This window comes from Nannobrachium achirus (genome assembly GCF_963921795.1).
Source record: "Nannobrachium achirus genome assembly, chromosome: 18".
Classification (NCBI taxonomy): Eukaryota; Metazoa; Chordata; class Actinopteri; order Myctophiformes; family Myctophidae; genus Nannobrachium; species Nannobrachium achirus.
This window is the reverse complement of record NC_137825.1, coordinates 50,851,154-50,975,688: the sequence shown is the minus strand read 5'-3', so window position 1 is coordinate 50,975,688 and position 124,535 is coordinate 50,851,154. Positions and strand designations below refer to the sequence as shown.

Sequence of the window (124,535 nt, the reverse complement as noted above, 5' to 3'; positions counted from 1 at the left end):
ATAACAGACCGCTGATTTCAGCAACTGACCAATCAGAATCAAGCATTCAAACAAGCCGGGTAATAATATACCTTAAAGTTGTTGTGTGGAAATAAGAAAAAAGAAGTCCCCCCCCCCCCCCCCCCCCCCCTTGCCTAGAACTGGAGGATTGATTGTGGGGTCATGTGATCAGTGACATCATGAGGTGTACTCTGCAAACCTAAAGGCTTTATCATAGTCCGAGGTGAAGGGTGATCCCCTCAACTTTTAGGTGATAAGTTATCACCTAAAAATGACAAGTGGAGTTCTTCATAGTCACCGCGAAGTCCTATCACCTTGACTCTGTGCCTCTGAAACCAGGGGGCACACTGATTGATCTAGATCAGGGCTACTCAACTTTAGATGGCTCAGGGGCCACTCAGCAAAATAAAAAAAGTCAAAGGGCCGCAAGCAAAAAATTACGGTCCCATTTTGGACGTTTAGGCCTACAATGATTTTGTAACATTTCATGACAAGTCTAATAATTAAGGAAACACACAGAAAACACCCACATTTCCAATCTATATATAAGCCAGGCCAAACCTCATTGAACCAAAAGATTGTCATGGATGGAATGATGAAATGATCACATTTTATCAAATTAGGCTTACTACTACTATGAATGATGCTTCTGTGACTCGGTCACTTTCCTTGCGTTTAAGATTGTCACTTTCATGACAGCAATTGGTTGTTGGCAAAAATAAATAAAGGACATTATTTTGCACACTTTTGAATGTGCAAGACTCCCTTTCATTTTTCATTAGTACGGATTTAAAATATACGTTTATACTTATTATTCAATCACTCAAACCCCAGCATCCCTAATCTTTCACCAAAAATAGCCGATCTACAAGCTCACCACCAGATGTGTTGTGAGCTTGTAGATCGGCTATTTTTGGTGAAGAGAGTTGTTGGTATGGAAATAATAACTCAAGTACAGTTCAACTCAGCCTCAGTTGCACTGTACTTGTAAAACAGTTTGATGCTTTGAGCTTTGTTAAACACAACTGCTCGTTGGAGGAGATTTGTGGTAAGCATATAGTTCCTGGCTGCTGCGATCTGTTGGAATGCATGCTCTGTCGCAGCTGACTTTACTTTTCAATGACGGCGGAGTCGCGGAGACAGAGACAAGCACAGACAACGGCTACGTCTTCATTAGCCTGAAACATGACGGTCGCGATATCACACGGCCGTCATGCGTCCAGACCAGTCTCCAGTTAGCCCGACTGGTTGTCTGCTGCAAAATCTCCGCAGATTTGTCTCTGTCTCGTTGTACAAGCTCCGCATCTCGCACTGTTGTCAGTGCTCACTCAGTGCTGTTGTGCTCACGCTGCAGTGACTGCATTCTCTTCCTGACTCGTCGTATCCCTAACCTACGGGGTGCACCGAGGCTCAAATATCACCTCGTTGAAATAAATGACGGCGTTAAAAGGACTTCGACAGACTTAGAAAAATATATATTTTTAATGGTATGATCATGACGGGCCGCACAGACATGCGGAAAGGGCCGCATGCGGCCCGCGGGCCGCGGGTTGAGTAGCGCTGATCTAGATCGACCAATCAGTGAACGGGGTGATGAGGAGATGTCTAAGGTAAATACTGAGGAGAGATGTCGGGGTTCACGGTGATAGCTCTTCACCGCGGCTAATGACGTAATGTTGTAGTTTTCTGACTTTAAAAGACTACACAGCAGTGATGGCTATTTTCGGTGCTTGATATCACACTGAACCAAGCATAATTAAGTAAATAATGGAGATACGCATGGATTTCTACACAATGGTGCTGCATTCAAGTTCAGGAGAATTTGGACAAGGCAAATTATCTTGAATGCTGCCTTCAGGTATGGCATGGAAAGAGAGGCATTTGCATGTCTTTCACCAGAGTAAAATTGCATTCATAGTCTGGGGAGCGCACTTTTTACAGACGGATAAAAGGGCATGGGGGCTCAAGCCCCCTTTGATGTCTATGTGTGCACGTGCCTGCACTTCAACACCCCCCCGCCCTTCCGTCATCTGTCTGCTTCCGTCCTGCCTGTGAATTCCGTCGTGAACCTTGGGGGTCCATTCTTCTCAGACGTGTTAGATTAAGGATTTTACATCCTGCCTCTTGCTGTCTGCCGCTTTCATTCTCTTGCCCTACTTCTCCGCCGCCGTCTGCCTATTCCTTCCTTTAATGCTTCTCCCTCTCTATATCTGCCTCTCTATCTCACACACACGTGCACGTGAGCGCACACACACACACACACACGCACGCACGCACGAACACACACGCACACGCACACGCCTCCTTTTCCCGTCTGACACAAACACACATACATATCGTAGTTGTCGGGTGGAAACCTTGTACCGGTATGTCCAAAAGCGTTCGTTTTGTATTTATCATTTAAAAAATGAACTGAACCAGTGAACACAGCCGATCTACAAGCACAAAACGCCTCGCACCGCGAGGCGTTGTGTGCTTGTAGATCAGCTGTTTTCACTACTTTTGTGCAACGGCCTTGTATGATGAAGCAGGGCTTTGCTTTGCGAAAAAACATACAAATTTGAAACTTGGAGATACGAGGTTTCTGCCCGACAGTGACGATATGTCGCTTTGAGACTGAGTAACTCACATGAATCATACATTAGATGTGAGCGATTGGGATTGGGATTTATTTATGACCGCGTATGCATGCACACACGTTCACACATACACACACACTCACAAGGGGGTAAACAAAACAAGGACAAGGAGGAGAAGGAGGAGAAAGAGCATCAGACCAGGACAAAGCCTGGAAGGTCAAGGGTCTCATTATAGTATAGTGGTTCCTTGGAGCGGTTACATGTCTCCATTCAGACATGTCTCCTTTCCGACATGTCTCCATTCAGACACTAACCCTATCTCTAACCCTAACCCTAAACCTTAGGCCCATGGGAGTGTCGCCACTCCGACAATAAGAAGTCACTGTCGGAATGGAGATATGTCTGAATGGAGACATGTTCCCCCTTGGAGCCCCTCTTTTTACATCTGACACAAGATAAGATCCTGCACACGTGCACACACACGCACTTGTGCTTTTGCTGCATGTTAACCACTTAACAAGATCAGCGCCGGTCGACTTTTAGGTCGACAATGTCACTATGGACTTCCCTGCCAAGCGACTTTAATCGACTTTTATATAAAAGCATTGTTTAAGCTTTTATTTGGGTTAATAGACGGAGCGAAACGGTTAGCTTAGCTTCGGATGGTATCGACACGTAAACCGTGAAAAAAAAGGATGCGATTATGATGTCACCTTTAAACCAGGGCTTCCTGTTTACATACTGTAGGCCTCTGCTAGCCTTTAGGCTCAATGCAAACCATCCGACCCTTACGCAGCTTCACTAGGTCGGATTTTGATTCGGAAACTTTCTGTGTGGCATCTGTATACGTTCCGGTGCCCATGCCGATGGTGGTTTTAGACGATCATGCACGAATTGAACAGTATTGAGCTCAGATGGCGGCCCGCGGGTCTCCCATTCTGAGTCAATGGGGAGTGATGTCATCATCTCATCCTTGAATCTTGTGAATCTTGGTTTTAACATGGGGGCTTCCACAGTCTATTGTCTATGGCTCGCTCTAGTGGTCATTTTGTGGTATGGTATATCATTCTGGCTTTAAAAATAGTGTAATCATGATGATAAAATATAGCTATTTCCTGGCGTTATAAGCGCACATTCATATTTAAAATTAAGAGCCCCACAGAATATGCAGTGAACATAGTAGATCTGCTATTTTCGCTACTTGTTATTTATTTATTTTTTTTACTTTTTGAAAACTGTACACTTGTTGGCAATACAATAGCAAATAGCTGAGGCATAACAGGGGAAAATAGTTTTGATTTTGATTGATCTCCCCGGTGTTGGAAGGCACACCGAAAAAGTAGAAAAAAGTTAATTCATGGTGTAGGCCCTTTAAGTTGTGATGCTCTCCACCCTCCCTCACACAGGGGCGTCAATTGGGTATGGCAGGGGTATGCAGCTGCCATACCCTGGGTCCAGGGGGAAAGAGAAAAGTTAGTTCTAAATGTAAATCCATGAATGTCTCTTTGTCTATCTGTGCGGGTTATTATTTGGTAAATTACAGTAAAATAACTACAAATGCTAAATTTAACAAAATGGTCACTTTAACAAGGTATTATAATTATTATATATAATTATATATTATATGTACTTCTGTAAATAAATATATCATGCCTGTTGCTAAGGTATGGCAACATGACTGGTGTTTCGCGCGCGTGCAAGACACCAGTCATGTTGCCATACCTTAGCTTTTTCTGAACTGACGCCACTGTCATCACACAGTTCTTCTTTGCGTCCATCCTCTCCTCGCTCTCATCCCATTCCACCTCCCTCCTTACACCCCTCTCTCTCCCCAACCCCAACTCTTGTTCCTCCTTACCGTCTTCCCTGCTATTTGTGCTGGTCGCGTGTTCCTCACCCTCAGGGCCGTGAGGAATGCACCACCTGAAATAGAAAGGAAGACGCTCCCCAGGAGGAGTGAGCGCAGGCCGAGTTCAGTGTCTCCGCCAGGCCGAAAGGCATGTCCGTTCGTCCGCGTGTCCGTCCGTCCTTCTGTCTGTGGACAGCTAATCTCTGGCACCGTTGGCACGATGGCCGCGGAACTGTGCACGCACACTCCCTGGGTGCCAGAACAGAACCTCTGACTAGTGTTGCCCGATCACGTGATCGGATCGGCCGCCGATATGGTCATTTTTATAAGATCGGAGATGGGAAAAAAATATCGAAAAAAAAATAAATTCTGGGAGTAGTGAAAGTTACAGGTAAGGTTAATGCGATATGAAACGTAAGCTTACCATAATCACAGTAATCCTTATGAGATGAGACAGACACAGAGCCCTGCAGAGGGGAGGTGATTGTGTCAGACTCTGTGTCCAGCTGGCAGCTGATTCCAATAAGTAGTAACAGGCCCCTTGTTAATGGATCAAAGGAAGGCAATTATGTCTCTCTGCACTGTCAACTAGCTGCTACAGATGCATACTTTTCAAGCAGCCTGGTTAATTGGTTCTTAACTTATTTTGTTTCAACTTTAAAAATGGCCAATGTTTAACCAGTTTTTATATAGTTTGTGTGTGACGTGTGCCTGGAGACAGTTATAGGCCTATATGTGATTATGAAGAAGTTTACTGAGGTTTTAGACATATTTTAGTTTGTTCAACACAGGATATTTAAATGTAATATTTTGTTTTGTTTTCGTTTTGTAAAAAAAAGTAATAGAATTATGTTCTTATTGCACTATTCTGCTCTTAATTTGATTTAGTTTGCATGGTTATTTTGTGGTACACTACTCATAAGCTTTGTTTTTAATTTGTTGATTCAGTGCTGCACTAAGTGATAGAATGAATAGAATTTTTTTTCTTAATGCCTTGCCAAAAGATCGGATCGGGAAATATCGGGATCGAATCAGAAGCAATAATATTTGATCGGGATCGAATCGGGAGGTCTTTCAGATTTTTCATATTCCTTCCTGATTGGCTAAGATTGGCTTCCAAAGTTTGCAGGATTGGTCTGTTTTGAACAAAATGCCTCAAATCATAAACACAGCGTACAATTTTGGTGAGATTGTGTACGCACAATCCCAATAGGCAGAGGAAGAAATTCCACTTCAAAATATTCAAATCAGCCTCATGGTGGCGCTATAACAGGCCCCTATGATAAGATGTTGTCTCTTGGAACACACTATGACATTTTATTTTTCATTATGAGCTTTTGTCCAGAATTCCATAGAGGCATAAGAGAGAACATCTGATCAGAATAGCGATAATAACAATCGTATTCATAATGGTATAATTAAATATAACCGTGATGAAGTTTAACTATCAATCATTTCACTGCTGGAACCACCTAAAGTTCCCAGGAGGTCCTTGGACCCCACGCTGAGAACTACTGCTCTAGACAAATGATGTTTCCTGCTGGAGAGGGCTAACAGTGTTGTATTTAGAGTGTTTAGAATTAGATTGATTAATTGTCATGTCATCTCATGACCCATTCCTCATGGGATTATAAGACACATTTTGTACAAACACAAAGCCACAGACAAATACAGAATATGCAGATACAGTACATAGTTAAAAAACGTTTTTGACGTGCCATTCCACACAATATGGGATTCCCTGAACAGCCACATATTTTCATGTGAATGTCCAGTCATATATTCATATACATTCTGTATAACTTTCTTTATTAATCACTGCACAATGTGTGGAAAAATCTAGCTGCTTGTTAACTCAACTGGAGCCACTATATATTTAACAATAATGTTAATTTTAGAGAGCAGAGAATGCTGCACTGGTTACATGCAAACAGTGACTTTTCTTTCTTCTTTTTTTGTATTCAGTCGTATCAAAGGGAGTTTCAGTGGACACTTCTTGACTCAAACAGTTCAAACTGTGGTGGAAAAAGTACTCCCATGTTTTACGAACAGTAAGTAAAAGTATCAATACTGCAATGTAGAAACACTCTGGAAAAGTCTGGAATTCAAAATGTACTTGAGTAAAAGTATTGGTATCAAGTTTTCAAATGTATAAAAATATCTACAAGCTCACACATTGGCTATTTCCAAATGGCCGAAATGTATATAGGGCTGAAGTAAAAGTACAATATTCGCCTCTGAGATATTGTGGATTAGAAGTAAAACTAAAAGTACTGAAAACAATCGAAAACAATCTGATGGATATGGACTATGATACATAAATGTATGATCCATATATGAGGCTCATATGACCATGAAGTTATAATCTGTGAACTACTGCTTGACTTACGACTCATTGCGACTGTGATTACCCTGGTTACGAGATCATGTTTTGGTTATACTGAAGGTTCTGGCTAGTGGAAAGTTACTCTTGTAGTTATGATATACTACACCACTAACTAAGATACCCATGTACCTGCCAAAATACTTTATAAATGTTAAGGACGTCCACAATTACAACACCAGAGGCAGCGCCACAGATCACGTTCAACCGAGAGTCAACTCAAACAAAGGGTCAAACTCGTTCTTCTGCTATACCACCAAAATGTGGAACGCCTTACCGAAGGCCTTAAAGGAGTGTGGTTCCCTAGCATCCTTTAAAATCGCCCTGAAAAACCACTTACAGGCGGCAGCCGTTCGCAACTGGCAATAACAAACCTAGCCCAGCCTTACCCTTCCCTGACCCTTCTTTGTATTTACCTACTGTATACAGAATATATTGTTTTGTCTCTGTTTATTTTTTTTAATTTTCTCCTGACCATATCTACTGCATAGTACTGTGTTCTATCCGTCTGTCATTCAATGTTATAATGAGATACTTCAATGGTTTCCTGTGTAAATAAGCCAAGTGCTTTCCAAGGATCTCCTTTTAGTTGACCTTGTACCAGTGAACTGTACCGTCAGGAAACTGTACTTATTTCTAGGCAAACTTCTAATAAAGTCACCAATCAATCAATCTGTGAACCAATCAAAGAGTTCCATGGTTATACTGTGGTATTATACGGTTATTCTTTTATATAGCCTACTGTATGTCTAACCTCCATTTTGGGGGAGAGAGAAAGCTGCCACTAGGGATGGTACGCTCACTGTTTTGTCCTCTTGTCTGCTTTCTTCAAATACAGCAATTTAAGATATAGTCCGTCTTATTTGGTTATGGATTTATTCATCGATATTTTTGTTATCGCACTCCATTAAAGTAAAGATACCTCAAAATTGTTCTTAAGTACAGTACTTGAGTACTTAGTTACACTAGTGCGCTCAAAGTATAACCAACATGGTCAAACTCAGTCTATCAATAGGATGCAAGATGTAATACAGGGAGGACCGAGGCAAGGTGCACAGTGCTGACCAGGCAGTTGTCCTTTGGTTTGGAAACTGTAGAGATATGGAAGGGACGGGAAGAGCATGTGGTGTTGCCAGGGGCGTCACAAGGGGTAGGAAAGTGGGACTGAGTTACTGGGGCCCAAGGTGGAGGGGCCCTTATAACTTTATCTATTGAAAAATAGCAGATATACAAGCTCACAGCGCGGCACCGAGTGCCGCGCTGCGAGCTTGTAGATCTGCTATTTTTGAAAAGTTGTGAAAATGTGTGAAAATCTTTGAATATATGTATTTTTAAAGCGAACATTTCTAACTCAAATTTTGCTTCTGGGGGTCCCTGGAACTAAATATTTTGAGATCGGGGTTCCGTGGCCAAATACATATCATCTTGGAGGTCCTTGACATAGGTTTCTTGCACACATTTTCACGATTTTTCATAAATAGCAGATATGCAAGCTCGCAGCGCGGCACTCGGTGCCGCGCTGTGAGCTTGTATATCTGCTATTTTTCAATAGTTAACATTCATGGGGGGCCCGCAGTGAATCCTTGTACCCAGGGCCCAGAATTTGGTGTGACGCCCCTGGGTGTTGCATTGCATTGCGTTTCAGACAGCACACTGGATATCGGTAACTTTCAATGGCAGATTGTATAAAGCATGGTATCAATCGACATCGATCTCCAAATAGACACCAATCGAAAGGACGTTTCAATACGTTCACCACGATCTGCAGGGTTTGATGTGTAATACATACTATGTTTTAAACTCACACTTCTTGTTTATCTTTGACATAGGTTGATAGTTGATAATGATGATAGTTACCTACTCCTCCCGCGAGGGAAATTCAGATATCGCAGCCCAACCCAGCTGCTTTTTTTCAGCTTAACCCAGCTGAACCCAGTGCAGCCCACAAGGAGCGCGAGGGGGGGAGCAGTGATAGCTGGAGCAGGGAATCGTACCTGCGACCTCTGGAGCCTCCGGAGTCCTAGGTGTGGACACTAACCACTCAGCCATCACTGCTCTAAAGGTTGTATCTAGGTTGTATTTGATCCCTCTGACTCCATCAAAGGCCGGCCCTCTGTCTTCGGATGTCGGACTATAGGCATAATATTAACCACTAATAGCCCTGGCGACCAAAGGAATTTTATTTTCACACGCCATGTGAAAATACAATTTATTAATGAATAACTTGACATAACAATTGTATGTTGTTTTGTAGAAGTAGGCCTACTGTTGTATTAAAAGCTAGCAGTGGTTTCCAAACATTTTAGCTCAAGACCCAAAAGAGACAAGATGTTTGACCGGGACCCAAACCAGTGAAGATCTACAAGCACACAACTTGTCGCTTCACGCCGCATTGTGAGCTGGTAGATCGGCTATTTTCACTACTTCTTAATTATTATTATTATTATATTTATGGAATTCCTAAGATTTGTTTGTTTGTTTGTTTTAAAATGTATACAATCATTTAAAAAATATAGGCCTATTAAATAAACATTTAGAAATATATATTGTTATATGTAGGAAAAGAAATTGGGAATTTTACTCGAGTCGTGACCCATACAAATTGGTCCATGACCCACAAATGGGTCCCGACCCACCATTTGGGAACCACTGTGAGAGCATGATAATACAATGTAACTTGTACAATACAGTTGTATTTAGTCTTTCTGCTCCTCTATTGAAACATTTAGATCTTGAATGTGAAAAGGTACTTGCTTTTAAATGTACTCAAGTATTCAAGAATACATCCTTTAAAAAAATACTTAAAGTAAAAGTTAAAGTAGATTATTTTTTTTCACAATAAATGTATAGGACCTTGTTTCAGAGAAGTAACTCTAAAACCACCTGCACTGTATGCACTATGCACTGATGTGCTTGCTTGTAGAACCACTTTATACAAAGCTTGTAGAAACACAAAACATAGAAATGACTGAGGAACCAGAACTATTAAAATAATTTGACTCCTAACACTCCCATAGTAACAATACAGAAACCTTGAACTATTATGATCACTAGATTAACATCATATATATTTATTTTGCATAGCCTTAAGAAGTGTAAAGAAAGGAAAACAATTAAGGAGGTCAAGTGTAGTATAGCCATGTTCAATTCTGCTTCAATAACCTCTTGTCAAAACAGCCAACCAAAAAGTACTTTTCAGCCTTCCTAGAAATGTACTTGAGTAAAAGTAAAATATCTGGCCTTGGAAATGTACTCAAGTAAGAGTAATAAGTCTGGATAAAATGTAATACTCAATTAAAGTATTACAAGAATTTCTCAAGTACGTTTTCTCAGTCCACCTGAGGAGAAGCATCCCTGGAAACTGGGGCTGTATAACAGGGACAAGACCAGACAGTTACAGTAAGCTACCAGCCTTTAATTTCTGGAACCATAAGAATGATCCATAAACATCCTTCACAAACAGTTTCCACTGTACAGTAAGGCGAAATCTTCAACGCTGTGTTAGTTTAACTCTGAGGGTAAAGAGAGTACCCGTTTTGTGTTGTGTCTCAATTTGCGTGTCCTTTGTACTTTTAAAGGACTGCTTCCTTATGAACTTGTTTGGGTAAGAAATAAATCTGACCTGATTTATTTTAGGTACAGAGTACAGAGAGTTTTGTTGTTGCCTGACACTCTGTCTGACCCAAAAAACCAAGACATATCGTCTGCCTCCAAAAGAGTCTTTTCATCTGTGTCCCTGCCTCCCTCCTCTCGTTCCCTCCCTCCCTGTCTCACCACTCATTCATTCATTTAACCACTCACTTGGCCCCTAGCATCCCTATTCTGGGGCTAATACCTGACCTGGTGGAGACCTGTGCTCGGAGCACTGCTTCTAGTTTAAAGTGAAATTATTATTATTTAGTCAAATGTTCGTCCTGATATGGGATGTTGGGCAGGCCATATAAAAGGGCCCTTACAAAAAGGCAAAAGGGCCCAAGCACCCAAAGCCTCCCCCTCTGCACGTGCCTGCTCCATGTTGTCCTAAGTTGTCCCCCCCCCCCTCTCTCTCTCAACCATTATCTCTCATCCAACCTCTCTTCTTCTCCCCTCCACTCTCTTCCCTTCCTTGGTTGCATCCTTTTCTACAATGGTCGTTTTTGTGTTGTGCCTTCCTCCCTCTTCTATTATTTATCATGGCAAAGCGAGGCAAGTTTTTATTTTTATGATGTGTTTCTTACCCCAAAAAAAAGGCTATTCAAAATGCATTACATACTGTAAGGCTTGGAAAGACATACAATGTCTTTAAACGCATAATAAGGAATGAAATCGAGAAAAACAAGTTCATGGCCAATTTAGGTCAGGGTGTACTGTAATGTTTTACTTTGAAAACGCATGGGACTGATCCCACGCACGGGAGGGAACTCTAACCCGCTGATCAAGTGTACAACAGATCCAAATCTCTGTTGTTCAGGTACTCTCCTCTGGCACCCACTAATGATGACTTGGCACAGTCATCCTTGCCAGGTAATAGTAACCTCTAGCCTCGTGGTCTGCAGGAGAAATTGGGACTGAGTTACCAGGGCCCAAGGTGGAGGGGCCTTCATTATTTTATACTTTAGCTATTGAAAAATAGCAGATATACAAGCTCACAGCGCAGCACCGAGTGCCTCGCTGCGAGCTTGTAGATCTGCTATTTTTGAAAAGTTGTGAAAATGTGTGCAAATCTTTGAATATATGTATGTTTAAGAGAACATTTTGTACCTCAAATTTTGCTTCTGGGGGGTCCATGGAACTAAATATTTTGAGATGGGGTCTGTGGCCAAATACATCATTTTGGGGGTCCATCACATGAAAAAGCCACATTTTCACTGCTATTTTCACAAATAGCAGATCTACAAGCTTGCAGCGTGGCACTCGGTGCCGTGCTGTGAGCTTGTATGTCTGCTATTTTTCAATAGTTAAAGCACGAAATAACGCAGTGAATCCTTGTACCCAGGGCCCAGAATTTGGTGCGACGCCCCTGCTTGCCAGGTATAGTAACCTGTAGCCTTGTGGTCTGATCCTCTTCTTAACACTCAGTTCAACCCTGTAGCAGTCCTATCCTATTGCCCTGACAGGTTACTCTATTGACCCAGTTCTCTGTCCTTAAGGTATACTGGGTCCCATCCTCTTTTACAGTACACTTTAAGACATAATAAGACATAATAAAGCCATAATAAGAAATAATGTGTTGGTAATTAGAGCTAATATATTTTATTAGACAGAAACAACAAACGGTGGTGGCTGAGACAGAATAGCAGAAAGCGAATACATTATCTGGCACCGGCATCGCTGGTAACTGCCGCGGCAGCCACCACCGCACGGACGGGCAGTTTACCGCTACGGGACCTGCCGGTCACTGCTGGTCCTATCGCCGGCGATGCAGTGCGACTGCTGGTCGAACTAGCGGCCGTGCGGCAGTGTCTGCCGCTGCAGTTCCGCGGCAGGTGACGGTGCCAGAGAATGTATTCGCTCTTTCTACTATTCTGTCTTTGTTTCTGTCTAATAAAATATATTAGCTCTAATTACCAACACATTATTTCTTATTATGGCTTTATTCTGTCTTATTATGTCTTATTATGTCTTAAAGTGTACTGTAAAAGAGGATGGGACCGTATACGGTATGTACTGTACAGAGAGCAATCCTGCATTACAAGTCAGGTTACCAGGGTTCTGGCCTACTGTGAGGCATAATGGATTTTAATAGAATCATCATCAATCATCTTTATTGTTACATCACAGGTTTCCAGTGTAAAGAAATGAGATACATATCTTCTTCTTCTTCTTCTTGATTCCCCACCATTTGTAGTTTGAGAAGAGACAGGTTAGAGGTAGGTAGCAGGAGACGTAAGAAGAAAAGAAAAGTACACAGGAAACAAACAGGTCAAATAATCAAAGATAATATATACATATCGCATGTGTAGCAGGTACTGTATGTACATGATGCGTACAGCATTAACATATTATCATCACTGTCTGGCCAAAACCTCTTAACTCAATTTTTGAGGTTTTTGATTTTTTGGGCATAAATCAGGGCTATTGAACACCCAACATCTGTGTGTTGGTTAAAATAATATTGAACCAATGGAAAGTAGTAAAAAGTGCTTGGGACAAAACCTCCTAAGTCCACACTTTCTGCCAAACCAGCTAACTCGATTGGCCCTCTCTTTTTTTCATAAGAGCTATTGAACACCCTTTACGTCTGTGTGTTGGTTAAAATAATATTGAACCAATGAAAAGTAGTAAAAAGCCCTTCGGTCAAAACTTCCTAACTCCACTTGATCTCATTTTCCCCGAAAATGAACATTTTGGAGTTAGGAGGTTTCAGCCCGACAGCAGAGATATGCAGGCGTGTGCATCTGTTTAGGATATATGCAGGTCAGGTGTATACGTTTCGAACATAACTCTCTGTACTGTACACTACAGTATACTCTGTGTCCTGTATCTGTAGCATACCTTCAAAGGGCTTCCTATATCAGCAGTTTGAAAAGGTATCCTTTTCCCAGGAAACTGACAATAGGCTAAGGGTTGTCTTCAGGACGGTCCAACGGATAAAAGCTTCATCACTTAGGCTACTGTAATGCACTAGAAAGGCTGATAATCGATGCTGTTATTGATTCGAATCTTTCCTAACATTAGTGCTCTTATATAGTGCACATCATTTAATAAAACCGGACAAAGTAATGCTGTGTCAGCCAAGAGATCCTCTTCAGCTAATGTACTAGCTGGCCAGTGTACTAGCGTCAGGCCAAATCTGGGCCAAATGTATTGCACCTTGTGGCGTGTGCGACGACATAGTATCAAGGAAAATGCACGTAGCTAAGTGCTACAGTAGCTTCAGATATACACATAGACAGAGGAATAATCTATGTTACAAATGCTCCTTTTGTTTAGGAGAGAACAGCTGCAGTTGGAGTGGTGGAGTGGCTTTGAGTCCTTGCACATATAAAGTAAAGACTTATATTTTCACAGTGCATCACATTGTGAGCTTGTGGATATATTTTCGGCAAACGACACCATCGTACGACGAGTATGAGTTAAGCATTACATCTGGTTGTCTGTAATGTTGGCAATTGGCAATCAAGGAATCTTGATGGATATTCTGGATTCTGGATCAGCTGAATGTGTGTACTAGCTTCAATAATATATAATATATATATATATATATATATATATACACTGTAGATATGTGTGTGTGTGTGTGTGTGTGTGTGTGTGTGTGTGTGTGTGTGTGTGTGTGTGTGTGCGCGCGCGCGTGCGTGCGTGCGTGCGTGCGTGTCATGTATTCAATGTCAAGTGAATTTGACCATGCCTCGGTTTTATTCAATTTTTAACCATCATTTGACAGTTTTCAGCCCTAATTTTTTCTCTATATTGTTGTAAATCACTTTGTAGCTTTGATTTGAAAAGTGCTCAGTGAACACTGAATAATGAATAATTGAATGAATAATTATATTATAAGTATTGACCCCTATGTGAGACAACATTGTCATGCCTTAGTATCCGGCTGAGTGCAACCTGAGTGCAACCTCTATGAGTCTATGTCATCAGCAAACATTCTAGTCCCTCGCTTGCATCATCTCCTCATCCAGCCACGCTGCACTTCCTCTCCTTTCTTTGACTCTCTCTCCTACTTTTCCCTTTTGCCTCTGCAGGGACGTGCAGAGAATGTTAGAGAGGCAGGGGCTGCAATTTCTAAGAGGGCCTTTTGGTGAAAATATCAAAAATAGCAGACCTCCAAGCTCACAACGCTTCGCAGCGCGACGCGCTGTGAGCTTGGAGGTCGGCTATTTTCAGTGCTTGATACAACACTGAACTATAAGCATAATCAAGTGTTCAAGTCACTATTGGATATGTGGCGTACAGCATGGATTTCTACACAGTGAGGGCAATTCTTTCAACATAAGATGCTGCATTCAAGTTCAGGAGAGTTTGGACAAGGCAATTCTCTTGAATGCTGCCTTCAGGTATGGCATGGAAAGAGGGCGTTTGCATTTCTTTCACCATAGTAAAAAACTGCATTCATGGTCTGGAGAGGGCACTTATTACACATGGGTAAGGGCGGGGGCTTGATCCCCATTTGATGTCTACGTGTGCAGGTGCCTGCCCCTCTGCCCCCCCCCCCCCCCCCCCCCCCACCTCTCTCTCTCTGTCTGTCTCTCTCTCTCTCTCCATCTCTTCACCATCATCAGAATTGTAAGAAACAAAACCAGACAGCTGCTGCTGTGTTCTTTCCTTCAAGACATGCACAGATGGCTAAGGCCAAGCAAGCCAACTATATAATCTACCCCCACACACACACACACACACACACACACACACACACACACACACCCCCACACACACACACACACACACACACACACACACACACACACACACACAGTCTGACTCTGCCCAGAAAATGGTTATGTAAGGACTCTGTGCCGTCAAGCCCACTCTCACAAGCCTTCCTATCCATCCACGTATCCTGCGACCAACCATTTATCTATCCAAAATATATACGGAATCAATCCTCAATCCGTCCCTATTGTGAAAAGAAACATCACGAGGATGCAACTGGGACGTATCATCAGTGATGTAGCCTGGGGTCGACGGGTGTTTCGGGTCTCGCAACATCATACACTGTAAGGTTCCACTCAATACCCCAAAGGACACACGGGACAACTCTTTCCAATTTGATCAACTTTATTTTCCAAACTTTGTTGGGCATGTAGTTGATCTTCAATTTCATCAGAAATTAGGAATAGGTTGTAAACCTTCAAAACACAGAAAAGAAAAAGGGTTAACAACATTGTAATTCAAATAAAGCATCTCTTCTAAATACAGAGCATGGAACCAGGTAATTACATTTAAAGTAATTAAGGTAAGTATCTAGAGGTAAGTAGTTAAGTAAAGTATTTTAAAGGTAATAAGGTAAGTAAAGTAGTCAATCATTTAAGTGACAAGACATTTCACCAATTACATGTTTTCAGGTTTGTGTTTTCAGAAGTAAGTAATTCTCTAACAAACTACTAAATACAGAAACAGATGTTAACAATGTAACATATTTCCAAATGGTTTTACAAATGCTTTTAAACGTCTGAATAATTTTAGACCTTCAATTTGTTGTTTAAGGCTCTAAACATTTAAACCCAAACATGTTTTAAAGAATCATTTTTAAACTTAAACCTTTTAACCCCCAAGTTTTAACTTTAAATAATGTTTAACAAATACATTACTTGGCATAAAAAATGAATGTACAGATTTTAATTAAATACATGTAAATGAATTAATTTAAGTCAATTAAACAAGTAAATCTTTTAAATGGAAAAACATTTTAACAACTAATTAACTAATCATTTTAGTATTAAAGGTTCAATTTGGTTAACCATTTAAACTAAACGAATTAATAGTTCAAATGAATTAAAGAATCAACTTTACAAGCAGGTCAAATGAATTGAATTAAATCCATTTAACACTTAGAGTAATTAGAGAAATAAAGAAAATGGCTAAGAGCTTGCAGATCAGCTCTTTTCTGTAACTTAACATTTTAAATTCAAGCATAACTTTTAGCATTAAACTTAAGCTTTTAACTTGAAACCTTAACTTTAACCCATTTGACTTTTAACATTTGAACTTTTGACAACTTGTGCTTTAACACTATGCAACCAATGCTCAAACTAAAATGCAGTGGTTCACCTTGAACCCAAGCAGTTAAACAAAATAATAGTTAAATAAGCAACTTAAGAGCATTTAGTACAAAACATTTCAAGCTATGGCCGACATCAAAAGAACAGGCATATTCACCGACCATTGGTGTGTTGGAGTAACCGCTTAATGGAGCTTTCTGTTGTTCTTGCTTGGTGTTCTTCTTGCAGTTTGTTAGGTGACTGAATGAATGAGATCTCCATTCCTTTTCAGCTGCCCTCAATCAGCAATCGGAAGCCATCTTGCTGGGGCTTTCTGGGATTTGTAGTTCTTGACCCATGTATGGCACAAGGTTGACATCTCCACTGAGTTTCAACTCCACACCTCCCACTTGAGCTCATGGGTTTTTAACCCAGAGAGGTCACACAGGTCCTTCACTCCCTTGTTCTTCAGTCGGAACCAGAATGACAAGGCGTCGGACATCTCTATGAAGTGTGGCCGGGATTTTGTGTTTGAGCCTCTTGGTTCTTGAAGTCGGTTTCTCCTTGTCGGTTTCCTTCCTGATGGGGACAGGATAGCTGGGAAAGGTCTTCACAAGCACATCTCTTACGATGCCTTTGCTGTCAGTGTTGACACTGACTACTCTGGCCAGTTTGTATTGTCCTCTCAGGGCATTTTGGTCAGCCAACCAGACCATATCTCCGACAGCAACATTTCGTTCTTTGGTGTGCCATTTGTTCCTTATAAATAGATTAGGTCCAGCCAATTGGCTCCATTCCTTCCAGAACTTGCTGACCTCAGCTTGAATACTTTGCAGTCTTTTGTATGGATAGCCATCAAACTGGAAGCCTCCAGGGTCTCCCTTAGGGTTGGCACGCCCTAGGAGCAGAGAATTCGGGGTGATGTACTCCACACAGTCTTCCCTGCTTTGAGTTCTTGCATCAATGGGTCTCTCATTAGCAAGGTTGGCTGCCATGAGGAGGAAGGTTTGGAATTCACCCCAGGTGAAGACGCCATCTCCACCATCATTGCTCAAGGCCCGCTTGACCTTGACAGCCTCTGCTGCCCCATTTCTGTGGGGAGAGTCTGCGGGGTGGATCTTCCAAGACCATTCCGTTCCATGCTTGGCAGCTGTGTCTTCAACTTGAGCCTTGTCCAGTTGGTCAAGAAATTTGTACATCTTTTCCAGAGCAGGTTCAAATGGTAAAACTGGCACGGCAGTCTCATCTTCATTGAACATCTGGATTCTGCCTCCACAAACTAGGAGTCCAGAGTTCACATCTTTGTATATTGCCAATCTGCTGAGAGTTGTGTCTGGATAGGTTACACCATCTTGAGCTGCGAGGAAGAGGTCTTCACGTGCACCTTCACGTTCTGTGCCAGTCAACCCAGCCTGCGTGGGTGCTCTTGCCTCCCACTTCGACTGTTCTGGGTTTGACTTCCTCTTCAGCCACTTCTCGGCAGCTCGTTGTGTCCAGGCAATAACTCTGATCAGTTTGGTCAGGCTACTGAACCTTTTAACATCCACAAGATGTTTAACCCAGCCAGTGGGCTTTCTTCTTGGCAGAGTGAGTTTTGACTCTTGACAAGGACTTCCCTTTTCCTGAGTGGCCAGTGGGTCTTCTTTCTGCAGACTCATTTTAGCTTGAGCTCTAGTCAATGCAGCTGAGAATGCCTTCCTTTGAAGCTTGTTTACACTCTCCCTGGCATGGGCTGCAACTTCTCCAGCTGATTGAATAGGCCACTCCTCCACTGGCCGCTTCAGGAACTCTGGTCCTCTTTGCCATGTGGAATTTTCCTTTAAATCTTCAGGAGTGCCTCCTCTTGTTATGATGTCTGCTATGTTCAGATCTCCACGGATCCACCACCAGTCTTGCACTGGTCCGGCCTTCTGGATTTCACCCACTCTGTTGACTTCACTGGTGAGCTTTATGGCTGCGTCTCTTCTTTCGACCATTTCATGGATCTGGGTTGTATATGCGACTTTCCAGTCTGGCTCTTTGCTCAGTTGCTTTTCCATCCTTAAGAGGCAAGCTTGGACTGCTCTTTTGTTGTTGGGAAGAGAGGCTGGATCTTCAGTCCAGGGGTACTTGGCATCCCAGTGTGGAGTTGGTGTGTGAGCATCCTCTTCCTTGTAGGTGAGGCCTCCTTTAATGATCACAAACTCTCTCTCCTCTGCCAGGGTCATGTCCTTTCCTCCTGGAGGACAGCTTCCACATCGGCATCCTCCACATCTTGGCTCACATGCAGCTCCGATGCTGTCCCAGTGCCACCACTTAAGGAACTCACGGTTACTGGCAGATGTATTTTTGTGGGCCACATCCTCTTGCTGCAGCCAGGCTGGCTCAGTTGCTGGAACTGTGATTTCCTGATATCGGACTGCAGCGGTTCTCATGGAGCGAGCGAAGTGGGTTCTTGACTCGTATGCTGCAACTGCCACTTCTTCGAGCAAGTCAGGGTGTGCTCCGCCTACTGTCTTGCCCAGTGGGCTTTCCCATAGCACAAGGTCTCCGATGACTTTGAGTCTTTGGGGTGCGAGTCTTCCCTCGCGATGGCTTATGAGAAGTTCGACTTCTTCTGGTCTTTTCAAATCTTCGAGCTGGACATCTGGGAAGAAGCTTTTTAACTGTTCAGGTTGAATTGCTTGATGGACCTTTGCAATTTCCTTCAGGCCATAGCAGACCAGTTGATGCGCTCGTTCAGTTCCTTTTGGAGTCTTCACTCTTACTTTTAGGAGGTACCTCTTCGTCTTGACTTTCATGGTCATTCCTCCAACTCCATGTACGACCAGCGTTATGTCTTCACTTCTCAGGCCCAGTCTTTCGGCAGCTTTGTGGGTTATATAATTTGTGTCTGATGCTAGGTCTATTAGTGTGCCGATCTTCTGACCTGCATTTGCTGTGACCAACATCAGCATCATGATTACAGGCAATTCAGTCAGCCCATTTTCCTCCAGGAGTTCAGACTGGCCTGCTGATTTGAGTGTCACTGAGGCTCTGTTTGTGAATGCCTTTCTGAATTTCTCTGCCAGCTCTGGGGAAAGTTCTGACAAGAACACCTCCAGTTCCTCTGTGAACTTTGCTTTTATTCTTCCGTCTTTTCCACCTTTCCCTTCTCCTCTTCTGGCCTCTGCTTTTGGGCATAGGAAGTAATGGTGGTCAGATGCACTGCCTTCCCTTTTGCAGTCTGCATTTCTGCACAGGAAATTGTCTCTGCAGTAGCCATCTGCATCATGATGTCCCAGACATTTCTTGCATGCTCCCATCTTCTTCAAGGTGGTTTTCTTCTCGGGCAGCTTCAAGCTTTTAAACTTCTTGCAGAAGAATATCTTGTTGGTGTGTCCACCATCACCACAGATGCCACATACTTCATCAGCATCTTTCTTTGTGGCTCTGGTAGAAGCAAACTTCTTTTCTTGCCTCCTGTCAGGCTTGTCCACTTTGTCCCCAATCTTCAGCTGTTCAAGCCTTTCCAGAATTTCCTCTTGATTCTTCAGGAACTTCAGGAGCATATCGAAATGATTATCTGGGGTTACGTTGTTGGTGGGCTCAACCATAAACATCAGCCAGTCTCTCTTTATGAAATCTGGAAGCTTACTTTCAATGGACTTGATGACCAGGGGGTTTCTTATGGCTCCTGAGTTTCCCAACTCTGTCAGGTCAGCTAGGGCCTTCTCCACTGATTGAATTAGGTCAATGACCTTCCTCGGCTGGTTCCCCTTGATTTGAGCCATCCTGTCCAGTTCTTCCAGGATTTCAATTGTGATCGTGGACTTGTTCCCATATCTGTTTTCAAGGACTCTGAAGATATCCACAGCTGTTGTGTAAGTGGACAGTCTTAGGTCTTTGGCAATGGATTCATTTACACTCTCCAACAGCTGAATCTTCTTGACTTCTGGTGATCCGGTGGGCTCCCCTTGCTTCTGCAGGCTCTCCCAATCCTTCCTCCACCTGTGATAGTCTCTTTTACCTCCATGGAAGATGGGTAGGGAAGTAGGTTTTATTCTGACAATGGGGAGAGGTGTTGGTTGGACAGGTTTGCTGCTTGCACCTCGATCAGCCAGCCTTCTGGATGTGGCAAATTCAGCCTTTCTTAGCTTGAGCTTGTCATGAGCTACTATTAGTTTGTCAAGTCTGTCTTCCAACTCGTCTTTGGATGCCTGAGGGATCCACTTCTCCCAAACAGACATGGCATGGATGGCCGCATTTAACTTCTCGTTCAATAAGGTGAGGTGAACGTCATAGCCCTCCATGTTGTTGCTTTCAACTGGAACATTGACAGCTTTTTCAATGGTGTCTTCTGCCTTAGCAATTGCAGTTTTCAGCTCATTTTTGCCATATCTTCCCCACAGGCTGGTTTGAACAATGTCCTTGATCTCCTCCATTTTAACTTCGGCTTCTTTCATAGTTGTTTGGATTTCGTCCACTTGCTGCTTTTCGAGCTCCGCTTCTGAATCATCCTTCCTGGTGTCAGCCTCCAGGCCAATCCTGTAATCCTCATTTGCGTCCAGCACTGACCTGAAACGGTCCGCAAATTTTGCGAATTCCTCCTTTAATTCGGATTGCAGCATGCCGTCTGCTCCTCTTGAGATAAAGTTGGCCAGTTTGGTGAAGTTGCTCTTTGCAGTCGTCCTTTCCTGCTTCAGTAACTTGACTGACTTCCCCAGTGCTTCTTCAGCCATCTTTATTTCCTTCCTTCCGGCGTCCACAGCTCTTCTGGTTTTTTGAAGCCCTTAATCTTCAGTCCCAGGGCTGTTCCGCTGGTTTACAACTGTAAGGTTCCACTCAATACCCCAAAGGACACACGGGACAACTCTTTCCAATTTGATCAACTTTATTTTCCAAACTTTGTTGGGCATGTAGTTGATCTTCAATTTCATCAGAAATTAGGAATAGGTTGTAAACCTTCAAAACACAGAAAAGAAAAAGGGTTAACAACATTGTAATTCAAATAAAGCATCTCTTCTAAATACAGAGCATGGAACCAGGTAATTACATTTAAAGTAATTAAGGTAAGTATCTAGAGGTAAGTAGTTAAGTAAAGTATTTTAAAGGTAATAAGGTAAGTAAAGTAGTCAATCATTTAAGTGACAAGACATTTCACCAATTACATGTTTTCAGGTTTGTGTTTTCAGAAGTAAGTAATTCTCTAACAAACTACTAAATACAGAAACAGATGTTAACAATGTAACATATTTCCAAATGGTTTTACAAATGCTTTTAAACGTCTGAATAATTTTAGACCTTCAATTTGTTGTTTAAGGCTCTAAACATTTAAACCCAAACATGTTTTAAAGAATCATTTTTAAACTTAAACCTTTTAACCCCCAAGTTTTAACTTTAAATAATGTTTAACAAATACATTACTTGGCATAAAAAATGAATGTACAGATTTTAATTAAATACATGTAAATGAATTAATTTAAGTCAATTAAACAAGTAAATCTTTTAAATGGAAAAACATTTTAACAACTAATTAACTAATCATTTTAGTATTAAAGGTTCAATTTGGTTAACCATTTAAACTAAACGAATTAATAGTTCAAATGAATTAAAGAATCAACTTTACAAGCAGGTCAAATGAATTGAATTAAATCCATTTAACACTTAGAGTAATTAGAGAAATAAAGAAAATGGCTAAGAGCTTGCAGATCAGCTCTTTTCTGTAACTTAACATTTTAAATTCAAGCATAACTTTTAGCATTAAACTTAAGCTTTTAACTTGAAACCTTAACTTTAACCCATTTGACTTTTAACATTTGAACTTTTGACAACTTGTGCTTTAACACTATGCAACCAATGCTCAAACTAAAATGCAGTGGTTCACCTTGAACCCAAGCAGTTAAACAAAATAATAGTTAAATAAGCAACTTAAGAGCATTTAGTACAAAACATTTCAAGCTATGGCCGACATCAAAAGAACAGGCATATTCACCGACCATTGGTGTGTTGGAGTAACCGCTTAATGGAGCTTTCTGTTGTTCTTGCTTGGTGTTCTTCTTGCAGTTTGTTAGGTGACTGAATGAATGAGATCTCCATTCCTTTTCAGCTGCCCTCAATCAGCAATCGGAAGCCATCTTGCTGGGGCTTTCTGGGATTTGTAGTTCTTGACCCATGTATGGCACAAGGTTGACATCTCCACTGAGTTTCAACTCCACATACACCCTCGCCCAGGTGACCCAGCCGGGGTTGATCAAGTCCCGACATACGTCCCAGTAGCTATCCACGATCAGTCCTATTAGGGAAAGACCAGGGTCATTCAATGTGCTGCACCGGAACTACTCTGCCGGGATATACGGAATCAATCCTCAATCTGTCCCTCAATTATCCATCTAATGCAAGGGTCAGGGGGTCCGGGACCCCTAGGGGGTCCTCAGAGTTACTACAGGGATTCCTCCAAATCTGTAATGAATGAATGGTCCTCCAAATCTTTGTGCGATAGAAACAATTTTTTATCCTTTTTTATATTAACCACTTGAACCCTAGTGTCCATATTCTGAGAGCTTTAGACAAAAACAGCAGATCTACAAGCCCACAACGCCTCGCACTGCGAGGCATTGTGAGCTTGTAGATCGGCTATTTTCGGCAAAGAGGTTTGGCGTAGAGGGGGGAAAAGAGCAGACAAAATACAGAGTGAAAGGACGAGTTTATTAAGTATTGACGGTTCAAGCGGTTAAATATGCGAAAACACAAATTGACGTGTCACAGGCTTTGGGACAAAATGCGCTCTCTGCGTTTTTAGTCAGCCGCGCACAAAAATAGTTTATCAGCTGGCAGCCATACCTCGGTGCGACAATGCCCTAACAGAGTATTTCTACATTGCCGTATTGATACTTTTACTAACGTTGAGTCCTCTTCCGCCACTGAGTGCCTCCTGTCTGGCTCCTACAGTATACACACCTTCTGCATCACATGACCCATATCTCTGAAGTCAGTCTAACATACTGACTAATCAGATAATCTCCCTGCCTTATATCCTCCTCTCTGCTTAAGAGCTCCAGGGCAGCCGATAGAACACACACAATAGGATGCATCAAATAATGCATTTGATAGACCTCAGTCTGCGCTCCTCTTCCAGAGTCATGTTACATGGTTCAGGATAGCGAATGGTGAATACTGAAAACAATATGAGCTCTGTATGCAGGAGAGCTGTTGCTGAGCGGTCTCCATTTGTCTCAGGACCCTGTAAACTTTCATTATAAGTGGCCACAAGGGTTGAGAGCCATGCATTATGCCGTAAAGCATATGGCTCCCGAAGAAAGGAATATGGACTAAATATTTGTGACACTTTTGTCAACATATAAAAACTAGACTAAAATGTTAGGGAGAGACTAGTGGAGAAGAGATCCAGTTGAACTAAAAGTAATTTCCTGTTTGGTTACGCTCGGGTGTTGTGCTCTGAAAATAGCAGATCTACAAGCCCACAACCCGTTGCAGTGCGATGCGTTGTGAGCTTGTAGACCTTTTTCAGCATGCAACAGGTATAAACTCAGCCATTAAGACAACATTTTTGTCAACAAAATGATCTGTAGAGTCGACTTAAATCTTATGATATTTAGTCGAGTTAAAGGACAACTTTGCTGTTTTACAACACAGGTTCATATTTTAGATAGTCATTAGAGAAAGAAAAGATGAGTGTTAAAAAAAATCATTTACATCTTTCTATCGTTTTAGTGATTTTAACGATTTTGATTTGCATGCAAGTGGCTAAATATGTCTTTTTAGACACAAAAAGCCCATTCCTAAGATGCACCGCAATCTTTCCTGGGCAGATATGACTTATGGGGGCTGGTGTAAATAGTAACAAAGAAATTGCCGGCTTATTGTATCTAAAAAGACATATTTAGCCACTTGTACGCATGCCCCCACCAACCGCTAAAACAATACCGCTAAAACAATAGAAAGCAGTAAATGAAAACGTTTTAACACTCATCTTTCTTTTCTCAATTTACAATCTAAAATGTGAACACTTGTTGTAAAAAAACAAAGTTGTCCTTTAAACTAGACTAAAACTAAAACATTTCAGATGACTAAAATATGACTAAAACTGAATAAAATGTTATTCAAAAGACTATGACTAAAACTAAATCTAAATTTCCTGTCAAAACCAACACTGATATGGACTCAGCTGAGTTAGAAACAAACCAGAGAGGAGAAAGAAAAGCGAGGGAGAAAGACAGACAAGCGAGGTTACGCCATTGAGACTGCTGTAGATACAGTTACTGATGTCCCTCTAAAGGACAGCGCCTAGCGACGATGAGATGAGCCATTTTGACTCGACTCAGATATGTTTCTGCATGGAGAGGAAAGAATGATAGAGATGAAGGACATAGATATATAGTTGAAACTGGTGGCGCTAGCAGGGGTGTCACAAGGGGGGAGAAATGGGACTGAGTTACTAGGGCCCAAGTTGGAGGGGCCTTAATTATTTTATACTTTAGCTATTGAAAAATAGCAGATCTACAAGCTCACAGCGCCCAAATGTATGCACATCTTTGAATATACTGTATGTATTTTTTTAAGCGAACATTTGTAACTCAAATTTTGCTTCTGGGGGGTCCCTGGAACTAAATATTTTGAGCTTGTAGATCTGCTATTTTCGTCGTGAAAATGTGTGCACATCTTTGAATATACTGTTTGTATTTTTTTAAGCGAACATTTGTAACTAAAAATCTTGCTTCTGGGGTCCCTGGAATGAAATATTTTGAGATGGGGGTCCGTGGCCAAATACATATCATTCCTTCACATGAAAAGGTTTGAGCACCACTGACATAGAAACATAGGTTTTTCAAAAAAACCTTAGAAGAATTTTAAATATTCAAAGACTTGCACAAATGTCCATGATTTTTCAAAACTCTGTGCCGCGCTGTGAGCTTGTATATCTGCTATTTTTCAATAGTTAAAGCACAAAATAACGTGCAATAATGCGTTCCCAGTCTAAATGGGTTAAACCCCCTTCTCCCCCTATGAAGAACATTCATGGGGGGCCCGCAGTGAATCCTTGTACCCAGGGCCCAGAATTTGGTGCGACACTCCTGGGCGCTAGGTTTTAACACTTCACCCTGTGGCACATCTGTCATCTGGAAGAGGGCAGAGGTCAGCATGACCAATTTAAGTTCAGAACAGGTTTTTTTATCGTTTGTTGTGAAGTCAGTGGCATTGGAGCAAAATGTATATCTTTTATCAGTGTAACATGGAAGCGATGGAATGGATCGCAATTAAGCTTAAAGTTGAATGATGAGATTATGTTATTGTGGCGCAGTCTTAAAATGAAGCACCACTCAGTTTAAGAATTTGCATATTTTATCATTTTGGCCAAAGAGAATTAAAAATGGGAACTTGTAAAGTAGAAGAAGGATCCTTCCACAACATTCATGCAAGTTCACCGAGTGCTGGACAAAATACCATAACTAAAATGGGTAATTCTGCATTATGAGTACTTTCTACATTTGTACTTTAAGTACATTGTGATACCAACACCTTTGTACTTTTACTCAAGTCAATTTTGAATCCCGGACTTCTACTTGTAAGGGTGCCCGCACACCAAAATACCTAGAGTGGAATCCGCCAATGCATTTCAATGAGAATGGAGCGTTTTTTTTTGCAGAAATCCTCTACTGGCAAAAAACGCTCCATTCTCATTGAAATGCATTGGCGGATTCCACTCTAGGTATTTTGATGTGAGGGCACCCTAAGAGAGTATTTCTGAACTCCAGAATTGATACTTTTACTGAAGTAAAACATGGCAGTACTTTTTCCTGTGTGAGGGGGGGATAAATCCCCCCCTCACACAGACTGCTGATGATGCCAGCTGTGCAAGCACTTGCATTGCATGACTCAACTGTGATGACATCATAGATGAGGGGGAAAAAAGCAGACTTGTGGAAGTGCTGGAGGTAGTTTGATGGTATCTTTTATCAGTCAAGGTTGTTCTGCAAACCTTTCAGGTAGTCCAGAGCGGTAGACAGACTGAAAATACATCATAAGACACATTTTGAAGCGAGAAGGACGGGGCAATATTGATTGACTGATTGATTGATTGATTGATTGATTGATTGATTGACTGATTGACTGATTGATTGATTGGTTGATTGATTGATCGATTGATTCTCACAACGCGTTGTGAGAATTGTAGATCTGCTGTTTTCAGGGAGTCAACACCTGAGCGCAAACAAACAAAAAATGACTTTTAGTTCTACTGGATCTCTTCTCCACTATAGTCCCTCCCTGACGTTTTTATTTGTCAACGAAATTGACAATGTATTTAGTCATAGTTTTACTCACCATAGCTCAGTTTTTGTGTAGTTATTTCATCTAGTTTTCGTCAGTGAAAAAGGGTAGTCAACGATTTTTTTTTGTCATAGTTTTAGTCCACGTAATCAACACTGATCTATCATCCTTATTCCTAAGGCAAAAGAGTTATTCTAAGCACTAGAGCTGATTCTGAACGACACTCAACTCAAAGAATATCGTTGCTTTCAGGCAGAAACATTCTATCTCGATATTTCAACATTTAATGTTTTTTCCCCCTTTTTGTGTAAGTGAATTTCCTACTTTATGAAAGGTGTTGCAAAAAGTGACAGATATACAGTAGCCTATATGGGCTAAATTTCACTATTGAAATAATTCATTATTTCACAGTTAAAAAAAATAAAATAAAAAAGGAATGGTTTTGAACATGCAGTAAAGGTCTCCACCCAATTGCAACGATCAGCATGGTGGACTTTGCCATCTGACTAAAGCCAACACAAAGCCAGCACGATTGCATGTGAAACCCGTCTATCATAAGGATTATCGGGTTTTCCATGGATGCATTATCATATTGCATAATCTCTCTCTTTGATAGCACCTGTGTGTGCTTACCACCCAGCTGTTTTCATAATAGCATTGCATAAGTAAGAATGTTTTTTTCTCTCATTCAGACGTTACATAATGGACCAAAACCTGGTTTACATGGGACAGCCCTGTGTCAGCTTGATGAAATGCAGCCTGGGTAGAAATGAGAGATTTCAATACAGTTGTTTCGGAATGTGGAATAATGCTGCAGGCAGGAATTTGATCATTCTAAAAATATATTTTTGAAAATATAAATAAATAAAACATCTGAAACCAAAAACAGACAATAGCAGGTTATCTTATTGCTACAACCTTTATTCATATATATATATATATATATATATATACGGTTGTGCTCAAAATTATTCAACCCCCCCTCTGCAAATCTGGTTTATGGGCTAAATTCACAAACTGACAACTGAATGAAATAAATAAATCATACAAGAACAATGTAAATAGCTCAAAACAAAAGTAACATTTGTTGTGTTTTTTTTTTTTTTCAAATTCAATGCTAAATGCCACTTTCACTTTCAGTTATTCAACTCTTAATTACACCTGAAAACATCTGTAATCAACTGCAATCGATTAATCAAGGGCTTAAATAGTTGCATCAGATGTGCAATCTGGCCTGACTAGAAGTTTGTTGACTTGTTGACTGTGATTAGAGCAGTTAGAAACATGGCTAAGTTTAAGGGATGGTCAGAAAAGTTCAGAGAAGAGATTATTGCTTTGTAAAAAAAAAAGAAGGAAAAAAAGGAAAAGGATATAAAACAATTGCAAGGACACTGAATGTTCCAAAAGATACAGTTTTGAGCATAGTTGACAATTTCTAAGTCCAAGGAACAGTGGTTACACTAATGAACACATTTGTCAGAGGGGGTTTAATAATTTCGAGCACAACTATATATATAGGGGCCTAATAAAAATAATAATTTATTTTTCTAAATCTATGCTCTTCAATCATCCAAAACCTCTTTGTTATTATGGCTAATGTTGACTGTAATGTTAACTGTAGTCCTTACAGAAATCATTCAATTAGTGTATCATGCTGCCTCCCTGTGGACACTACATGTCATTACAACATGCAGACAAAGTCCTGTGACCATCACAATTATTTTCTTTAGTTAATTTCACTCTACAAAAAGAGGGATCGGATTGCACTTAGCACCAGTGGTAACCAGTGTGGTTGGTGGTCCAGATCTTGACAGAGGTGACGCTGCACTGTGGCCCATGTCCTTGTGATTACGTTTTTTTCCCCCTTCTTTTCTTTTTTTCAGATCTTGGTTCTATAGAGACCATTCAGACCAAGCTATGAAAAAAATATGTATATGGTGTAAAATGTTCCCGTCTTCCCTTTCTGGTGCTTTGGGACCTCCCAGGACAGTAGGCCTATACGCCAGCCAGCTAACGTCCGATTTTCATAATATACCGGTAAGAATATGCCACTGGAATGACTCTGTCTGTGCTAGTGTGCTTCTGTTATGGTTTTTGATTGATTGATTGAAGAATTTATTAGCAGTTTGCAATAGAATAAAGTACAGTTTCATGACACAAATCACTGGTGCAAGGTCAACTAAAAGGAGATCCTGGTAAGCTTTACGGCTTAATTACTCAGAAACATATGTATCTCATATAACATTGCAAGGGGAGGCTCTCTCCATTCCAAAAAGGGGAGAAAAAAAGGGGGGGGGGGTGGAAACATGGGGGCTTAAGGGAGTTCAGTGCAGCAGCTATAAGTGACTACTTCCGTTACTCGCCTTTCGGGAACTGTAGTTCCAGACTATAGTCTATATAGCATACGGAGACTGTGGAATAGTTGTTGAAGCGGTGGAAACCGCTTCCAATGAATGGCTTTGTGTGTATCACGCCCATATATGGTCATTTCAGTCCAGAATGAACAGGCTTTTTCAAAAACAGAATGTCCGTTTAATTACCATATGGACATGGGACACACATTTTGCTTTTTGAAAAAGCCTATTCATTCTGGACTGATATTTTACACGTACGGGACAGGAAAAACATGTTCATTCTGGCCTGGAGTGACCATATATGGACATAAGGTAACGGACATTCTGTTTTTGAAAAACCCTGTTCATTCTGGACTGAGATCACCATTTCAGTTCAGAATGAATAGGCTTTATATGTGGGTCAGTGACGTGACGCCCCAAAAAATGTGTTTTTAAAAAAACTTTAAATTGCAGGCATAAAAGTTATTTACTTTTGTTCTACTCACTCTCAACCTTATGGAAATACATTTTGTTTTTAGATATGTTATTGGAATCAGACTTTATTCAGCAGTTTGTTGTACTTGTGCCTAAAATCCTCATATGGTGTGACATGAAAATAATTGTTCATAAAATGAAAATGGAGTACATCTTTCTTAAGTTACTCACTTTATCAAAGTCCTTTATCATAACTAACCAGTGATCCACTATAGTTTTTTGAAAATTAATTATATCTGTATATTTTTTTCATAATCGACACTCTGTGTGAGGCCCATGTTCATGATCTTACAACATATTTTAAATGTATTCTGTCAAAACTTTCTCTAAAATTACACAAATATTTGTGACTCTTCCTGATAATATTCTCTATGTAATCCATAAACATTTTTTTGGTTTAATCATTAATAAAGGTATGATTTCTCACTATTTGGAATGTCACACCAAATGATTTAGTGTCACACCGTATGATCATATCTTCATGTGTCAAAGCAAACTGTGTTTTAACCTACCTATTAGTGAGTACTGAACTTTACTGATTGATTAAACAATTACCCAGGATAACATGGCCTTAATATTTCTGAACAGGATATTATTGTAGGGCTTTAACATGGGATAAGAAAGAATTGTAGTAGTAGATGGATGATGAGGATGTGCACAGGAATGCTACGCACACCTAAGTCTTCTGCCGGCCCACGGCAGAAGGATCCTAAAGGGACAATAAGGCGCATAGCCACACTTGGAGCCAAGGCATTGAAGGCAACATTTTATTAACACCAATTAGTGGAAACAGAACTCAGCATTCAGGTAAATTGCTTTTTTCCGAAGTCTCCTGAACTTGAACACAGCATTTTGTGTTGAACAAATGTAATTAGGAATCATGACATTACACCACATCTCCACTAGCTAAAGAGTGCTGGGTTGCGCAACTCTTAAAATAGCTGATCTACAAGCTCTCGCAGCACAACGTGTTGAGAGCTTGTAGATCAGCTATTTTCGCTAGTTTTGTCTCGGGTCCTACCTTAACACTGTCCACTGTCCAGTCCAGTGAGTGAAAGTACAAAAGTATTAGATCAGATTAGATTATACATTTAGACTGTATTGTACATCAGCCAGTCGTATTTGGTGAGGGTAGCAAACCGGCTGCCTTGTTGCGGTTCTGCTATGCCACAGACAACCTCCTGCTCTTCGTAGAAAATGCAGTCTCGCCCCTTTGGCTCCTCTCTCCTTGCTGGGTCATTGTTTAGTTTCTCCCTGTACTTTCTCGTTCTCTCAGCACTTGTCATTGTCCAGCTGACAAAAGAAAATGGAATGTATAGTTTAAGACAAAGAGAAAATATTGTTTAGATTGAAACAATATGTTAAGGTTTCTGTGAAGGGGTTTCTGCTCTGTCTGATGAATTTGAAGTATCACTGAATGAAGCTAAATTTCATTTTATGTAAAAATGTTTAAAACAAATGTTTAAATGTACAAAAGAAACATGGAACTTTGTTATTTGTTGTTATATCTGTAGTTAAATACAGTATAAATCATATGGTGTGACAGTCAAGTCATATGGTGTGACAAGCAGACCTGTCACACCATATGATTAAGTGTCACACCATATTACTGTTTTCTCCATTTAGGTTTACCTTGAGGCTACTATGTACACATTAGCATGCTAACAGCATGCTAGCTATAACAAAGCAGCCTAGATCTACATGGAAATATGACCAAAACGTCAAATAACTTAAGCTTTTTTTAAAGAAAAGGTGTCACACCAAAAGACATCCAGAATGGTGAGTTTGTCAACGTTTCAACAAGATGGCATTTCATGAAAATGTTAAAATCATAACTCACCTCAGACACCTGTCTTGCAGTTGTGCTGGGAGTGCTGAATAGCCTTACAGAAGAAGGACCTCTCTAGCCAATAGGTGTCCAAATAATTGCCTGTTTAATTTTTCCAAACTAGTGTCACACCAAATGATTTTGGGTTGGGGGACAAAATGTTTTTGATCAGAAATGACTGAAAACATTATGCTTTGACTTTGAAAAGATATAGGCTCAAAATAGACATTCTTTTTAGCCTAAATTCATTTTCAAATGATTTTTAGCAATTATTTTTCTTAGTTTTATTCAAGTTCCCACTTTGAGAAACAAGGTCAGGACAGTCACACCATATGAGTTTTGCCATGTTTGGTTGAAGATTCTGAAGAAATGAGGAATGAAATGTTTTAATCTTGAGTAAGTTCACATAAAGCTTAATGTCCTGCACAATATTCAGAAGGTTTTTGACAAATATATTTTTTATTTATACATGTTTGACACCGAGGACAGCGAAAACGTTACGTCACGTCACCCACCCATGTCCTGTACATCTAGAATATGTGTGCGGTGTCCCTCCCGGTCAGATGAATGGATACTTTGAGGATTGGTCAAGCTTCTCATGATAATTTGGCCTTCAGGGTTTATCTGTCTTATTTAAACACTTTATATTTATTTATGTATTTATTGCCAGACCCATGAAATGGGTAGGCCTACATAAGCAAATGTCGGTCTGTCTGTCCGGGTTTTCTATATAAAGGGTATATATGATGATGACATGATGATGACATGCCTACAAAAGGCATGATGTCATAAATGATGATGACAGACAGGGGGTCTGGCACAACCAGGTTGACCTGGTCTAGTTTAATTACAAATTCTTATTTTAATGTATGTGTTTTAATCTATTTTATTTTTTAAACCTATTATACCAACTGTCATACCAGCTCTCAAATACATTCAGAATAGAAGTTTTATCTGTCCACCGCTTCAATTCGAACCGAGGTTTGATTTTTTATCAATGAATGCCTTTGGAGGAAGACGGATCTATTTGCCCACGGTGAACGACTGCAGCCCAGTGATGGCTCTGCCCAGGATCAGAGCGTGGATGTCGTGTGTACCTTCGTAGGTGTTCACCGCCTCCAGGTTCATGACGTGGCGGATGACGTGGTATTCATCGGCGATGCCGTTCCCTCCCAGCATGTCCCTGGCCTGCCTGGCGATGTCCAGCGACTTGCCGCAGCTGTTCCTCTTCAGCATGGAGATCATCTCCGGCGCCGCTTTCTTGTCGTCGATGAGCCTCCCTAGTCGCAGACAGGCCTGCAGGCCGACGGTGATCTCCGTCAGCATGTCGGCCATCTTCCTCTGCACTAGCTGGTTCCTGGCCAGTGGCACACCGAACTGGATCCTGTCCATCGTGTACTGGCGAGCGGCGTGGAAGCAGAACTCGGCGGCTCCCAGGGCGCCCCACGCGATGCCGTAGCGAGCCTTGTCGAGGCAGCCGAAGGGACCCGCCAGGCCGGACACTTTGGGCAGCAGGTTCTCCTCTGGCACCTCCACCTCGTCCATGACGATCATGCCGGTGCTCGAGGCCCGCAGGGAGAACTTGCCCTCGATCTCGGGCGTGGAGAGACCCTTCATGCCGCGCTCCAGGATGAAGCCGCGGACTTTGCCGTCGTCGCATTTAGCCCACACCACGGCGATGTCGGCCACCGGGGAGTTGGTGATCCAGGTCTTGGAGCCGGCGAGGGAGTACGTGCGGCTGAAGGGGTTGTATCTGGCTCTGGTCTCCATGCCGCCGGGGTCGCTGCCGTGGTCGGGCTCCGTCAGCCCGAAGCAGCCCAGGATCTCCCCGCGGGCGAGCCCGGGGAGGTACTTCTGCTTCTGCTCCTCGGTGCCATAGGCGTCGATGGGGTGCATGACCAGGGAGGACTGGACGCTCATCACGGAGCGGTAGCCACTGTCCACTCTCTCTGCCTCTCTGGCGATCAGGCCGTAGGCCACGTGGCTGGTCCCGGCGCAGCCGTAGCCTCTGATGGTGGGACCCAGGACGCCGAGCTCTCCCATCTCCGACACGATCTCCCTGTGGAACACTCCGTTCCTGTTGGCCATCAGGATGCGGGGCATGAGCTTCTCCTGGCAGTAGTCGCGGAAAGTGTCTCTGATCAGGATCTCGTCCTCTGTCAGCTGACCGTCTAGCTCCAGGGCGTCGTGCCACTTGAACGGCACCTTGGGTGCTTTGGGCTTCTGCCCGGACTTGTCCGAATGGAGTCTAGCAGCAGGTGCTGCAGTTCCCTGGGCTCTAGAGGATGCGATGAAGGCACACCTCTGTGGGTTGAGTAGCAGCCGACACACAGCGCTCCGCAGTGCCATGGTGGACGTCCTATTTGTGTTTTTAGTGTACAATATGTCACGTTTGTTCACCTCTGAGGTTGTTTACAACTGCTTTATTGTAGTGTAACCAACTTGAACGCGCACTATGTGCGCATGTCGGCAATGGTTTAAATTTATATTCAAATCCGACTGGTGAAATCATTCATGTAGGCTGCTAGCCTCCTTGTCAAAGATTGTACCGTTATGTTAATCCCACTGTCAAAGACTGCTGTTTCCACAGTGTATAAAAAGTCTGCTCTGGCTTCCAAGTAGGTGTATGTGTGTGGTCTGTCAGACGTGGACATGAAAGGGAGCGAGGCGTGCAGGGGAACTCCTATTGGCTTTCCTTACGTCGTTTGGTCGTATTCTGGTTGTTCAGGTCGTAAACTGCGTTTCGAGAATTTAAGGGTGTGTTATTTTAATGACGCTAGGTGTCAGCCGGCGCATTTATCAACGCTGAGATCAAATGTACGCCAGGATTGTCTGTAGGATGCGTTGATGAATCTCACTTCAACGTCGTGGTACACCAAGATTTATGGAAAAGAATATGCCGTTTCTTACACCAAATTGATAAATGAGGGCCACTGTGTCAGTCTCATGTGGTTTATGACGTCAGACATCTATGATTTCAGTCATCTCCATATTTGGGAAAAGTACATTTTTACATTTTCCCTTTCAAGTCAATGGAGAAAATGTATTCACTAATATTTTTTTCTTTTCATAAATTAAACTATATACAAGTTGGACACTTGGACACCACCACCATGGTCTGGTCTTTAATTAACACCAAAGGCTCTCCACCACCTGCTTCATCTAAACACTCTGACACCATCATTGGGACAAAGATGTTTGTATTTGGGGGCTGTCCGGACCAGGACAACAACATCAGAGAGTTTGACCCATAGAGACCAACTGCTGGCTAAGGCTAGGGCTCCAACAAAAAGACAGCGTCGTGCTGGCTTCGGATGGCGGCAAAAAATGAACCGGGGCGAATTTGAGAGTCTGACGTTGACGTTGATGTTGACGTACCCAACGCGCCCGGTGGAGTCGGGGGGTAAGCACGCCTTCGGCACAGCTTCCAGAAGGACGTAGCAATCATTCAGAATTTACCTACAATGGAGAGCTGTACATATTTTGAGGTTACTCTGATCATTTATGAAGCAGAGATTAAACAGTCTGTGTACATTTAATCTAGAGACCTCCTCCTGCATGGAAGAAGGTTGAGCACAAGGGGAAAAGCCCATTTTGGATGGCTTCTGTGTCATGTTGCATCATGGGAGATTGTATATTTTTTTAGAGGATTCAGAGACTACCCCAGTGATCTGTTCATGCTTGAATCCTGGTTTGAAGACATTATGAAAGCTAGCAGTTATTCAGTACAGTCTGTAGGAGTCCAAAAATGTGTTTTGCACAAATCCACCTCCTGGTGGTGCTATAACAATCACATGCAAAAGATTGGGGCCAGAGGTTCTGCTCTGGCACTCAGGGAGTGTGCCGGAGATTAGCTGACCACAAAAGAAGGAAGGACACGCACACGGACGGATGGACAGGGGCGAAAACATAGTCTCAGCCATGCCTTTCGGCCTGGTGGAGACAAAAATACAAGGGGAACCCGGGGGTAGCGCCATCTAGTGGCATGGCATCAGGACTTTGGGGGTCTATAAACAATAACAATACATCTCTGCTGTCGGGCCGAAACCTCCTAACTCCAAAATGTTCATTTTCGGGAAAATGAGCTCAAGTGGAGTTAGGAGGTTTTGACCGAAGGGCTTTTTATTCTTGGTTACGTCACCATCAACAAGTGTGGCCTGGTATAAATTACAAGGCACGCACTGCCTGCATGACCTCGCCCACTGCCTGCGCGACCTCGCCCTCTGCCTGCGCGACCTCGCCCACTGCCTGCGCGACCTCGCCCTCTGCGCAACCTCGAGGTCACATTTTGCCCTTAGGCATCTTACTGGTGTTATAATCCAAATTTTTGAATTAATCTTCCCAGAAAAAGAGTCAGCATGAAGAGAAAAGCTCTGACGATGGACAACAGACGGTCATACGAACGATGTGACAGAGATGAGAAGGGGATAAACATGTCAACAGGACGACTGTCCCAGACTGAGTGTCTGTGTTTATGCCATGGGCCCATAGCCAATCAGAGAGGGGCAAAGCATGACATCATAACATTGAGGCATATATACAGTAAGGGCCCGTAGCATGCCAGATGGCCATAGATGGGCATAAACAGGCACACTGTATGTCCAATAAGCCTGAGCTTTTACTTCCGGATCATCAACTTGGTTCAGTGATTCAACTAAATTCACTGATGGATGAATTGCAAATGTCAGATGTGCAAATCGGTGTTATTGATGCGTGACGTCAGACCAGAGCTCTGGTCGACCTGAATAAGATGTGACGCAGTTTCTAAACGTCACATTTAGTCTGAGTATCACTGTGAGAAGGTCTTTACAGGCAGAGTGTATTGCGAGAGTCAGAGAGTCAGGGACATATAGAGACATAGACAAAGAGATTGACAGAGAATGTACTAGTCTTTCCAACCTGCAAGAGACAAAGAAACGCCTTCCAATTTGCAGTCCAAATAGCATCTGGCGGTGGCCATGAATCAGTCTTCCAAGACACAGTGGTCCTGTTCTGAGTGTCCATGCGCCTTCACATCTCTGGTCACCCTCCATGAAAACATGAATAGGAGCCACAACAACCTCTACTGTCAAATGATGAGCAATGGACAGCTGCACTCATCTTCCTGTCCGACGATCACCAACTGTGTAACCAGCCAGCAACAAGGAGACACAGACAAACCGAGATCCTGTGAGGACTTCAACGCAGCCAGGAGAAGTAAAGAAACATTTGATGACAGGAAAGAAGACCTCTTATGTGATAAGAGTCTCATTGAGGTATCGACGCAGCATGTCCAGCATGTACACACCAAAGAAAAACCTTTCCAGTGTAAACACTGTGACAAGGGTTTCAGTCAGTTAGGTAACCTGAAGACACATCAGCGTGTCCACACTGGAGAAATGCCCTTTGTGTGTAAACAGTGTGACAAGGGTTTCAGTAGGTTAGATCACCTGAAGACACATCAGCGTGTCCACACTGGAGAAGAACCCTTTGTGTGTAAACAGTGTGACAAGGGTTTCAGTCAGTTAGGTAACCTGAAGACACATCAGCGTGTCCACACTGGAGAAAAACCCTTTGTGTGTAAACAGTGTGGCAAGGGTTTCAGTGAGTTAGGTAACCTGAAGACACATCAGCGTGTCCACACTGGAGAAAAACCCTTTGTGTGTAAACAGTGTGGCAAGGGTTTCAGTGAGTTAGGTAACCTGAAGACACATCAGCGTGTCCACACTGGAGAAAGGCCCTTTGTGTGTAAACAGTGTGACAAGGGTTTCAGTCATTTGACTGATCTGAAGACACACCAGCGTGTCCATACTGGTGAAAAAACATTTGTGTGTAAACACTGTGACAAGAGTTTCAGTGTGTTAGGTGCCCTGAAGACACACCAGCGTGTCCACACTGGAGAAGAACCCTTTGTGTGTAAACAGTGTGACAAGGGTTTCAGTCAGTTAGGTAACCTGAAGACACATCAGCGTGTCCACACTGGAGAAAAGCCCTTTGTGTGTAAACAGTGTGACAAGAGTTTCAGTGTGTTAGGTGCCCTGAAGACACACCAACGTGTCCACACTGGAGAAGAACCCTATGTGTGTAAACAGTGTGACAAGGGTTTCAGTAGGTTAGATCACCTGAAGAACCACCAGCGTATCCACACTGGAAAAAAACCCTTTGTGTGTAAACAGTGTGACAAGGGTTTCAGTAGGTTAGATCACCTGAAGAGGCACCAGCGTATCCACACCACATAAGAGCTTCAATCAGTTACATATTCTGATGACAAACCATCATCTCCACACTTCACCCAATGAGTTGTTAGCACCGCTCAATAATTTTTTATGACGTATTTTACGCGGTCTAAACGCGTTATGACGTATTTTACGCGGCCTAAACGCGTTCTAAATCAGGGTTAACCAATCGGGTGCCTCTGTGACATCATGGACAGATCAACAGAATCGAAGTGTTTCATTGGTCTAGCGAACTCATGTCATCATCATTTGTGACATCATAGTTTTGGTAAAAAAGCGGTCTATAGGAGCGGTTAGCACCGCTCAAAAAAAAGAAAAAAAGAGAGAAAACACAACGTACTGTAGTACTTCTTAAGTTTGTTTAATATGAGCATAAAATCAATATTTTAAATGTTTTTCTTTATTTTTTTGTACATGCATTCCATACATTCCATAAGGATGTAATGGACAAATTACATCATCAACTTGCGACGGGTATTGCCCCTATTGAGTGAACGATTAATTTTACATTGTAGTTATGGGGGTAATTATAATGTACCTGTTAAGTATATTCAGCTTATTATTGGCCTCAGGGCATGTCGTTTCTTGGAGGGGCAACGAAGGCCATACCATGGCCTCTTGAATCAAGTGGCATAATGTGGATGTGATTTACATCATCTGGTGTAAACCCAGAACCTGGTAATTCATAGATTCAAAATTCATTGGAGTACGACAGTTGAAATCAGCATCCTTTCTTCCTGGTCCACGGTTAAACCATTCTTTGAAGTGTTAAGAATTGGGATGTTGCTGTTGTGTCTGGACTGTGCCATGTCTATCTGAGACAGGGCTGTCTCCTCCCTCATGTCTTCCCTTCTCCTCAGGAAGATGAAGAGTGCAAACATTATCAGCAGCGACACTAGGTCCACTGATATCCATATCATCCTGTATGTTTCAGGCCCCAGAGTCCAGTGAGGACGGCTCATATCTTTTAGGAGGTGGCAGGAGTTGGTCGTTACAGAGCTGGCACCCGAGCACCACAACAGAGAGAAGAGCCAGGGCTCGTTCACCACCCACAGGTTCACCGTCACGTTCCTGCATCGAAGATCCCTGATTGCGCCGGCACTCAACTTGCTGTACCTCAGATTCAGGTGGTTTCCACCACTTTCGTCCATTTCAGACACATTGTGATAGACCTGAATGAACTCCGGAGCAGCCTCCTTTACATACTCTCTGTCTTCGTATGGAAGCCAGAGAACTAGTTGCGGGGGAATGCCAGACCGCAGGATGGCGCCGACTAGGTCGGCAGTGTCGTTGTTGTCCTGGCGGTAGCCATAAAGGTCAAAAATGACTTTGACGCTGTGTTGCTTGGCCAGGTTAAGGAGCTGAAGTAAGGATGGAATAGTCTGATTCTTGGACATCTCTTTCTCCTCTGAAGAGAGCTGTGAGGCTGAGCGGAACGGGTCTGTCTTTACGAACCAGTCCCCTGCATTGAGGCTTTGTAACTCTTCCCAGGTGAGGTCAGTGCTATGGTCGAAGAGCTGCTCAGGAAATTTCTCCTTCACATCTGTTGTTCTCCGTAGGAAGTCAGAGCCACTGTCATGCATCAGGAAAGGAACCCTGTCTTTACTGATCTGCACGTCGGTCTCGAAGGCCGCCACGTTGCACCGCACACTTCTCCTGAATGACATCATGGTGTTCTCCGGGGCCAGCATCGGTGCTCCTCGGTGGCCAATGAGATCAGGTTTAGCCGGTAGCTCGGCCATCTCAATCAGACACGGCGAGTGGATGAAGAGGGGACACAGGAAGAGAGCTAACGACACCACAGTGAACACCACCATGATCAGGACCTTGGAGCCTGCCCTGCGGGCCTTGTGGAAGCTCTTGATCACAAGCCAGCTAAGCAGGGTTAAGGCTCCTACGCCACCCATATGTAAGAAAGGTGCCGTTGCCTGGAATGAGAGAAAAACGGTCTCCCATTCAGCTCTCCACTGATGGCTTATTCCAATGACTCCAAGCATGACGAACAGGACACTTAAAAACAGGAGGATCTTGTGTAACCAGTGTAAGTCGAGGGGTTCCTTCAAGGCGCCTTGGAACAGCGCAAAGAACAGCAGAAGAATGCAGTAGCTGGTCACCACAGCAGAGGTGATGGTGACCACCATGAACCAGTTCACCCACTGTTTCAGTATAGTGAAGCACTTCCAGTTGGCCTCCTCTCGGTCATTGAAAGCAATAAGACAGATGTACATCCAGCAGAGAGTGAGGAGGGACACCACCGCGACAACTGACGACCAGCAGCGGGCGCACCTTCTTTTCTTAACAGTCTCCATTTCCGTCTCCATTTTCTTCTCCTCACTCGGCTGCCTCCAGCTGCAGCTATACAGACCCCTACATAGGGCCCTGCAGCAATCCATGCAACAGCTGCTGTCTGTTGACATCGCCTCTTCGCTCCTCCTCTTCATCCTCGAGGGGAAACTGACGTTCTGGTTGAAAAGAGGAACCTCCGATGCTGGGATCTCCTCCAAGGTCGGGGGCTGATGTTCGTTAATGGCCATTGAAAGTCGTTAGTGGTAGAAATGTCACGTGCAGTTATGCTATGTTAGCAAGTTCAGTTCCTTGGTTTAAACCCATGAATGAGAAACTTCTACCTTTAGTCTAATGGTGGGGAGCAGTCAGCTATAATGTCATTGCTGTGACGTCAGGCATGGCCATATTTGGGCATAATTAGAGTGGTTGTCCTAGTACTTGTCCGACTTTCTTCTTCCATCCATCTTTCAAGATAAAGTTTATTTTGCCACGTTACTCCGTCCACAGTTTTTGCAGCACACACTCAAGCCATATGTCAAATTGACCGGCTTCATCGGAAATCATGTGCTTGCATTTTGCTAAGAGATGTTGTTTGTATACTAGTTTAAATCATATATTATATTCATTTTCCCCATTGACTTGAATGGGAAAATGCTAAAATGTAACTTTTCCCAAATATGGAGATGACTGACATAAATTTCTGACATCAATTCAACCAGTATGTTCATGTTCATAATATTGATGACATCAGGGATTTACATACTGTATATGGGCATAAAAGGGACAAGAACTGACACAGAAATCTCCATATACCGGTATGGCCATTCATTTATTAGTGATTACATTTTTACCCATTCACTTGAATGGGGAAAATTCTAATGGTAAATTAATTTGCAAGTGTTACTCGCGTCATGGCAAACACACTTGCAAATGCAATTTATCAGAATTGCATCTTTCCAGTCACTGCTACTACAGTGGTTTAACTAGTACTTGGAGGCCAGTCTATGAGCTCAATAGGCCTACTCGCAAGTACTGTGATCGGCTGGGTATATGTATAGTATGTCGGTGTCCTACTTTGTTTAAGCCCGTGGCCCAATCAGGGACCAGTATTTCTGGCAACACCATCATTAACAGCCAATGAGGGACCAGCATTCCTGGTGATGCCAGTAGTGAGCGCACTTCATGGCGCACAAGGAGCAAGCTGGCACCTCGACAGAGTTTAGTTCTAGTCAGTGTGGTTGCTGTAGGCAACACATTATTCTAGCCCAGATTTCGAATTATTTTTTTTCCTGGATACACTATCAGGAAGCAGCATTCTCAGTGACGTCACCATTATAGAGGAAGACCATTGAGTTCAATGGGAGACTGGTATAGGGGTGGTGCTAGCTTGAGGAATGGTCAAGTGCAGCCTGACCAATCAGGCCAATCAGGATTGGCCTGCTGATCCCCATTAGAGTCAACGGCAACCACACCAGCTTGCAATTTCCAATTGCATCTTTCTAGTTGTGGGCTCGCCTGAAAGGCGAGAACACTAATGTTATCCTCATTATTTATATATAGTGAGTTCCGCCGCATATTTCTGCCGCAGACAGTACAAAGGCAGGGCCCTTAGCCAATGAGGCGCAATTGGTGGAAAAGAAATTGGGAGTGGTGTTAGCTGGAGTATTGGTTGAGCTTCACATGACAGGTAGCATGCTGAGGCAACAAACCTAGTAGGCGGCGCTCCAGCTGAGAATGCGCCTAGAACTCCAACAGACATGAGGGGTATGAAACTCCAACCAGAGTGCACAAAATGAACAAAATGCCCAGAGATTGAGTGACGTAGAGTCAGATGCTCTCCACATGGTCTCCCGAGACAATGAGAATGAGGTTCTGGATCCAGTGAGTGACAGGATCCAAGGAATGACCATTCAGCATGAAGGTAGAGAAAGGCCTCTGGAGTTCCCAGAGTCAATGGAAACTGGAATTGTGAGCAACTGTCCCTCCAAGGCAAGCTTGACAAAAACATATTTTTTATTTATTTAGCTTTTTTTTTTTACATAAAACATAAAGGAAGAATAACATTTTTTTTAATTACAATTTTTTATTTGTATTTTATTTCCTTTTTAAACATCACTTTTTTTTACGAGCGAGCCCACACTGTTTCGTGGGAACAGTATCTCTAGTTACTAGAGTTGTGCATAGTTGAGCCGTCTGGATCATCATCTTTCGTTCTGCTTAAGCATGGCCTGAATGGTCAGTGTCGTCTGGTGGACAACTCCGTTGGTATAGTGTGGACATGGAGGTTTGTCATCAGAATATCTAACTGATTGAAGCTCTTATGTGGTGTGGACACGCTGGTGCCTCTTCAGGTTACTCAACATATTGAAACCCTTCTCACACTGTTTGCACACAAAGGGTTTTTCTCCACTGTGGACAAGCTGGTGTGTCTTCAGGTTACTCAATATTGAAACCCTTCTCACACTGTTTGCACACAAAGGGTTTTTCTCCACTGTGGACAAGCTGGTGTGTCTTCAGGTTACTCAACGTATTGAAACCCTTCTCACACTGTTTGCACACAAAGGGTTTTTCTCCACTGTGGACACGCTGGTGTGTCTTCAGGTTACTCAACATATTGAAACCCTTCTCACACTGTTTGCACACAAAGGGTTTTTCTCCACTGTGGACAAGCTGGTGTGTCTTCAGGTTACTCAACGTATTGAAACCCTTCTCACACTGTTTGCACACAAAGGGTTTTTCTCCACTGTGGACACGCTGGTGTGTCTTCAGGTGAACTAGCTGATTGAAACTCTTCTCACACTGTTTACACACAAAGGGTTTTTCTCCACTGTGGACACGCTGGTGTGTCTTCAGAGAACCTAGCACACTGAAACCCTTGTGACACTCTTTACACACAAAGGGTTTTTCTCCACTGTGGACACGCTGGTGTGTCTTCAGGTGAACTAGCTGATTGAAACTCTTCTCACACTGTTTACACACAAAGGGTTTTTCTCCACTGTGGACACGCTGGTGTGTCTTCAGAGAACCTAGCACACTGAAACCCTTGTGACACTCTTTACACACAAAGGGTTTTTCTCCACTGTGGACACGCTGGTGTGTCTTCAGAGAACCTAGCCCACTGAAACCCTTGTGACACTCTTTACACACAAAGGGTTTTTCTCCACTGTGGACACGCTGGTGTACATTCAGGTTGCCTAGCTGAGTGAAACTCTTGTCACATTGTTTACAATCGAAGGGCTTTTCCCCCGTGTGGACACGCTGATGTGTCGTCAGTTCATTTAACAGTCTGCAACTCTTATCACACTGTTTGCACTGGAAAGGTTTTTCTTTGGTGTGGACATGCTGGTGTTTCTTTGGAGTCGATACCTCAATGAAGCTTTTATCACATATGAGGTTTTCTTTCCTGTCTAAGTTATCCAATGTTTCTTTACTTCTCCTGGCTGAGATGAAGTCCTGGACTGTGTCTCCTTGTTTCTGGCTGGTTACACAGCTGGTGATTTTCGAGGAAGATGAGGGGAGCTGTCCATTGCTCATCATTTGACAGTAGAGGTTGTTGTAGCTCCTCTTCATGGACGAGGACCCGAGACTTGTCCCTGACTCTTTGATTCTCATAGTGCACTCTGCCTGTACATGTCTTCTCTTGGTCGCACTCAGACTAAATGTGATGTTTAAAAACTGTGTTGTATCTTATTCAGGATGACAGGAGCTCTGGTCTGACGTCACGCAACACAAACTTTTGGCAACATTCCTAATAAAACCGATTTGCACATCTGACAATTCATTCATCAGTGAATTTAGTTGAATCATTGAATCAAGTTAATGATCAAAGCCAGAAGACATGTCCAAAAATTAGGCAAAGTCTGGGGACTATCCCGGACTTTGCCTGAACTTCAACTAATACTAGTCTGACCAAGCCTCTGGTCTGACATCATAAACAAAAAAAAGATATTGCCATGCGTGCCTATCAACACTGATTTGCGCAGGTGCCCTTGCAGTTACTGGAATAGTTGAACTACAAGCTTACAAAGTGGCACAGCCCAATGTTGAGAAGTAGTGATTAATACTAGTAAGACACCTCAGGGCGACATGCGACCTCGCCCTATGTCGCGCCAATTCTTGGCCATCTGGCCAGTGATGTATATCGAACCAGTTACCCATATACTGTATAGAGACCCCTGCATGATAGTCAACAATGTTATGTCAAAACATGCCCATATATGGGCATTACCAAATATGGGCATTCCCAGTTGAAGGCATTCCCAATTGAAGGAAAAACATTTGAGGAGTGGTGCTGCTAGGTCGAGTATTGGTGCAGAATATAGTCACGGCAACCCGAAGGGCAACACACTATAGTTCTGGGGAAACGTTATCTTCACTGGATAAACTTCACTAGATAAATGTTTCCGCTGCCATTGGAAGTTGATGGAAATTGATGGAAATCAAATTAAGGAAAAACATTTGAGTGGTGCTAGCTTGAGTATTGGTCGAGCTTCACATGACAGTTAACTTGCCGTGGAATATAGTCACGTCGGCAACCACATTTGCAATTTCCAATTGCACCTTTCTATTATTAGTGTGGTTGCTATAGGCAACACACGATTGTTCTCAGTTTTTGAGCGATAGTGGCTGAGCGTGTGTCTGTAGCCACTTTTCCTCAGCGTTTTGCCATAGCAATGTGTTTTCCTCAGCGTTTTGCCATAGCAATATGTGTGTGTGTGTGTGTGTGTGTGTGTGTGTGTGTGTGTGTGTGTGTGTGTGTGTGTGTGTGTGTGTGTGTGTGTAGCCATATTACATCACATTACATCACCAGTTACATCCTAGACCTATCTGTAGCCACTTTTCCTCAGTGTTTTGCCATAGCAATGTATTTTCCTCAGCGTTTTGCCATAGCAATATGTGTGTGTGTGTGTGTGTGTGTAGCCATATTACACCACATTACATCACCAGTTACATCCTATAGACCTATCTGTAGCCACTTTTCCTCAGCGTTTTGCCATAGCAATGTGTTTTCCTCAGCGTTTTGGCATAGCAATATGTGTGTGTGTAGCCATATTACATCACCAATTACATCCTAGACCTATTTTCCTCAGCGTTTTGCCATAGCAATGTGTGTGCGTGTAGCCTGTATTACATCACCAATTACCAATTGAAGACGTTATGCAAGCACAACCACCGCTCACTTCACATCGGGTGTGTTTCTTTCCCCCAGCAAAGTTAACCTGCTTTTTGTAAATGTTTTGACTGATATTATATGGGTTGTAAGGCCGGATATCTTGGACAATATATAACGTCCAATCAGACAGGATTGGTCATGCTTCACTTGACATCACAATATATAATATAAATGGTCAGACGGAATTCATTTCCCAGTGGATTCCTCACGACTCAAAACAAAAACACTCGCACACTGTGTGCTCACATGCGAAAAAGTGCTTTATTGCACCAAATAACTGTTGTGACGTTTCGAGCAACACTGCTCTTCTGCACATAATTATACAAACACCAGCAAACATTCAATCACGGTCACATGGGATACAGCTGTGGATAGTTATACATGTGACCAAAACACTGCCACCTGAGTGGTCAGAGATATCAAAAGTTAAGACAATTAATTGTCTACCATACAGGCAATACAAAAATGATGATAATACACACATGCAAAGACAAGTATGCATTTGCAATAGTCATATTTAAGTACAAAAAAACAAAATATATAAACCCCTAACACCAAGGACCACTACTAATACAATAAAAACAGTTGAAATAAGGAGTATAACTCCATAATAATTGACACTGACATCGGGCTGAAGAGCCGTCATAAAGTGTGTACCTCTAAAGCACCTCCATTATTCTACACATTGGTACAATATATACAAAGCAAGCACTATAAGAACCCAGAGACCAAGGAAATGGGGGACCACAAAAATGATAATGACCAGGAACTGTCATAGAAATGGGCGAATGTCCATTTCTTCATTGAGGCCCTTAGGTGACAGGTGTCTGGAGTCAGTATGGGATCCAAAATGTCCCCCAGTTTTGCCTCCATGTATGTCTGACAGCTGGAGCATGAAATTATTCTGAACCCGAGTAAGAATCCTTTCTTTGAACATATTGTGTCCTATAAGAGGTACATTGATGACATCTTCTTCATTTGGACCTCTACTGAGGCCAGATTGCATGAGTTCCATACCTTTATGAATACACGTAATGCTCATTTAAAGTTCACAATGGCTTTTGATGCATCAAAAATGAACTTTCTGGACATTAACATTATCCATGAACGAGGTTCCCTTAGCACCAGTCTGTATAGAAAACCCACTGACAGAAATTCACTGTTACATGGAGACTCTTATCATCCGACTCCCTTAAAGAGAAGTCTTCCCATCTCTCAACTGAATCGTAAACGTAGAATATGTAGTTCTGACTCTGATTTTCATGTACATAGAGCTGATCTAGAACAATGTTTTCTGCAGAGAAATTATAAAAAAAAGAATGGGTTACACAAGCTTCTGAACGTTTCCAAAATATCACGCAATCTGAGTGTCTTAATAAAATTAGCACCAAGAGCAGTGACAAGAGAATTACATGTACTCTCCTCTATCTAAAGAGATGTCCAACATAGTCAATAAACATTGGCATATTATCTCCACAGATCCGGCCCTCAGAAAGCATATGTCCCAACCACCACGGGTGGTCTTCAAAAGACCCCCGAACCTGAGGAACATGTTGATGCGGTCAGACTGCCCTCCTGACCCCTCAGCCACCTCCCAGACGCTGTTGAGTCCTGTGGAACCAGGCAACTACAACTGTCAACAGTGTCATTTTACCCACAAAACCAACATGTTTTATCACCCACAGACAGGCAAAGTACTCAAGATAAGAGGTATAATTTCATGCAAAACAAACTATGTGATCTGCATGCTCAAATGCCCTTGCGGGCTGGCATATATTGGAAAAACCTCTAGAGCCCTATCAGAACTAGGATCACTGAACATAGGAGTAACATCAGAAACCATGATCAAAAGAGTCCTGTCGCTCTACATTTCAGTGCGTTTAAACACAGTGTTTCCTCTTTAAGTTATGTTGGCATCGAACATGTTCAACTCCCACGACGTGGTGGTGACATTAATGCTTTGCTCTTAAAACGTGAACTTTACTGGATACATGCTCTAAACACCATGTCACCTAATAAGGGCCTCAATGAAGAAATGGACATTCGCCCATTTCTATGACAGTTCCTGGTCATTATCATTTTTGTGGTCCCCCATTTCCTTGGTCTCTGGGTTCTTATAGTGCTTGCTTATATTGTACCAATGTGTAGAATAATGGAGGTGCTTTAGAGGTACACACTTTATGACGGCTCTTCAGCCCGATGTCAGTGTTGTTCACCTATGATAGATAGATAGATAGATACCTTTATTATCCTTATTGTCTCCACCAGCCGAAGGCAGGGGGAGAGTATGTTTTCGCCCCTGTCCGTGCGTCTGTCCGCCCGTCTGTCCGTCCGTCCGCCCCCCCCCCCCCTTAAATATGTCATTTTACACAGAATAAGCCCACTACCAAGATACTACAACGCAACCTTTCATGGTTAGATGTGGCTAGAAGTGTTACTGTAAATAGCTATAAAGAAACTGCTGGCTTATTTTGTCTAAAAAGACATATTTAGCCACTTGTACGCATGCCCCCATGCGTGCGCATGCCCCACATTTTAGCACGGTGAACGCGATAAAACAATAGAACGAAGCAAATGAAAACATTTTAACTCTCACTTTTTCTTTTTTCGAATTACAATCAAATTTATGAACCCCCACCCCCCTAAAAATACATATTTAGTATACGCATGCCCCCACCCACTGAAATCAAAATGGCTAAAACAATAGAAAGCAATAAGTACAAAATAAATACATATTTTCTCTAATTGCAATCTAAAATATGAACCCTTGCTCTAGTTGTCCTTTAATTGTGCTGAAAAGATCTCTATCTCTGTTCCAAGAGACATTTCACGCTTAAGTGGTGACAGCAAACATACTGTGTACATAGTGATTGTTTCCAATGAAGACTGAGATCTGCATATCCTGATACCTGAATATACAAATATGTACTGTACTGATACAGTACAAGATAGCTTTCCTGTTTAAGATGATGATGATGATGATGATGATGATGATGGTGGTGAGGGCAGATTGTTTCCTTGTACTTCATGCATCTCTGGTGCTGACACGTCAGTGTTGTGTTGCTGCTTAGAAGTGGGGGAGCGCCCCACAACACAAGAGCAGGTGCACATGCACTCGCATCCACGTGCACATGCCACGCGCAGACGGACATGCACACACTATTCGTCAGTTAGATGAAATGAAATATATCTTGAAATGTACAATATTATGAAATATTATGTTAATTTTCTGAAATGTACTTCTTAACTTTTCTGTGTGATCTTATTGCCTGTCTCTGACATATCTGTAGTGTGTTGTTGTGCATGATGTGCATGTGGGCGTGACAGGCGATGTGGATCCATAATATAATACATTTTATTAGTTTTATTAGTTTCATAACTAAAGTACCAGGACATGAGGAATGTATTGTGCACACAGCCTTGAGTTTTACAATCCCTTCTCCAGGAGACCGTAGTGTAGGATAGATCATATAGGGCCATACATGGGAAACTGGCGGCCCGGGGGCCACATGCTGCGCTCACCTTCATTTAATGCGGCCTGCAGGTTAATATCAGAATACTGATATATTATTTATTTCAGCACATCACCGACACTGGTTTCACCGGCTGCCACACTAAGGTGGTGACGGGGAAATCTCGCTCTTTCGAACGACCGCCAATTCGACAAAGGAGCGTCGGGAGGGTTTGCGTAGCGACTCACCCCACGGAGGTTAGGGTTAGGGTAAGGGTTAGAGTTGGGTGTCGAGAAGATGACACATAGTAACAGCGAAACGCTCCCGGTGGTGACAGCAGACATACAGTCCTGTAGCGTAGACAGTGAGTGTTTCCAATGAAGAGTGAACGAGGTCTGCATATCCTAAAACCTGCAACTATGTGCTGTACTGATACAGTACCAGATAGCTTTCCTGTTTAAGATGATGATGATGAGAGTAGCTTGTCTTCTTTATTTCCTTGTACGGTACCAATGACTGTGTGACCCCAACAGCCAGTTTCTTAGAAACAGGGCTTGAAATGGCATGAAATGTTAAAAACGAAGGACTTTTTGGTTTGTTTGTTCTGGTCACGCAGCGCCCGCTGCGGACTTCGCCATTTCCCCCCAGTGCCGTGGACTGAGGTATCTGTGCCCGGCTTTGGCCGGTGCGACTTTCGACCTGGTGGGACCGCCCACAGTGCGTCCTGGCCATGTCGTGGCACCACACAGGGAACGGCACTCGGACAGGGCTTCAGGGTGCTTGGGGCCGTTTTTCGACCTTGTAAATCTGCTGTTTTCGTGGCCCACAAAAAGTTCGGAAACGAAACTTCGGCCAATTATTTCTCCCATTCAATAATTTGCTTTTTACATAATTCTTTGTCATTGATTAGTCACCTTTACAACAAGGTGTTAGCCGCGTGCAAACGTGAAATGAGATTTAAGCAAACTTTAATTTTGTTCCTAAAATAACATATCAGATCGACTGTACAACATCATAGTGCGGCACAAAGTGACGTGCTATGATCTTGTATAAATGCTATTTATTGAATAGCCAAAGTCTAAAAATCTAAAATGATGCAGAAGACTTTCGGGTTTTAATTGGTTAAAGACAGCCTTGATTTCCCCCAGGCCATTTTTGAACAGTCTACAATTACGCAGGCAAAAAAGGTTGTGTCTGACCCATCTCATCACGTACTATATTCTGAATATAGACTGTTACCGTCAGGTAGGAGGTACGAGACCCATAATTGTCTCCACCAGCCGAAGGCAGGGGGAGAGTATGTTTTCGCCCCTGTCCGTGCGTCCGTCCGTCCGTCCGTCCGTCCTTCCGTCCGTGGTCCGCCCGTGCGTCCGTCCTCCGAGTTTGTTACCAGCTAATCTCCAGCGCCGTTGGCCCGGACACTGCCAAAATGAGCACACACACTCCCTGGATGCCAATTCAGAACCTCTGCCCCACATTTTTCAAATGGCCCTGTTCTAGCGCCACCAGGAGGCCGATGTTTGCAAAACACATTTATGTACACTACTCCTACAGATTTTGTCCAAAAATCACGCAAATCGGTAGACAGCATCTCTACAGTCTACAGTGATCGACACAGATATGTCTGATTGTCCATATTCCATCCTGATTGGCTGATATTGGCTTTCAAAGTTTGTAAGACTCAAATCACAAATGCAGAGTGCAATTAACATGAAATCGCGCACACAGGTTCCCACTAGGCAGAGGAAGAAATGCCACTTGAAATGCCAATGCCAACTGAAATCAGCCTCATGGTGGTGCTATAACAGGCCGATTCGTGGTTTTACCTATAACTCCACCGATCAGTTTCAAACTTTGTAAGCGCACTCCCTGGATGCCAATTCAGAACCTCTGCCCCACATTTTTCACATGGGCCTGTTCTAGCACCACCAGGAGGCCAATTTGTGCAAAACTACCTTTTGGCCAGTACTCCTACAGATTTTGTCCAAAAATCACGCAAATCGGTAGACAGTATCTCTACAGTCATGTGATCGACACGGATCTCTCTGATTGTCCATATTCCATCCTGAATGGCTAAGATTGGCTTTCAAAGTTTGTAAGATTGGTCCGTTTTGGACAAAGTGCCTTAAATCACAAACGCAGAGTGCAATTAACATGAAATCACACACACAATGCCACTAGGATGAGGAAGAAATGCCACTTCAAATTTTTGAAATCAGCCTCATGGTGGCGCTATAACAGGCCAATTTGTGGTTTCACCTATAACTCCACCGATCAGTTTCAAACTTTGTAAGCGCACTCCCTATAGGCCAAGGAAAAACCCTTTCCTTGCATTTTTCACATCAGCCTTTTATAGCGCCACCTGGAGGCCGACATATGTAAGACACATTTTTGGATAACTCCTTCAGATTTTACCCAAAATGAACACAAATCAGTACACAGTATCTCTACAGTCATATAATCAAGACGGATCTGTCCTGTATTAAATATTCCATCCTGATTGGCTAAGATTGGCCTCCAAACTTTGCAGGATTGATCCGTTTCAAACAAAATGCCTCAAATCAAACAGCGTGCAATTGTAATGAAATTGTGCACGCACATTCACAAAAGGCCAAGGAAGAAATTACACTACAAAATGTTCAAATCAACCTTATGGTGGCGCCATGAAAGGCCTAAGATTGGTGAAGAACACATGCCACCCTTTTTACATTGGCCTACGTGTTGATTATACCACCACCAGGACACATGGCTGGTGGAGACCTAGATAGATATATAGATAGATACCTTTATTATCCCACAGGGGAAATTCAGTTGCCCAGAGGCAGCACAGCAGTTAAGGTTACAAGTTACAGAGAATTAAGAAAAAGAAAAAGAGTACTGTAGTATACAGTCCAAAGAGCAAGCACAAAAAAAGATAAATAAAACATTAAGTGTCGAAAGCTATTGCAAAAAGAGAAGAAGAATATATACATAAAGTGACCACGAAACATTCAACGTTCATAAGTGACACGTCACACACACAAAAAAGCTATACTCAAGCATAACTTAGCAAACAGTGCTCGGAAGAGCACTTCTTCTAGTTTCAACTGTTTTTATTGTATTAGTAGTGGTCCTTCGTGTTAGGGGTTTATATATTTTGTTTTTTTGTACTTAAATATGACTATTGCAAATGTATACTTGTCTTTGCATGTCTGTATTATCTAAGGCATTAAAGAAACCTTTCATCCTGTCATTCTGAGTGCGACCCCTTTACTTGCCGATGTTTGTTGTACTTTTACTCCACTACAATTATTTGAAAACTTTAGTTACTTACTTTGTAGATTTGGATTATTATTACAAAACATACATTAACCACTTCTTCAGCCCTATATACTTTTAGGACATTTGAAAATAGCCGATCTACAAGCTCACAATGCGTCGACTCGTGATGCAGCTTGAAATGGGACATTGTGCGTAACAAGTACTTTTACTTTTGGTACTTCAAGTACATTTTGATGCCAATACTCTTGTACATTTACTCAAGTATACATTCTGAATTCCGGGCCTTTACTTGTAACCGAGTATGTCTAAATTGCAGTGTTGATACTTTTACTTAAGCAAAATATTTGAGTACTTTTTCCACCACTGGTGAAGCGCCACACACAATTGAATTGAATTGAAACTTGAAACACGTAATAGTGCTGAACGGCATGGATTTGGCAGACTACTTTACAATAAGGTCCAACAGCTTTGGTGTATAGCTTTGGTGTACTCTGAGGTTATGAAAAGATGACTTTACATAAAACAATCCATGTCGACGCAGAATCAACTTTTAAAGGAATGTTAAATGAATGTAGTTGAGAGAGATGAATGTTAGTTGAGAGAGAGATGAAGCACAACCTTGTCATAGATTCCATATAGTTTAATCGTTTGACAGCACAATCATCAGTGTATTTTGGATTCATGTCCATTTGTGTTTTCAGATATTTAACCACTTGAACCGTCAATACTTAATACACTTGATCTTTCACTCTGTGCTCTGCTTGTAGATCTGCTGTTTTTGGCTAAAGTTCTCAGAATATGGACACTAGGGTTCAAGTGGTTAATATAAAGGAGAAAAAAGGTTTCTATCACACCAAGATTTGGCGGCCCCCCTGTAGTAACTCTGAGGACCCCCTGGGGGTCCCAGACCCCCTGTTGAAGACCCTTGTGCTAGATTATCCACAACTTTCCAACATCCCATAATGCACTGCGCAGAAGTTGGACGGAGCTTCCGGCGCCGCAGCCGAGTGTGATCTACAAGCTCACAACGGTTGCATCTGCGACGCGACGTGAGCTTGTATGTCTGCTGTTAACCGGAAGTGTGGTGCAAAAAATTCTCCCGTAAATTCCCGCGGAAAGAGGTGGATAAACCAAAACAAAGAAAAGAGAACACATCACACCAGTCCTGTACAGCACTGGTTCAGCAGATCTACAGCAGATCTACAAGCTCACAACGTGTCGCTTTGTGCCACGTTGTGACTTGTGAGCTTGTAGATCAGCTATTTTCACTACCTCTTAAACATTTGTTTTCTAATTTATGGAATTTCTTGAATATTCTTAGATTTCTTTATGAAATACAGTAAAAATACAAAAAAATATATATATTTTTTAATAATAATTAAAAAATAAAATGTAGTAAACAAAAAACAGAGGGACCCATAAATGGGTCCTGACCAATTCGTTTGGCAAACAGTCCAGTACAGTGTACACCCTCCTTTCAAGGTCCTACTACTCCTAAGTATTGCCATACACTCCATCCAGAGCTCTGACATCCTCCACAACAGGTCTACTTGACACAAATCAGCATCCACAAAAGAAAATTAGGAGAGGTAGCTTTTTCTTTCTACGCACCAAAACTGTGGAACCTTCTTTCTGGGGAAGTTAGAGAGGATAACTCCACCGACATTTTTAAACATAAGCTAAAGACCTCTTTAGGTTGGCCTTCTCCTAGCACTTTGTATGCTTTTAGCACCTTTTATGGTTCCTCAGCACTTATAATATGTTTCCTGTCTATGGTTTTAAGTTATTGAATGCTAGCAAGATTTTATTATTTTATTATTTTAACCCTATGGTTGACCTTTTAATCTATGTTTTATTATATTTTGTAATTATTGTATGTTGACTATTCTAGTCCTATGGCCGTCCCCTAATGGCCATGATTCTAGGCATATTCTGGGATTTGGTGCCTGCCTGTTAACTTATTATCTGACTCATCTCTCTGAATTGAGGAAGTATTTGAATTTCTACCCTGCCTGTGAAGCATTTAAATTGCAACCTTGTATGAAAGTTGCTTTAACGTGCCTATACATATCTTATCTGATATGCACCACTCCTAGGTCACAGGTAGACTGTTAATGTTTATTGCGACAGTATGTCGCAAGTTTACTATTAAAACATTTCACAACTTGTCCGCGTGTAGACGTGTACACATTTTTACAGTTTATGGGTTTGCCGCTCTGACATCATGGTCTGATGTCACTGTGATGTCCGGCACATCTTGTCCACGTATCCGTGTATCTCTGAATGTCACGCCTGACCCTGTGGAGATTTTAATTAGCTTGATTCAATATTTAGATATTTGATGTAAATGTTATCAGGCCCTCCTCCTGCAGGACGCCTCCCTATACACACCCATTGTACCTTAAAACTCCATTTTAACCATGATAAATTCATCAAAAACACACATTGTTTTTTTTTCCGGTGACTCATACTAACCTCCTAATACCTGAGCAGGCCGTGTTTATTCAAGAACCTTTTTTCATTTATTTGTATGTTTTTTTTAAGCCCAAATATCCCTTTAAGCCCATATCTAACAGGACTTCATATAAGAATGCCCATACATGGAGGAAGACAGCCCATATCTGTGTGGCTGGTTCAGACAGGGATCTCCATGTATGGGCATAAAAGGGATGTACTATATACAGTACAGTACATGGATCTCCATATGTGGGTAACCGGTCCGATATACATTACTGGCCATGCAGATGGCCAAGAATTGGCGCAACGTTGCATGTCGCCCTGAGGCGTCTTACTAGTTATACAACAGGTAGTTCCGAGAACATCCGACGAAGCAATCTGATTGGTTGAAATGGCTTTCTACCCGTGCAAATAATGAGCATTACGGGTCTCAGCAAACAAAGAAATCAGCTGGCTTTTATTGTTTCCGTAGGCGATGCCTTGTAAGCGACTACGCTAGCGGTTTTCATGTGAATTTAAGGGATAGCGGTACGCGCGCATCCGTTAGTGAGGGGCCACCTAAAATAATCTTGCATAGGGCCACTTGAGTCCTAGAACCGGCACTGCAGTGTTTATCAATAGACAGAAGAAGAATGGTGAACAGAAGAGGGAGTCCGGTTGTCACTTCCTACGTTGGGCCCCCAATGTCCACAGTGATAAACGTGTAGAGCTTATCCTTCTCAACCTTCTTGACGGTGTATGTGAGGGAGCTGAGCCCGTCTTCTTCCATGGTCGACGATGTCCTAGAGAGCAACTGAACGTTTTGGGAATTGACCTCATTATGCAAGTCTGCCCCGTGCTTGATCATTCTGAACCTCCCCGTCCCCATGTCGGGCCGAGAGAGCTTGGTGAATTTGATGGCAACTCTTTGGTAGAGGTCGTCGTCCTCCGCACCCCAACCCCAGTAGTTATTTGAGAAGCCATTAATGGTCAAATACTGCTCCGTGGACATTGACACGACCCCCCCGAAGCTGGCTTGGGATTGCAAAACGAAATGGAATTTGTCAACGGCCACAGACAGGTGTCTGGGCCTATCGAAGCACTTATAGATGTTGCGGTCGTTCATGGGGATTAGATCCACGTCAGAGAAGACGAAGCAGGTATAATTGTACTCTCTCAGGGCCGCGTCGAACCCCGCATTCATCAACTTGGCCCTGTTGAACGTCCCCTCGCCGTCCTGGTTAATGACGTACACGCCATAGTCCAGCTGTTGCCGCATCAGGATTGGATGGAGGTAATCGAGCCACTGGAGCAGGTGTTGGTGCCGATCGCGGAACGGAATGATTATTGCCACCTGGAAGACAAAAAAAACGCAATGATGTAACGTCCAGGTGTACTATTATGGCAATGTAGTTGTGGTTAAAGGAGGCATCCAGACCAAAACACATATAGGGTTAAATCTGCCTTTTTCTGCTGCAGTTGTTTTCTATGCCCCTGTTCTGCATTCTCCCCACCCCTCCACAGCTAAAATGGGGGTATTTGAAGAGGTAGCTACTCGCTAATGCGGCTATTTCTATCGCTCCAAACTTTTTTTATGGATCGTGTTACAGTCTCATGAGACTCACAGATGCACTGTTTGTCCCTCCCTAGTTTGTCCCTCATGCAGAAATGACGAGTAGACTACTAATACACACGTTTTAGCTGTGGAGGGGTGGGGAGATTGCAGAACAGGGGTAGGCCTATGTATATAAAAAAAACAACTGCAGCTATCTGATAAAAGGCAAAATTAGCCCTATATGTGTTTTGGTCTGAATGCCTCCTTTAAGGCAGGGGTCATCGCTATGCTAATCTCTCAAGAACAGATTACAAAGCAGAGAGCGCTGTTTTTCCCTCCAATATGGAACACCATACTGTATATGGGCATAAAGATCTGCTCAACGGGCACTCCAACATTACTTCTGAGACTCCTACATTTAATCCCTCATGTACTGTGCTCCGGGCACAAGGACTGGTACTGTATATCAAAGGTGATGACTCGCGACACAACTATTAGGCCTATACTTATACTTATATAACACCAGGTCAGCTGCCACTCTAAGTTCTTTTAGAACTGTTTGCTGAGCACCGCCTTTAAACTGTTATTATTTCCCCCCTTTTATTTTGGCTGAATTTCACCCATGAATGGCTTTAGATCTGACAGAGGCCAAGCTGGTGTTTGTGTAATGGGCAGCAAGGCTGTGGCGATTTTGCATGGCTTATTAAGTGTGCCTGCCATGCAATGGCAAAACACTTATTGTAATCCGCCATACTTAAGTCAGTAAGTAAGTCATGTTCTTGCAAATTTCTGCTCGTAATAACTGCCGCACAATTTACGCCACCCACGCAATATATACATCAAAACGTGCGGCTCGGCCGGGAATAGGTTGCTATTACTTTTCTAAGAGAAAAGTTGTATCGTTTAATTGATATTAATGTATTAGTGAATTAATTTTACCCATTGACTTATAATGGGAATCGCAAAAACTCACATTCAATATTTTTTTTCTCGCAAACCATAGGGGCTACAGTTTCAAAACTTGGAGAGGAGATTTATAATGATATCAAGGATTAAATAAAACATAATTTCGTCAGTTGGCCTCATGGTGGCGCTATAACAGTCCACTTTACCTTTCGGCCTGTAACTCTTGAACCGTGGGTCGGAAAATTAAAATTCCTTTTTCCCTGGATTCCTTGGGTCATGACGCATCTCCTCATATAGGCCACGCCCATTTGCGTCAGGATAGATTCTCCGCCATTTTGAATTTTCTTCAAAACACACTTTTTGCTCCTTTTCCTACATATTTTTTCCAAATGTCACAAAAATCGATACACACAATCTATGGACTCATGCGATAAACATATTTAAACGATATTTTGATAGTCCATACCGTTCTTCCGTAACAGGGTTCCAAAGTTAGCGGGAGGAGCCCGTTTTGTAAGAAGTAGCCATAAATCACAAACGAAACATCCAGTCAACACCAAATTTTAACCACAAGTGGGGGGCGCTATACTGAACATATACCCAAAAGCATTTCCACTTCGACCCATAGGGGGCACCACAAACGCGCAAAACGTAACCGTTTCATGCCAAAACGTGTTTTTCAGGGGGAACGACCCTCTCAAAACGAAACACTAACACCAACCGCTACACAAGGTTGCACAGACTTAGCGAGCTGCAGGCACACTTAAAATTTCTTAGAAATTTTCTTTTCTAGTTTGTTATTTGTTTGCTGCAATAGCAGAAAGATGAGGCAAGTAAAGCCCTGCTTCATACAAGGCTGTCACACAAAAGTAGTGAAATCAGACGATCTACAAGCACACAACACCTCATGGATCGAGGCGTTGTGTGCTTGTAGATCTGCTATTTTCACTAGTTTAGTTCATTTTTAAAATGATAAATACAAAACGAACGGTCTTGGACATACAAGGTTTCCACCCAACAACAACAATATGCTACTACATACTACATTATATTTTATTAAGTTGTGTGGCATACAGACCAACTTATTATTATCCTCCAATTTTGCGAGACTAAACTTTCATTCATTGGAAAATCGGCCACAAGAGAAAGGGGGGAAATGCAGAGAGGCAGTGCTCAGCAAAGAGAAGTTTTAAAAGGCTAAAATATCTAAAATAACTTGCAGATGACATGTAATATAAGTATAAATATAACCAGTAAGACTCCCTAATCGGGATATAAGCGACCGGCAGGTCGCATGTAAATATCGGCCTGATGGTGGCGCTAAATGGGACAGACCCATGTTGATGACATGACTCTAGACATACTGTGTACCGCTTTGCGTGATTTTAGGGCAAAATCTGTAGAAGCAGTGTCCAAAAAAGTGTTTGAAAAAAGCGGCCTGATGGTGGCGCTATATGGGACAGATCCATGTTGATGACATGAGTCTAGACATACTGTGTACCGATTTGCATGATTTTAGGCAATAATAATTGCATTGCACGTCATCGCCTTGATATATAACTGCTTTAGCATGCCTTCTCATAGCATTGATTGATTGATTGAAGACTTTGTTCGAGATTTGCATAGGAAAAGGTACAGTTTCATGACAGTAGGGCTTTTACATGACGATTATTTGTCACTCAAATAATTGCGATTAACGATTTAATTGTGTCTTTGTCGTTGACAGTTACATCTGTTTGGCTTTTAGGCTTTGAAGTCGCACATGGTAGATATGACACATAACCTAAATATACAAAGAAATTACTGACATATTTGACAACTTTATACTTAAAAAATAACGTTGATAGTGGAAATAGCCGATCTACAAGCTCACAAGCTTGTAGATCTGCTATTTCCACTATTTTTTTACATTAAAAAAACATGTGAACATTTTTCAACATGGAAACGATTATGACGATTATGAAAAATAATCGCGATTATGTCAAATAATCCCGATTAGACGATTATGTAATAATTGTGACAGCCCTACATGACAGTACAGTTCACTGGTACAACAAGATCAACTAAAAGGATTAACAATTAACACCACATGAACGCCTTTGGCTTGTTTCAGTTGGGGTCCTTTCGTAACTCATATAACATTGCATGACAGCAAACACTCAGGACGCCGGCCGTGTGGGGCGTGTTTGGACACATGGCTGTCACTCAAGACGGCCATGGGGGCTTATGGATAGATTTGCATATGCAAAGGAACAGCAGCATCATGTGAGAGGCTTCATATAACACAAAGGAACAACAGTCAAAGCTTGGTGCAAAGTATGCAAAGTAACAGTGCCATGATGTGAGAGGCATATGGCATTGTAGTTGTTGAGTGTGTACTGTAAGTGTAACCAATAAAAAGTATCTCATGCAAATATGGTGTTTTTAGCCATTGAAGTCAAGCAATACATTGAAAGTGTTCATCTGGGCCTGTGGACTGACCATCTTTCCTCATCTGACTAGCCCACATAGTGGATAGATTTGTCACAGTCAAGGACTAGTACTGTCCTACACAGTGTATGAATGAATGGACCATTGTAAAGCGCTTTGAGTTCGCAACTTGCTTAGAAAAGCGCTATAAAAATGCAATCCATTATTACTGTATATCAAGGTGTATATCAAGGTGATGACGCGCAACGCAACTATTATACTTATACTTATATTACATGAACACCAGGTCAGCTGCCACTCCGACTTCTTTTAGAACTGTTTGCTGAGCACCGCCTTTAACTGTTATTATTTAATACCCCCTTTCATTCTGGCTGAATTTCACCCATGAATGGCTTTAGATACAGTCTGGCTAACCATCGTCAAATAAAAGGGAACGCCCACTCTGTTTGTTCCTCTTCAAGCCAAGCTTGTGTTTGTGTAACAGGCAAACATATGTAAGGCTGTGGCAATTTTGCATGGCTTATTTGTTATGTGTAGCTGCAATCAGGTGCGTCAATTGGGTATGGCAGGGGTATGCAGCTGCCATACCCTGGGTCCAGGGGGGAAGATAAAAGTTGCTTTTAAATATAAATCCATGAATGTCCCTTTGTCTATCTTTGCTGGTTATTATGTTGTTAAATTACAGTAAAATAACTACAAATGCAAAACTTAACAAAATGGTCACTTTAACAAGGTATTATGATTATATTCTCCACACTTGTATTCTCCCCATCTTGACAGAATGGTATATTCCCAGGTTCCGCAGGTCAGCTGCACAGGTGCAATGCATTATTGTTAATTGTGGCACGTTTAGTAACATGCCAAGTTTAGCTGCACTTGAACAACCGTTCCAGGCTGCCATATCCAGCCCAAGAAACCGTAGAAACCTGACAAAAACTGACAAAACTTGTTTTTTTCAGACATTGTGAAAATAGCCGATCTACATGCTCGCAACGCCTCGCGCTCATGTAGATCTGCTATTTTCACAATAGAACAGTGTTATACAAAATGTAATGCCTCTTTTCCATGAGGACTCCCATCTTTGCCATACCCTAACTTTGGCTGAACTGACGCCAATCACGCCACTGCGGCTGCAATAGCAGAAAGATGAGGCACCTTAGTATGTTAATTCATTAGCAAGATGTGGTGTTATGTAGCGTCCACATAGTGGATAGAGATCGGCCCACTGATTTGTCTCTAATACTGATAAAAACAATGTATAAAAATGCATAGACCAATTCCCTGTGCGACACCCTGGAGAGAGCGCCCCCGCAGTTTCTGCGGTGTAAGCCGTAGCCAGTGGTAGTCAGAGTAGAAGTAAAATTATTAAAAACTAGCCCTTACCCGTTCAAAGATATGAGCTCCGAAATGATGTGCAGTGTGTGGGTTATGGGATGAGGGATGGAAAGTAACTTTAACTGGTGCTTGCATGATAATATGTAGGAGCATCAATGTAAGAAATACCCGTTTTGTTTAATGGCTACAGAGATACTGTGTTCCAAACCCCCCCCCCCCCCCCCCCCCCCCCCCCGCGCCCGCCCGCCCGCCCGCCCACCCGCCTGCACACACACACACACACACACACACACACACACACACACACACACACACACACACACACACACACACACACACACACACACACACACAGAGCTGGTTAAACATGTTGCCTCATGCTAGATGCAGAATAGATATGCCTCATGCTAGATGCAGAATAGATAGTAGATACACCATAAAAATGCTAATATACAGCATATGATTTGTGAAAGTGACAAACGGGCTTCACAGTTATGTCAGGTGTGTTCATATGCTAATGGTGATGCGATTTCAGATCAATTGCTCCAGCCACTGAGGAGAAACGCTGTTTCAGACACTCACTCACTCAGACATTCGCAAAATTATAGTATAGATGGGAAATACTCAAGTAAAGTAAAATACTCAAAATTGTTCTTAAGTACCCAAGCACACCGGTAACCGGTGACGTCGCCAAAAATCCAACTCGCCAAATTGTCCACGCTCATTGGGCAGGCTTGTCAATGCTCCTGGATTTGCCAGGATGATTGGCAATTACATCTACTATGTTAAATAATTTCTGGTGGAGGACTCCCAGAAGTCATTGTACGGATAATTCAGAGTCCACGTTGGTGAACTGGAAAAAGCCCCTCCGAACGGGCAGGCTGACCAAAGAAGGTTTATCTGGAAAATACTCAGTGCTGCTTGCTTTTACTGTTAGCCGTCTTAATAACGTTACTGCGTGTCTTTATATGCTTTTATTATAAAATTACAACAACAAACATTTACACTTACAGAAAATCATTAGCCCTTATCATTATATAAAGTTTATTTGACCCACACTAATGAGCCCTACTGATTGATGTTGGAACTTTTAGATAGCCCTTATCATCATTATCAAGTTTATTTGACCCACACTTATGAAGCCTACTTATAAATGTTGGAACTCTTAGATTAACGCTACTAACAATAAAGCTGGATAAAAAGTCTCCCATAAAACATTTCACCCGCAAACACAATAGGTTTTTTCACATTAGTCTATCTTCGGTCGCCCATTTGTTGTTCAGGCCTCGCTTGCAAGGTCGGCACTGCTTCTTTGGTATAATTTTGAATCTGGCTATAGGTTACACCCTTGCATGTGTTTAAATCACCTCCTGTCTGGCCAAACCCCTCCTCTATCGGGCTATACCATTTCCTTCACATTCAGACTGTTCCTGGCATAAGTTGAAATAGCAGTGGTAGAAACCATTATTGCTAACCCCCCAAACAGAGTAGCATTCCTTAGATAAGGATATGTTTACACAGCCCTGTCATCCCTCAGTGGTGACAGAGCAGCCCGGCTCACTCTCCCTCAGCGAGTTGCATGACTTCTCAACTCACCCACATCAACACAAATCAGTAGTTTTCATCTCAAGTCAAAAGTATTAATATTTATATTCATATACATATTCATAAAGGCAGAATTTAGCCGTACAGTCATTATTAAGTATGTCTTACTTTGCTTCTGTCATCAAATCTGGACAATATTTGGCATTTTAAGGCTGAAATTGTACCCATGCTAGTAAAGCAAGCCTGATAAAAGTATCAAACATGCACACAATTCAACAGAACACAGGGAAATATATATCTGTTAAGAAGTTTTGGGGGGAGGACCACTAGACCCCAGTTGGGGAGTTCCGCGCACCCCCTAAAATAAATCTCCTGGATTCTCCTGGACTGACAGTCCAATGTTGACAGGCCTGCTCATTGGCGAGGTGTCCAAGCAAGTTGATTTGGCGAGTTGGATTTTTGGCGAAGTGACCTGTATTCAGCACACCGCAGCTAATGGCAGCGGCGCCCCCTCCAGGGTGCGACCGCAGTTTTCTCGGTGAAACTGTGCACAATGGGGGCCGATGGGCAAGGAGGCTTCTATGCCTACACTAGCCTACTAGTAAAACTAGTGGAACCGCTATCTAGCGACATGTGAATAATTGTGGTTGTAAACAATAACACAGACAATATAAAAATGTTTGTGGGAAGAAGAGGTTAATTGTCATAATGGCCCCAAATAACTTTTACATATCTTGCAATTGGCGACGAGTCTCTTCCGAAGAGTGCCTCTCAATACATAGGCCTGAAGCTATATACCCTCCCCATCATCGATCATCGGCAATAGTCAGTGGTGTGTGTTCCCCGCAAAGCGTGTTCCCCACACGCCTCCACGGTGTCGCTCAGGAAATGGGTCTATTGCTGCTTTAGTGGTGTAACATCCTATCCTACAGCAGTGGTTCTCAATCTGTGGGTCGGGACCCCCAGGGGGGTCCCCAAATAATTTTGGGGGGTCCCCAAATAATTTTGGGGGGTCCCCAGATGATTAACTTAACACATTGACCGCCATTTTAACATACCTCCGTACTCCCACCTGCCATTCGTCTCCATAGACTTCCATGTAATTGGGTGTGCACGGATCATGCACACCCATGCCTAGATAATGCACCACGTGTGTCCACATTGCTCACAGCTTTCAAACAAAAAAATCCGAATGGAAATCCGTTCAGGCATTCATGAGATAACAACCACTATGTTTAACAAAGATGGCTGCCAAAATGGCTGCCATGCTTGAAAGATGGGGTTGCTATGGGGGTTAAACATGCAATTTCGCGATTGCTATCATGCCTACTCCATTTTTGGGGGTCAAAAATCTTTTTTGAAAAAAAAAAATTTTGATTTTTTTTTTTTTTTTTTTTTTAATTCTCGGGACTATCGGGCCTGGCGGGGAAAGACATTGGAATAATCTCGGGACTATCGGGCCTGGCAGGGAATGAGTTATGTGCAACATTGTTTTGTCACTCAGCAGTAAATAAACCAATATAAAGTTTAAGTGTGTAGAGGGTATCTTCACATTTCTAAAGTGACAATCAAAGGACTTTTTAATACCTCTAAAATTACAAATTAAACATTGGCCAAACTGTCCAATATTAGAAGGCAGAAATTGTGAAAATAGCAGATCTACATCATGCTCACAACGCCTCGTAAATCTGCTATTTTCACAATAGAACCGTGTTATACAAAATGTAATGCCTCAACTCTTACTCTCGTCAGGGTGGGGGGTCCCCATGTTAAAATATGATTATTTTGGGGGTCGCGACCTGAAAAGGTTGAGAACCACTGTCCTGCAGTACTACAAATACTACTAAACTACTAATTCTGGAGTGTATTTCCTTAGAACTGTACAGGATGACAGCATGCTTTTACAATACGCTAAATGGTTAATGATTCATGGTTTTATGGCTTTGGTTAGCCTAGGAAAATCTGAGCACTGGGTAGGGTATTCTATTGATCATTCACCTGTGAATCATGTCATTCACAGGTGCTATTGCTACCTATTTTTAACCACTAATAGCTCCTAGTAGATAAAAATGACAGAGCGGGCCTTCATTAGCTCCGATAAAATACAGGCATAGGCATGTTATATACAAACAGAGGACAGCATGCGTAATCAACCTGTTGTGAAAGAGTAGCCACCCAATCTACACGCCCAGGTTGCACTGTGTCATTCAGAGGGGAAATTAATGGGGGTTGTATAGTTATTATTTGTTACATAATATGTTACATAATAATGCCATAGTACAATTTCAAAACGACGAAATGGTTTGTGGTTTCAATGGAAACGTAATGTACACAGACCCGATTGCCGTGAAACTTTGCACACACATCCCTCAAGGAAGAAATGCCATCCTAAAATATTTTCAGCCTCATTGGGCGCTATAGCAGGCTGATTCACGTTTTTACCGATGGGCCTAACATTTTCTAATTTTATTTTAAATATTGCTTCTGCAGATTTTGTCCAAACATCACGCAAACCGGAACCCATTTATAACTATAGTTATGTGATCAATACAGATCTGTCCTAGTTTTCATATTCCACCGTGTTTGGCTCAGATTGCCATCTAAAGTTTTCAGGAGTGGCTCGAATCATGAACGCATGCAGCATCCGATTGCCATGAAACTTTGCACGCACATTCCCACTATAGGCAGAGGAAGAAATGCCACCCTTTTCACATCTGAAAATATGGAGGTTTGTGTTTAAAAAAAAGATAAATTGTTAATATAAATGTAATAAAATATAAATTATTAACAATTTTTCAAAGACTTTCATAGCAGATGTACAAGTATTTCTGCTATTTTTGAATAGCCAAAGTATAAAATGTAAATAGATAAAGTGGTTAAAACGATTGTGACGCTACTCATTTTGCTGGGGACCCCCTGGAACTTCCCCAAGGACCCCTGGGGGTCCCCGGACCCCACTTTGAGAACCAATGATCAAGATCTGTCAGATTTTTTTATATGTGATCCTGACTGACATAACAAGCCACTTCACAATAAAACAATTAACAGTAACCCAAACACTATATTCTACACTACCACAAATCAAATCAAACATATTGCGTCTCGACAATAACTTCATCAACATTAATCCCTCAACTTATACAGATTCCACCCACCTCTATAAATAATTAATAATTCCATCGCTGGCCCACAATAACTTATCTGACCTGAGTTTTGAAATTTTTAGGAACTTTAAAAATGCATTAAATATATAAATGCCTTTAATGGCCTGGCTCCCCCTCCTCTTATGGAATTCATCTACAAGAAGAGGGACGTGGGACATGGTACCAGATCAATATCCAGGGGAGACTGTGATGTTGAATTTAGAAAAACTACCTTTAGTCAAAACGTTCTCTCCATAAATGGAGGTAAATATTGGAACCAGCTCCCTGCCTGAGAGATCCCCACATTTAGTGCTTTCAGAAGTCAGTTGAAGCAGTGGTTAAAACATTCACAAACATGTAACCATCTATAAGTAAAGAGTTGATGCCTGCATGATTTAGTCTGTCAGGTTAGTCTTTCCTGTACGGTTTTAAAATTCTTATTTTTGGCCAAAGGCACTTTGTCGCACTAGGCACACTGTTGCGCCAAGCACCTTGTTCCTGTTGTATTGTTTGTTCTCCCTGTTTTTTTTGTCTTTTGTTTTGTCTTTGTTTTGTTTCCTGTTTTATGTCCTGAGGACAACGGATGGAAATTAGCCTTAGCTAACTCTGGCTGGTTTACACGGAGAAAATATGTATATATTCTTTTCAATATGTCAATATCTCTGAACTGGTACTGTCCTATCCAAATAAACATATAAAGTCAAAGTAAAGTAAAGTTTGAACTAATAAGTTCTCACTTAGTCCTATACTTGGTGCATTGACCCTAACCTTATATCCTATATAAAAATGGTGATGGGCTTGGACATTATGGGCTCTATTTTGGTACTTACCCCTTATCCCTAACCTTTTTTGAAAATGTCAAATAGCTGATCTACAAGCTCACAATGTGTCAATCTATGTCGGCTATTTGAAGTATTTTAAAATGTTTTTCAAATTTAAAAGAGACAAAGAATGTTAGGGATAAGGGCCAAATTGTTGGCCTATATTCATAGAGAAATAGGAACACAATTAAGAGGAAATGAATTAAAGACAATGAAACAAAACAAAAAAGTTTTGAGAGCATGCTTAGTTTGCCAAACCAGTTGAGGAAAAACTGTAATTAGATCCGTTTAGAGCCTATCAAGTTCAAGTTACTTTTATTGCCACACAACCAGGTTGGTGGTATTTAGTTTCAGTACATATAACGTTGCAGCTCTGACAGAAACAAGGAACAAAAACAAATACATGTAGACATTTGCACCATTACCACAACCAACAATAAAAACATGAAAAACAGAAAAGGGACAGACAACCATTTAGCTAGTGTGAGGAGGGAGAGGGAGTGGGGTACTGAGGGAGTTAAGAGTTCGTATGGCTGTAGGGTAAAAACTGTTTTTGAAGCGGGAGGTCTTGGCATGGATTGATTCGTAGCGTTTCCCTGATGGTAGGAGATAAAACAGACGGTGGGCTGGGTGGGAGGGGTCCTTTATATTTATTCATACATACATACAGAGTTCATAATCTCTCCATACATTGCCCACCTTGTGACGTGAAACGCAGTCTGACGGCTTGAATCGTCCTCCGCCGAGCGGAGTGGACTGAAAGATTCTGGCGTCCTCCATCAGGGTCCTGGTCCTCACCTCCTCCATGGTCCTGTTCACATCGAACTCCACACGGAGCACGCCCACCAGCCGAGGGGGGGTCTCGGGACAGGGCGCCAGAGGTTCGGGTGCATCCGTAGTAGTAGTAGCCACGTTTGGAGCTTCGCTCCTCGCGATAGGAGCCGCCGTGGAGAGTGGCGCGAGCCACCGCCACACGATGTCCCGTGTTCCTTCACTTACCCTCTCTCCCACCGTCGTGTTAAAAACGTTATATCTGAAAGGCTTCCACGACGTTAATACAATTAACGTTGAAGCAAAAGTCAACAATATTAGCATTATTAATACTTTTATTTTACGCATATTTGCGTAGTTCTTTATCATAATGCCGTAAAATCAATAAGAGAGATCGATGTATCCTGTGTAGGCTATTAAGTGCTCCAGACAGGTAGGTTCTCAAAGTGTGACTGCAATCATGACTGTATGGAGAAAACTGCATGCTTTCAAACTGGCTCCACCTGTGCTTTTAGCTTAAACCACCCCCCCTTTTATGGAAATTGCATTTGCAAGCTGGGGGGTGGTTTATGAGGCTATACGGTGCTTTGAGCATGCAACACCACCATTGTGAACTGTGTCAACACTGTGTGACTGCGTGCGTGCATGCATGCGTGTGTGTGAGTGTGTGTGTGTGTGTGTGTGAGAGAGAAGAACAACAGAGAAATAAAAGAAAATGTTTTTCATTATGCTTCAATGTCAATATTTAATGTCAAAGGCAATACAGAACAATCCTTCATCCTTCATAGTTTTAATAATTACATTATCTCAATATACAAAGATTGAGGTTCTGCTGTTTTCTGTTTTTACTTAATAATAAAACAATTTCAGGTAGAATGAAAATATAAATATAACGTTTAAAATATATCACAAGTCTCTTCAACCTTGGATTGATGCTTAAACCGAGCTAAATGCTGAACATTCTCACACACCAAATAGTGCTGTGTGACATGGAAAAAGAAATCACAACAACCAGAAGATATTTCTTATCAACAAATACTATAATCTGTTTAGGTACGGAAGGTTGCGTGGCACATTTTCTATAGTAGTTGATGTTCATCGCACTGGATTGCATCGTAACTGTAAACAATGTTCGATCGGAGGAATTGTTTTCAGCAGGGACGTGCTGGGCCCCTGATTCAGCCCGGGAAAAAGAGTTGGAGAGGCCCTCATTGCGCGCTATAGAGAGAGATCTCTCTCTATAGCGCTGCTGCTGCTCAAAGATTTGCCATTTCAGATCATGACAAGTGACAAGCCAGTGGGCCAATTACTGTGCATGAGTTATATATCGTCGTTGTCGGGTGGAGACCTTGTATGTCCAAAACCGTTTGTTTTGTATTTATCATTTTAAAAATGATTTAAACTAGTGAAAACAGCCGATCTACAAGCACACAACGCCTCGCACCGCGAGGCGTTGTGTGCTTGCAGATCTGCCGTTTTCACTACTTTTGTGCAACGGCCTTATATGAAGCAGGGCTTTGCTTTGCGAAACAATTTACAAATTTGAAACTTGGAGATACGAGGTTTCTGCCCGACAGTGACGATTTACTTTGTTGGCCGCCCAGCCCCCAAAATGGAACCAAGGCCGACATTTTATTTTAATTTTTTTTCCTAATGGCCGGCCTGGACCGGCCCGGAATGAACCGGCCGTTTGGGAGTTGTCCCGCTTTTCCCAATGGCCAGCACGTCCCTGGTTTTCAGGGTGTTGGGTCGGAGTAAAGCCCCTTTGCACACAGGCGCGTTTAACCGCACGGATAAAACGGACAATATCATTTTTTGAAAAGAAGACAATGATTCTCTATGACCTCATGCACACCGGCTCCGAATTAGCCGTGTGACGAGTGGCTGCCGCCGTGCGTTTTTTTTCTCGATCGAACCCAGTTCGATTCGTGCGTCTTGTCGCATGCGGTGAAAAACTCATCACTCCTTTTATGACTCCTTTTGGGATCCGCAGCGCCGATTCCACACAGCATTGCACACCAAATCCAATGCGTTTTATTCATACAGCAAACGGAAGAAACGCAACTGTCCTGTGTGCAAAGGGCTTTACTCTGGTTGCTATGGCCTGATAAAGCCAAATTCTGAAGGAAGGCAACAACATTAATGAAGAACTTGACCAGCTGATAAGATAAACTTGTAATAAATGTAAAAAGAATAAAGGGGTCATATTTGTTGGACTGGACAATATGTTAATGATATCATGATAAGGGAACAGATAAGGTCTGGGCTTTTGAATATCAGTTAAACGGGACCCCAATTGAAACAAGACAAAGCCTATCTTGTGGTGTTAATCATTTTAGTTGACCTTGTAACAGTGAACTTTTCCTATATACAAACCTCTAATAAAGTCTTCAATCAATCAATCAATCAATCAATCAATCAATCAATCAATCAATCAATAATATTATCATGATATGGCACACGTGTTGTCTTTTTCTGGTTTTAATCACTTAAACCCTATTGTATATTTAATAAAAATAAATAAAATAATAAAATAAAATAAAGCAAAAATGGCATATCTACAAGCTTACAATGTGTTGCATATTGGTATTGGCCATTCATAACAATATACAGTATATTGTATGGTATGGCAGGGGTATGCAGCTGCCATACCCTGGGTCCAGGGGGGGGGGGGAATAAATGTTACTTTTAAATATAAATACATCAATGTCTCTTTGTCTATCTGTGCTGGTTATTATGTTGTTAAATTACAGTAAAATAACTACAAATGCAACATTTTACAAAATGGTCACTATTATAATTATATTCTCCACACTTGTATTCTCCTCATCTTGACAAAATGGTATATTCCCAGGTTCCGCAGGTCAGCTGCACAGGTGCAATGCATTATTGTTAATTGTGGCACGTTTACTAATATGCCAAGTTTAGCTTGAACTTGAACAACCGTTCCAGGCTGCCATATCCAGCCCAAGAAACCCTGGTAAAAAACTGACAAAACCCTCTTTTTTTTTCTTTTTTTTTTTGCGCATGAGGACTCCCATCTTTGCCATACCCTAGCTTTTGCTGAACTGACGGCACTGCCGTAAGTTCCTTTCGGTTCCATTTGTACACTCTCAGCGTTACAGACCTGTTATGGCTATCTCTCTACATGTTTCTGGTAATATTACTCATTCTGTATGTCCGTGACAAAGATAGAATTTTTACAAAAAGGTCCACCACATACAAGCCAACATGGTGATGGCCCCTGGCCATGACTTTACATAGGTGTAATGAATAAAGTGCTTTAGACAAGATAACAGATTACAACTACAACCCCTAGACCAGCAGCAACATGGAGAGAACGGGGACAGTGAAAGAGAGGAAAACAGAAACAGAGAAAGGGGAAGCATGTCCCGTGGCCGTTGCAGCAGGAGCGGGCAGGTCGCCCACTGTCTCCTTCAGGAAGGAGCCGAATTGGGACGCCTTGGCAAACACCTGTATATCTGCACGTGTGCTTCTTCCCGTGTCATCCAGAGTCACCACAGCCACCTGGAACCAGGATGCATCTGACTGGCACAGCAGCGGCCCACCGTTGTCTCCCTGTGTTTATGATAATAGCAACAAAAAAATATATATCGTTGTTGTCGGGTGGAAACCTTGTATGTCCAAAACTGTTCGTTTTGCATTATCATTTTAAAAATGACTTGAACTAGTGAAAACAGCCGATCTACAAGCACACAACGCCTCGCACCGCGAGGCGTTGTGTGCTTGTAGATCTGCTGTTTTCACTACTTTTGTGCAATTCTGCCTTGTATGATGAAGCAGGGCTTTACTTTGGGAAAGAACGTACAAATTTGACACTTGGAGATACGAGGTTTCTGCCCGACAGTGACGATATATATATTAATAAGAAAAGAAAAGCAGATACCGGTAATACAGTTTCAGGATTCCTACACATTGTCCATTTCAGAATTTCACACTTTTCCCAGACTAAAATCTCCAGAATTCTCTGTTGATTTTTCAGACCATTGATTGATTGATTGAGTATTTTATTAGACAAAAGTGGAGAACATAACAAGTATAGTCAATACATTAAAAGAATGTATACAGTACAAGTACAGTTAAACACCCTGCCTAAAAGGAACATCCCAAATAAGTATTTTTACAGTCTAACTGTACTGTACATTATATAACGTTGCCAAATAAATAGGCTCATACAGATAACTTAAAGGTAGGGTAAGTGATTGTATTTAATTAAAATAATAACAAAATGTGTCTATGTTCTAATGGTACTAAACCTGCCACAAAAAGTTCGGAAATCTAACTTTGGTCGATTATATCCCCCCTTTAATAAACCCAAATGGTATTGAGTTTTATATATTTTTAATCGTTGATTTGTCACCTTTACAACGAGGTACAGCTTGTAAGCATCGGGCATTCGAGGCATGCGCTACACAACCAAGCGTGTGGGTAGCGCTGACCAGAATTTTGCCAAAATGGCTTGCAATATACTGTTCTGCTGGCATTTACTCTCGTTTTGGGCTTCCCTGACATTGAGCTTAACATTAACAAAGTGTAAAAATGGCCAATATGTGTTGTTTTTTCTTTTCATTATTACTGTGGGAGAGTGCAATCATTCAATGCCCCAAGTAACAAAGGTGAACACCAAAATAACAGTATTGCAGGCCTGCCAGGCCATTTTAACAATTTTTGGAGGGGCGCTACCCACACGTTTGGCTGGGGTTGCTCATTCCACAAATGCCAGATCCTTACAAGCTGTACCTCGTTGTAAAGGTGACAAATCAACGATAACAATGATATCAAACACAATACCAGTTGGCATAATTAAAGGGGGGATATAATGGACCGAATGTTGGCAAATTTTGGGTCGGCGCTACCCACACACTTGGCTGTGTAGCTCATGCCTCGAATGCCCGATGCTTACAAGCTGTACCTCGTCCTCGTTGTAAAGGTGACAAATCAACGATAAAAATTATATATATGATACAAGTATGATTGACCTAATCTAACAGCCAATAAAGCCGAGCCATTCACCGGAGAACTAGAGAGGAGAAATAAAAGTCTATTGACGTTCATTTCTCCTAAAAGAAAAAGGAAGTCCATATAAGGACCTCCGCCCTACAGTATCTGCTGTGAGGGGAAAAAATAAGTTTCGGTTTTCCCTGCACACCAAGGCCCGCCCCCACTCGATCATTATTGGATGAAGGTCCCCACTCTATCCTGATTGGAGGAAGGCCGTCACCTTCAGGAACACTCATACTCATTTATCAATGGAGTGTAAAAAATGGTCTATTTTTTTCACCAAATTTTGCGTAGGGCAACGTGTGCACGGCATTTATCAATGCTTCCTAAACAGACACACCTGGCCTACATTTGATCCCAGCATTGATAAATGCGCAGGCTGAAATTTAAATAACACGCCCTTAATTATTCTAGAAACGCCCCGATTTTACGACCAGAACAACCCGAATACGACCTAACAACCAAAGAAAAGCCATGTCCGCGTCCCACACAGACCACGCACACATGCATGCACGCACGCACGCACACACCTACACACGCAACTAGGCTACTTGGAACAGCAGCATTTTGGTTTACACAGCAGTCTTTGACAGTGGAAACGTGGGATTAACCAACGGTACAATCTTTGACAAGGAGGCTATAGCACCGCAGCCGACATGAATGACACAAGTCACTGGTCACTGCCATGAATACTTTTGGATATTAATTTAAACCATTGCCTACCCGTGCCGTGCGTGCGCAGACAGAGCGCGTTCATTTGGTTACAAGCAATCATAATTCCCCATGGCCATGATCTCACGGCTCGCCACGTCGGGTTTCATCATTAACTCCAGCATAGTGTACAGTATCTACTGTATAAATTGAGAGACCCCACGGTTACGTTTTGGATATTAATTTAACCCAATTTCGGTGACGAGCGCAATGCACTTTTGAGTGCTTGAACTAGCGATCATGTACCGTTCCTGTCTTCTCCCAGGTGGGCCGTGGACCCCCAAATAAATCATCCGCAGCGTGCGTGCGCGGGGCTGGGCACAGCCAGGTTTGGAGCTTCGGGTTTTATCCATATTTAAAAGGACTCGAGTCACTGTATAAATTGGAGGCTCACGCCTCACGGTAGATCACAGCGGCGCCGCGCTGGCCCCGAAAATGCTCTCGCATGCGTTCGTAGGCTATAACGTGCTTGTTCTGAGCCAGGTCTGCAATCTTAAAATATAGACTGTTAAAGCACTTAACAGTAGATTGCTTCCATGTTGCTAGATTTTGATTGCTTGTCATTGTAACTTGGAAATAAAATCGGTGTGTATGTCCATGATGTAGCTGGCTATAATATACTTTTATAAAATGTTATATTTTCACAGGATTATTTATTATTGTGTTGGATATACATTTTCGAGTGGATACATGTCTCCATTGCCTGTCAGATAATTAGACAATGCTGCTCCGCACGTCTACAATGGAACAAAGTGGTGTAGGATGATTCCTACACCACCTCAGGACTTGACGTGAGATTTGATCCTACCCTAGACCAAAGTCAAAGTCAAGTTGAAATGATAAATGCCGAGACTTGCCTAAATTTCGGTGTACACCCAAATTTTGATCTGCACCACGTTGATAAATGAGGGCCAGTAAACTGCTTTTTTCTCCTCACAGCAGATAGGGCGGAGGTCCTTATATGGACTTCCTTTTTCTTTTAGGAGAAATGAAAGTCAATAGACTTTTATTTCTCCTCTCTAGTTCTCCGGTGAATGGCTCGGCTTTATTGGCTGTTAGATTAGGTCAATCATACTTGTAAACACTGTTTATAACTTTTTTTGTACAAAGTCCTACACAGAAGGTTAGACATTTTTCCATTGTTTCCAGCTCTACCTAATAAAAATGATCGCTGTCGGGCGGAAACCTTACTACAGTATGTCCAAAACCTGTTCCTTTTAAGTTAAAGTAGTGAAAATAGCCCATCTACAATGCCTCGTACAGCGAGGCGTTGTGTGCAGTGCTTGTAGATCGGCTGTTTTCACTAGTCTTGTGCGACAGTCCCATACTGTATGATGAAGCAGGGCTTTACTTAAAGAAAAAACATACATATTTGAAACTTGGAGATACAAGGTTTCTGGCCGACAGTGAAGATATACTGTATATTATATTATATAGTATAATTATTATTAATAGTATATTATTATATTATATATATACACCGGTAGGCCTATATACCTACATATTATTTTTGTCTCTTTTTTTAAATAAGAACTTAAAATGAACGGGGGGGGGGGGGGGGGAGGGGGAATGCTGTGTATGTGCAGCAAAGTCTATTCACAATGCAGTTAGGTCAAAAATGGCAGTTCCGTGAGCGTGGAGAGCAAAGGTCCGTTTCTCAATGGATTTGTCATCTAGGAGGGTTATTAAACAAATTTGGCCGGGGTGTCTTTTTTAAAATGACTGGGAAAATGTTTGACAGCTAGGGTAATTTTCAGTCTCATTCACTTGCTATACACTACACTATAAAGGAAAAAATGACTCCCAAAAAACATTCCTTGGGCAAGAAATGGCCCCACAATACGATGGTTTAGTGATGAGTCATCAATTTTCACAGTCTTTTGGGGTCCGTTTTTAGCCCAAGGAATGTTTTTCATGCAAAACAAATGCTTGCAATGGATTCAGAATAATTAAAAACCCCCTAGTTTGACCCCTCACATCCCACTTAAAGTTGTACTATGTAACTTTTTTTATAAAACAAATCTTAAAATGGTCCTAACTGTTAAATCGCTAAAGTTTTAGAACCCCCCACTCCGTGAATTTCAGCTCTGAAAGCCTTTTCTTTATATATTTTCTATGAGCCGTGAGGGGGGACAATTTTCGCGGCATAATTACGTCACTTCCCATTTTCTGTATCCGCTGTCTACCGGATCACACACTACCGGCCAATCACAGCGAGTCTTTCCCGGAAGTTGATTTAGCCTCGAACAACAACAGCTTTTGGCCGCTGTTTTAGTAGCTATTCAGTCCAGAGCTGAACCACCATGGAAAAGCAACAACCTCAACTCCCGGGAAGTTCTGGAACTAAACCCCCACCCGCAAAAAAGAAAAGAACAGAATCATCTCAACAACAAAAGGAATATCACCAGAAAAAGCAGAAATCGCGGATTTACCTTCTTCATATGCACGAGAGGTGGCAAAAGTTGAGGAAAGAAAAAAACTTCCCCACTGATTGGAAACTGCTCTTTTTCTTTTGAACTGGTAAGTTTGTAAAAAATAAACATACTTGCTCTTTGTCATTGTTGTACTTTTAGTGCAAGTGCATACCATACGTTGGTATAGAATTTAGTCAATGTATACGATGGATAGCAACGCTGGTCAAAGGATGTTTTAGCAGTAGCCCTCTGACGACTGTCCTGTTTATTCAGCAGCCCTTTGTGTGTGTGTTCAAGTCTGGGCTACTCTTACATTTGCAATCATATTGTGTTCTCTGAGTCAATACCGCGGCGATGCACCATTCCCCAAAACTTTCAATGTTTATGAATGGTAGCTTAGCTTGTAGCTATCCCCCCGCCGAAAGTCGGGGGGACGAATATTTACTATTCTGTCCATAACGGCACATAACTCGGTAACGGCGCTGAGTTAGCCTGGGGCCAGCCTATATACTATGCAGCTAACTAGTAACTGCGTGTAGCCCTCTGACGACCGTCCTGTTTATTCAGCAGCCCTTTGTGTGTGTGTTCATTCACAAGTATTTGAATTTGAATACATCCGAATCTCCTAAAGACATTGTTATTGACTCTGGGCTACTCTTACATTTGCAATCATATTGTGTTCTCTGAGTGAATATCGCAGTGATGCACCATTCCCCAAAACTTTCAATGTTTATGAATGGTCGCTTAGCGTGTAGCTATCCCCCCGCCGAAAGTCGGGGGGACGAATATTTACTATTCTGTCCATAACGGCACATAACTCGGTAACGGTGCTGAGTTAGCCTGGGGCCAGCCTATATACTATGCAGCTAACTAGTAACTGCGTATAGATCCCCTCCATAATGGTTAGTGTAGGAACTACACTGGAAATACCGGTACCTGCAATACCGCTAGTGACCACTACCACTACTTGGGAAAGTTACATGGTATGCCTTTAAAGCAGATTTTTTGGAAGTAAATTTTTCCTTTATAGTGTAGTGTATAGCAAGTGAATGAGACTGAAAATTACCCTAGCTGTCAAACATTTTCCCAGCCATTCTAAAAAAGACGCCCCGGCCAAATTTGTTTAATAACACTCCTAGATGACAAATCCATTGAGAAACGGACCTTTGCTCTCCACAGTCACGGAACTGCCATTTTTGACCTAACAATGGCCTGTATCTGCTTACTGGTAAAGCACTTTGTATTTTGAATCTGTATGGAGAAGTACAGGCCTTAAACATGGAACTCCAAACAATATTTGAGGAAGTGCTGGCTGTCATGGATATCCAATTGTCAGAATCAATGAAATACATGAATGACAGGTTTTCTTAGGCAGAAAAGATTCATTTCATCCTGACTGACATACTGTAACAAGCCACTTAAAGTGGAAAACCACCCATTTTCAATGTTGAACTGTGTCATTAATATATTCCTTAGAGGAGTGTGTGGGAAGAAAAAAAAAAAACCTCCCCCTTCTGTGTTGCCTAGAACTGGAGGATCGATTTTGGGGTTTGTATTGCAAATAGTATTAACAATAATACTATTAACAGTAAATTGTATTGTAAATTGAAAATAATAATAATAATACAATTAACAGTAACTCAAACACAAAACTACTGTATATTCTACACTCCCACAAATCAACATATCGCGTCGTCATCAACATTAATCCCTCAATTTCTACAGATTCCACCCACCTCTATAATGACTATAATTCCATTGCAGGCCCACAATAATCTGTATCTGCCAGAGACCTGATACTTTTCTCATATTAGGCTACATGACTGCATGAAGATTCAAACCGTTTTGGATGATTTGTGATGCAATGTATATGCAATTCTGCAACAGCAGGACAAACACAGCTTGTAAGATCAATTTATTTTTGATTAAAAAAAATTAAATATATTTTAGAAACTATAGGGGCTCTGGAAGCATATCGTCGTTGTTGGGTGAAAACCTTGCACGTCCAAAACCGTTCGTTTTGCATTTATCAGTTTAACAATGATTTAAACGAGTGAAAACAGCCGATCTACAAGCACACAACGCCTCGCACCGCGAGGCGTTGTGTGCTTGTAGATCTGCTGTTTTCACTACTTTTGTGCGAAGGCCTTGTATGATGAAGCCGGGCTTTACTTTGTGAAAGAACGTACACATTTGAAACTTGGAGATACAAGGTTTACACTCGACAACGATGATATTTTCCCATCATGCCCTCTTTTCTTAATGGCATAGTTATCCAGACCTGTAAATTAATCAAATTAAATTCCATACTTTTCCATACTCTCCATACTCCATACAACATGGGTATTCATGTGATTATATTCATTAGTTATCCTTTTTAATTCATTGTATTAATTATTATCATACAAAGGAAATGCAAATAATAATACATCACTTTATCCCCCGAACATCTGGCATTCATAAATCAAGTATCTGCTATATATTTCACTGATGAAAAGGTAAAATTTAAACCCTACTTTGTTGACCAAGGTCCCCCAGGCTCTATACTTGCCGAAAACAGACGATCTACAAGCTCACGACACATCGCATTGATTGCGGCACATTGTGAACTTGTAGATTGGCTATTTTTGCCGTTTAACATGTAAGGACGGGCATGGAGTTTGATGATGGCTGGGATTTACCTGCTGAATGTCCATGGCATATGTACAGATGTTTTCAGAGTCAGAGTTGTTCCCACAACTTGTCACGTTCGTCTCGAGATCTCGTAGGACCGAGCCAACACCGCCTGCAGTGATCACATTAATCAAGTGTGAAGATACTGTTGTAAAAGCAGTCAGTACGAGCTCACTGAAAAAAATCCTCATCTTAATTCATTTTCCCCAAGAGAAAAAGATGTTAGTCCAGGCTGCCCCTCTGCCAACCTGGGGAGACAACGGACTGACCTCATGCTTCCTTCTATGCATGAGGAATCCAAGTTGCTTCTTTGCACCTGACAGGGGGGATTTCCCCGGTTGACGTAGCGCATGGAAGGAATACGTTATTCCAACCAGTTCCTTTCCCCCTCCATCAGGCGCCCCAGCAGGCCATGGGGGGGGGGGGGGGGGGGGGGGGGCTGGACCCCACATCGAGGACTACTGGTCGAAATGGTCCGTGTCACTCCTTTTTCTTTTAGTTTTACTTAACAGTACAACCACCTACAGTACATGGTAAGTAACTTGAAAAATAACCTAAAAAACCAACATGATAAGATCGTGTAGCATGATACAGCTTGGGAAAATAATGTGATATATTATATTTCCATATCGCCCACCCCTAGCCCTGACTGGTACCTCTGGTCATGTTGCTGTGACCCCAACCGGCCATCCAGCAGCGGGTTCCAGGAGGGAAGGCTCTGGTACCGGACAGGTCCATGCACACGGGTTGGACGTAGTCGCTGTGGCGGATCGGGTTAGCCAGCTCCAGCAGAGCGACGTTGGAACCGGTCGTGTTGCTCATTGTAATGTTCAAGATGTCCGTCGACATCTCGAACACCTCCGAACCGTTCTCGAGGCGCGGGCCCAGGGACACCGTCCACCCAGTGATATTTGGATCTAAGCTGCTGTGAAAGTAGGGATGCGACGATAATCGTTATCATTGTTTATCGTGATAAAAAGAAAACGCTGACAATAATCGTATCGTGGAGATTTACATTTATAGTGATTGTCCTCCGTCATGCACTGGGATCAATTCACCAGTACAATTTAAACCCTATTGGTAAAACGGACCTTGAAATAGCGTACTTGATACAATTTTTTCACTCTACCAAAAAATAGCCGATCTACAAGCTCACAACGCGGCGTGTTGTGAGCTTGTAGACTGGCTATTTTTTTGGCGAATGTTCTGCCCCAGGATAATGGTCTGTTGGGGATGTTTTGATTTTCGCGATAATATTGTAAATCGCAATTTCGCAAAATGGATGAAAAAACGGTTGGTCTACTCTACACAGAATTTAAAGCAGCAAAAGTTAGGGTTAGAAATATACCTGGAGAAACACTGGGCAGCAGTGAGGACAAAGTTGTCCGCGATAATTGTTCCGCTACAAATAAAGGCGCCATTTTTGTTAAGACTGGCCATCCAGGGCCAGGATCCCGCTGTTGCAGCACCATTGTCCTCATCCGCACGACTGTTCAGTGGGGCACGGCCACAAACTGACCCTATAAGATAATGATATAATTAGATGTATACATTATTTCACTGTGTGAAAAAGTTATATAATAGAGAGACAGACAGACAGACAGACAGACAGACAGACAGACAGACAGACAGACAGACAAATAGATAGATATCGTCACTGTCGGGCAGAAACCTCGTATCTCCCAGTTTCAAATTTGTAATTTTTTTTCGCAAAGTAAAGCACAGCTTCATCATATGGCCATCGCACAAAAGTAGTGAAAACAGCCGATCTACAAGCACACAACGCCTCGCGGTGCGAGGCGTTGTGTGCTTGTAGATCGGCTGTCTTCACTAGTTTAAATCATTTTAAAAATGAGAAATACAAAACAAACAGTTTTGGACATACAAGGTTTCCACCCGACAACGACCATATAATGCTGATCTTGCTTCCGTTTCTGATGAAGAAGAACAAAACAATACTTACGCACTGGAACTGTTACTGGAACTGTTTCTGTAATATTTTGTATTGCTGTAACTGTCGGTGAAGTCGTTGGTGGAGCGGGTAGACCAGGACAGGTGTAGCTGCTGTCAGCATCTGTCCCACTGGATGTGAACTCCACAAAACCAGGCTGGTCAGTGCTGATGTGAGAGTTGATCCAAGACTGGTATCGGGACACTCTGGCGTAAACCCCAGGCAGATTGGGCCGAGCACAGCCAAAACCAAAGCTAACAACTCCAGACTGGACCCAGACGGAGCCTTTTTTGTTGACCATTGGACCTCCCGAGTCACCCTGAGAAAGATAATTTGCTGTTCAGGTCAAATTTCTCAAGATTCGTCGTCAAATTCGAGTAACAACTGCCAAACTACAGTAAGTAGTATTATACCTGGCATGAGTCCTTGCCTCCAGCCAACACACCAGCACAGATCATGTTGTCTGTTATTTTACCAACTCCATTAAGACAGTTACACTGTCTATTCCCCACAACTGGGACCTCTACTTCTTGTAATGTTTGGGGGAACGGCAAAGATTCTGAGGCACAGAGAAAGAAAGACATTTGGTCAAACCTATGAACAAACTGTTTTTCCAAATAATCCAGCAATACGTTTTCTTTCCCAATAATACAAGCACTAGAATTGACAGAGTCAATTTTGACAAGTGTGCCTGCAGCTCGCTAAATGCGCGACCTTGTGCAGCGGTTTGGACGGTGAGACAATCCGCCAAGTCGTCTGTGTTTCGTTTTGAGAGGGTCGGTTCCCCTGAAAAACGCGTTCTGGCACGAAACGGTTACGTTTTGCGCGTTTGTGACGCCCCCTAGGGGTCGAAGTGGAAATGCTTTTGGGGATCCGTTGAGTATGCCACCCCCGACCTGTGGTTGAAATTCAGTGTTGACTCGACCTATTGTTTGTGATTTATGGCTATCGTTTGCGAAACGGGCCCCTCCCGCGAACTTTGGAAGCGCGTTACGAACGAACGGTACGGACTATCGAAATATCCTTTGACTATGTTTATCGCATGGCTTCATAGATCATGTGTACCGGTTTTTAAGACATTTGAAGAAAATATGTAGGAAAAGGAGCAAAAAGTGTGTTTTGGAGAAAATTCAAGATGGCGGGAAATCTATCCCTACGCAAATGGGCGTGGCCTATATGGGGAGATGCGTCATGATCCAAGGAATCCAGGGAAAAAATAATTTTAATTTTCCGACCTACGGTTCAACAGTTACAGGCCAAAACGTAAACTGGGCTGTTATAGCGCCACCATGAGGCCAAATGACACTATTATTTTTTATTTAATCTTTGGAATCATTATGAACCTCCTCTCCAAGTCTTGAAACTGTAGCCCCTATGGTTTGCGAGAGAAAAATAATTGAATGTGAGTTTTGCGATTCCCATTATAAGTCAATGGGGAAAATTAATTCACTAATAAATTAATATCAATTAAACTATAGAACCTTTCTCTTAGCAAGTTACTAGCACACGATTCCCGAGTAAGCCGGTCGATTTGACATATGGCGCGAGTATGTGGTGCAAAAACTGTGGGAGGAGTAGCGTGGCAAACTTTGGGGAATCGTATGGACAGACTTAAGTAAGTAAGTAAATATGAGCGAGAACAAGAAGTGTCCCCATGCTATGCATAGGCACACTTAAAAACTCACCTCCTTCCTTGATTCTACCCCAGCCAGTTACCCAGCTATCAGTACCATTGTTGAACACACTGTCATTGGCTGCCAGACAGACAGGCCTGATGTAGTCAGTGAAACTGACTGGTGAGGAGAGTTTTAGCAGAGCAATATCATTGTCACTGCTGTCACTGTCATAGTTTGGATGTAAAACGATTTGGGCAACATCTATGGATTCTTCATTTGGGTTCTCGCCCTCCAGATTCTGCCGACCCAAGGAAATCTTCCAGGCAAATGTATTTGCACTGCATAAATGAGAAGCAGAAAACAAACAATATCATTGTCACTGCTGCTGCTGTCATAACCTGGGTGTTAGACTATATCACTTCTGGACTCTACAGTAGATAGTCTTGTAGGTTCTGACCACCTAAGGATACTGATCACTCAAAACTACTAGAACTACAGAAGAAGAACAGAAAATGATTTATCGCAGAAAACATCAAGAAAAGGTATTTAACTAGAAGCAGTGCTCTTTGGAGCACAAGTTTCTGCCAGGTCAGGAAGATTATTGTCGCCTCCTGGTGGCGATATAATAGGCCAATGTGAAAAGGGTGCCATGTCTTCTTCTGGCAGCAATCGGCTGCATGCATGATTTGAGGCATTTTGTTCCAAAAATTTGCTTTGCAAAAGTGGACCTGCTTGAGGTGTGGTAAGAGGCCAATGTAAAAAGGCTGGCATTTGTTCCTTTACCCAGAGGGAATGTGCATGCAAAATCTTACAGAAATTGCAAGCTGCATTGATGATTTGAGGCATTTTGTTCAAAACAAACCAATCCCACAAACTTTGGAAGCCAATGTTAGCCAATTAGGATGGAATATGATATATCGGACAGATCATACAACATTTTACACTGATCGGTGGAGTAGGTAAAACACAAATCTGCCTGTTGGGAATGTGTGAGAAAATTTCACAGAAATCGAAAGCTAAGTTCATGATTTGAGGCATTTTGTTAAAAACTGACAAATCCTGCAAAATTTGGAAGCCAATCTTAGCCAATCGGGCTTGAATAAGGAAAATCGGACAGGTCCATATCGATCACATTACTGTAAATATACTGTCTACCGAATTGCATGATTTTTGGACAGGATCTGTAGGAGTGCTGTCAAAAATTGTGGCGCTAGAACAGAACCATGTGAAAAATGTGGGGCAGAGGTTCTGAATTGGCATCCAGGGAGTGTGTGTGCACTGTGCACAGTTTGGAAGTGACCAGTCCAACGGCGCCGGAGATTAGCTGGTAACAGAGGGACAGACGGACGGACAGACACACGCACGCATGGACTAACAGGTTTAAAACATGGTCTCCCTATGCCTTCGGCCTGGCGGACACAAAAACATTTGAGGTAGATAAACTGCGTCTGCTTTTTAACACTACAAGCTTGCGTGGCGGTCGCTGGTTTGAGTGCTTAATATCAATATTCAATATAATGAAAGAAACACACACACAGACAAGCACGCACGTGCACGCACACATGCACGCACGCACACACACACACACACACACACACACACACACACACACACACACACACACACACACACAAATACACACACACATATGCACGCAAGCAAAAACTTTTCACAACATTCCACTTTGCCCTGTACCCACCTAGAGAAGCAGTGAGCAGCAGACATCACCCATTCCTTGTTGATGAGGGATCCGCCACAGATATGGCCTCCGAACCTTTGCAGACTGGCCTGCCAAGGCCAACTTCCTGATGGAGCATCCTCACCTCCAACTATCCTGTTGTTGAGTGGAGTGATTCCACACACTAGACGAGAATAAATATTGATTGAAGTCAGACTGTTATACAGTATTATAAATATTGACAAAAATAAAAACAAGTTACTGTACATCTGACCACACTTGTATCACTCCATACCTTCTGCACTTGGTAAAACTACAGGTGGTGGTTCTGTGACAGTGGTTGTTATGGCTGGAACTGGGGTAACAGGAGCTGGTAGGCCAGAGCAGGTGTAGCTGTTGTCAGCATCTATTCCACTGGAGGTAAACTTGATGTAGCCTGGCTTGTCAGTTTGGATAAAGGAGTTGATCCAAGACTGGTATCTGGACACTCTGGCGTAAACCCCAGGCAGATTGGGCCGAGCACAGCCAAAACCAAAGCTAACAACTCCAGATTGGACCCAGACAGACCCATGTTTGTTGACCATTGGACCTCCCGAGTCACCCTAAAGCAAAAATATGCGTGTCAAACCTTCAGACAATTCACATGACATTCAGTAAAGTGCAACCAAGTAAGAAGCAAAAAGAATCATGGTACTGTACTGGACATCTGCTACGGGATGTTGATGCCACATGTCAGAATAACAGATACAGTAGTGATATCACCACACCAGTCAAAACAAGATTATCAGTTTAATATTCTGCTTTTCACCACTGGCTGTCAAGCTTAACACAGATTTGGGTCTGAGATTTGGTTAGATTTGAACAATTACCAAAACAAGAGAAAAGATATCACACCTGGCATGAGTCCTTGCCTCCAGCCAACACACCAGCACAGATCATGTTGTCTGTTATTTTACCAACTCCATTAAGACAGTTACACTGTCTATTCCCCAAAACTGGGACCTCTACTTCTTGTAATGTTTGGGGGGACGGCAAAGATTCTGAGGCACAGAGTAAGAAAGACATTTGGTCAAACCTATGAACAAACTGTTTTTCCAATTAATCAAGAGATATGTTTCCAAATCAATCGTTCCCATTAATACAAGCAAAACTCACCTCCTTCCTTGATTCTACCCCAGCCAGTAACCCAGCTATCAGTACCATTGTTGAACACACTGTCACTGGCTGGTAGACAGACAGGTCTGATGTAGTCAGTGAAACTGACTGGTGAGGAGAGTTTTAGCAGAGCAATATCATTGTCACTGCTGTCACCGTCATAGTTTGGATGTAAAATGATTTGGGCAACATCTATGGATACTTCATTTGGGTTCTCGCCCTCCAGATTCTGTCGACCCAAGGAAATCTTCCAGGCGAATGTATTTGCACTACATAAATGAGAAGCAGAAAACAAAAGAAAACATGAATGACAAATCAATGTGGTCTTGTATGATTATTTGTGGAAGCTGTCATGAGATTACATTACTGTATGTTCCTAATCTTAAAGAACAGCCACATGGATGGTTAGTGAACACAGAACAACATCTGGGAGAAGTACATAAGTCCTGTTAGAAATTGCATGCTATAAATATCAATACATCCAAATTAGAAATAAGAGGTTGCATATTGAAAAGCAAACAACAAAACATGAATAATGAAGATTCCTTCACTCCTGAGTTGTAATGTAATTCACTTTATGATGTTAGTAACAAACCTGTTGAAGCAGTGAGCAGCAGACATCACCCATTCCTTGTTGATGAGGGATCCACCACAGATATGGCCTCCGAACCTTTGCAGACTGGCCTGCCAAGGCCAACTTCCTGCTGGAGCATCCTCACCTCCAACTATCCTGTTGTTGAGTGGAGTGATTCCACACACTAGACGAGAATAAATATTGATTGAAGTCAGACTGTTATACAGTATTATAAATATTGACAAAAATAAAAACGAGTATTTACTGTACATCTGACCACACTTGTATCACTCCATACCTTCTGCACTTGGTAAAACTACAGGTGGTGGTTCTGTGACAGTAGTTGTAATGACTGGCACTGGGGTAACAGGAGCTGGTAGGCCAGAGCAGGTGTAGCTGTTGTCAGCATCTATTCCACTGGAGGTAAACTTGATGTAGCCTGGCTTGTCAGTTTGGATAAAGGAGTTGATCCAAGACTGGTATCTGGACACTCTGGCGTAAACCCCAGGCAGATTGGGCCGAGCACAGCCAAAACCAAAGCTAACAACTCCAGATTGGACCCAGACAGACCCATGTTTGTTGACCATTGGACCTCCCGAGTCACCCTAAAGCAAAAATATGCGTGTCAAACCTTCAGACAATTCACATGACATTCAGTAAAGTGCAACCAAGTAAGAAGCAAAAAGAATCATGGTACTGTACTGGACATCTGCTACGGGATGTTGATGCCACATGTCAGAATAACAGATACAGTAGTGATATCACCACACCAGTCAAAATAAGATTATCAGTTTAATTTTCTGCTTTTCACCACTGGCTGTCAAGCTTCACACAGACTTGGGTCTGAGATTTGGTTAGATTTGAACAATTACCAAAACAAGAGAAAAGATATCACACCTGGCATGAGTCCTTGCCTCCAGCCAACACACCAGCACAGATCATGTTGTCTGTTATTTTACCAACTCCATTAAGACAGTTACACTGTCTATTACCCAAAACTGGGACCTCTACTTCTTGTAATGTTTGGGGGGACGGCAAAGATTCTGAGGCACAGAGAAAGAAAGACATTTGGTCAAACCTATGAACAAACTGTTTTTCCAATTAATCAAGAGATATGTTTCCAAATCAATCGTTCCCATTAATACAAGCAAAACTCACCTCTTTCCTTGATTCTACCCCAGCCAGTAACCCAGCTATCAGTACCATTGTTGAACACACTGTCACTGGCTGGTAGACAGACAGGTCTGATGTAGTCAGTGAAACTGACTGGTGAGGACAGTTTTAGCAGAGCAATGTCATTGTCACTGCTGTCACCGTCATAGTTTGGATGTAAAATGATTTGGGCAACATCTATGGATACTTCATTTGGGTTCTCGCCCTCCAGATTCTGTCGACCCAAGGAAATCTTCCAGGCGAATGTATTTGCACTACATAAATGAGAAGCAGAAAACAAAAGAAAACATGAATGACAAATCAATGTGGTCTTGTATGATTATTTGTGGAAGCTGTCATGAGATTACATTACTGTATGTTCCTAATCTTAAAGAACAGCCACATGGATGGTTAGTGAACACAGAACAACATCTGGGAGAAGTACATAAGTCCTGTTAGAAATTGCATGCTATAAATATCAATACATCCAAATTAGAAATAAGAGGTTGCATATTGAAAAGCAAACAACAAAACATGAATAATGAAGATTCCTTCACTCCTGAGTTGTAATGTAATTCACTTTATGATGTTAGTAACAAACCTGTTGAAGCAGTGAGCAGCAGACATCACCCATTCCTTGTTGATGAGGGATCCACCACAGATATGGCCTCCGAACCTTTGCAGACTGGCCTGCCAAGGCCAACTTCCTGCTGGAGCATCCTCACCTCCAACTATCCTGTTGTTGAGTGGAGTGATTCCACACACTAGACGAGAATAAATATTGATTGAAGTCAGACTGTTATACAGTATTATAAATATTGACAAAAATAAAAACGAGTATTTACTGTACATCTGACCACACTTGTATCACTCCATACCTTCTGCACTTGGTAAAACTACAGGTGGTGGTTCTGTGACAGTAGTTGTAATGACTGGCACTGGGGTAACAGGAGCTGGTAGGCCAGAGCAGGTGTAGCTGTTGTCAGCATCTATTCCACTGGAGGTAAACTTGATGTAGCCTGGCTTGTCAGTTTGGATAAAGGAGTTGATCCAAGACTGGTATCTGGACACTCTGGCGTAAACCCCAGGCAGATTGGGCCGAGCACAGCCAAAACCAAAGCTAACAACTCCAGATTGGACCCAGACAGACCCATGTTTGTTGACCATTGGACCTCCCGAGTCACCCTAAAGCAAAAATATGCGTGTCAAACCTTCAGACAATTCACATGACATTCAGTAAAGTGCAACCAAGTAAGAAGCAAAAAGAATCATGGTACTGTACTGGACATCTGCTACGGGATGTTGATGCCACATGTCAGAATAACAGATACAGTAGTGATATCACCACACCAGTCAAAATAAGATTATCAGTTTAATTTTCTGCTTTTCACCACTGGCTGTCAAGCTTCACACAGACTTGGGTCTGAGATTTGGTTAGATTTGAACAATTACCAAAACAAGAGAAAAGATATCACACCTGGCATGAGTCCTTGCCTCCAGCCAACACACCAGCACAGATCATGTTGTCTGTTATTTTACCAACTCCATTAAGACAGTTACACTGTCTATTACCCAAAACTGGGACCTCTACTTCTTGTAATGTTTGGGGGGACGGCAAAGATTCTGAGGCACAGAGAAAGAAAGACATTTGGTCAAACCTATGAACAAACTGTTTTTCCAATTAATCAAGAGATATGTTTCCAAATCAATCGTTCCCATTAATACAAGCAAAACTCACCTCTTTCCTTGATTCTACCCCAGCCAGTAACCCAGCTATCAGTACCATTGTTGAACACACTGTCACTGGCTGGTAGACAGACAGGTCTGATGTAGTCAGTGAAACTGACTGGTGAGGACAGTTTTAGCAGAGCAATGTCATTGTCACTGCTGTCACCGTCATAGTTTGGATGTAAAATGATTTGGGCAACATCTATGGATACTTCATTTGGGTTCTCGCCCTCCAGATTCTGTCGACCCAAGGAAATCTTCCAGGCGAATGTATTTGCACTACATAAATGAGAAGCAGAAAACAAAAGAAAACATGAATGACAATTCAATGTGGTCTTGTATGATTATTTGTGGAAGCTGTCGTGAGATTAAATTACTGTATGTTCCTAATCTTAAAGAACAGACACATGGATGGTTAGTGAACACAGAACAACATCTGGGAGAAGTACATAAGTCCTGTTAGAAATTGCATGCTATAAATATCAATACATCCAAATTAGAAATAAGAGGTTGCATATTGAAAAGCAAACAACAAAACATGAATAATGAAGATTCCTTCACTCCTGAGTTGTAATGTAATACACTTTATGATGTTAGTAACAAACCTGTTGAAGCAGTGAGCAGCAGACATCACCCATTCCTTGTTGATGAGGGATCCACCACAGATATGGCCTCCGAACCTTTGCAGACTGGCCTGCCAAGGCCAACTTCCTGCTGGAGCATCCTCACCTCCAACTATCCTGTTGTTGAGTGGAGTGATTCCACACACTAGACGAGAATAAATATTGATTGAAGTCAGACTGTTATACAGTATTATAAATATTGACAAAAATAAAAACAAGTTACTGTACATCTGACCACACTTGTATCACTCCATACCTTCTGCACTTGGTAAAACTACAGGTGGTGGTTCTGTGACAGTAGTTGTAATGACTGGCACTGGGGTAACAGGAGCTGGTAGGCCAGAGCAGGTGTAGCTGTTGTCAGCATCTATTCCACTGGAGGTAAACTTGATGTAGCCTGGCTTGTCAGTTTGGATAAAGGAGTTGATCCAAGACTGGTATCTGGACACTCTGGCGTAAACCCCAGGCAGATTGGGCCGAGCACAGCCAAAACCAAAGCTAACAACTCCAGATTGGACCCAGACAGACCCATGTTTGTTGACCATTGGACCTCCCGAGTCACCCTAAAGCATAAATATGCGTGTCAAACCTTCAGACAATTCACATGACATTCAGTAAAGTGCAACCAAGTAAGAAGCAAAAAGAATCATGGTACTGTACTGGACATCTGCTACGGGATGTTGATGCCACATGTCAGAATAACCGATACAGTAGTGATATCACCACACCAGTCAAAACAAGATTATCAGTTTAATATTCTGCTTTTCACCACTGGCTGTCAAGCTTCACACAGATTTGGGTCTGAGATTTGGTTAGATTTGAACAATTACCAAAACAAGAGAAAATATATCACACCTGGCATGAGTCCTTGCCTCCAGCCAACACACCAGCACAGATCATGTTGTCTGTTATTTTACCAACTCCATTAAGACAGTTACACTGTCTATTACCCAAAACTGGGACCTCTACTTCTTGTAATGTTTGGGGGGACGGCAAAGATTCTGAGGCACAGAGAAAGAAAGACATTTGGTCAAACCTATGAACAAACTGTTTTTCCAAATAATCAAGAGATATGTTTCCAAATCAATCGTTCCCATTAATACAAGCAAAACTCACCTCCTTCCTTGATTCTACCCCAGCCAGTAACCCAGCTATCAGTACCATTGTTGAACACACTGTCACTGGCTGGTAGACAGACAGGTCTGATGTAGTCAGTGAAACTGACAGGTGAGGAGAGTTTTAGCAGAGCAATGTCATTGTCACTGCTGTCACCATCATAGTTTGGATGTAAAATGATTTGGGCAACATCTATGGATACTTCATTTGGGTTCTCGCCCTCCAGGTTCTGTCGACCCAAGGAAATCTTCCAGGCGAATGTATTTGCACTACATAAATGAGAAGCAGGAAACAAAAGAAAACATGAATGATAAATCAATGTGGTCTTGTATGATTATTATTGGAAGCTGTCATGAGATTACATTACTGTATGTTCCTAATCTTAAAGAACAGCCACTTGGATGGTTAGTGAACACAGAACAACATCTGGGAGAAGTACACAAGTCCTGTCCATGTTAGAAATTGCATGCTATAAATATCAATACATCCAAATTAGAAATAAGAGGTTGCATATTGAAAAGCAAACAACAAAACATGAATAATGAAGTTTCCTTCACTCCTGAGTTGTAATGTAATACACTTTAAGATGTTAGTAACAAACCTGTTGAAGCAGTGAGCAGCAGACATCACCCATTCCTTGTTGATGAGGGATCCGCCACAGATATGGCCTCCGAACCTTTGCAGACTGGCCTGCCAAGGCCAACTTCCTGCTGGAGCATCCTCACCTCCAACTATCCTGTTGTTGAGTGGAGTGATTCCACACACTAGACGAAAATCAATATTGATTGAAGTCAGACTGTTATACAGTATTATAATATTGACAAAAATAAAAACAAGTTACTGTACATCTGACCACACTTGTATCACTCCATACCTTGTGCACTTGGTAAAACTACAGGTGGTGGTTCTGTGACAGTAGTTGTAATGACTGGCACTGGGGTAACAGGAGCTGGTAGGCCAGAGCAGGTGTAGCTGTTGTCAGCATCTATTCCACTGGAGGTAAACTTGATGTAGCCTGGCTTGTCAGTTTGGATAAAGGAGTTGATCCAAGACTGGTATCTGGACACTCTGGCATAAACCCCAGGCAGATTGGGCCGAGCACAGCCAAAACCAAAGCTAACAACTCCAGATTGGACCCAGACAGACCCATGTTTGTTGACCATTGGACCTCCCGAGTCACCCTAAAGCAAAAATATGCGTGTCAAACCTTCAGACAATTCACATGACATTCAGTAAAGTGCAACCAAGAAGGAAGCAAAAAGAATCATGGTACTGTACTGGACATCTGCTACGGGATGTTGATGCCACATGTCAGAATAACAGATACAGTAGTGATATCACCACACCAGTCAAAACCAGATTATCAGTTTAATATTCTGCTTTTCACCACTGGGTGTCAAGCTTCACACAGATTAGGGTCTGAGATTTGGTTAGATTTGAACAATTACCAAAACAAGAGAAAATATATCACACCTGGCATGAGTCCTTGCCTCCAGCCAACACACCAGCACAGATCATGTTGTCTGTTATTTTACCAACTCCATTAAGACAGTTACACTGTCTATTACCCAAAACTGGGACCTCTACTTCTTGTAATGTTTGGGGGGACGGCAAAGATTCTGAGGCACAGAGAAAGAAAGACATTTGGTCATATCCTATGAAAAAACATTTTTTTCAATTAATCAAGAGATATGTTTCCTAATCAATCGTTTCCATTAATACAAGCAAAACTCACCTCCTTCCTTGATTCTACCCCAGCCAGTAACCCAGCTATCAGTACCATTGTTGAACACACTGTCACTGGCTGGTAGACAGACAGGTCTGATGTAGTCAGTGAAACTGACTGGTGAGGAGAGTTTTAGCAGAGCAATATCATTGTCACTGCTGTCACCGTCATAGTTTGGATGTAAAATGATTTGGGCAACATCTATGGATACTTCATTTGGGTTCTCGCCCTCCAGATTCTGTCGACCCAAGGAAATCTTCCAGGCGAATGTATTATCACTACATAAATGAGAAGCAGAAAACAAAAGAAAACATGAATGACAAATCAATGTGGTCTTGTATGATTATTTGTGCAGGCTGTCATGAGATTAAAGTACTGTATGTTCCTAATCTTAAAGAACAGCAACATGGATGGTTGGTGAACACAGAACAACATCTGGGAGAAGTACACAAGTCCTATCCATGTTAGAAATTGCATGCTATAAATATCAATACATCCAAATTAGAAATAAGAGGTTGCATATTGAAAAGCAAACAACAAAACATGAATAATGAAGATTCCTTCACTCCTGAGTTGTAATGTAATACACTTTATGATGTTAGTAACAAACCTGTTGAAGCAGTGAGCAGCAGACATCACCCATTCCTTGTTGATGAGGGATCCACCACAGATATGGCCTCCGAACCTTTGCAGACTGGCCTGCCAAGGCCAACTTCCTGCTGGAGCATCCTCACCTCCAACTATCCTGTTGTTGAGTGGAGTGATTCCACACACTAGACGAGAATCAATATTGATTGAAGTCAGACTGTTATACAGTATTATAAATATTGACAAAAATAAAAACAAGTTACTGTACATCTGACCACACTTGTATCACTCCATACCTTCTGCACTTGGTAAAATTACAGGTGGTGGTTCTGTGACAGTAGTTGTAATGACTGGCACTGGGGTAACAGGAGCTGGTAGGCCAGAGCAGGTGTAGCTGTTGTCAGCATCTATTCCACTGGAGGTAAACTTGATGTAGCCTGGCTTGTCAGTTTGGATAAAGGAGTTGATCCAAGACTGGTATCTGGACACTCTGGCGTAAACCCCAGGCAGATTGGGCCGAGCACAGCCAAAACCAAAGCTAACAACTCCAGATTGGACCCAGATAGACCCATGTTTGTTGACCATTGGACCTCCCGAGTCACCCTAAAGCAAAAATATGCGTGTCAAACCTTCAGACAATTCACATGACATTCAGTAAAGTGCAACCAAGTAAGAAGCAAAAAGAATCATGGTACTGTACTGGACTTCTGCTACGGGATGTTGATGCCACATGTCAGAATAACAGATACAGTAGTGATATCAACACACCAGTCAAAACAAGATTATCAGTTTAATATTCTGCTTTTCACCACTGGCTGTCAAGCTTCACACAGATTTGGGTCTGAGATTTGGTTAGATTTGAACAATTACCAAAGCAAGAGAAAATATATCACACCTGGCATGAGTCCTTGCCTCCAGCCAACACACCAGCACAGATCATGTTGTCTGTTATTTTACCAACTCCATTAAGACAGTTACACTGTCTATTCCCCAAAACTGGGACCTCTACTTCTTGTAATGTTTGGGGGGACGGCAAAGATTCTGAGGCACAGAGAAAGAAAGACATTTGGTCATATCCTATGAAAAAACATTTTTTTCAATTAATCAAGAGATATGTTTCCTAATCAATCGTTTCCATTAATACAAGCAAAACTCACCTCCTTCCTTGATTCTACCCCAGCCAGTAACCCAGCTATCAGTAGCATTGTTGAACACACTGTCACTGGCTGGTAGACAGACAGGTCTGATGTAGTCAGTGAAACTGACTGGTGAGGAGAGTTTTAGCAGAGCAATATCATTGTCACTGCTGTCACCGTCATAGTTTGGATGTAAAATGATTTGGGAAACATCTATGGATACTTCATTTGGGTTCTCGCCCTCCAGATTCTGTCGACCCAAGGAAATCTTCCAGGCGAATGTATTATCACTACATAAATGAGAAGCAGAAAACAAAAGAAAACATGAATGACAAATCAATGTGGTCTTGTATGATTATTTGTGCAAGCTGTCATGAGATTAAAGTACTGTATGTTCCTAATCTTAAAGAACAGCAACATGGATGGTTGGTGAACACATGTACAGAACAACATCTGGGAGAAGTACACAAGTCCTGTCCATGTTAGAAATTGCATGCTATAAATATCAATACATCCAAATTAGAAATAAGAGGTTGCATATTAAAAAGCAAACAACAAAACATGAATAATGAAGATTCCTTCACTCCTGAGTTGTAATGTAATACACTTTATGATGTTAGTAACAAACCTGTTGAAGCAGTGAGCAGCAGACATCACCCATTCCTTGTTGATGAGGGATCCACCACAGATATGGCCTCCGAACCTTTGCAGACTGGCCTGCCAAGGCCAACTTCCTGCTGGAGCATCCTCACCTCCAACTATCCTGTTGTTGAGTGGAGTGATTCCACACACTAGACGAGAATCAATATTGATTGAAGTCAGACTGTTATACAGTATTATAAATATTGACAAAAATAAAAACAAGTATTTACTGTACATCTGACCACACTTGTATCACTCCATACCTTCTGCACTTGGTAAAACTACAGGTGGTGGTTCTGTGACAGTGGTTGTAATGACTGGCACTGGGGTAACAGGAGCTGGTAGGCCAGAGCAGGTGTAGCTGTTGTCAGCATCTATTCCACTGGAGGTAAACTTGATGTAGCCTGGCTTGTCAGTTTGGATAAAGGAGTTGATCCAAGACTGGTATCTGGACACTCTGGCGTAAACCCCAGGCAGATTGGGCCGAGCACAGCCAAAACCAAAGCTAACAACTCCAGATTGGACCCAGACAGACCCTTGTTTGTTGACCATTGGACCTCCCGAGTCACCCTAAACAAAAATATGTGTGTCAAACCTTCAGACAATTCACATGACATTCAGTAAAGTGCAACCAAGTAAGAAGCAAAAAGAATCATGGTACTGTACTGGACATCTGCTATGGGATGACACGTCAGAATAACAGATACAGTAGTGATATCACCACACCAGTCAAAACAAGATTATCAGTTTAATATTCTGCTTTTCACCACTGGCTGTCAAGCTTCACAAGGATTTGGGTCTGAGATTTGGTTAGATTTGAACAATTACCAAAACAAGAGAAAAGATATCACACCTGGCATGAGTCCTTGCCTCCAGCCAACACACCAGCACAGATCATGTTGTCTGTTATTTTACCAACTCCATTAAGACAGTTACACTGTCTATTACCCAAAACTGGGACCTCTACTTCTTGTAATGTTTGGGGGGACGGCAAAGATTCTGAGGCACAGAGAAAAAAAGACATTTGGTCAAACCTGAACAAACTGTTTTTCCAATTAATCAAGAGATATGTTTCCAAATCAATCGTTCCCATTAATACAAGCAAAACTCACCTCCTTCCTTGATTCTACCCCAGCCAGTAACCCAGCTATCAGTACCATTGTTGAACACACTGTCACTGGCTGGTAGACAGACAGGTCTGATGTAGTCAGTGAAACTGACTGGTGAGGAGAGTTTTAGCAGAGCAATGTCATTGTCACTGCTGTCACCGTCATAGTTTGGATGTAAAATGATTTGGGCAACATCTATGGATACTTCATTTGGGTTCTCGCCCTCCAGATTCTGTCGACCCAAGGAAATCTTCCAGGCGAATGTATTTGCACTACATAAATGAGAAGCAGAAAACAAAAGAAAACATGAATGACAAATCAATGTGGTCTTGTATGATTATTTGTGGAAGCTGTCATGAGATTAAATTACTGTATGTTCCTAATATTAAAGAACAGCCACATGGATGGTTAGTGAACACAGAACAACATCTGGGAGAAGTACATAAGTCCTGTTAGAAATTACATGCTATAAATATCAATACATCCAAAGAAGAAATAAGAGGTTGCATATTGAAAAGCAAACAACAAAACATGAATAATGAAGATTCCTTCACTCCTGAGTTGTAATGTAATATACTTGATGTTAGTAACACACCTGTTGAAGCAGTGAGCAGCAGACATCACCCATTCCTTGTTGATGAGGGATCCGCCACAGATATGGCCTCCGAACCTTTGCAGACTGGCCTGCCAAGGCCAACTTCCTGCTGGAGCATCCTCACCTCCAACTATCCTGTTGTTGAGTGGAGTGATTCCACACACTAGACGAGAATCAATATTGATTGAAGTCAGATTGTTATACAGTATTATAAATATTGACAAAAATAAAAACAAGTATTTACTGTACATCTGACCACACTTGTATCACTCCATACCTTCTGCACTTGGTAAAACTACAGGTGGTGGTTCTGTGACAGTGGTTGTAATGACTGGCACTGGGGTAACAGGAGCTGGTAGGCCAGAGCAGGTGTAGCTGTTGTCAGCATCTATTCCACTGGAGGTAAACTTGATGTAGCCTGGCTTGTCAGTTTGGATAAAGGAGTTGATCCAAGACTGGTATCGAGACACTCTGGCGTAAACCCCAGGCAGATTGGGCCGAGCACAGCCAAAACCAAAGCTAACAACTCCAGATTGGACCCAGACAGACCCTTGTTTGTTGACCATTGGACCTCCTGAGTCACCCTATAGCAAAAGTATGTGTGTCAAATATTCAGACAATTCATATGCCATTCAATAAGGTGCAACCAAGTAAGAAACAAAATGAATCATAGTACTGTACTGGACATCTGCTGCTGGATGTTGATGCCACATGTCAGAATAAGAGTTACAGAAGTGATATCACCACACCAGTCAAAACCAGATTATCAGTTTAATATTCTGCTTTTCACCACTGGGTGTCAAGCTTCACACATATTTGCGTAATTTGGTTAGATTTGAACAATTACCAAAACAAGAGAAAATATATCACACCTGGCATGAGTCCTTGCCTCCAGCCAACACACCAGCACAGATCATGTTGTCTGTTATTTTACCAACTCCATTAAGACAGTTACACTGTCTATTACCCAAAACTGGGACCTCTACTTCTTGTAATGTTTGGGGGGACGGCAAAGATTCTTAGGCACAGAGAAAGAAAGACATTTGGTCAAACCTATGAACAAACTGTTTTTCCAATTAATCAAGGGATATGTTTCCAAATCAATCGTTCCCATTGATAAAATCAAAACTCACCTCCTTCCTCGATTCTACCCCAGCCAGTAACCCAGCTATCAGTACCATTGTTGAACACACTGTCACCGGCTGCTAGACAGACAGGCCTGATGTAGTCGGTGAAGGTGACTGGTTTAGAGAGTTTCAGAAGAGCAATATCATTGTCACTGCTGTCACTGTCATAGTTTGGATGTAAAACGATTTGGGAAACATCTCTGGATACTTCATTTGGGTTCTCGCCCTCCAGATTCTGCTGACCCAAGAAAATCTTCCAGCTGAATGTACTTGCGCTACATTGAGAAGAAGAAAAAGAGAGAAAAAAAGACAAGGAAATTAGTCCCACCCATTAGAAGCAGAAATGACTTAAGATGCTATAACTATCCATATCCAATCCAAAGAGATTGAAAAGAACATTGCATATTGAAAGGGAAACAGCTAATATAAAGACAGATATACCAGGTTCAAACCATGTCCTCACCAACACCTCTTTTTCTAAGTTTCTCCGTTACTGACACATGTTAGAGTATATTATTTGAACCTTGATGTTGACGATGACTTTACTTTGGACATTTTTACACTAAATCTCATGAAAATCCATCCATGACCTTTAATCTATTCGGTCTGTAATGTAATGTCCTCTTTGGGGCAGCTTAACTGATCAAGTTTTAGGAAAGTTTGTCCATCTGTTCTCAAGGTATTTTGTTCAATTTATTACATCATTTGACCGCTGCGTGGCATCACAAATAGCAAAGGATTACATCAATTGATTTAATGTTCCACACAGAATCAAGCAAATAAACCTATCTTTCCCCGAATACTTGCAGAGGGTCATCAAACCAAGGTTGTGCCGGAATTTGGACCAGGTAGTGATTTGACCACAGTTTCTTGTGCTTCCCCCTCTTTACCATCAATGTCCTGTCTCTCTACTATCTATCTGTCATTCAAAATAAACCAACAAACAAACTGCTCTAAACAAATGAAATCTCAGTGAAGCACCGGATCATCTGAAGAACTCTCATCATTAAGGGAGTTAATAATTTCCTTTTTCCATTCCTTAGTTTTGTCAGACCTGAACTGTTATGTAGGCTACTTTATGATGTTAGTAACAAACCTGTTGAAGCAGTGAGCAGCAGACATCACCCATTCCTTGTTGATGAGGGATCCACCACAGATATGGCCTCCGAACCTTTGCAGACTGGCCTGCCACGGCCAACTTCCTGCTGGAGCATCTTGACCCCCGACGATTTTGTTTACAATGGTTGTGACTCCGCAGGCTAGTTGAGAGATAAAGACTTTATTGAAATCCTATCATACATTGAATTTTCAAGTAATTACTGATAGCCAATGCCCAAATCTACAGTACACACAGTGTTAATCTTAGCCCTGAAACATGACGGTCGCTTATAACATGACGTGCAACCGTCATGGGTGAGGGTTTACATGGCTTTGCACAAGCGAATTCATCTGCCTATGCAAACTACACAAACATTCAGATTTCACAAACAAAGTGGTTTATAACATCTCACACCTGTCTAAATACTGTCCGGCATTCTATAATTACCGGGAACCTCCTTGTTTTTTAATAAGAAGCCTTTTAATCCGATCGTTTTCTGTTTTTCCCATGCATTTCCTGGTGTTCCCCAACACTGAGATGTGGGCGTGGCCTTGCAAAAATGGGTCAGGAAATACATGGGAAACAGAAAAACTTCGGATAAAAAGGCTTCTTATAAAAGAACACGGAGGATCCAGGTAATTATAGAATGCCGGCCAGTATTTAGACAGGTGTAAGACTGTATAAAGCAAACCCATGTACACCCTCAGCCATGACGGTCAGCGACCGTCATGTTTCAGGGCGCTATAACTCTGAGCATGTATTCTTGAAAGTGTGGACCCTTCAGATCCGTTAAAACCACATTCTACTGTGTAGAGTGGCTCAAGATCCACAAAACACAAACCTTCCACGCTTGGAATAACTGTAAGTGGTGGCTTGGTTGTGGTGATGGTTGGTGTAGTAGTGGTAGGCACAGTGGTAGAAATGGTAGGCTGGCCAGAACAACTGTAGTTGCTGTCACTGTCAGCATCTATCCCACCGGAGGTGAACTGGACGAAGCCTGGCTTGTCAGTTTCGACGAGGGAGTCGATCCAGGACTCATAACGGGACACTCTGGAGTAAACCCCTGCAGTCAGATTGCGACGAGCACAGTCCAAACCAAAGCTAACAACTCCAGACTGGACCCAGACAGAGCCCTGTTTGTTGACCATTGGACCTCCCGAGTCGCCCTGAAGACACAACACAAAGTCAAAATGAGCAAGAATAAATGTTCCAGGACAGAGGTCCAGTATTCAGTGGCGTAAAGTAACTAAGTACATTTACTCAAGTACACGATTTTGAGGTATTTGTACTTTACTTGAGTATTTCTAATACTTTTACTTCAGAGGCAAATCTCGACTCCACTACATATTATTTTGATTATTATTACAAAACCCACATTAACCACTTCAGCCATATATAAATCTTGGCCATTTGAAAATAACCAATCTACAAGCTCATAAGGCGTAGAGATGCGACGCATTGTGAGCTCGTAGATCTGCTATTTTCGAAAGATGTTTGTACAATTGAAAACTTTTACTAAACGTTTACTTTTCGTACTTTAAGTACATTCTAATGCCAATACTTTTGTACATTTACTCAAGTACATTTGAAATCCAGACTTTTACTTGTAAGGGTGCCTGTTGAATAAATGATTAATTAAGTTAAATAAATATGGATATGGATAAATCCATAACCAAAATAAGACAGAGACGAGCCAAAGGACTATCAATAAATTGCTGTATTTGAAGAGAGTCAGACAAGGAAGACAAACAGTAAGCATACCACCCTAGTGGCAGCTTTGCTAATTATCTCTCTTCCAAGATGGAAGTTAACACAATTAGTGCCTCTTAATCTGAAAGTTGCTTGGTGCCTCGGTGCCACGCCGTTTCCTCCATAGGCCGCCGCTATTATTTTGAAGGGCCGGAAGGGGTTTGTTTTTGTTTTTTTGGATTATCACTTGACGGCAACGATTACGTCATCTAGTCACATGACAGTGTGGGCCCACAAGAGAACATGGCTGCGCCCACCTTTTGTGTACAGTATGGAAGAGTGGAGACCATCCTTTGTATAAGAATGTCCCTTTTGGAGAAAATGAAGTCTATTTATGGGCCTCTCAATGGATTTACTATGGAGGACGTTAACTTCGCGTGCACGCCCGACGTGCGTTGTAAACAAATCGCGGACATTGCCGATGCGGGCGGGACCGGAGCGACGTACAGTAAGTAATAATATCTTTACTGTATATACAGTAAGATTCACAGTCCTCACCGTCAACGGCGCCATGGTATTAACCCTTTCAATGACGGTGAGCGCCGTCAACAGCAGCAGAACAGTTAACATACAGTATATAAAGAGTACAGTTATGACATGTAAGATCGTGGGACTTATTGATTCGTTCCCAGATCATAACAAGAAGACAGACACGTAGAGTGTTGGTAACTTTCCACTAGTGACATACAGTATAACCAAAACATGATTTCGTAGTCAGGGCAACCAAAGTTACTATGACCTGTAATCATAAGCCTGAACTTACAGTATACGACCAAAATGTGGTCTCCTATACTGTAAGTTCAGTTCATAATATAACCTTATGGTCATATGAGCCTCATACACAAATCATACAATTATGTATCATAATTCATATCTATCAGTGCCCACACACCAAAATACCTAGAGTGGAATCCGCCAATGCGTTTCAATGAGAATGGAGTGTTTTTTGCCAGTAGAGGATTTCTGCAAAAAACGCTACATTCTCAATGCATTGGCGGATTCCACTCTAGGTATTTTGGGTGCCCTCACACCAAAATACCTAGAGTGGAAATCCGCCAATGCATTTCAATGAGAATGGAGCGTTTTTTTAGCAGAAATCCTCTACTGGCGAAAAACACCCCATTCTCATTGAAATGCATTGGCGGATTCCACTCTAGGTATTTTGGTGTGTGGGCACCCTAACAGAGCATTTCTATATTGCAGTAGTCGATAGTTTTACTTAAGTAAGGAATATGTGAGTTATTTTTCCACCACTGTCAGTATTATTGGATAGGTTTGTACCTGACAGGCATTTTTGCCTCCCACCAGAACGCCAGCACAGATCATGTTGTTTGTGATGGTGCCAACTCCATTGAGACAGTCACACTGTCTGTTCCCCAGGACTGGGACATCCACCTCCTGTAGTGGCTGAGGAGGCGGAACGGACACTGAGGAATATTGAGTGAGATGTTATACGCTCATTTAATCATTAAAAAGTACACAAAAGGGTTAGATTTAAATAATAATAAAACAATGAGAACGTTACAATTACAGCAGAAGTAGCAATACTACTGCCTAAATATTACAATATTGCGAAATTTGAGTAGTACATTTAATTAAGAATGAAAAGAAAAAAGTGACCGAAGTGATTTACAATATATTATTACACGGCTTGGTTGAATGCTTGATTCTGATTGCTCAATCGCTGAAATCCTTGGTGTGTTATTTCTTGATAACAGACCGCTCCGCTCTATAATGGACCGATGCCTAATCCAACATGATTTATTAAGTAGCAGTGTAATAAGCGGCACCATGCAGTGGTTAAGGCTGTTGTCTGCCTGATGACTACAACATGACGTAGGTTATTTCTGCTCCCGACCAGATCAGAAACCAGGAAAGTACTGATCCAGGGCTACAGATAATTAAGTAATGGAAAAATGGGGGGGGGGGGGGGGGGGGGTAAAGAACAACACACACGCTCAACTCACCTCTCTCCTGGATTCTACCCCAGCCAGTGACCCAGCCATCAGTGCCATTGTTGAACACACTGCCACTGGCTGCCAGACAGACAGGTCTGATGAAGTCAGTGAAACTGACTGGTGAGGAGAGTTTTAGCAGAGCAATATCATTGTTGAAGGTTTGGCTGTCGTAGTCTGGATGGAGGACAATCTTTGAAACCTTTTGGAAGACTTCGTTGGGATTGCTTCCTTCCTGGAACTGTCGACCAAAGAAAATCCTCCAGCCAGTAGTGCTTGTGCTAGAGCAAGATTAATATATTATTTATAAATTGTCTGCTCTCTTTTCTGTAAAATGCCATTGACAAAATGTGACAGATATCGTGTTATGAGATCCGTACAAACAGTGTGCAGTCACTCACCTGGAGAAACAATGGGCAGCAGAGATCACCCACTCCCTGTTGATGAGGGAGCCACCACAAACATGGCCTCCAAAAAGATGAAGACTGGCCTGCCACGGCCAGCTCCCTGCTTCAGCGTCCTCCCCTCCCACTATCCTGTTGTTGAGTTGAGCCGTGCCACATACTAAAACACATGAATTTAAAATGTTTAAATGATACCTGTGCATTGACCAGATCATACTATATTACAGTACATGGAAAACGTGTGATTCTAATTGCCGAATAATGCATTAGCTGCCTCATCATCACCATTCTAAGTAAATATGTATAATAATAATTGTACTGGTTATCAGAGATGGGGACTCGAGTTAAAGACTCGCGACTTCCGGTCACTCGAGTGACGATTTTGGAGACTCGTCACTCGACTCGGACTCGCCCCTCAAAATTTTGGAGACTCGTCACTCGACTCGGACTCGCCCCTCAAAAACTTGTGACTTGACTCGACTCGTGCTCATAAGACTCGTTAAGTTCACGAGTCTTATGAGCGGTGCTTAAAATAAAGATTGTTCACGACGTGAACAATCTTTATTTTAAGCACTATAATGCATGACAAGCACGACAAATATTGCCTTTCCTTCTCCTTTCTTCTTTCTTTCTTCTCTGTTGCGCGGCTGCGCGCCGCTGTGCTGCTGAGTGTTGCGCACGGAGACAGCGGCGACCGCGTTGTTTTTCCCAACGTACTTAAGCGCAACGGTGGGGGCCAGCCCAGGAGCGCTTCGCTGTGTTCACTTGGACCGCGCGCAGCTCAGGGCCGTTGGGAAGACCGCAGTCTGTCTCGCAAAGCGTGGCAGACACAGCCGTCTGCATGGACCTTTCATCCTAAGATTTAAATATTAAAACGGTGAAATAAAACATATATGTTTAGCTCATCATCAGCTATTTTACTTCAGCTAACCTGGCATTTGTTCAATAATTGTATAAAATGATAGGATTATCTGTGAGAACCTGCTTATCTAACGTCGGGTTTCTCTCCAGAGCGCAGCCTCCTCTCGTAATAATATTAATAATGTTCCACTACCACCAGCTGCAGCTATATAGGCCTAGGTCTAATAGCTGAGCTCATTAACCCCTCGTAAGTTAACTTATTGATTAAAGCAGTAACGTGAGGTTACCATGCCCAGTAGCCCTACTGTTACACTGCTAGAGGATTATTAAATTGTTTTTTGTATCTGTTGCGCTCGCACGTAGGCTATAGTGCGTCTTTCCAATCTATATCTAGACGCCGACGCGCCATGACAAGGTGGATTAATAGCTTGCAACTCTGATTTTTTGGGAGCCTTATAGGCTAAACAATATAAGCCATAGTTGATTTTGAGAGGTTTATAGGCTGAACAATAAACCTACAGTAGCCTAGGCCTAGGCTGTTAGTTCAGTAGCAGCAGTAGGCAGGACAGCTGCTGCATGCAGCCTTTCAGAATAAGATTTAAATATTAAAACGGCGAAATAAAACACATATGTTTAGCTCATCATCAGCTATTCTACTTCAGTTAACGTGGCATTTGTTTAATAATTTGATAAGATAATAGGATTTTCCGTGAGACAGTGCTTTTCTAGCGTCGGGTTTTCACTTTTTTCTCCGGTGGGCTCTTCTCTTCATGATGTCAATTCCACCAGCTGCATCTACTAATTAACCCCACGTAATTATTGTTCAAAGCATTAACGTGAAGTTATGCCAAATATGCCCGTAATGTTACAGTTGTGCTGTCAGGATTCTTCACAGCACTGCAGTAACTTTAAAAAAGAAAAAGAGCTTTTAAAAAAGCAGGAGGGGAGTGGAAATGAAAGGGAAAAAAAACTTTATGCTAAAGAAGTAAAAGAAAAGCTTTATTTTGGAATAAAGATTATGTTGAACCACGTTTAATTTTTTTTATTTATATCTTAACTAAAACTGCTATTGGAAATGATGCTGTATCAATGACTAAGTAATGTATCAATCCTGACATACTGTCTGTTTATATTAATACAGTAAAGGAGTGATCATGAATACAATCATGCACTTGCCAGTACAATTTAATTAATATAGTATATTAATTATACGCCGGCAACAAACGTTTACGACAGTGATGTAAAATGTATTCCCAGGTCCAATCCCCACTGAGAGTACACGTCGCTATGGTAACCAGTAGCGATACGTTTTACGGCAGTAACTGCAGTAAAGTGTTATGTTGCTTACTGTCCAGCTCTGGCGGCTTCTTCAAATAGAAAAATTGTGATTGCTTCGCAATTCCTATTAAAAACAACATTTGAGTAGACCTACTTGTCTAGCTCAAGCTGTCTTAGGAAAATGTCAGTACAGATAGCTACAAAGGTCTACAAAAAGGATTTAAGTGTCAAGCAAGCAACTGAAGTGTGGCTGGTTTTGGGATTATTTTATTCATTGGATGATGATCGGACGGCCGGGGACCCTGCTACTATTGGACATAACTGCGTTGCTTCCAAGGAACTTTCACCGAGGAAGGAGAGGCAGGAGGTCTACTTCAGAGCTGTTTTCTGGGGGAAATGGATCCATTATTATTAATCGTGGAACATTTAACAGCCTCCGTAGCGTGATTGTGAGTACATACATGCATGTGTCTTTCCTAATTTAGCCTGTCATGGCTGCTGGCTGCTGCTGTAGCTGTATCTGTGAGTACCGGGTGATCATGATGCGCCATCTAACTTTTTCAGCTGGAGGCTAGATCATTATAAAAAATAATAAAAAAAGATATATATGTATATAAAGACTCGTAACTCGACTCGGACTCGCCACTTAAAGACTTGAGACTCGACTCGACTCGTCCCCCACTGACCCCAGAGACTCGACACTCGACTTCGACTCGCCCCCCAAAGACTCGGCACTCGACTTGACTCGTGACCACGAGACTCGTGGGCATCTCTGCTGGTTATTGATGTGAACATTACATTAGCTATTACCCCAAAATAAGAATAAATAGGCTACTATTTATATTTGAATTTCTGGTAAGTGGCCATTGGATAAGCAGGGGCAAAAACATCGGCATCATGCATAATAATATTTCAACTAGACTGCACTCTGTCGAGGTGCCAACTTGCGTCTTGTGCACTTGTGGCCATATATGGCCGACTTATGCGCCAGCAGAGCGCACCAGTACTATGATCGGTGCTGTTCGGCGCTGTTTTGTTGCTGTTTGTTTGTATGTGGGTGGGCAATACTTTATCGCGGTTCCAACTTGCGCCTTGTTATTTATATCAGGTCGCACTTGTTGGTGGTGACCTTTGTACTGTCGGCCGGAACTAGACAGCACCGAAAGTAGTACTTGCGCGCTCTGCTGGCGCAAGTAATAACACAACTTGTGATATAAATAACAGGGCGCGCTGTGCTGGCGCACAAGTAGGCCATACATGGCCACCAGTGCACAAGACGCAAGTTGGCACCTCGACAGAGTGCAGTCTAGTTTGATACTAATGTGATTTTTCCTGAGAAATCCAAATGTTTTTATCATGCATATTTAATGAGATGATTCACATATTTGAATAAATTAGCAGACATCACGGGTCGAGGTCATCCAATTTGTATTTTGGTGGTTTTGTGGTAAGTGAATGAATATTTCATCTCACTCAGGTGTAAGGACATTTTGCGGTGTAACCATTGGGCATGTTAGTATTATTAGTGTGGTTGATAAAGGCAACTATTGTTCTCAGTCCAAGATTTGTGTGTCAGCAAAGTGAACCTGCTTTTTGCTAACCTTTGTGCAACAGAAAAGTGATGTTTTTGGTCTTGCTTCAAACACTGTTGTCATGCTTCACATGACATCACAATATCTAACTATTAATTTACCGAATGTCTGTCTGTCCGCTGTCCGCCGTCTGACCGACCACTGATACTAGACAGTGTCGCCACCATGGTAACAATGCCCAACTGATATCAACAAAGCCCAACTGATGTCAGGCGTGATTATGGATCCAACTGGGAAAGATGGATGGAAACGGCATAGAGCGCTCGTTTTCAGTTATTGTCCACGACATTGCAAGCGGCGCGAAGGCCAGCGGACCTTGGTCCTGCTCTTCGCCCCCGAGCGCCGCAGACGAAGCCGTGGTGAATGCAATCGTTATATTTATGCCCAGGCCGTAAGGCCTGGGCAAGCGCACGATAAACGCCATGATAATTGGGTTTTGGTGCACCTCGCGCAGTCCAAGTGACTACAACGGAGCGCTCCCTACGTCCGGTTCAGCCAATCACAAGCTTCAAAAATGAGTCCGGGGCGTGGTTATCCATCTTTCCCAGTTGGATCCATAATCACGCATCACTGACGGACATCACTACAGTGCCCAAATTTGGAGATGACATCACAGACTGGCCTGGACACGGAACACCATATATGGGCATGAAAGAGTGCCAGCCAGATTGACGGATAAAACGGGTATTGCACAACCGGACATTCTCGCGACTCACATCAGTGCAACCACACTTGCAATTTCTCAGAATTGCACCATTCTAGTTATTATTGTTTTGTGTGACTATATTGTTGCGACCGTCAGGTTGCACTTACTATCAAAACCTCCCATATAGCGCCACCGTCAGGCCGATTTTTTTCAAACACATTTTTGGACACTGCTCCTACACATTTTGGCCTACAATCACGCTGCGACCTGACGGTCGTTTATCTCCCGATTAGGGAGTCTTACTGGTACTGTGACTGTACGGCCTCGCAGACAGCCTACAGAGACGATTTTGGAACACTGACACAGTGGTTCCAGGAGAACAACCTTGCTCTCAACGTCACTAAAACCACAGAGCTGATCGTGGAGGCCGGAGACAGAGCTCGCGCCTATTCACATCAATGGTGTTGCAGTGGAACAGGTCTGTGACTTCAAGTACCTCGGAATACACATTTCGATGGACCTCAAGTGTATGAAGTTTGATTCTGATTCTGTTGACACTGTTTGTATGGGGCATGCGTTGAAGGGGGTTAATGTTGTTTTATGTTATGCTTTCAGTGTGTTTGTTGTCCATTGGTCATTACATTGGTGTCAGATGTGGGATGTCGAGCAGACAATTTCAACTGTGTGATGGTACTCTCCTACTGGCTAGAAGGTGCCAGTGCAGCCCAGGAATGCCAGCAAGAGCTAGCCTGGCTCCAGCCCATTAGACCCGCCCACCCTCTGAGCGGACACTCTCTGAGCGGACTGCTTATCTGGTCTGGTGTTGTGTTCAAAATCTGCAGTTTATCCCGTCCGAAATGGCACACATTGCGCACGTGCACACACACGCACGCAATGTTCCTAAATGGCCAGCAATGTTGTGATGGAGACGTGACAAGCACCGTGTCGAATGAAAAAGTAGTCGGATCCACTGATCTCTAGTGATTGGTTTAGGGGAACTTAAAGTCCCTCCCCCAGTAAATCGCTCAGACAGGGGCCAATGTCAGACTCAAGCTTCAGCTGAGTCTGAAATCAGGCTAAGCAAGAGCAGCATTCAGTCCGCAATGACTCAGCAGTGGGAATCACACTGCAGATCCCCAAGTTCTAAGCCTTGGTGTTGGGGAAAGACTAAGAATATTCCTCAACACTCAGTGGTTACTGGCCTTCCCCACGCCTCATTGACAAGGACAGGTGCTGTTAGGTCCCCGATAAGCACTACTGCCTACTACTCGGTCTCACCAATAGTGCACCAACTAGAGGAGGTGCCAAGTATACCTGGTCAGCACCCAGGCCAGAACGTCAGACAGCAGCACAGCTGGTCCCTGGCCCTGGCATCTTATAGGCTCTGTGCATAATTGTAGTACCAGGTTTCCAGAAGTTGGCATAACCATTTCCTTTTCTCGTTCATTTGGTTGCCACTGATTCGGAAACACGTATGATGGTGTAATTTTTGTTTCCGGTTCAAATTCGCTGACAATCCAATACAACTGGAACGGGAAACAGATATGCCGCCTTCCGGAACCCAGGACCAGTTTATGCTGGACTTTGTAGTGTGACACAAAAAGGACAGGCATTCCTTGGAGATGAGGCATGGCACACCACCTTCCGGTAAAGAAGAAGGAGCTAACAGGAACCCTGGTCCTGGCATATTCAGACCTGAACATGCCGTTCATCATGGCAACAGATGCCAGTGATTTGGGCCTGAGCGGTGAAAGAGTGATCACGCACTACAGCTGTTCCCTGAACCATGCCAAGAGGAAGTTGAGGAACTACTGCATGACATGACAAGAGCTGTGTGAAGTATTTCCTCTTGTACACATTTAACTTCCTGTTCGTTCACACAAACATCTCTGACCTTTATTTTAAAGAGCCCAAAGGACAGCTGAATCAGTGGCTTGAAATGCTGCAGGTCTATGATTTTGAGGTGGGCCCTCAAGCAGGCAACACATTTACACTGACTGATGGGAACTGTGAGAGCCCTGCTGCCCCGAACCCCTTGACCTGCATAACTTGCAACGAGAGCAGGACAGTGATGTGGTCCTCAACCAGCTCAAAGACCGAAGCTGGACATGTGCCCTGAGTGGTATCTTTGGATAAAGACAGCAAGGTGCAGTGCATGCAGTGGGGTAGCCTCAATGTAATGAACAGATCGCTGCATCGCTGTTTCAGCAGGTCAAATCAATTTAGGTTCTTCTTTCTGACAAACATACAGTATATCTCAGGAATATTTGAAGAGGTCTAACCACAACCATACGTCTTTAAGCAATGTTGTGTAAGCTATTATACCACACCAGTGAACAATCTAGCAGCCGCAATTTATTCTCGGATACTTATAAACAGGTTAAACATAGTAACATAAATGTCTTTGACATGTTCTGGTGTATGTATTTTGATATTTGTATTTTTATGGAAAGTGCAGCACCATGTTCTGTCCCCTTTCCTCACCAAGCATTCTCATTCCTGCTTAACCCATTTAGGCCTGAACACATTATGACGCAATATTTTATGCTTTAACTATTGAAAAATAGCAGATATACAAGCTCACATGCAAGCTTGTAGATCTGCTATTTTTGAAAAATCGTGAAAATTAGAATTTTGACCCGATTCTATAAGTGTCTTTTGAATCCTTCTAAGATTTTTGGAAAAAACCTATGTTTCTATGTCAGCAATCTGACCAGCCATCGTCAAAGAAAAGGTCCTTTTCACTTAACTGGAGCTCAGTTAGTCTGTTCTTGAGAGACTACTGTGTCAGTGGTGCTCAAATCTTTTCATGTGAAGGACCCCCAAAATGATATTTATTTGGCCACGGACCCGCATCTCAAAATATTTAGTTCCAGGGACCACCCAGAAGCAAAATTTGAGTTACAACCGTTCGCTTTGAAAATACATATATTCAAAGATTTGCACACATTTTCATGACTTTTTCAAAAATAGCAGATCTACAAGCTCGCAGCGCGGCACTCGGTGCCGTGCTGTGAGCTTGTATATCTGCTATTTTTCACTGGTTAAAGCAGTCAATAATTCTAGGCCTAAATGCGTAATGCACACCCTGGGCTTTACAATTAGGGATGGAGCTTGTTTTGGTTTGAAGGCCTGTCTGGTTTTGTTTTTATTGATAATGAGCACCTTGTTGATCCTGCTTATTGAGCCAGGCTTTTATCGAGCCAAATATTGAGCATTTACTAATATTTTGTGGAAAGATATGTGATGGCAAATTCAGAACATACAGTAACTGGTATCTTTTTTTTTATTGGCCAGTTGTTGTGACTGTGAGTTTGTTGCTGACCAAATCTGCGAAGATGACAATTGACAGAAGTAACAAATATCATTAAATATCATTAAAACAATCATTCATTAGTGTGCATAAGTGTTAAATGGCTTTATATTATGAATAGTACTGTAATAATGTCTTGATCGCCTCTTGTCTTGATTGTTTAAACATGACATCATGGGCCGCTATGCTCAATAAGAAGCTTGATAAGCCCAAAGCTTATTGATACCGGGTACTAAAAACATTTGATTTGCTATGATGAGAATATCTCATGCCTTAACAATGAGCTTACAGTTGATTTGCATAGTTTATCTGCAATATGTCATCTAAAATCCTCATTATAATATGATTATTGTATAGAAATTGATTCTACAAGAAGAACCACCTCAATATCAACTGGTAAAAGTTTGGTAGTGACCATTGGTTAACAGAAATATTGACATAATAAATAATACAGAAATATACATGTTTATGGCTCTATTACTGTAGCTTATTGTATGGACAAATAACACATTGTGATATTTACTGCCTCTAGTCTGTAGTGATCAGTTGGTACAGGTATACAAATATTTGTAAAAAAGCATTTGGAATATTGAAAAGAAAAGGACAGTGTTTGCTTTGAGTCATTACATAATGCATAACATATGCTAATTAAGCTAAATAAATATGCCCAATGGTTACACTACAAATGTCCTTGCATCTATCTGAGTGAGATAAAATATTCATTCACTTACCACAAAACCACTCAGCCCCTCATGTGGTACCAAAAATAAAGTCTTCAAAAGGGAGCTACAGTGTCGAACCTTTCTTTTTTTGTTACTTCCACTTATCACAAAACCACCACCAAAACCACCACCAAAGTTGAACTCTACTTGTTATTTCTGCTAATTTATTCAAATATGCAAATTGTGTAATTAAATATGCATGGTAGATGAATGTATAAACCACAGACGTTATACCCCTTTAGGAAATTGTTATAGGGTTTACCCTGTTGATCATTGTTGAATATTTTACATACTGTATAATACATTTACATTAAAAAAAGCAGTCACCGGTTGTTTAGTCAGGTGTCATTGTACATTTTAAACATGCTATATAGATGTTAGAATTGATGTTAGAAAATATTTTTTGACTGTAGGTCAATAGTCTAGTATTGCTGTGTGTTAATTATGTTTATTACATTAGATTGTTAAATAAAATGTCATTTCGGATGTCATCTGCAATGGAATTTTCATTTCAAACAATTAAACAAAATCTGTATAATGGTATAAACAACATAGTATTAATCATGCCTTTTATTTCATTCTCAATTACTGTAACATCTTAAATTCTGCACTTTAACTGGAACTATAGGGACACTCAAGGTCAAATGGCTAAAGTACTTGAAGCAATTCAACAGATTACATGGATATATCATGAACACATTGATAATATAATTGTGGTGAGTGAAAATCAGATTTCGTTACTGACCCTCTGCACTCAAGGCTGGCATTTCAGGTGCTTGGGTTGTCGGGACACATGTGCATACATGCGTTTCTGGACATACTGGTGGATCGGAGGTTTTGGTCGTAATGGCCGGCACTGGGGTAACAACAGGAGCCCGTAAGCCAGGGCAGTTGACGCTGTCGTCAGCATCTATCCCACTGGAGGTGAACCGGACGAAGCCTGGCTTGTCAGTTTGGATGAGGGAGTCGATCCACGACTGGTAACGGGACACTCTGGAGTAAACCCCGGGTAGCTCAGCACGTGCACAGCCAAAACCAAAGCTGACAACTCCAGACTGGACCCAGACGGAGCCCTGCTTGTGGACCATTGGACCTCCTGAGTCGCCCTGAGCAGCAAAAAGCAATTGTAGAGTACATGTCAAATTATTTGGTCAATTCTCATAATATTCAAACCCATTTAGAACTGAGGCCATGTTATAAAAACATCTATTAACAGGGTTCCCACGGTCATGAAATTCCTGGAAATGTTTTGAAATTAGAAAAAATATTCTTCCAATACTGGAAAAGTTTTGGAATTTATCAAGGGTCCTGGAAGGTCCTGGAAAAAATAGCTATGTATTGTCTTTGTCTTTGGTTATTGATTTACCTCTGAAATGACAAATTAAACATGGGCCAAATTGTCAAATATTAGAGGCAGAAATTGTGAAAATAGCCGATCTACATGCTCACAACGCCTCGCAATATTTTCACAATAGAACCGTGTTATACAAAATTCCTCAACTATTAGTGCTCGTCAGGGTGCCGGGTCCCCAGTTAAAACATGATTATTTCGGGGTTCACGGCCTGAAAAAGTTGAGAACCACTGGCATACACTACCTGTCTTTGGGCATTGCGCATAGGAGTAAGCGACCTGTTATTGAGCTGAATTATTGTTATATAGTCCTGGAAATTGGGTTAAATATTCTGGAAAAGTTTTGGAAATGTTTTGGAAATGAATTGGTAAAAATGTGTGGGAACCCTGTATTAAGCTTAAGTTTTCTGAAATATACATTTAGCAACAGCTAATGTGACAGAGGTGTTCCCGGGCTTGAAAGGAAACAATGTAGCCTATAGGTATTCGGGAGCGTGTCGATATTGGGACGTAGCATTTGTTCGACGACCCATTAGTTCGACGTTGGTGAATGCTAACCTGGTGAAATGCTACCCTGCCGACGCTGGTGAATGCTAACCTTGGTGAATGTTAACCACTATGCCTAGACCTAACCCTAAAACCTAACCCTAACCCTATTAGTCGAACTGAAGACATGTAGACATATCAATATTTACCCTCGGTATTTCAGGTCTAAATGTGTTTTAAAGTGCAACCAAGTCTAACACCCAAAACCGTGTGAAATCGTACTCTTATTGTTAAAACCAATGTACTGAACTGGCCATCTGCTACTGGCTGGTCTTGTTGGCACCAGCTTGTAGAAGTATAATGTCACTACACCAGCCAAACCAGATGCTCAGATAATATCCTGCTTTTCACCACTGGGTGGCAGCATTGACAAAGAAATTGGGTTGGGTTACATTCTATTAACAATTACCAAAAGTAGTAAAATATCACACCTGGCATGAGTCCTTTCCTCCATCCAACAGACCAGCGCAGATCATGTTGTTTGTGATTGTACCCACTCCATTAAGACAGCTACATTGTCTATTCCCCACAACTGGGACCTCTACTTCTTGTAGTGTTTGGGGGAACGGCAAAGGTACTGAGGGACAGAGAAAGACAAAGAAGTCAAAGTTAGCACAAAAATGGTTTTCCAAACAATCAAGTGTTATTTTTTATTTGTATTTATTGTTTTAATCTAAAACGATCTTTCCCAATGACACAAGCAAAACTCACCTCCCTCCTCGATTGTACCAAAGCCAGTGACCCAGCTATCAGTGCCACTGTTGAACACACTGTCACTGGCTGCTAGACAGACAGGTCTGATGTAGTCAGTGAAACTGACTGGTGAGGAGAGTCTGAGTACAGCAATATCATTGTCACTGCGGGCACTGTCATAGTCTGGATGTATAATGATTTGTGCTATTCCCCTGGTCACTTCATTTGGATTGCTGCCCTGCAAGTTCTGTCGCCCCAGTGAAATCTGCCAACCAGCAGTGCTTGTGCTGCGGGGGGAAAAAGAGTGAGAAACATGTATACATCTTATGTATAATTATGTTATTGTGAGAGAGCGAAATATTAGCAATACAAGAACACAGTACTATAAAGCAGGGGTCTTCAACGTTTTCAGGCCAAGGACCCCTTAGCTGAGAGAGCGATGAAGCAGAGACCCCCAGATTCCATATAGTTTCATCGTTTGACAGCACAATCATCAGTGTATTTGGATTCATGTCAATTTGTGTTATCAGACATGTAACCACTTGAACCGTCAATTACAAACGTCAAACTTAATAAACTTGACCTTTTCCCCTCTAGACCAAACCTCTTTGCCGAAAATAACGTGCGAGGCGTTGTGAGCTTGTAGATCTGCTATTTTTGGCTAAAGTTCTCTGAATATGGACGTTAGGGTTCAAGTGGTGGTTAATATAAAAAAGGAGAAAAAAGGTTTCTATCGCACAAAGATTTGAAGGACCCCCTGTAGTAACTCTGAGGACCCACTAGGGGCCCTGGACCCCTTTTGAAGACCCCTGCTATAAAGGTATTGGAATTGTGACACCTTTTGTGTTGTTTTGTGATGTTCTCAGTACAAACCTGGAAAAGCAGTGAGCTGCAGACATCACCCACTCCCTGTTGATGAGGGAACCACCACAAACATGGAAACCGAACCTTTGCAGACTGGCCTGCCACGGCCAACTTCCTACTGGAGCATCCTCACCTCCAACTATCCTGTTGTTGAGTGGAGTGATTCCACACACTGGACAAGAATCAATGTTGATGGAAGTCAGACTATTGCAGGGTACAATAAAGATTTAGAAAAATTCAAACAAAGTTTCTGTACTTCTGAAGAGAATGTCAAGGCCTGTCCATACTTTCTCCGAAATCGAACCTTTCGGCGGAAACGACTACAAAGTGACGTCACTCGAGACTTCCGAAAAGCATTACACCGAATTAGAGTTAAGGAATGTGCACGTCGGAAAGTCGCAACCAAACTTTTCGGAGGTTTCGGAGATTCTATGGACAGGCCTTCATTACTCCATTCCTACCTTCTGCACTTGGTAAAACGGCGGGTTGTGGTTCTGTGACAGTGGTTGTAATGGCTGGCACCGGGGTAACAGGAGCTGGTAGGCCAGAGCAGGTGAAGCTGTTGTCAGCATCTATTCCACTGGAGGTAAACTGGACGAAGCCTGGCTTGTCAGCTTCGATGAGGGAGTCGATCCAGGACTCATAACGGGACACTCTGGAGTAAACCCCAGGCAGCTCAGCACGTGCACAGCCAAAACCAAAGCTGACGATTCCAGACTGGACCCAGACGGATCCCTGTTTGTTGACCATTGGACCTCCTGAGTCACCCTGAGAAGCAAAAGTATTTATATGTCAAACTTTCCATCAATTCTCGTGAAATTTGTTCAAGTGTAACCAAAGCAAATCTGCTTGAAGTCTGACACTTATCGGTAAAATCAGGGCACTGACCTGGCCATCTCATATTGGCTGCCTGGTGTTGGTGCCAGGAGACACCTGGTGTTCAATACCTTGCTTTTAACCACTGAATGTCAGACTTCACAAAGATTTTGGGGTTTTGGTTACATTTCAACAATTACCAAAACAAGTAAAAGATATCACACCTGACACGAGTCCTTGCCTCCAGCCAACAGACCAGCACAGATCATGTTGTCTGTGATTATACCCACTCCATTGAGACAGTTACACTGTCTATTCCCCACAACTGGGACCTCTACTTCTTGTAATGTTTGGGGGAATGGCAAAGGCTCTGAGGGACAGAGAAAGAAACACAATGGTCAAACATACAGAAGCAACACAATGTTTTTTTCTCTGTTAATCAAGTGATATGTTTCTAAAACGATATTTTCTAATTATACAAGCAAAACTCACCTCCCTCCTCGATTGCACCCCAGCCAGTGACCCAGCTATCAGCGCCACTGTTGAACACACTGTCACTGGCTGCCAGACAGACAGGTCTGATGTATTCAGTGAAACTGACTGGTGAGGAGAGTCTGAGTACAGCAATATCATTGTCACTGCTGTCACTGTCATAGTCTGGATGTATAATGATTTGTGCTACTGTCCTGGAGACTTCATTTGGATTGTTGCCCTCTAGGTTCTGTCGCCCCAGTGAAATCTGCCAACCAGTGGTGCTTGTGCTGGAGAAAGAAAAGGTGAGAAACATAAATCTTACGTATACTTATGGTATTTTGAGAAAAAGTAATATTAGCAATAATATAAAAGAGGGTCGAAATAAACCAGTGCATGTAATGCTATTGAAATTGTGACACCTTTTGATGTTCTCAGTACAAACCTGAAAAAGCAGTGAGCAGCAGACATCACCCACTCCCTGTTGATGAGGGAACCACCACAAATATGTTGGCCAAACCTCTGCAGACTGGCCTGCCACGGCCAACTTCCTACAGGAGCATCCTCACCTCCAACTATCCTGTTGTTGAATGGCGTGATTCCACACACTAGACAAGAATCAATGTGGATGGAAGTTATTGCAGGGTACAATAAAGATTTGCAAAAATTAAAACACAGTTTCTGTACTTCTGAAGAGAATTGTTTTACTCAATTCCTACCTTCTGCACTTGGTAAAACTACAGGTGTTGGTTCTGTGGTAGTGGTAGTGGTTGTAATGGCTGGCACCGGGGTAACGGGATCTGGTAGGCCAGAGCAGGTGAAGCTGTTGTCAGCATCTATTCCACTGGAGGTAAACTGGACGAAGCCTGGCTTGTCATTTTGGATGAGGGAGTCGATCCAGGACTCATAACGGGACACTCTGGAGTAAACCCCAGGCAGCTCAGCACGTGCACAGCCAAAACCAAAGCTGACGATTCCAGACTGGACCCAGACGGATCCCTGTTTGTTGACCATCGGTCCTCCTGAGTCACCCTGAGAAGCAACATTTTTTACATGTCAAACCTTCTTACCTTTTTTGGTTTACATGTGTTCAACTTCAAGTGTAATCAAACCCAATCTGCTTGACATCTGACACTCGGTAAAATCAGGGTACTGACCTGGCCATCTCATATTGGCTGGTGTTGGTGCCAGGAGATGTAATTTACAGTATAACACATAATGTTACTCACTGATTGCAAGTTCAACACCCTGCTTTTAAGCACTGAATGTCAGGTTTCACACAGATTCTGGTTTAAAGTTTGGTTACATATTGACAATTACACAAACTAGTAAAATATCACACCTGGCATGAGTCCTTGCCTCCAGCCAACAGACCAGCACAGATCATGTTGTTTGTGATCGTACCCACTCCATTGAGACAGTTACACTGTCTATTCCCCACAACTGGGACCTCTACTTCTTGTAATGTTTCGGGGAATGGCAAAGGTACTGAATGTGAGGGACAGAAAGAAAGACATTGGTCAGACACAGCAACACAATGTTTTTTTTTTTCAATCAATCAAGTGATATTTTTTTCTAAAACAATCTTTCCCGATGATACATGCAAAACGTACCTCCCTCCTGGATATTACCCCAGCCAGTGACCCAGCTATCAGCGCCACTGTTGAACACACTGTCACTGGCTGCCAGACAGACAGGTCTGATGTAGTCAGTGAAACTGACTGGTGAGGAGAGTCTGAGTACAGCAATATCATTGTCACTGCTGGAACTGTCATAGTCTGGATGTAAAATAATTTGTGCTACTGTCCTGGAGACTTCATTTGGATTGTTGCCCTCCAGGTTCTGTCTCCCCAGTGAAATCTGCCAACCAGCAGTGCTTGTGCTGGAGGAAAACGGGTGAGAAACATGTATAAATCGTATGTATAATGATGTTATTGGAGAGAATTAAATATTTGCAGTATTATAAAAGAAAGCAGTGCATGTAAAGCTATTGAAATTGTGACACATTGATGTTCTAGGTACAAACCTGAAAAAGCAGTGAGCAGCAGACATCACCCACTCCCTGTTGATGAGGGAACCACCACAAATATGTTGGCCAAACCTCTGAAGACTGGCCTGCCACGGCCAACTTCCTACTGGAGCATCCTCACCTCCAACTATCCTGTTGTTGAATGGTGTGATTCCACACACTAGACAAGAATCAATGTTGATGTTAGTCATACTATATCGGAGTACTATAAAGATCGAGAAAGAGAAACATTTACTGTTAGTGCTTCTGACAAGGCCTGTATTACTCCATGCATACCTTCTGCACTTGGTAAAACTACAGGCGTTGGTTCTGTGGTCGTGGTTGTGGTTGTAATGGCTGGCACTGTGGTAACAGTTGTTGGTTCCGTGGTTGTGGTTGTGGTAGTGGTTGTAATGGCTGGCACTGTGGTAACAGTTGTTGGTTCCGTGGTTGTGGTTGTGGTAGTGGTTGTAATGGCTGGCACTGTGGTAACAGTTGTTGGTTCCGTGGTTGTGGTTGTGGTAGTGGTTGTAATGGCTGGCACCGGGGTAACAGGAGCTGGTAGGCCAGAGCAGGTGAAGCTGTTGTCAGCATCTATTCCACTGGAGGTGAACTGGACAAAGCCTGGCTTGTCAGTTTGGATGAGGGAGTCGATCCAGGACTCATAACGGGACACTCTGGAGTAAACCCCAGGCAGCTCAGCACGTGCACAGCCAAAACCAAAGCTGACGATTCCAGACTGGACCCAGACGGATCCCTGTTTGTTGACCATTGGACCTCCTGAGTCGCCCTGAGAAGCAAACGTATTCATGTCATTTCTTTGGCATTATGTTCAAGTGTAACCAAACCCAATCTGCTTGACATCCGACACTAATCAGTAAAATCGGGGCACTGACCTGGAAAACTCATATTGGCTGGTGTTGGTGCCAGGAGATGTAAGTACAGTATAACACATACTGTAGTTATGTCACCTGGCACCAGCTACTAGCTGATTGCAAGTTCAATAACCTGCTTTTAACCACTAAATGTCAGGCTTCACAAAGATTTGGGTTTGGGGTTTGGTTACATTTGAACAATTATCAAAACAAGCAAAATATCACACCTGGCATGAGTCCTTGCCTCCAGCCAACAGACCAGCACAGATCATGTTGTCTGTGATTGTACCCACTCCATTGAGACAGTTACACTGTCTATTCCCCACAACTGGGACCTCTACTTCTTGTAATGTTTCAGGGAATGGCAAAGGTACTGAGGGACAGAAAGAAAGACATTGGTCAAACATAGCAACACAATGATTTTTTCCAATAATAATCAAGTGATATTTTTCTAAAACAATCTTTCCCAATGATACATGCAAAACTCACCTCCCTCCTCGATTGCACCCCAGCCAGTGACCCAGCTATCAGTGCCACTGTTGAACACACTGTCACTGGCTGCCAGACAGACAGGTCTGATGTAGTCAGTGAAACTGACTGGTGAGGAGAGTCTGAGTACAGCAATATCATTGTCACTGCTGGAACTGTCATAGTCTGGATGTATAATGATTTGTGCTACTGTCCTGGAGATTTCATTTGGATTACTGCCCTCCAGGTTCTGTCTCCCCAGTGAGATTTGCCAACCAGTGGTGCTTGTGCTGGAGGAAAACGGATGAGAAACATAATAAATCATAATTATGTATAATTGTTATTTTGAGAGAATTAAATATTAGCAATAACATACAAGAAACCAGTGCATGCAAATGCTATTGAAACGGTGACACCTTTTGATGTTCTCAGTACAAACCTGAAAAAGCAGTGAGCTGCAGACATCACCCACTCCCTGTTGATGAGGGAACCACCACAAATATGTTGGCCAAACCTTTGCAGACTGGCCTGCCAAGGCCAACTTCCTACTGGAGCATCCTCACCTCCAACTATCCTGTTGTTGAATGGCGTGATTCCACACACTAGACGAGAATCAGCATTCATGTAAGTAATACTATTGCAGAGTACTATAACGATTGAATAAGAGAAAAAAAAATACATTTACTTTTAGAACTTCTGACATTTATCACTCCATACCTTCTGCAGTTGGTAAAACTACAGGTGGCAGTTCTGTGACGGTGGTAGTAATGGCTGGCACTGGGGTAACAGGATCTGGTAGGCCAGAGCAGGTGTAGCTGTTGTCAGCATCTATTCCACTGGAGGTAAACTGGACGAAGCCTGGCTTGTCAGTTTCGATGAGGGAGTTGATCCATGACTCATAACGGGACACTCTGGAGTAAACCCCAGGCAGATTGGGACGAGCACAGCCAAAACCAAAGCTAACAACTCCAGACTGAACCCAGATGGAGCCCTGCTTGCTGACCATTGGCCCTCCTGAGTCGCCCTGTGAAGCAAAAGTATTTATATGTCAAACTTTCTGTCAAATCTCATCAACATTATTCAAGTATAACCAAACCAAATCAGCTTGAAGTCTGAAAATGTTGTGACTGACTTGGCCATCTCGTATTGTTGTGTGTTGGTGCCAGAAAATGTAAGTAACTATTGATTATGCAGGCACCAGCAAGCTGATCGCAAGTTCAATACCCTGCTTTTAACCACTTTACACAGATTTGGATTTGGGATTCGGTTACATTGTATTTAACAATTACCAAAAGTAGTAAAATATCACACCTGGCATGAGTCCTTGCCTCCAGCCAACAGACCAGCACAGATCATGTTGTCTGTGATTGTACCCACTCCATTGAGACAGTTACACTGTCTGTTCCCCACAACTGGGACCTCTACTTCTTGTAATGCTTTGGGGAATGGCAAAGGTACTGAGGGACAGAGAAACAACATTGGTTGAACCTAGCAACACACTGCATTTCCCTTTAATCAAGATATATGTTTCCAAAATCACCTTTCCCAAATGCAAGCAAAACTCACCTCCCTCCTGGATTCTACCCCAGCCAGTGACCCAGCTTTCAGCGCCACTGTTGAACACACTGTCACTGGCTGCCAGACAGACAGGTCTGATGTAGTCAGTGAAACTGACTGGTGAGGACAGTCTGAGTAAAGCAACATCATTGTCACTGCTGTCACTGTCATAGTCTGGATGTAAAATGATTTGTGCTATTCTCCTGGACACTTCATTCGGATTTCTGCCTCTCAGGTTCTGTCGCCCCAGTGAAATCCGCCAACGACGGGTGTTTGTGCTGGAGAAAGAAATGGTAAGAAACATTTAAAAAATTTTATGTAAAATTGTCAGAGAAAGAAATAGGCTATTATCATTAATGTAAAAGAATCCATTGAGCAGTTGAGCACCATTTCAGCCTTGTAGAACTTTAACATTACATCCCTTGTCACACCAAGTTCCCCAAGATGCCACAGAAAGAATAGTCTTTGCTGCACTGTCTGCTGCCTTGTCTCCCCATCCTACAAGTTGCCTTTTCTAACTAATGTTCGTTTCAAGTATGTCATGCTCAGTACACATCTGCTGCCATGCATTGCTCACGCACCTTTTATATCTTATCTCAGGTAACATGTAAATATGTAGATATCTTGTATTTTGTTTTTCTAGTTTGATCTCCTCCCCCTCTCCCCCCCCCCCCCTTCCTTCCTCTCTTTCTTCTATGGAAAATAACGATACGATGGGAACGATGCAAATTAAATACATATAAAGCTGTTTCTGATTCTGACAATAGTTATAGTAGTTCACATATCCCGAAAACCGTGACCTGACCAACCAGTTTCAAACCATACTGTGAAAATAGCTGATCTTCAAGCTCACAATGTGGCGCAACACAAAGCATTCTATTTTTATTTATTTTTTCCTTTGGCCTGCTTCTTTTGACCTTTATTAATAAGGGTAGACCGAGAGCAAGCTCTCTTTTTCGGGGACAAAATGCAAAAAAAGAAAAAAATTAAAAAAGAACTGCACCCTAGCTAATGTGACTGTCGCTATGAAGATCAATCAAACCAGTTTGGGGGGGTCCTGAAGTTTGTTCCATTTGTGTGGAGCAACATAAATGATGACTGATATATCTGATACATCTAATGTGTGTCTGTGAGCGTGTCGAATATCCAGTAACATGCCACAAGAAATAAAACACAATATTGCAGAATCTACGAACTGCGAGAGTTGGCCAAACCACTTTTTCATATTTAAATACAATGGGTGTGAAAACCATCACCAGTAAAAACTATTGTGAGCTTGTAGATAAGTAAAGACATTTGGGCATCTACTGATGACATCAGGGATCTCCATAAATGGGCATAAAAGGGACTCCAGTCGGGTACAAAGGTTAAAGGAGTAGTTCACCCCCAAAAGGACTTTTTTTCTATTGATTACTTATTATATGCCATGGAAACTTGTATTTTTATTTTTTTGTTGTATTCCTAAGACAATAATTTTATTACAACAAATTTACCCCCATTGATTCTGAATGGGGACACAAATGCATTTGGGGGTAATCAATGGGGGTACATTTACTATAATCATTGTTTTGTCTTAGGAATGCGACAAATACTAAAAGATATTATAGAACTCAAGTCTCCATGGCATGAGTAATCAATAGAAAAAAAGTCATTTTGGGGTGAACTACTCCTTTAAGGCATAGCATTGTTTCAAATATAACAGTGAAAAGTTATAGTCCTAAAGTCTTACAGTTCTCTCAAGTTGTGCCTCCATCAGCAAAGGTTGTGACCATAATTATTAGTTGATAATTATTAGTTAAATTAAATGACTCATTTACCTTGAGAAGCAGTGAGCAGCTGTCAGAACCCATTCCTTGTTGATGAGGGAACCACCGCAAACGTGGCGGCGAAACCTCTGAATACTGGCCTGCCACGGCCAACTGCCTGCTGGAGCATCCTCACCTCCAACTATCCTGTTGTTGAGTGGAGGAGTACCGCACACTGGAAAAGATACATCCTGATGGGTTATACAATTAATACTACAAAATATGTTCTTTCTTTCTTTCTTTTTCTTTTTCTTTCTTTCTTTCTTTCTTTCTTTCTTTCTTTCTTTCTTTCTTATGGAAAATGTGCAATGGAAACATTCATTCACCATACTGCTGCAACTGCAAATAAAGTAAAAAAAAAAACAGGAACATTTGTTGACAAAAAGGTTTGAAAATGAAAATTAACCATTTGCAACTTACCATTAAGTTGAGAATATCCATCTATGGAAAGACATAACATAATTGATATGTTCACATTAATGATTGTGTAACAATATCAATTCTAAGAAACATTTACATATTGTTACATTGACACTTTCTGACAAAAGAAAGGAGTGTTAATTTGTTTTAGCCTAGGAAAACAATGCTTTTGTTTTTTGCATCTGATGTCAAATCCATATATATATATATATATATATATATATATATATATATATATATATATATATATATATATATATATATATATATATATATATATGGCTATATATAATGTAGCCATATACAAGCAAAGGTTTACAATTCATCATCATATTACACACAACCTGTGATTTGAATAGACAACTTGAAACAATGACATTTGAACGAGAGATATACACAGCCATATATTTTTTTTTTTTCTCTCATTCCGGCTACCACACTTTAACAAAAATGTGCCGGTCTGTCCAGTGAGCCAACTCACCTTCAACAAAGAAGTTCAGCACAGTCAACACACAGGCCCATGTCCACAAAGCCATTGTGCAACTACAGAGTTCATGTTTGCAGCACTCTTTAAGTACTGTCTTATGCCCCTCCCATAAGTTAGTCCTCAATATTAACCAAGGCATTCAGAAATGTCCTTATTCCTATTGGACATGGCATCAGGAAATAAAGAGAGGAGATTACCTGGAATGTTTTTGTGACTATCTTAGAAACCACATTCCTACAAACTAATACGAGGAATGAATATGCTTGAAACAGTGACTCCAATGGGTAACAGAAACACATGGTTAAGCCAAAACAAAGCTTAACATTTTGGAAAAGTATACAAATATTGACAGATATTGATGTAAAGTACATTCATCATTTAAAGCAGGGGGTCTTCAACTTTTTCCAGGCCACGGCTTAGAGCGACGAAGCAAGGACTCCCACTACACATTGTGTTACAACTTACATACATGTTTTATGCAACACAACGCCTGCCAAGCAACTTAATAACATTCTTTCAAAGCTCAGCATATTTAGCTGATTGTCTCATCAATATCAGGTGAGCGTTGAGATATTTGAGACTAGCTTCAAAGTATTCCACTTTTAAAGTGCATGGGTTTCCTCTAAGTCAGTGGTTCTCAACTTTTCAGGCCTCGACCGTCGATGACCAAAATAACCATATTGGACTGGGGACCCCCCACCCTGATAAACAGGCACTATATTTAATTTCTACTCGGTTCCACAGATACATATTGTGAAAATAGCAGATCTACAAGCTCACGCAAGGTGTTGTGAGCTTGTAGATCGTCTATTTTCAAAATGTTTGCCTCTTTCTTGCATAATAGACAATTTGGACAATGTTTTTTTTTTTTTTTTCTTTTTTTTTTGGCCTTTATTGATATAATAGTTGGGGAGGGGAGAGAGGGGTGAGTGTGACACGCAGAAAAGGTCATCGGGATCGGGACTCGAACCCGCGACATATCAAACAAATATTTAGTGGACCCCCTGTAGTAACTCTAAGGATCCCCTAGGACCCAGACCCCCTGTTGAAGTGCGTGCGTGCCTGGCCACGTGCGTGATTAACTTGATGGGCAGGTATTAATACCGGTATATCTACATCCTCAATGTAAAGAAATGCATACAAAAATCCTTGTGTTAACTGAGTGTACCACTTCGGTTACATTTGTCCACTCTGGGTCCTTGCTCAGTCTTCGATTAAGCAGCAGACAACATAAACATTTAGTATACTCTCATGGTAATCATTGTATCAGTCATACAAATATTTGTATAAATATAAACAATTAGTAGCCTTGGATTAGCTATAATCATAGTACAGTATGGGACTCATGTACAGCCCCAAGCATGACAAAGGGCAATTTTGTGACATGTTGAAAGGTTGGAACATTTTTAAGAACCGTGACATGCTACTGTACTGCATGTAACAAAGGCTGTCTGCTGTCATTATCCTTCTGAACAATTATACTTTCAACACGCCAGTATCCCAGATGTGCTTGAGTAGTGTACTGTAGGTGCCTCAGGGACAAAAGAACCCGTGGTTATGTAATAGGAATGCATACAGTATTATATTTGTGTGTTTAAGAGACGTGAGAAAGATCTGAGAATGATTTAACGTTGGACATTTTGTTTGTTTTGTAGTATCTTCTGTTTCTTTTTCTTAATAGTTAGTTCAGATGGACAAATAACATCAAACTGCAACAAGTATGCACAAACACCCTCTGCATGGTGTTTTTTTTGTTGTTTTTTTTAGATATGTTTTTTGGGCTTTTTATGCCTTATTTGATAGGAGTAGGCTGACAGGAAATGGGGAAAGAGATGGGGAATGACATGTGGCAAAGGTCGTCCGGATCGGGAATCGAACCGGCGACGCCAGCAGGCATCATAGCCTATTATGTGGTATGCGCCTTGACCACCAGGCCAGTGGGCGCCCCATGGTATAGTGTTTTTAGTGAATCGCTCACGACACCAGTAAGTTCATCAGATGCTTTTTATTAAGTGACAGAATATAGGCGAGAGAGAAAAAAAGAAACAAAACAAAACCCCAACAGCTGAAAAACAATTATAAAATGGGAAAAGAGTTAAAGGGATATTTCACTTTCTCTTTTGGTCACTTTCTCTTTTGGTCATTTTATTGTCCACTCAGGCTTTTGTGAACAACCTGATTTTGAGTTGCTTGATTCAGTATTTAGATATTTGATGTGTTTAACGTGTTTTTTCAAAAACTTTTTTCTTATTGTTTTATCATTTTGGGGGATAATTAGACAAATTAAGCACAATAAATAAATGTATAAAAATAAATGAAAAAAGTTATCAAAAAGAAAACACGGCCAGCTCACATATTAGGAGGGTGCCAGGAGTCACCAGAAAAAAGGATGGGCATATTTGCTGAATTTATCATGGTTAAAATGGAGTTTGAAGTTACAATGTGTGTATAAGAAGGAGGTGTGTCTGATAAAATGAATATCAAATATCTACATACTGAATCAAGCAACTTAAAATCTGTCCAGGGTGTACACAAAAGCCTGATTA

At 42.1% G+C, this 124,535-nt stretch overlaps 4 protein-coding genes across 4 annotated transcripts; all 4 read right to left on the bottom strand.

Moving 5' to 3' along the window:
• Positions 1–32,367: 32,367 nt before the first annotated feature.
• On the bottom strand, positions 32,368–33,693 carry LOC308303291 (glutaryl-CoA dehydrogenase, mitochondrial-like; the record flags this gene model as incomplete). The annotated part of the gene is made up of 1 exon (XM_080747629.1): positions 32,368–33,693. One exon carries the CDS (start codon positions 33,691–33,693, stop codon positions 32,368–32,370), a length of 1,326 nt encoding a protein of 441 aa, XP_080603755.1.
• A 4,564-nt stretch (positions 33,694–38,257) lies between these two features.
• On the bottom strand, positions 38,258–40,093 carry LOC308303175 (glycerophosphoinositol inositolphosphodiesterase GDPD2-like; the record flags this gene model as incomplete). The annotated part of the gene is made up of 1 exon (XM_080747499.1): positions 38,258–40,093. The coding sequence occupies one exon, from the start codon at positions 40,091–40,093 to the stop codon at positions 38,258–38,260; it is 1,836 nt and encodes a 611-aa protein (XP_080603625.1).
• A 14,762-nt stretch (positions 40,094–54,855) lies between these two features.
• LOC308303174 (beta-1,4-galactosyltransferase 1-like) lies at positions 54,856–66,997 on the bottom strand (the record flags this gene model as incomplete). The annotated part of the gene is made up of 2 exons (XM_080747498.1): positions 54,856–55,521; positions 66,602–66,997. The coding sequence occupies 2 exons, from the start codon at positions 66,995–66,997 to the stop codon at positions 54,856–54,858; spliced, it is 1,062 nt and encodes a 353-aa protein (XP_080603624.1).
• An 11,989-nt stretch (positions 66,998–78,986) lies between these two features.
• Positions 78,987–122,038, bottom strand: LOC308303173 (uncharacterized protein; the record flags this gene model as incomplete). Its single annotated transcript, XM_080747497.1, is given in 64 exon segments — positions 78,987–79,013; positions 79,509–79,763; positions 79,858–80,003; positions 81,130–81,398; positions 82,760–82,954; positions 83,027–83,340; positions 83,633–83,778; positions 83,894–84,162; positions 84,489–84,683; positions 84,759–85,072; positions 85,365–85,510; positions 85,626–85,894; positions 86,221–86,415; positions 86,491–86,804; positions 87,097–87,242; positions 87,358–87,626; positions 87,953–88,147; positions 88,220–88,533; positions 88,826–88,971; positions 89,087–89,355; positions 89,688–89,882; positions 89,954–90,267; positions 90,560–90,705; positions 90,822–91,090; positions 91,423–91,617; positions 91,690–92,003; positions 92,296–92,441; positions 92,558–92,826; positions 93,165–93,359; positions 93,435–93,748; positions 94,032–94,177; positions 94,291–94,559; positions 94,883–95,045; positions 95,160–95,466; positions 95,755–95,900; positions 96,016–96,269; positions 97,085–97,268; positions 97,950–98,274; positions 100,139–100,284; positions 100,825–101,093; positions 101,214–101,376; positions 110,374–110,734; positions 111,957–112,102; positions 112,237–112,505; positions 113,092–113,254; positions 113,544–113,850; positions 114,123–114,268; positions 114,391–114,659; positions 114,815–114,977; positions 115,089–115,401; positions 115,712–115,857; positions 115,983–116,251; positions 116,396–116,558; positions 116,871–116,880; positions 116,883–117,167; positions 117,480–117,625; positions 117,742–118,010; positions 118,160–118,322; positions 118,438–118,744; positions 119,032–119,177; positions 119,287–119,555; positions 121,095–121,257; positions 121,503–121,523; positions 121,984–122,038. Coding segments are annotated over 64 exon segments (13,671 nt in total).
• Positions 122,039–124,535: the final 2,497 nt, after the last annotated feature.